Here is a 144179-nt window from a genome sequence, read left to right on the forward strand (position 1 = left end):
ACCAATGACTGTTCAAGATACAAGACAATCACTTGCTGTGAGTTATGTATATTTCAGAAATGTTAGCATGTTTGAAAACTGAAGATGCTCCATATTTTAAGTTTGACTAAAATAAATGTTTAAAACATAAAACAATTTGTAGGCTACACAAATTGAGAACCCAGGAGGTTAGCAGAAAAAACATGAACACAGAGAGTTAGGTTTTTATAAAGATCAGCACACTGTTGTTTTCTTTTTTACTAAAGTTGTCACATGTCAACTGGTATAGCAAGCACTTAGAAAACCAGTTCTGTGTCTACTATGAAGCAGAACCCTTAAATAGCATACTAATTTGGAACTCATTAATATCAAACTGATTTGGAACTCATTTGTATCAACCATCTCAAGAACAGTGCATTGAAGATAGAGTATCTTCTTTGCAATGGAGTCTACTCCAGTTCTTTCAACTGTTCAAGCACCTTGAGTTCTGAGGTATTAAATGATTCTTTTGGCCTGGGATATAGCTGAAAGTGGAAAGGACAGACTGATTCACAAGCATCAATATCCATTTAAAAAGGCAATGTAATAGGCTTTGTAACAATAAAAGAACACTTTAAAAATAGCTGTTTGTCAGTTGAGCTACAGCAAAGTATTTACGATGAATTAGCCCTCACAGGAGAACTGCTGAGTACAGAAAATCTTGTGTTCTTTGGGTAGGTGAAAGGGAAGAGACAGAAAGGCTGATGAAATATGTCTCACAGAAAGTTAGAGACAAGACAGGCCTAGAGAGATACAAGATAAGTCTAAAAATGTAAAAGATTTGACAACTATAGGAAGTATAGAACAATAAGAATATAAGTCTAAATTAAAGTTCCACAACGGAGTGAACAAATTTTAAAAAACATAAAAACAACCTAAAAAGGAACATTCTCAAGACAAAAGAAGCAGATACGGTAGTATGCATTGCAATGTCTTGAGATTAAATAACGTTTCAACTGGCCCCGACAGTTCATAAATTCACATGCTTTTGCAACCAAAATACGAGGGAAAGGACATATTAAAAAAAATGAAATGTCTGGTACGCTTTGTTGCCACGAAAAAGCAAAATGAAGAAAATTCCACTCACTTTAGCAATTTTAAATGCTAATTTTTATTTACTGCTAACTGTGCAAGGGACACCAATTCAATACTGTGCAGTAACTCAGTTACATAAGTCCAATATTAAACAATATAGCATACGGGAAAATCTAAAGCTGAGCACCATATGCCTTTGAAACTGATACAATATCACAGAGTGCAACGCAATTTAGACAGTTCTTAAGAAACCTGAAGAGCTCTCATTTAATTTTGTTAGTTATCCAGAAACAAATGCTCTTGGTTTTGTTTTATTTTCTAGAGAAAAGTGGAAGTTAATCAAATTTTGTAGTTTAATATAACGTGTGACATCTAAACCAAGGAAATTGTTTGTATAACTTACTCCTTTTACCCATTGGTACCATAAGTAATATAACATTGACAGGCTGGCTGACAGGAAGACAGCTGAATACAACAAAGTATGCTCAGAATGGGGCTAGTTGTACATTCATCTCGATTTCCTTATTCACAGCCCAAAGCAATATTCCTTTATTACTTTGTAAACTACTATTTTAAATCAAAAGATAAAATAACCTGAAAGACAAGTACAATAGTAACCACGCTAAACACCTAAATCACTTAAACACTAACATAAAAGTTTTTAAAAAAATCAAAACAGCAAGAAAAATGGCAGTGCAAGAATACATACTGCTGAATCTTACATATGCTGAGGTACATAATGACAAGCTGAGGAAGGTGAAGCAATATAGCCAGCTGGCCCAGGATTCATAGCACCATGAATCTGAGGAGAACCACCATACGCCGCACCAATGGGATGCCAAGGGGCAACATAGGAATAATCTGGCACAACGGGAAGGCAGGGATCAAAACCAGGCAAAGGTGGCTGCCCACAGGGATCCGACATCACCGGAAAATAGACTGCTCCATGAGGGACAGGTGCAGGGTCGCCATTTGGAAAGGTACCTGAAACAAAGAATGCATGTAATACACTTTATATACAAAGGTTCACTAAACATCAATACAGATGGATGTTCTTAAAGGTAAAAATGAAATTTAGCACTAACTATAAGAAAGATCGCAGTAACTGCACCAGGAGCACTTTTGATACAAAATGTGATTGAAACAGGCTACTGATATGACAAGATGGCAGCAGAGTAGATGGAAGCTACATTAACCTGCTCCCAGGATCAAACTGGAATTGCAACTAAATTATAGAGGAATCATCCTGAATAACCAACGAACACTAGCTGGAGGAAAGCCTTATAACTAAGGATATATGGAAGAAACCATTTCACCAGAGACTGGCAGGGAGTGCAGAAGAGACACGAGAGGACTGGCTGGGCTCCCACAGTTTGCGAGGGATGTTTCAGTGGCTGGGGAATTCCCCCTAAGAAGAGTGGAGTCTAAACCCCAAACTGGGCTCCCCAGTCTACAGCACCAGAGCGAGGAAAGGACCCAGATAACATCCAGCTGTGAAAAGAAGCAGAGTCTCTGCCTGCCAGAGAGAGATGGCTAGAGACCCAGAGAGCCTCTTAAAGGGCCAACACAAACTTTCATTTGCAGCCACTTACCCTGGGCTCTGGCAAAGGGAGGGCAGAGTGGACTAGGGACATGTGAGGAGAGTCAGAGGCTGGCGGTTCTGAGGAGAGAACTAAAAAACCAGCCACCAGGATCCCTGTGCTGAGTCATTCGCCATATTGCAGAAGCCATCTCTCTCAGGCAGAGCATTCCTCTCCAAGTGGCATTAACTGGCTGGTAAATAATAGCCCTGCCCACAGGAATTGCTCTACCCCACCTTGTGGAGCTCAAGCCAGGCTGTTGAGCACAGCTGTAGGTTATTATCTCAATGATCATGATTAACAACGAAGGCAGGCTGATCTCTGGGAGCTCTGAGACTTTAGCTGACCCTCCACCAGGCCCAGCTGCTGGTAAAAGCAAGCCTGGATGTGCAGCCAGGTTCTTTCTGCACACAGCCAGGCCCAGCAGGAGGAGCCACAAGCTGTGGATCCTTGATAGCTCCAAACAGGTTACCCAGGGCCATTCACAGGTAGTGCCTGACATCGGTCTGAACCAGAGTCTTTGCAGATCTACCAAATAAATAAAAACAAATACAAGGAAGCAGGCAAGATGGGAAGACAAAGAAACGGGCCACAAATAAAAGAACAAGATAATTCTCCAGAAGAGCTAAATGAAGTAGAGTCAATCAAGTAGAGTCAATAGAGTTTAAAGTAATGATTATAAAGAAGTTCAACAGCATGAAAAAACACACAAAAACCATAAAAAGTACCAGTCAGAATTAAAGAACACAATATCTGAAATAAATAATACACTGGAAGGAATAAACAGTAGATTAGATGAAGCACATGATTGAATCAGTGACTTGAGAGACAAGGTAGGAAAAAACACCCAAGCAGGGCAGCAAAAAGAAAAAGAAAAATGAAGAGAGCTTAAGAAACCTTTTAAACAACATAAAGTGTAACAACATCCACACCATGGGACTACCAGAAGGAGAAGAGAGCGAGAAAGGGATCAATAACCTATTTGAAGAAATAATGACCAAAAACTTCCTTGATCTGGTGAAGGAAAAACACAGAAGTCCAGGACACACAGAGTCCCAAACAAGTTGGACCCAAAGAGGTTAACACCAAGACATGTCATAATTAAAATGACAAAGCTTAAAGACAAGAAGAGAATCTAAAAGCTGCAAGAGAAAAGCAGGTAGTTACCTACAAGGGGACACCAATTACACTAGCATCTGATTTCTCAACAGAAACATTTCAGGCCAGAAGGGAGCAGCATGAAATATTCAAGGTGATGAAAAGCAAGGACCTACAACCAAGGTTACTTTACCCAGCAAGCCTATCATTTAAAATCAGAGAAATAAGGAACTTCCCATACAAGAAAAAGCTAAAGGTGTTTGTTAACATCAAACCAGTGTTGCAACAAATATTAAAGGGCTTGCCTGAAGAAGAAAAAGAGAATTAAAAAAAAAAAAGAGGAAATTAGTCTAACAATAAAATGGCACTAAATAAGTTTCTATCAATAATTACCTTAAATGTAAATGTCTTAAATGCTCCAACCAAAAGACACAGGGTAGCTGAATAGATAAGAAAGCAAGATCCATATACATGTTGCCTCCAAGAAATCCACCTCAGACGGAAAGATAAACACAGACTAGAAGTAAAGGGATGGAAAAGATATTTCATGCAAATGGAAAGGGGAAAAAAAGCCGGGGTGGCAATACTTATATCGGACAAATACACTTTAAAACCAAGGATACAGTAAGAGACAAAGAAAAGACACTACATAATGATAAGGGGAACAATCTAACAAGAGGATATAACCCTAGTAAACATTTATGCACCCAACATAGGAGCACCTAAATATGTAAAGCAAATCTTGATGGATGTAAAGTGAAAGGGCAACAGAAATACAGTCATAGCAGGGATTTTAACACCATATTAACATCATTGGCTAGATCTTCCAGACAGAAAAACAACAAGGAGACAGCTGCCATAAATTACACACTAGATAAAATGGATTAAATTGTTATCTTCAGGGCAACTCACCCCAAGGCAGCATAATATACATACTTTTCAAATGTACATGGTTTGTTTTCTAGGATGGATCATATGTTAAGACACAAAACAAGTCTGAAAAATTTCAGGAAGACTGAAAAGATATCAAGCATCTTCTCTGACCATAATTGTATGAAACTAGAAATCAATCCCAAGAAGAATGCAGAAAAATATACAAAGACATGGAAGCTAAATAACATGTAATTACACAATGAATGGGTCAACAATGAGATCAAGGGAGAAATCAAAAGACACCTTGAAACAAACAAAAATGAGAACACAAAAATCCAAAATCTATAGAACACTGGGAAAGCAATCCTAAGAGGGAAACTCATAGCATTACAGGCCTATCTCAAAAAAAAAAAAAAAAAAACCCAAGAAAAAACAAACAAAAGCAAAAAACAAAAAACAAAAAAAAAAAAAACAAGGAAAAGGTCAAATAAACAATCTGACTTCACACTTAAAGGCACTTGAAAACAAACAACAAGCAAAGCCCCAAGTGAGTAGAAGGAAGGAAATAATAAAGATCAGAGCAGACATAAATGAAATAGAGACTAAAAAAACCATAAAGATCAATGAATCTAAGAACTGGTTCTTTGAAAAGATAAACAAGACTGACAAACTTTTAACCAGACTGATCAAGAAAAAAAAGAGATAGGACCCAAGTAAATAAACTCAGAAATGAAAGAGGCAAAACAACTACTGACACCAAAGAAAAACAAAGGAATGTAAGAAAATATTATAATTATATGCCAACAAACTGGAAAACCTGGACGAAATAGATAAATTCCTAGAAATATACAATCTTCCAAAACTAAATCAGGAAGAATCAGAGATTCTGAAGAGACAGATTACACCTAGTGAAATTGAAGCAGTAATCAAAAAACTCCCAACAAACAAAATCCCTGGACCAGATGGTTTCACATTTTACCAAACATTCCAAGAAGAACTAACACCTCCCCCCTCTCAAACTATTTCACAACATCCAAGAGGGAGGGTTTCCGAGCTCATTTTATGAGGCCAGCATTATCCTAATTTCAAAACCAGATAAAGACACTACAAAGAAAGAAAATGACAGGCCAATATCCCTGATGAACATAGATGCTAAAATCCTCAACAAAATATTAGCAAACCAAATACAGCAATGCATCAAAAAAATCATACACCATGATCAAGTAGGATTTATTCCAGGAATTAACATTCACAAATCAATAAATGTGATCTACCACATAAACAAAATGAAGGATAGAAACCATATGATTATATCAACAGATGCAGAAAATGGATTTGATAAAATCCAACACCCATATATGATAAAATCTCTCAGAGAAGTGGGAACAGAGGGAACATGCCTACACATAATAAAGGCCATATATGACAAACCCACTGCCAGCATCATACTCAACAGGCAAAATCTACAAGTGTTCCCCTTAAGATCGGGAACAAGAAGACAAGGATGTCCACTTTCACCTCTCTTATTCAACATAGTACTGGAAGTCCGAGCCACAGCAATTAGTCAAGAAGAAATAAATGGCCTCCAAATTGGAAAGGAGGAAGTAAAACTGTCTTTACTTATAGATTAAATGATACTTTGCGGTACATATATAACGCCAAAGATTCCACCAAGAAGCTACTAGAACTGGTAAATGAATTTAGCAAAGTAGCAGGATACAAAATTAGTATCTGGAAGTCAGTTGCATTTTTACATGCCAATAACAAACTAACAGAACAGGAAACTAAGGGAACAATCACATCTACAATTGATTCAAAAACTAAAATACCTAGGAATAAATCTAATCAAGCATGTAAAAGACTTGTACTCTGAAAATTACAAGACAATGAAGAAGTTACAAATAAGTAGAAGCACATACCATGTTCATGGGTAGGAAGAATTAGCATCATTAAGATGTCCATACTACCCAAAACCATCTAGATTCAACACAATTCCTATCAAGATTCCAATGATATATTTCACAAAACTAGAACCAACATTTCAAAAATTTACATGGAACCACAAAAAGGCCCCACATAGTAACAGCAATCTTGAGAAAGAACAACAAAGTTGTAGGAATCATTCTACCTAATATCAAACTATACTCTAAGGCCATAGTAATCAAAACAGCATGGTATAGGGATAAAAAGAGACACACAGATCAACAGAACAGAACAGAGAGCCCAGAAATAAACCTACATCTTTACAGTCAATTAATATTCAACAGAAGATGCAAGCACATACAATGGGCTAAAGATAGTCTATTAAATAAATGGAGTTGGGAAAATTGGACAGATATGTGCAGAAAAATGAAACTAGACCACCTCCATACACCATACACAAGAATAAATTCAAAATGAATTAAAGATTTAAATGTTAGACTCAAGACCATAAAAATCCTAGAAGAAAACATAGGCAGTAAAATCTCAGATGTTGCTCATAGAAATATTTTTATTGCTGTATCTCCTAAGTCAAGGGAAATGAAAAAAAAAGGGACTACATCAAAATAAAAAGATTTTGCACAGCAAAGGAAACCATCAACAAATAAAAAGACAACCTACAGAATGAGGAACATAGTCTCTGATACATCTGATAAGAGGTTAATAACAAAATTTATAGAAAGCTTACAAAAGTCAAAAAGTCAACACCAAAAAAAAAAAAAAAAAACCCCCCACAAAATCCAATTGAAAAGTGGACAGAGGACCTGAATAGGCACTTCTACAAAGAGGGCCTACAGGTGGCCAATGCTCACTGTCACTAATCATTAGAGAAATGCAAATTAAAACATAATGAGATACCACCTCACACCTGTAGAATGGCTATCATCAATAAAACAACAAACAAATGCTGGAGAGGATGTGGAGAAAGGGGAACCCCTTTGCACTTCCGGTGGGATTGTTCATTGGTGTAACCACAGTGGGATGCAGTATGGTGATACCTCAAAAAATTAAAAATGGATTTGCCTTTTGACCTAATGATCCTTCTTCTGGGAATTTATACAAAGAAATCCAAAACACTAATTCGAAAGAACATAAGTGCCCCTATTCACTGCAGCATTATTTACAATCACCATTATTTACAACAGAAGCAACTCAAGTGACCATCAGTAGATGAGTGGATAAAACTATGGGATATTTAAACAGTGGAATACTACTCAGCCATAAAAAAGAATAAAATTACCCTTTGAGACAGCATAGATAGACCTGGAGAACATTATGCTAAGTAAAATAAGCCAGTCAGAGAAAGACAAGTATCACATGATTTCACTTACATGTAGAATGTAATTAACAAACTGAACTAATAAGCAAAATAGAGACATACTCAGAGAGAGTAGGATGACAGTTATGAGGGGAGTTTAGGGCATGGAGGGAACAAGTAAAAAGATAAAAGGCCTCATGGAAATGGACAACAATTTGGTGATTACATGAATGAGGGGAGTATAAGGGTGCTAAATGGCAATGGAAAAAAATACAATAAAAGTTTTAAAAAAAACAGTCTACCAAAAGATTATATGAACATTTCCTAAGTTAAAAAATTTATACACACAGAAACATACGTATGTAGAGTGCCAAATGTATTCTACCTAGTGATAGCGATTTTGTGAAATGATTGTGACACCGAGACACCAAATACAATAAAAATAAAAATTTGCGAGAATCAAGATGGCGGAGGAGTGAGTAGAGGTCACACTGATCTCCTCCCAGGACCAACCTGGAATTACCACTAAATTGTGGAGAAATCACCTGGAACAAACAACTGAACAATAGCGAGAGAGGAGCCTTGTAACCTCGGAGACAGAAGAATTGGCTTCAGTGCAATCTAGCTGGTAAGGAGTGTGGTACAAACCTGAGATGGCAGGCAGGGTGCCCACGGGCAGCAGCATCAGAAGATATTGAAATGGCCAGTGGGATCCCCCTGAGAAGAGTGGCAGCTAAACCAAAAGCGGGGATCTCTAGCCCACAGCACCAGAGCTCAAAAAAGTACAGAGGAAACAGCCAGCTGTGAAAAGCGGCAGGGCTGTTCTCTGCCAGAGGCAGATGACAGGAGATGCAAAGAACTGTTTAAAGGGCCAATGCATAAATTTTTATTTGCAGCCACTTACCCTCGTCTGTGTCAAAGGTCAGGGGACAGCACACTAGAGATGCCTGAGGAGACATTGGGGAAGCAGGCTTTGGGGAGAGAACTGAGAGTACAGCCAGTGGGATCTCGGTGCTGATTCACCCCCCATGTGGCAGAAGCCATCTCGCTCAGGCAGAGACCACTCCCCGTGAGTGGCACCAGCCTCAAAGGACCCGATAGCCCCGCCCCCAGGTGGGATCCCACCCCACCCTGTGCTGTCTAAGCTGCCTGCTGAGTGCAGAATGGCAGCCACAGACAGTAGATCCTTGCCTAAAGGGGGTGCAGAGATGGCTGGAGACACTTGAGGAGAGACTGGGGACAGAGGCTTTGGGGAGAGAATGGAGAGAGTAGCTGGCAGGATCCCAGTGCAGACTCCTCCCCCATACGGAAGCAGCATGAAAGGATACAACAATGCTGCCCCAGGTGAGACTCCGCCCCACCCTGAGTTGTCAAAGCCTGCCTGCTGACTGCGAGTGAACAGATTAACAGCTGAAGAAGACAGCCACAGGCAGGAGATTACCGGAAGTCTGGAAGAGACTGCCTAAGGTCAGACAGGGACATATGACATCATCAGAGGCAGATCCAGAAAGTAAAAAGAGCAGTATCCAACCACAGAAGTTCACACTACAAAGTCAGGAAATCGAGACAGATTAACTTAAGAAGCAGAAGCAAAAGAGAACAGTCTCACAAATAATGGTTAGACAAAGAAGTATCTCCCACTCAAAGGGAAAGGAGGAATTCCCAGCAAGAGAAATGAAAGAGAGGCAAGTAAACCATCAGATATTGAGTTCCAAACAACGGTTCTAAGGAAACTCAATGAGCTCAGTGAGCTCAGAGAGAATTACAGGGACACTACGAGGAACTCATTGCAAACTATATCAGCATGAAAAAGGACAGAAACTATCAATGAGATAAGAGGAAATGAAGAATAACATTTCTGAATTGAAGAACACAGTAGAAGGAATCCAAAGCAGGCTAGATGAAGCAGAGGAACAAATCAGCGAGCTGTAGGACAAAGTAGAAAAAAGCTCCCAGAAAGAGCAAGAAAATGAAAAAACACTCAAAAAGAATAAAGAGGCATTGAGGGAAATGCAGGACAACCTGAAACGTAGTAATATCCATATAGTAGGCATACCAGAAGGAGAAGAGGAGGAGGAAGGGATAGAGAACCTGTTTGAAAAAGTCAAGATGGAAAACTTCCCTAATTGGAGGACAGAAAGAGTCACACAAGTCCAGGAAGCACAGAGGGTCCCATTAAAGAGGAACCCATGAGGCCCACTCCAAGACATGTCATCATTAAAATGGCAAATATCAAAGACAAAGAGAGAATCCTAAAGCAAGCAAGGGAGAAAGAGGTAATAACATATAAGGGAGCCCCAATGTGGACAGCAGCTGACTTCTCAACAGAAACCCTGCAAGCCAGAGGCACTGGCAAGAAATATTGCAAGTCATGAAAAGCAAAGGTCTGCAACCAAGACTGCTCTAACAAGCAAGGATCTTAATTAAAATGGAAGGCAGTGTAAGGAGTTTCCCTGATAAAAGAAGGCTAAACGAATACATCTCCACCAAACCAGCACTGCAAAATATGCTAAAGGGACTGCTTTAAGATGAAGAAAAAGAGTCTATGAATACTCAGTTCCTTTCAGAGTTGCCAATACTTGATATTACCAATATTTTCAATACTCATTAATCTGATTGTGACAATGATGTTATTTTAATTGTTCCTTTAGTATATGTTGAAACTAAACCTGTGTTTGTATATATCTTGCCTATTTCTATTATTTTTTAAAAAAGCTTTAAATGACTTTTTGGTATTCTTTATCCATTTATTGATGAAAGGCTTGTAGACCTTTTTTCCCTAAATAACCAAAAAAACAAAACCCTATTAACCATGTTTTAGAGGTGCTGCAACTACTTTCCTATTCTATTCCCTGTCTTTTAACTTTTTTATATGTATATTACTATATACTTAAATGTTTAATATAGTCATATTGTCAATATTTACTTTATAGCTTCTGGGTTTGAATATTTTACTTCAGGTTATGAAAAATATTAGTTCTATTTTCTTCTAAAACTCCTTAGATTCTACATATTGATTTTTAACTCACCTGAATATTTCTTGTATAATGTGTGGAATAGGGCTCTTTATTTGTTTTATTGCAAGTAATAGTGGTCCATGCACCTTATTTGTTGAACAAGCCTTATTTTCCTCCATTGATTTGAAATATCAACTTAATCATATATTATATTGTTAGATAGATTCATATGTTTGTCTCTAGAATTCTCATTATATTTCATTATCTACTTGATTATTTCTGTGCTGGTGTCATGTTGATTTAATTGCTGAGACTTTATAATGGTTTAAAATTTTTTAAATATTTCATTATTAACTTTGATGTTTAAAAAAATAAATAAAATCAATCTGCATTTAAGAAAGAGAGAGAGAGAACTCTCACCTTTTGCAACAACATGGATGAAACTGGAGAATATTAAACTAAGTGAAATAAGCCAGTTGATGAAAGACAAATACCATATGATCTCACCTATGAGTGGACTCTATTCAACAAAATAAACTAAAGAACAAAATAAACCACAGGCACGGCAACGTGGAGCAGACTGAAAGTGACCAGAGGGGATGGGGAAAGAGGACACTGGTGGAAAGAAGGGGAAAGGACTAGACAAAGAACATGTATGAATGACCCATGGACATGGACAACAGAGTGGGAATTGACTGTGGGAGTGGGATGGGTGGAGGGGGGAAAAGGGGTAAAAATTGAGACAACTCTCATAGAATAAACATGATTTATAATTTTAAAAAATAATGTAAAACAAATAAATTTAAAAAATAAAAATGTGCTACAGCTTAAAAAAAATTTGCAAGAGTCCTCCTACTCAATTAAGTTCTAATAAGAGTTGGTCACAATTAAGTTATGTAATAATTTTCCAGTATAAGACATATCATCCAAATAATAATTCTGTTACTTTAGCAATTAAAAACTCAGGTGTGTTTACAGTCCAGTCTATACCTGAAGGTATGTAAAGTTTTGAACAACATTTAAACATTTAAGTGTCATTTCTTGAATATCATTAAGGTACTAGCATCATTTTCTTTTCTTTTTTAAAAAAGATTTTATTTATTTTTAGAGAGAGGGGAAGGTTGGAAGAGAGGGAGAGAAACATCAATGTGTGAGAGAAACATCAATCAATTGCTTCTTGTATGTCTCCAAGTTGGGACCTGGCCAGCAACCCAGGCATGTGCCTTGTCTGTGAACTGAACCTGAGACTTATCACTTTGTGGGATGATGCCCCACCCACTGATCCACTCCAGTCCTGGCAGTCCTGGCACCATTTTAATTTAAAAGCTGTAGGCTATCATGAGTCAATTTCACTGGAAATAAAGGCTGTTGTGATCTTGTTATAGTGACTATATAAATATTCAACAAAAAGGAGTACTTCATTACATGGGGTAACTTGGATTAAGCTCATCCTGGGTAATGAAGACCACTGTCTCATGGTTCCGTACAAATTAAAATAGCTGTACAAAAGGTATATGGTACAGACTTCCAGCCAAAATGGAGGTGTTAGTACACTTCGCTTCCTGGCACAACCAAAAGAAGGATAACAACTAACTTCAAAACAATAAACATCCAGAACTGCCAGAAAATCAAACTGTATGGAAATCCAACAACCAAGGAGTTATAAAAAAACACCATTCCTTCAGACTGTAAGGAGGGGCAGAGACAGGCAGCCAGGGCGGAGAGGACGTGTGGCAAGGCGGGGGCACATAGACCAGGCGGCCCTACATTCATATGCGGATAAACTGGAAGAACAACTGTGGAGAAAGACCACGCAACACAGGGTTCCAGGGCCAGGAAAGAAAGCCTCAAAATCTCTGGCTGTAAAAACCTGTGGAGGGTGCAGAAGCAGGAGAAAATGCCAGTCTCACAGGAGAATACTGGAGGGGCCCACGGTGTCCTTGAAAGTATACAAGCTCACTTACCTGGGAATAACCACCATGGCAGCCCCAGAATGACTCAGTTGTCTTGTGGAAAGTGGGGGGGGGGGTGACTGAATATGGGGCAAGATTTTGACCCAGCAATTCCACTGCTCGGATTATACCCTAAGAATCTCAAATCACCAAATGAAAAGAACCTGTGTAGCCCAATGTTCACAGCAGCACAATTTACAATCACCAAGTGCTGGAAGCAACCTAAATGCCCATCAATAAATGAGTGGATCAAAAAACTACGGTACATTTACCCAACAGACTATTATGCAGAAAGAAAGAAAGAAAGCGCTACTACCCTTTGCTACAGCATGGGTGGAACTGGAGAGCATTATGCTAAAGTGAAATAAGCCAGGGGGTAAAAGACAAATACCATATGATCTTACCTCTAAGTGGAACCTAATCAACAAAACAAGCAAGAAAAATATAACCAGCAACACTGACAGGAAAAACAAACTGACAGTAACGAGAGGGGAGGAGGGAGTTAACGCAGAAAAGGAGAAAGGTCAAGTCAAGGAACACGTATGAAGGACCAACGGAGAAAGCCAAAATGGGGAAGCATTGAGGGTGGGAGGTGGGTGTGGGTGGGACAGGGGAAAGTGGTGATGGGAAAATGATGACAAATGTATCTGAACAATAAAAACAAAAAACAAAAAAACAATGGGTCAAGAGTTGAGCAAACTGCACAGTTCCCTCTATGACCCCTCCCCCACATATCCTGCCCCACACAGGGAAGTGGCTTGCCCGCCCTGGCAAATAGGTACGGCTCCACCTCTTACAACATAACAGGTGCGGTGAAACAAAGAAATATGGCTCAAATGAAAGAACAAATCAAAACTCCAGAAATAGAACTTAGCAAGGAGGAGATAAAAACCTATCAGATGCAGAGCTCAAAACTCTGGTAATCGGGATGCTCAGAGAAATGATTGAGTATGGATACAAAGTAAAGGAAGAAGTGAAGGCTATACAAAGTGAAACAAAGAAAAATATACAGGGAACCCACAGTGAAGGGAAGGAAACAGGGACTCAAATCAATGATTTGGAACAAAAGGAAGAAATAAACATTCAACCAGAACAGAACTGAAGAAACAAGAATTCAAAAAATTAGGACAGGCTTAGGAACGTCTGGGACAACTATAAATGTTCCAACATCCGAATCATAGGGGTGGCCAGAAGGAGAAGAGGATGAGCAAGGAATTGAAAACTTATTTGAACAAATGATGAAATAAAACTTCCCCAATCTGGTGAAGGAAATAGACACATAAATCCAGGAAGCTCAGAGTCCCAAACAAGTTGGACCCAAAGAGGACGAAGCCAAGACACGACATAATTAAACTGCCCAAGATTTAATAAAAGGAGAGAATCTTAAAAGCAGCAAGAGGAAAGGGGAGAGTTACTTAACAAAGGAGTTCCCATAAGACTATCAGCTGTTTTCTCAAATGAAACCTTGCAGGAAAGATGGGGCTAGAAGGAACTATTCAAAGTCATGAAAGCCAAGGACCTACATCCAAGATTACTCTACTGAGCAAAGCTGTCATTTAGAATGGAAGGGCAGATAAAGTGCTTCCCAGAGAAGGTACAGTTAAAGGAGTTCATCATCCCCAAGCCCTTATTATATGAAATGTTAAAGGGACTTATCTAACAAAAAGATCAAAATTATGAACAGAAAAATAACAAGAAATTCACAACTATCAACAACTAAAATTAAAAACACAAAAACAGAAAGTAAGCAAACGACTAGAGCAGGAACAGAGTCACAGAAATAAAGATCACATGGAATGTTATCAGTGGGGAGGGAACGAGGGGGGAAATGGGGGAAAAGGTACAGGGAATATGAAGCATAATTGGTAGGTACAAAGTAGACAAAGAATATAGGAAATGGAGAAGCCAAAGAACTTATACATACAACCCATGGACATGAACTAAGCGGGGTAAGGCTGGAGGGAATGAGGGTACAAGGCAGAGGGGGACAAAGGAGAGGAAAAAAATGGTACAACTGTAATAGCATAATCAACAAAATATACTTAAAAAAGTATCTGGTAAAAAATGCAATAAAGGGTGGTACTTTAATTTTTATTACCATGGGCCACATCACACAACCATACTAAGAGTGAGATTCTATAGTGCTAATATCTCAAAACCGTTAATATGCTTTCAAAAAAGGATGTAAGGAGAGAAAGGAAATTCACATTCCTCACATGTGCCAGGCATAGTATACATATATTTAAGGTCTCATTTAGTTCTTTTAACAACCTGGCAAATCAGGTATTTCCCATTTTACAGAAAATCAGGCTTAGGGAGGCTAAGTAACTTAGCCAACATCACAGTCATCAAGCAGCAGTGCTGGAATAGGAAACAGAATTGTTAAGGTTAGTCCACACCGTTTCTTCTTACCTCCTGCTGATTCTTTCTGAGAAGGGTTGTCCACAGATCCTATCCTAAGTCCTTCCAAGTTCTTCCCTATCTAATTATACTGTGAGCTCATAGAAAAAACCATTCTACTGGTCTCCTACTTTTTTGGTGTTGAGATCTGTTTACACTCTTAAAGAGTGAGGATCCCAAATAACTTTGGTTTATGCGGTTTATATCTCTCAATATTTACTATATTAGAAATTAAACTGAGAAAGTGAAAAATATCAATTCATGTAAAATAAAACCTTTATGTTAACACAAAATCTTTGTGCAAAATGAGTTTTTTCCCCAAACAAAAGAGGACTGTGACACGAATGGCACTGTTTCATACTTGTGCAAATCTCTAATGTATGGCTTAATATACAACATATAACAGCTGGATTCTCATATATGCTTCTGCAATTAATCTATTATGATACATTATTTTGGTTGAAGTATGAAAAAAATCTGGCATGATACAGACATGTATTTGGAAAAGAAAGAAGTCTCTTAATAACTAGCCTTTCCAGATAACTGCATATCTTCTTTGATGCTACACCGAAACTAGCTAAGTAGCAGTTTCTTAAATATCAGTAGCAATGTGAATTTTTCATACTTTGTTAATATTAAAATCCACTGTTTAATCTTGCATTTTGGATAGGTCTTCTATAAAATCATGCACATCATGCATTGGTAAATGGGAAAATATTATTTCACTAAGTTACAAAGTTTGAGACCATAAGGATGGTTACTTTGCCTACGAGTTCCCAAATGCTGCCATATTTCATTACATGATGTAAAAAAAACACATTCATTAAGAGCCCCATCTAAGTATTGGGATGCCGTCAAGCTCATGGTGACAGGCACAAGTTTTCCAAAATTTTAACTTGCATTTGAAATCTCAAATTTTAATCTTTGACAACAAATATGAGTTGTTTTTCTTGAAGTAGCAGGCTCCTGTTGTTCATTTGAGAAAATGTCTGCCAGATCCCTTAGCTTGAATAACCGTCTATCATTCTTTTAAGAAAAAATAATATTCCATGGAAAAAGTCAGCTAGTTCATCTCCCAACTCAAAACCTGACAAATCCTTTTCTTTAAGTCAATCATCATATTCAGTATGCAGAGTGCCTGATGAATACTTTCCAGTTTTGTCACAAAGAATATTAAATGCAATTATCCAGAGATAAATATTTAGTAAAAATAAGAACATCTTTGATGAAAAAAATAAATCAAACTGGCACTTCTATATCATGAATGAGTGGCAGTGAGGAAGTCTATGATTACTAACGTAGTTTGGTGCCCCTGCCTTGATTTGCACTTAGGCGCCAGCAGTTTTACCCAACTCTGATTATGGCGCCCTCAATGCAAATATAACACAATGAAAGGGACAAAGAAACCTGTGTAATATGAACAGTTCTGGCTTCATGGATCCCTTCAGAGGTCGTGAAGGACCCCACAGACCATCCTTTAAGAAACACTGGTCCAGTATTTGGACCTAATACAATATCTGAAGGCCATTCTTAAATTTAACACAATGAAATCAAACTGTCTTTCTTGCAGGAAATCTCATCACATACCATTTGCTGATGCTTCCACTTGTGCGCCATCCTGTCTCCCCACCTCGGTGTACAACAGAGGGATGGTCTGATCTACCAGAGTAGGTGTCTCAGTACAGACCGGATAATTCTCTACATGAAGATGGTGTTGCTGCATCTGTGGCACACAGACCATGGAGTGCCAGTAGTTGTGGTGATAGCACTTGGGCAAGAAAGGGAAAAAACAAACACACATTTTTGTTCAGACAGTTCCTATCTAAAAACAAAAAAATAACTTGGGCCATGATTGTTAAGTGGGGTAGGAATGATTTTGTTGACCTAAAAGATACAACATTTAGAAGATGTATTCTCTATTACAACTTTAAGATCTTTTGCAGAATCTCTATTTCTTATTTGGACCTAGGAATTCTTTTAGGAAAGCACTTGAAGGAAATTAAGAGAAATACACAATGATAGAGATGCTATAAATGCTATAAAAGTATAACATTATTTTTAAAAGCAAAACACAAGGAATAACAAATACTCAGCAACAGGGAACTAGATGAATGAATTATGATATATCTATGATGGAACACAAGACAGGCAATAAAAAAAGCATGCTGTCAAATATTTAAAGGAAAAAATGCTCATAATATTAAATGTTTACAAAAGTATATAGCATAGTCCATATTTTATAAAATATACTGAAGAAATCTATCAACAGATACAGTCATTAAAGTTGATTTTTATTTTCTTTATACTTTAGTATTTTCCACATGTACTGCAATTGATGCTATTACTTTTAATATGAAAAAATATTAAAACAGTTTTCTTTGTTTCCTTGTATTTCCATGATATTAAATGCAGGAGGAATATTTAAAAATGCCTTAGCTTTGTGGAGTTACAATGTTCCCACATGTGACTACAATAAACTAACGTAACTGAAGTGGCTGGTTTATCTGTTCAATTCTTGAAATTGCTTTCACGAAATATAGTCTCAAAGAATAAAAACTCACTTTACTAATCTTAATTTATAAATGCCTGGAAGCTGGGGAAGATAATTTTCTGGAAGTAATATGTCCCAAGGTTTTAAGGAAATCCGTGTGTAGGAATATGAACTACTCTGAGCACGATCCAAGAGACAGGTTACTATCTGCCAGATATTAAAATGCATCATTACTTTTCAGTAAATACACCATCCTGTTATGTCAGAAGACAAGTGTATTTCAGGCGGGAAGTGATCCCTGAAAGAATACAATAAAAGAGCTCTTACCTGAAATCAGAGACACCTTTCAGTGATATTAAGGTAATTTGTCAGTAACCACCTTTTACAACTCAGGGGAGTGGTGAAAATCAATGTTTGGCAAATATGTATGAACACATGAGTGCTTAAAAATAATAGTTCTTTAAATGTCGAAATTACTTTTCACATGAAATGTAGAAATAGCCATAAAAATGTTTTAAGCAGGATAGGTAATCCACTTATTATTTTGAGACAGAAAAACATAGCGAAGTGTTGGCACATGATGTTAAATATGGAGGCCAATATGTGCTAAAGTTGTGCTGCTTAGAGTCTCCACTCACCACAATTTAACAACTATTTTGTAAGAGAAACTGAAGCACTGGGAGGCTAAAGTAGAAAAGTGGCCTATATCATCTTCAGAGATAGTTTACAAAGATAGAAATAAAACCTTTAGTCCCCTCATAATGTTCTTGACTCTTAAATTTCAAGAGTCCGATTATCAAAACGGCTTATATTTTTAATACAGCGTTTATCAAGCAATTTTAACAGGACTCTTACCTGCAATCCCAGGTTGAAATAGTACTGCAAAACTTTTGTATCTAGAAGTAAAATTTTAATTTTAATGACTAGAGGATATAAACAATTAGAACTACAACTTAAAAGCTTTTCTTAAGGTAGATACTAATGTAGCCTTCCCACAACCACCCTTACAGGAAATGACCATTAACCTACTACTACAGGTAAGATCATTTTTTGATCCAAGGTTTAATCACCAAATACCTACTTTATTTCTATTCTTAGTATTAGCAAATGTTACAGGAATTCCACTCTACTAATATTTTAGAGAATCTAGTAAAGGTATTTTCATGCTCGTCTCAAGACTAAAATTTTACGCCAATATAAATCTACTATATAAGCAGCTGTATTGGTTCTCAGTTAATGGAGCTAATATATAGTACAAACTAAATGCTCTACTAATGCTGAGATAAGTTACACCTACTGACACAACTAGCACTTATGAAACAGTTCACTTTGTTTTGTAGTAAACATGACTAACCACCATTAGAATTCAAAAAAAAAAAAAAGGAGGTAATGAGCAAGGTAACTTGAAATAAGTTAAATCCTAAGGTGACAAAATTTCTCCAGACATAGAACTTAATTAAAATATTTCACAAATGAACATACTCTAGATGTAGGGGGAAGAGGGAACAGCATTAGTCTTCCAATTATATCTCTAAATGTATTCTAACTGATTACCCTGTGATTCATGTATATCCTCATATAAGTAAGATAATATAACCTGAGTTCCATTAACAAATGAACACTCAGGGAACTCCTCTTTCTTCAGTTGGAGACTTCTGATACATATTTACTGCCACATATACATTTATTTACTGCCGCTTTAAATAGCATGGAATTCCACTCCTCGGCATATAAATACAGCCACACAAAACTTGTATACAAATATCCATAATAGTATTATTCACAATAGCAAAAGAGTGGAAGTGATCCAAATGTCCATCAACTGATATAAAATGTGGTGTATACATACAATGGAATATTATTCAGTCATAAAAAGAAATGAAGTACTGATACATGACACAATGTTAACAAAATTAGAAGTTAAGAAGAGTTAATATTTTGCATGGCCTAGAGAGAAGAAAGGAGATAAAGATGAGGATTTTCATCATAGTTGGATTGGGTTTTAAGTGAAAGTAAGAAAGCCAAGTAAAAATGTCTACTAAGTGGCTAGAGACAAGTACGTGAGACTTCAAAGGCCTGGGTAAGATAAATTTAAGAATCATCTACATAAAGGTGATACTGAAGTTTTAAGGTAGAGAAAAAGAACAGAATGGAATTAAAGATTATCTTGGTGACTACCTTAGGGGCTAGTAAAAAAAGAAAAACAGAATAGAGAAGCAGCTAGAGAAATCAAGAGAATGTTATAGCAAAGGAAGTATAAATAAGCTACAAACTTTCAACTACAATTCTCTACAAACTGAGGGGTAACAAAGAAGATCCAATGGAAAGCTACTCCTTAGTTTAATTACTGAAACAAGAATGCATGGCTGAAATCCAAGGCATATCAGACCCCTAATACCTCAAAAAAAATACAACAACAAAAAACTTTTCAAGACTTCAATATTCATCTGGAATCCTAAACATTAAATATTTGTAGTAGGAATTTAAGAAAATGGAGAAAATTTTGTATTGACTCCTGGCTGTCAAGAAAAATAGCTGAGAGAACAAAGATACCCAGTTGGGAATCTTCTCCAAGGCAGACATGTGGCTACCAAGGAGCAGAGACATGAGTCAGCTCAACCATCCACTTCTTCATTATGCAAAAGATATTCTCAGATTTCAGTTGTTCCCTTCCATAGTCACTTACTTAGCATTATATTCTCAAGTCAGTTTCCATTTGGTCCCCCACCCTACTTCTACTGACTAACCAGAGATATGCTCTAAAATTAAAAAAAAAAACAACTAAACCTAAATAATCTTCATTCAAGACTCAAAATCCACTTACCTTGAGGCAGATCACTGCCACTTGGATCACAGGAATAAGGTGGAGGAGGTGGTGGTAAGTTTGAAGCCTCTCCCAGCTCAGCAAGAAGAGGAGGAGGTAGAGGAGGAGGAGGCGGCGGCGGTGGAGGTGGTGGTGGTAGAGAGGCAGCAACAGCAGGCACAGGAGCAGAGAGGTATGGATAGGGCGGTGAAACAATCACTAGAAAAGAAACAAAATATGAAGTAACAATGCATAACTGTAAGTAAGTTGTCTTCTTATTTTGTGTCCCCAACATGGGCAAATCACTCAAATTCTTATGGTTTGACTTTTGTTAACAAAAACTTAGAAGGTGAACTGCTCCACATTCTCTTAGACATGCCAGCTGAAAACTAGTTCATTACAGGTTATTCTGAGTTAAGTAAATTACATGAAATTAAAAGGAAAAACTGGAAGCTTCAGAGTTTTGACTACCAAGACTGAACATCGGCTAACAGGTACATAAATAATATGTCATTAAAGCAAAAGTTCTACTTAGCTTAATACACAGTTAAAGATGTTATCAGCCATCTGAAACTCTCAGTCAAATAACAAGATGCAGAAGCTAACAGGAGAGACTAATTTGCACAGATTACAGATTTAGATAATCTTTGAAGGTTTCTACTTTGTAGCATCAGAGGAATATCAAGAAACTCTAAGTCATGACAGTTCCATTTCTAAGGTCGCACAGAATGTAAAACAACAGGTTAGATAAAATGTTATCTCTTTACCTTCTACACCTGTTACTGTAGTTGAAAATCAATACTCATTAGGAGTTTCAGTTTTTGACAAAAGAAATTAAAATATAATTATCTTTAAATATTAATAACATTATTCTATGAAATGTGGTTCCAACCTAATAAAAATAAGTGTCTCCATATATATACAGTATACCAGATAAGTCTTCCATTTTGACAAGACTGCTATCACCCTTCAGATTTAACTGAACATTTCAGCTGACTTAGAAATTCAAGTACTTCCTTCCATGCATCCTTAAAAAAAACACACACAGAAACTTAGGCTCTTTGCTGACTTTAGTTCTTTTCTAAACTATCAAAACTGCAGTCACTCGAAAAGCCTGATATTGATTTGTATGTCCATTATTTTCCAACTAATCCCTATGTATAATTTTTAAACTTGAAAACTTCCAGACTTAACCAACTTAAAAATAACGTATTTCTTCAGACTAGCTTCCTTAAACACTGACCTCTCTGAGGTATTTACTGTGCAATTATTGATTCATTTTTTGAGAGCTTGAAGCAACCAATGATTTTTCCCCTCAACTTCTGTTAATTAGTGTCAAGGAGAGAAAAGTTCTGTTGTGAAAACTCTTAATTCTTGAGGTTACTAATAGCAGAATAGAATTATATGAGGTTACCTACAGCTACTTAATGTTCTTACAACCATAAGCATTGTTACTTTACCCAAGACAAATGCAATGTTATTATAGCTTAAGCATTGGGTTGGCCAAAAAGTTCATGTATTTTTTTTCCATACGGTGGCTCTAAGTAGTGCTTAGTTGTCTTTAACTTCATTCAAAACAATTTTGTTAGATTGCATTGTGACAGCTGTCATATCAGCATGCATTTAAAAAAAAAAAAACCTTCTCAAAATTGGTGAATTTTTGAGCAGCCATTTTAATACTGAAAATAGAAGAAGATATAGAACATTTTTGGCATATTATGCTTTATTATTTCAAGAATGGTAAAAATGAAACTGAAATGCAAAAAAAAAAAAGTTTTGTGCAGTGTATGGAGAAGGTGCTATGACTGAGCAGACATTTCAAAAGTGGTTTGTGAAGTTTCTTGGCACTACTGACATTTTGGCCAAAGAAGTCTTATGCATTGGAAGATATTTAGCTGCATGTCTGGCCTCTACCCACATACTCAAAATATCCAGATCAATCAAGTTTTTGGTGAAAATGAAAAATGTCTTTTATTTTACAGAAAAAAAACTAAATGTACTTTTTGGCCAACCCAACAGAATTGCACACCTCAAAATTATATAATATTAGTGACCAATGTTACCCCAATAAACTTAATTTTTTAAAAAGCTAATGAAGTAAGTTCAATTAGCTAAAGACAGCAGAATGCAATTATGATCAATAGGTAAAAACCAACTACTAGACATAGGGGTAGTAAGTACTCATGAGCCTGAGAGAATAAAGGGCAGAAAACTACTGGAGGTTACTTTGTCTTAATTCACTTTCCTCGTAAATGCATATCACACTAAGCCACATAAGAAAAAAAGCTTTTATAATTTCTAGTTCCTCTGGAGATGTATGAGCATCTCATTCACAGGCTTGACAGGGCTCTACAGATTAATAGGTATAGTATAGTTAAAGGGATGGCTCCAGGACAATGGAAGCAAACTTTTCTAAAATATTAATGGAAACCAACATAATACACTCAGAATGCTTATTTCTCCTTGTCTGTGTGTGCAGTCTGCTTCAGGACATTTTAGAAGAAAACATGAATGTATATAGCAAGACCTGGCTTCTTTAGACATCAAAGGACATGGCCATGACTAATGTACAATGAGGTACAAAATTTAAAAAGCCACAAAATTAATGCAAAAAAAATCCACGATGAATATCAAAACTGACAGGAGACAAACCTGCACTTGCATGACATAACCTCAAGAATGAATGCTTTCCTTGACTCACCCTAAGCCTGGCCCACAGAAGCTGTCTTTAGAAGTGAGTCACTAGTCCTTGACCCTGGCAAAAGCCTTGGGAATCATTACCGAAACTCAGCTGTAACAAGATTTGATGCCTATGAGGCATCAAATTGTCTCATATTAAAGGCAATCATGGCATATAGTTACCTGGAAGATAGAAAGTGACTTACAGGAGGATGGGATGGGACTGCCAGACAGCCACATGGATAACAAGAGAAAATCTAAGTTGTTTCATCTAGAGGACTGATAAAGAGCAACCAAAAAGCAGCCATGGCCTAGTTATACCTAAAGTTCATAAGTAACTCAAAAATAAATGACAGCAGTAAACATTTTTAGAAATATCTATATGTAACATATTTGGCATTTAAAGGGTAAATGGTTCAACGACTCTACATAAATGAGGCATTACAATGCTTCATTTACCTGTCACTTGATTTTTTTAAAGCTTAGATGTTTGCGGGAAGTAGACAGCCCAAACTTTCCCCTACAATTAGTCCCAGAGTAGTAAAACCATGGTCTACATTAACAGTTAAAATTAAAATTTTCTATGGTCATTAACTAACATTTATTGCATGTTTTTGTTCCAGGCTCTGTGCTAATAAGCATTTAAAATTTTTAAGTAATTTTTTAAAAGATTTACTTACTTTAGACAGAGAGGAAGGGGGGAAAAGAGAGGGAAACATCGATGTGTGGTTGCGTCTTGCGTGCCCCCTACTGGGGACCTGGCCTGGCCCGCAACCCAGGCCTGTGTCCTGACCAGGAATCGAACGGTCACCCTTTGGTTCGCAGACCAGCGCTCAGTCCACTGAGCCGCACCGGCCAGCGCGCATTTAATTTTTAAATTATACGTGAAACACAGAAAATAAATGAAATGTATCATTTTAACATAGGCATTAACCAGGTCAATGAGTAAAACTTAATCAGCCACTCCACAAAACCTCCATGCTGCCTATCCAATTACAAACCTCCTTCCTCCCACCATAATCAACCATTACCCTTACTTTCACAGTAACTACCTCCTGTGGTTTTCTTTTTAAGAGTTTTGTCCCTCAATTGCATATCCCTAGACAGTTTTATAAAGTTGAGGTCTTGAATCTTTTTTAATGTATTGGTCCTTTCTCCAGCCCTGTCATTTCTGTTTTTCATTGGGAGAATGTGGGCCCTTTGACCTCTTGAGTTTCCCAGAGTCTGGTTTTACTGAATATATACTCACGGTGCATTTCAACATGTTCTTCTGTATTTCCTGCAAATAGGCAGCTCGATCCAGGAGGCTTGATCAAATTCAGGATTAATTCCTTCGGCACATATTTAAGTAGTCTTACTGTCTTTGCAGATTTAGCAACTATTGCTGTTTAATATCCATCCATGCAGTAAAGATTGCAAAATGATTATATTCTACCACTACTTTTTGAATGATTAGTCAGAATACTAATGTATAGAAACATTTTCTCTCATCTATTTGGTTACCTAGTAATACAGTTCATATAAGAAAGAGAGAATAGAACGATCCTTTCACTCTATTTCCCAGTTTTCAAGAAAATAAACTAGTCTCTTCCTTTCAAGGTAACCAATTTTTAAAGTATCATTAGGAACTTTTAAATTTAACATATTTAATGTTATTGCAGTTATCACTGTGGAGGCTTAAACTGTTCCATCTTCTGGCCAGTGGGAACCTCTTCAAGGTGGCTGAGTCCTTTGGAACTGACCCTAGCAGTCCTGGTGTGACAGCTTCCTTGCCATCTGCTGTGACAAGATAATCCAGGCACGCCTTAAACACTTCCTGCCCAGACCTCCAGACCTCGAATCAGCAATTCTCCACAAACCTGTTTGCTTTGTTTGAAGTGAGAAATGTTAGTTGAAGTCCACAAACTGAGTGCTAACGATACTCACTTATAGGCCTTTTCAGTGAACAGAGCTAGGTAATACCCAAATATATTTAAAGATAAAACACCTCTAGCTCATACTGATCCTTCCAATTCAAACTTGAGACCATAAAAGCTTTTCGGTAACCACTTTATTACATCTGGATTACTTTTCTTCCATGCTGAGACTCCTGATTTGTAAGATCACAGGATAAAATTAGAATATCCAATACTCACTCATGTGTTTTAGTGGACATTACACAGTCTTGGAATGATAATCTGAGTATCTAGATAAAAGAACTTGGAAGTGTGATTATTGACAGCATTAAAGAAAATGCCTGGCACATGGTATCTCAATTCTCTCGTTTTAAAAATACCTATGATATACCCACATTGTCCAAATATAGCGACATTACATAGCATGTTCTCAATCTCCCAGCCCTCATTTTGTCTTAATTCTGCAGGTAAATATATATTGTCTTAATTCTGCAGGTGAATATATATATGATGTTATATTTAACATAACATCAGGTGTTCTGCTGATGTCTCAAATTATTTTAGTAGTCTAAAAGTCAACTCATTCTCTAATACACTGTCGTCCATACCATTCAACTTCTTGTGACGGTAGAAACACCATATTTTGCTGTGTATAATGGACATTTTTTGCACAAATTTTTGAGGGAAAAATAAGGATGCACATTATGCATGGGTTTGATTACACACCATGGGTACAATAATCCCATGTATAATGTGCACATAAATGTGGATGTTCTTTATACATGGCAAAATACTGTATTCTCTGTGTTTTCCAATACTGTAGCCATCAGCCACAAGTGACTTTGAGCACCTGGCATGTCTTTAGTGGGACTGAGCAACTTAAGTTTTATTAAGTTATAATTAATATCAACTTAAATTGTCACATGTCGCTACTGATTACCTTGCTTGACAGCATAGCTTTAGTAGATTCTTCAGGAAGGGCTCATGTGAATAATATACTCTAAATTCTTATATATTGTCCATTAGGCTTGAAAGGTGTGGATGAATATAAAATCTTAGGTTCACACATTCTTTCATTATCTTAAATGTTACTACACTTTCTTCTATCATGAAGCATTGCTGTAAAAGTTTGATGGTTATTTTATTTCTTTTATACTCCAGAGGCTCTTTTACACAGGCAATCAAAAGACTATTTGAAGTCCAGTCATTCTTCTAGAATATCCTGGTTTTGGTTGTTCTAGGTCAACAGTCTCACGTATGCAGAACGGTAGTATTTCAGTAGGTAGTTTTAAAGCTTTTTTAATTTCAGGAAAGCCTTCTGAAATATAGTTTTTAGTATTTACTCTTTTCTCTTACTTTGGTTTTCTTCTTCAGGGACTTCTGTTAGTGTTCGATCTCCTTTACCTAACTTCAGTATGTCACTTTTGAAGATTTATCTTTGTTTTCTTCACTTTAGATCCCCCCTTTTTCTTAACATCTTTCTCTTAAATCATTTTCTGTTGTATATAATACATTTGGTCATGTTCTTTTTGTCTTCATTGAAATGACTTTCTTCCATTTCTAATGCTTTCTTGAGTTCTATTACCTCATCTGAGTTTTTCTGATTTTGATTTATTCTTTTATTCTTTATAAAAAAGTATCAAATTTATTTCAATCTTTCGTTTTTAAATTAAAGCTCTTGGAAAATTTCTATAATTTAAAATTCATTACCAGAGATGAAGAAAATATTAATAAGCTATTAAATACTGACAGCAAGTAAAATTATTGGACCATGCCTTTATAAAAACCATTATTTCATAGTAAAAAGTTACAGTTACATTTACCTAAAGGAAATATCCTTTAGCTTTTTATTTCTAATTACAACATATTTTCATTTTGACATAATTTTTCTTTTTCACCCAATTACTACTATGCCAAACAAAATTTTCTCAAACGTTAAGCCTTTCTTTACCACTTTGATATATATATGACTTACTCCTTTACAGTTCCTTAAAAGATATCAGAAATTTTAATTTTCACTGTGAACTTGTTTGATCAAAAATTAAAGGACATCACTACCACAGAGTAAAACAAATGGAATATAAAAGAAAAGTGGTATCCACATAATCAACAAATTATCAGGTTAAGACATTTTAACTACACATTTCTACCTAGCACAAGTTAAGAATAAACTGATTCCAAAGTACTACAAGGTTTGGCATCTTTGTTGCAAGCTTTAAATAGTGTTAAATAGTGTTACCCTATTCAACAAGTCACCTCTAACTAAATGACAGTGTTCTTAAGTCCAAAATTGTTATATGCAGTATGTGGTATTCTACATAATCAAGATAATAGGAAATATTTTTATAAAATTAGATTTTAAAAAGGCAGAATATTTTGCTTTGAGAAAGCTAAAAATGATTGTAAGAAATAAGCAATAATGATAAAAGATGTAATTAATATACTGGATCCCTTTTAAGGCAAAGCACAGTTTTCACCTCAGGACCATTCTCATTTTTATATTCTTAATTTCCTTAATCCAGAACAGGACCCCATTTTCAGCCAGTATTTGAATAAAGTTCATAATCTAAAGTCATTCCTCCCCCTACAGGATGTTTACATTTCAGGATATAAGCTGCAAAACGGCAAATGAGTAAGTCAGCTATAAAGATTCTATAATAACTGTCAACAGACTTCTATACCAAAGCCTGTAAGTTGCTATAGTAGAGGTCAGAACTAACATGAATCTTCCATATGTTCAGACTTTGTTTACTAGTAATAAATCTAGAAAAGAAATTTTAAAGGATCCTTCCAAAGCTGCATAATTTCCCAAATTTTCTATGGAGGCAGAGCCTGTTCATTTCTCCAATCCCTTTTTAGTTTTTTAGCTTTTGCAATATTTTTTTTTTTTGTTCCTTTTCCCTCGCCTCAATCATCTTGGCCAATTTCCCAGACAGTACAGCACTGGCTAGAAACAACGGAGTTTAAGGGCAAAAATAACTGTTGTAAGGAAGCCATATGGGTCCTTTGCAGCCCATTCTACAACATACTCAGCCCAAGCCTTCATAGCAAACATCTTTATACTGGTCTGAGGAAAGGGAGGCTTAGGCTGTCCTGGGATCTCTAACTTTGTCCTGGGATTATTAATGGGCCAATTACAATTTCTGATGGATGACCCTTGGTTGATTATCTTTTTTAGCTCCAGTTTACACTTTTAAGAGGTTTATATTCTATATGCCAACGCTGTTGGCCTCAGCGAGTACAGACTCTGTGGGACTCAGAGCAGCCATCCCGGCAAACAGACTGAGTAGGCTCCACCACAACTCACGTTTCTGGTGCCATGGCTGCCTCCACTGTGCAGGACGGCAAAACCTCACTGGAGCAGCCCCCCATCCTCCTGCACATCATGCCCAGGACCTCGGGCTCAGACCCCAGCCGCCACTATGATTTGTTATTCTTTAATGTCTTATTAATGTATTTAGATCATTCAGAAATAGTTGTTAGTTTACTTTTAGTTTTTATTTTTTTAAAGGTTTTATTTATTTTTAGAGACAGGGGGAGAGAGAAAGAGAAACAACGATCAGTTGCCTCTCACACGTGCCCTGACCATGGACCCAACCTGCAACCCAAGCATGTGCCCTGACTGGGAATTGAACCAGCAACCTTTTCCTTTGTAGGATATCCTTCCAACAGAGCCACACAGGTGAGTACATTTCTCACATTTTTACCATATATAAGGATGTTATGTTCTTAGAACATCTTTGTACAATATTTGATCTTAGTGTTTTTTCATGTATTCATTTTTATGTGAAATTATTTTTCATGAAATTCAGAATGAGATGGAGTACAGGAATGCTCTTCTAATGTCATAGGGCTCTCTTTGCTGTTGTTTTTACATAGCATTAAAAAATGTAAATGCTTTCTGGGATTCTATGGCTCTGTTCTCCTCAACTTTAGTCTGGACCTGTTCTTTTCCCTAGCCTGATCATTTTCATTTCACTCCCATGAATTTCTGCCCAGTAAAGAATACTATCCTAAAAGGGATACCTGGCAGGTCAGTTGTAAGAGTTTGAGAGTCAAACTGCTCCAAGCATGTACCCAAAGCACTCACCTAATATTGGACAGGTCAAACCCTTGCCAGTCTTAGCTGCTCCTTCCTTCCAATTTGGCATGCAGGTCTTATGACTGGTTGTTTGTCCTTACCTGCTTGCCTTTTGGGGTTCATGGGGAAGGCTCATCACCTAGTTTTGTTGTGTTGTTCATGGGTTTTGGTTTTGCCATTTCCATTTTTATTTGGAGACTCAGACTGAAAAGCTATGCTATTGTTGCCAAAAGCTATGCTATAGTTGCCACCACATTTCCAGAGTTTTGATAATTTTAAACTTTATTATCTAATTGTAATTCTACAACCACTTCATAAATTGGTACTATCAGTACCCATTAGTTCATACACTGAAAAGGTTCAATAACCTGTCCACAATTACGTAGCTAGTTAAGTTGTAAAACCGATTCTAACCTAGATCTCTTAAAGTCTAGCACCTATATTCTTTATAACATTTGTGGGGAAATGATTCCTTATATATAGAAATGGATTTTATAGCAAACTTGTCAGGAGTTAGTTCTGTGAAATTGACCTCTATCTTAATTCCTTTATAATAAAACTTAACTCAAAGTAAGTAATATAGTCCTTTAAATTTTCAGTGAGTAAGTGAAAAAAGCTAATCAGAGAAAGATTTCCCTCATATGTGGAGTCTAATGAACAAAGTGAACTAACAAGCAAAACAGAGACTCATAGACAGAGGCTGACAGCTATTGGGAGTGGGGGGTTGAGGGTCTGGGGTTGGAGGAGTTGAGCAAAAAAGAAAACAAATAGAAAAAGAACTCATGAACAAGGATGGAAAACAGTGTAGTGACTGCTGAGGTGGGGTAGAGAGAGATAGAGAAGGGTATGGGAGGATACATGATGGATGGAGACCTAACTTGAGGGGGTGAACACAATACAGTGTACGGATGATGTGCTATGGAATTGTGTACCTGAAACCTGTATAATTTTGTCAATTAGTGTCATCCCAATAAATTCAATAACAAGGCAAAATAAAATAATAATTTTCAGAGGGGTAGCAAAATGAAAGCCACAAATTCAAATCAAAGCCAATTTTGTAATAAAATAATTAATTTAAAAAATTGGAAACCCTGGCTCTCTCAAATCTCATAGATTGCTTAATTATAGAAAACATTTTATTGACTAGGTAATCCTGGAAATTAAAGTAATCCTATCTAATCACTAGAAGTATTGTGTATGCATGTTCATGAATAGGAGAAAAGGCTCCCAAAGTAAGGAACCACTAATAACCTACCTGGCCTGCCTGGTGTAGGTGAAGATACAAATAGAGGCTGTATAGCATTCTGTGAGGAAACTGAAGTGGTACTACTAGCTTGATTAGCTGCTGCACAGTTAGATAAGACTGGAGCTGGAACATTACTGGCACAGGAAGCTGCAATTGCTGCAGAATTTACCATCACCTGTAAGTGTGGAAGAAAGTTTAGAATTCTAAGTTTGGTTTCTCAAACAATATTAGTCTCTTATCTGATCCTAAATTTCTGGAAATAGTATTTTAATAACTAAAACATGGAGAAGTCCATCTTTATGTAAGCCCTGTATAGGCAGGTTATTTCTTTTAGAAGACCCCAGATCACTTTGAAAGCTTTAATATTTCCATTGTTTTTCTGAAAAGAGAATATATTGCTATGATTCAAAAAACAAGTTTAAAATTGTGTAATAATGAAATTTACCTCCAGTCCCTCTCTGCTACCTGCCTTGTTCCTCTCTGCCCAAGCAGGTAACCTCTATGTTTCCTGCGTATTATGTAGAGATTCATACACACTTTTTTTTAAAACAGAAAAGGTTCTTTGATTGTTTAAAACTTTTTGAGAAGTTCTGTTTCTGATTAGGCCACAGCACCCCAATACAGGGCTGTGCACAGGGAGGGTTCAGTAAGTGGTAACAGACTCCTCTTCCTGAGTACACTATCCTCACTGCAGTCTCCATTGCCTTACCACTCCCTGAAGTGTGGCTGTTACCTGCTCTGGTCCTCAGAAACTGTATTCAAAGTCACCAGTGGTCTCCATGGCAGAAAATCCTAGTAGACTCTTGTTGGTCCTTATGTTGCTTGACCTCTTGGGAACAAGTGACACTTGACTGCTTCTTGAAACAGTCTCTTCCTGGGCTGTCCACAATACACTCTCCTGCTTTCCTTCCCCCCCCCCCATCCTTGGCTGTTCCTTCCCTACCCACTTCCTAAGATTTGGCTACCCAGGCTCTGTTCTAGGTATCCTTCTTAACGTCTTCGTTTTGCCAGGATGATGTTATTCACTCATGGTTTCGCTATATTTTTGGTGCCAACTCCCCATTCTACAGGAGAGCTTTACATTTGTGACAATGACCTGACAGGTGATTTATATTAACTCGCTCATTACATAAGATGTTCAGAGGAGGTCGACTATAAGTAGTCTACTGCAGAACATAGAACAGTGTCTGAAACACAGTAGATGCTCAATCAGTTTGCTGATTAAATTTACCAACCACCGTGCAAGGCACCGCAAGGTATACTACTACTTAGGATAGGAATATAAGCAGCTTCTTTGAAGTAGGATGACTGAAGAGAACAAAAGCAAAATAAAAAAATCATTTTCCTCTGTTCAAACAATTGCAACTGACGATTCAATAACACTATAAAAATTACCTCCTGAGGGTAGTTGTATGAGGTAACTGTGTCCTGAGGAGACATAGAACATGGTCCTCTGTCCTGAAGAGACTTTAGTGAATACAGAAATATAGTTAAGTGAGGGGAAATCCAGAAACCAAACAACACATCAAAAAAACATCTGCTTTGTTTTGAAATCTCCTAAAATTAATAAAGATGATTTGTTCTGAAAGTATTCACATTTGGGAGCAACTACTAAGATAATGCTCCAAAAGGTATCACTCTAGTGCTTGATTTAGGTGACTACTCTATTTCCTATCTATATCCAACTCTACTCCCAATGCAGATACAAAAATATAACAGAGGATGGTAATTTGAACACTTTTTCAGTGGCTTTATTGTTTTAAAAGCTTCAAAATCAGTAGGACCAACAACAGTTTTGCTAAAAGCAAGCATTCCACCTAAGATGTAGCTTAGGACAAAGGTGGATAATTGGTTGTTCAGCTGTATCCTATGTAAGCAGGATGCAGTATAGTTGAAACACCACTCCCTCTGGCTCAAGACTTTGTGTAAAAGTAAAAATGATTTTAATAGGTTGAGTTATACATGAGGCTGTTATGACAGCAAAACAAATAACCAAACAAAAAACTAGCAGCAAAAACTGGTAATAATGATACGAACACAGAGGGAATGTGGGGAAGTAATCACACAAACAAGGGGAACCTTACTGTGACAAATATGAGCCCAATTTAATGTGATCTTAACATCGTGTTTCTAAAACTTTAGCCCTGGCTCAGAATGCCCAGTGTAAATGCTCAACAAGTCTAGAGAAGGATTTAGATGAGAGAAAGGCATGGAAATAAGAAGTAGGAATAAATGTTCATGGTTTCTGACAAGGCTCTATACCCTGGAAATCTTTAAATCCTGCATTTGTCCTCTCTCAGAATGCTGTGAGAAAATTACTTAGAAACTGGCTATGTATTTCATGACTGGGAGTGGAACTGGAACACAGCATAAAAAGATTGAAAGCTATTGGGATGTATGATAAAGTAAGTTAAGAACAAAAAGGAGTATGTGACAAGTGAAGTTAAAGGGTCTACTTTTGTCATGTCTGATGGTGAGATTTTTACTTGCTTTTTTCAGTTGGGAGATTATTTCAAAAAATGGTGTAAAAAGCATGTGATAGGAGAAGAGTAACTGAAGAATGAGGAGACAAACTGTTTCTCTAGAAGGGGCAAAGTAAGTAAAGGAAAAATAGGGGAAAGAATTACATATCAATTTTCTTCACCTTCCTAAGATGTAGTGCCTAAACAGTAAAAACAAAAATTTAGTACGTGAAGCTATGAAAGTTAAGATTAATCATAGTTGGGGAATACAGAGTAGTTATTCATGTTCTTCACAAATATTCCAGTTCTCCTCCTGGGTACATGGTAGGTTGCTCTTCCTGGCCTCATCTCAAGTTAAGTATGGCCATGAGACTTGTTTGGCCAATGAAATACGAACAGACATTAAAAGCCAGCATTCAATTTTCCAATCCTTAGCCCTGTGCCAAGGTCATTGTGAAAGCTCATTTCAATCAGCCTGGGTCCCCGACTACGATGAACAAAGATCTGCACTGGACATTTAACATTAGCAAGAACAACTGTCCAGTGTTAAGTTGCTGAAATTTTGGGGAGTTGTTACTGCAGCCTAACCTAGTCTCATTATAACAGCAATTGGTAATTAGAAGTAGGGTGCTGCTGTAAGAAAAACCTAACTTGGGATGGGGATTACGAACTTGTAGCTCCTAATGGAAGAGGCAACTACTCCCACCCAAAGCTATAAAAAATAAAATTGATAAATGCTTTGAACAACAAAGAGCAGTTAAAACTCGGCCTTGAAGCAAGAATTACATTGTTGTTAAAATATGATTGCATTTAGAGATATCAAAGCAAGAGTGCAACTAATGATTTACAACACCCAGTGAATACTTGCACTTGGACAAAGTGGCTCACGGAAAAGCATCCAAAGGTATGGGCTATTCCATCAATGCCTAATAAACTTATGGTGCTTGCAATCAAGTAGAAAGAAACACAGCAGTAAGAAAGCAAAGCATTATAGCAAATCTAAGTAGTGTACCTACTATTAAAAAGAATTGTCCATCGGCATATTGGCACATGAAACTAATAAAAATCAAACAGAGAAGCTGCATAATAAATTAAGCACACAGCCAGAAAAACCATGAGCAACACTAAAACCATCCAAATGAAATAAACTGACCCTTGGATTCCCCAATTTTCTATGAGTAAAAAAAGCAAGCTGAGAAAGCTGCTCAGCTGCCAAAAAGGATTATTCTCCAAACCCTACATCTATTTCAAACATGGCCAAGGAAGGAAGGTACTTGGAGTAACCAAGAGTCCCAGAAAACAATGAACCAGGCCCCTCCAGGGGACAGTACCCAGACTGGAGGCCCTCATGTCTGTGTATCATGATGTCAGAATTGCCACAGCCAAGTAACTGTGTTCCTCCCATTTTTACTGAATGGGAATTTTTACTGCAATTTTTTAGTCCCTGCTCCACCACTCCAACTTGTGTTTGTGGGGGGTAAATAACTTTGTATCTTTGGTTTTAGGCTTCCAGATCAGGAAGAGCCACATCTGGACCCAACACAGAGAGTACAACACATTTCCCAGAAATCTTGGGCACTGAGTTTAATTACAACGAATGTAATTTTCAGGTTGTCTCCTTTGACACGGTAGCAAGTATTTTGTCTGTGGTAGAGATTTTTGAATTGAATGCTGCAGTACTTAGTGCTGTTAAAGTATTTAACATTTTGACTTCCAGGCAAAGAGAAATTAGATTCTTCAGTGGGACAGGCTCTGGCCAATGGAAAAAAAAATGGAAAAGAAAGTGACCCAAGTCATCTCCAGGTGGAAGATGTACAAACCAGTGCACCATTTGGTTACCTTTTCTTTCCTTCCTTGGCAACCATGGATGGAGCTTCCATAAGCCTGAGTCCCTGAGCTGAGAACTCCTGTAGACCTCCACTGGACATGGAGCGTAAACAAGAAGTTTTCTTATATCAAGTAACTGAGATTTATGGGCCATTCTTACTGATAGAAAAATCATAATAAAATCCTTTAAAAAAAATCTCCACTGTCAATGTTTGAACTTCCTTATGTATCAACACATATTAGGAATATCGCTAAATATATTAATTTCAGAAAGGGATAGATGAGTTCCTTCTGGGCCTCAATTTCTTCATCTAAAAAATGGGAATGGCACCCTGATTACCCCATAGGTTTGTTCTGATTCAAGTACATTTATATGTATTCTTAGATCAGTGCCCTAGTACACAGTGGGAGCTATAAGTGCTTGCCATTATTATTAAATACCTACCAAATTTGCTGTAGATTCAGTTGTGCTATAAACACCTGAAGTTTCATAGTCTGGTTCTAGAGGATATTGCCAAAGTAAAGTAAAAAGTGAGCATTATTTTATAGTTTGAAATTTTATATAAACAATGATGAATGTCATAGATTCTATCTAGATCTCACTGACCTGAAGGATAAATATATTCTTCATGATATCCCCCTAGAAAAAAAGACAGAAGAAGTATGTTTATGGTAGAGCTTTTGGCTCATCACAGCCAGATGGCCAGCACTTGCTCTGTTCTCAAGTTTTATGGATATATATGTTCAAAACTAAAAAGGATACATCTTTGTAATAAGTGATTTGGGCTTTTATACTAGTCAAAAGATATTGAAGCCAGAGATTGGCTGTAAACAGTACAAATTTCTCCTCTGAAAATTTCCTTAGTTCTTAAAGTTCAGACAGAGGTGAAAAATCCAGCTGTGTGCAAATTTTCCAGTCAGGGAGTAGGCTATGATGATTAAGTTTGCTGACTCTGGAGTTAGAGCTAGATTTGAATCCTGATTAACTACGACACTCTTTGTGCCTCACTTTCTTCACTGTAAAACAGGGATAACAGTACTTAGGGGAATGAGAAGAATATAGCATGATGCTTAATATATAGTAAATGGTGACTTTAATCTGACTATAACCCATAGTTTGCTTATGTGGAGGTTAAAGGGATATATCATGCCTCATTTGTTTTTCAGCCTGTCAGGTAAATAATGCATTTAAAGGTGGCTCAGTGTACCAAAGTACTTTCCTTCAAGACTGCTATAGCACTGAAATGCAGAGAAAGTCAATCTTCAATTGTACAACTGTTCAGCAAGTAAAACACACAGGTCAAAACTAGATTTGATTATTAAACATGGTGCTTATCAGAAACACATGCATTAAACCCCTCCAGACAGCAGGATTTAAGGTGAGAACAAAGATTCGGTTACTCCGAAAATGCCACTACAGGTGAACAGAACATCTAAAGATGCCCACTGTGCTAAAGGGAAAAGACAAAAGGGTCATGCTGAGTAAAAGAGCAGAGCATACACATACTTAATCACATGCATGTCCATGCAGGTATACAATCTTAGATCATCTTTGTGCTAGATTTTTTCCTAGAAATGTCTATTTTCTTCTATGTAAGTAGCAAAAAGTAGAACATCACAAGAAAATAAAGACCTTGACCAGTAAGTTGAGCCATTCAGACTGCCTCACATCTCCATAATACACCCAAGGCCTCCAGAACTGTTTAAGTAGGCATATATGATTTTGTAGTAAAATGGTAAAAGCAAGCACACTCTGTGGTAAGGGGCACTGTAACACTGTTGAGGGCATACATACAGGCTTTAGAGTCACACAAACCCAAATTCAAAACTGATCTCTGCCAGCCACAAAGGACCACATATTACATGATTGCACTTGTATAAAATGTCCAGAATAGGCAAGTCCATTAAGAGAGAAAACAGATTGGTGGATGCATACGGCTGGGGAAACGGGAAGAGAAATGGGAAGTGACTGCTAAATGGTAAGGGATTTCTTTTGGGGATGATAAAAATATTCTGAAATGAATTGTGGTGATGGTTATACAACTCTGTGAATATACTAAAAACCACTGAGTTGTACACTTTAAATAGATGAACTGTACAGTATGTAAATTACACCTAAATAAAGCTGTTATTAAAAAATTAAATCTACCACTTACCAAGTATGACTTTGGCCATGTCGTTTACCCTTCCAACCTCAATTTTCTCATATATAAAATAAGGATACCACATTCCAAAAAGGGATACAGTGTAAGTATTATATTAAATTATAAATATCATTACTTAGTACATAGGATTCAATGAATAGTAACTGGGTGGGGGGCAAAAAACAAACCCAGAATTTATTTATAAAAAATTGTGTATTTATTCTTACATGTTTAAACTTCAGTCACCTTCAAAGTACTCTCCATTTGATGCAATATACCTATTAAGACTTTTTTCCCCACTGCTGAAAACAATTTTTGAACTCATCAATTTTGATGTCTTTAGGACTTCTGCCATTTTTTTGTTTCACCTCTTCCACATCCGCAAAATGTTTCCCTTTGAGGACTTTCTTTATCCAGGGAAACAAAAACAAAGTCACTGTGGGTAGGATCAGGCGAACAGGGAGGATGGGGCATGGGGGTCACGACGCTTTTGGTCAGAAACTCCCGAACACTCAGCTCAGTGTGGGCTGGTGTGCTCATAAATCACCCATCATGAAATGGGCAAATGTGTTTAAGTCTTCAAACAAAATTCACTGAAGCCAAATGCGGCCTCTCATACCACCATCAACTGGTACACTGACACAGATGGGTTCCTAGAACACTCACCTAGCTGGGGAAGCCTGAACTACAAGAGGCCAGCCCTCAGAAGGTAATTCCAGGTTTTTTGCGTCTCCCCTTGTATATTAAATTTTAAATATAATTACTTAGTACATAGAATTCAACAGTAATATTTATAGGTTAATTAGGGTTCTTTGGGCAATGAAGTTATTTCATAGACGTTTGGAAAATAAGTTACATGAAAAACCTAAAGTAGTTATTAAAAATAGTGAGGACAACATGAATAATACCTTATTAAATAAGGAACAGATGTTTTCCATACCGAAATCTCCCCAAATCAACTCACTATAAACCTATGCAAAAAGCTGAAAATAGGTTATAATAATGTAGAGGGCCTACAGAAATACCGAGACATCTTCAAAAACCTAGCAAGCTCTGAGTCAAGAACTGCTAACTCTTCCAAAATAAGCTACCAAAACAGAATGAGACCCGCCCCCTAAACAAGAAATTTTGGTCTATATCACAGCCCAGATATTCTAATGCCACAAGAATCATCTTTAAAAAAAAAACCCAAACATTTAACTGTAATTGACTCACCGTTGTCACTCTGGCAATCACCCTCCTCTGAACTCAAAGTCTGTTTGCCTGAGTTACGTCCTCGCCTTGCAACACAGTATGTCGAAGTAGGAGGAACCATTGTGGAGGGCCTTCCATTATTCTGTACCAAAGAGACACACACACACACACACACACACGCAGTTTTCCCTCTATAGTCAGAAAGTATGTGTATATATGAGGTCTGTCCGGAAAAATTCCAGCCACTCTTAATAAAACTAGAATGGTTTGCATGACATTGATGTAACGTGGCAGGCAAGGAGAGTGGACTGGAATGCACATGTGTGAACAATGACAACTTCACTGTACTAGTCAGTTGGGGGCAGTAGACGCCATTGAGTGAGCACATGTACTGTGTGGCCATCACATTAAAAATGACTGAGCAGGTAGAGCAATGAATCTGCATCAAATTTTGCATTGAGCTTGAACATTCCTCCACAGAAACTACTTGGATGATTCAGAAGGCCACAGCTAAGGGCAACTGCTCACTTCAACACAACACACCCGCTCATGCAACACATCTGTCACCCAAATCATCAAATTGAAACATCAAATCACCCAGGTGACTCAGCCCCGCCTACAGCCTAGATTTGGCACCCTCTGATTTCTGGCTTTTCCCAAAACTAAAATCACCTTTGAAAGGGAAGAGATTTCAGACCGTCAATGAGAGTCAGGAGTATACAATGGGGCAGCTGATGGCGATTGGGAGAACTGTGTGAAGTCCCAAAGTGCCTACTTTGAAGGGGACTGAGGCGTCATTGTCCTATGTACAATGCTGCTTGTTTCTTCTTCAAGAAATGTCTCTATTTTTCATAGTACATGGCTGGATAGTTTCTGGATGACCTCATATATACACATATATATTTTAATGTGCTTTAGAGTTAAAAATATGGGGCAATAATGACCAAGAAAACAGAAAATATTAGCCCATATTACTAAACAGGCAAGATTATGTGTCCAGCTCTACCTCCTTCTCTAAACACAACTAAAAATTTAAAAAAGTTTTCTTCTCCTACGTTTGAAAGTACTAAGATGAAATCATGTTTTTCAGGAAGGGCTTTATTTGGTCATTTGTATAATAGGCTAAAATTTATACACATTGCCTTTATTTAAAGAGAGAAAAAAGTAAACAGCTTTTTCAGTATATTTTTTAACTACTTACAGGTAAAGTTGGATAAGCACTCTCATCCCCTTCTTCAATTTCATAAAAAGTAATGGTTTCTTCCAAGCCCTGGGGCATCTGTCCATTTTCTGGGGCAAAGCTATATTGGCACTCCTTATTCACGCACTGCATCTGGCGGTGACTACGTCTAAAGGAACTTAAGTATGTTGGAGAATGAAATGGGGGAATTATAAAATATGATAGTAATTTGTTTCTAATTTCTAAATAACAGCTCAAACATCTCAATGTTTACACCTAAAAAACAGTCCATACATTTGTTGCTCAGCAGCGAAGCCAGACTTACTTACTTCCTCTGAGTTTTGACACTTCAAATGCACTTACCGAGATCTATAGGAGAAGTTATCATAGCTCTGGCAGCACTTCTTCCCTGGGCCAGAGTAAAAACCAACTTTATGGTCTGCCATACTGGGCCTGTTTATAGAGCGAGATGAGTCCCTAAAAAGAAGGGGAAAGGCAAACACAATTCTTTATTCACTAGTGTTTGAGTAGTCAATCTTTGTAGTTAAATAGAATTAACACATCTTTCTAAAAATATACACATACAAAGAGCTTTGCTCTCCTTACTACTGGCATTAGGCCTATCCATTATTAATGACACTCACATCTTGATGGCATTTTATCTTCTAGCACCTCTTCAACTGTTCCGTTATTTCCCTCGATTGTGGGAATGTGAACCTTCCAATAAATGCTTTTGACAAGAATTTAAGTGTACATAAGTTTCATCCTCTACGCTTTCCATAGGATGAAATTAATAAGGAATCTAAACATTTAAGATGTTTGTAAATTCTAATGTAAATCTGTCCAGGAACTATTTCCAATATCTAAACAGAGATGTACATTATTTAGAAAGTCAGTTAAGCCTTACCTGGGCATCCCATATCCCCGACCTTGTCTCTGAGATGAATGTTGAGGATGAAAATGTTCATTAGCCGTAACATTGCCAGCTGTCTGTGAGTAGTGCATTGCAGGGTCATGCCCGTAATGCATGATACTATGCTGAAGCCTGGGTGCAGGCAGGGTGTCTCCCCTGCTGTAAGCCATAGACATATAAATTTCTTTTCCTTTCACTTTCCTGAACATCTTCTTCTGTTGCTTCACGTCTACCTCAGGCATTACTTTCAGGCAAACAAAGAAATAGCAAATAATATTCATAACCAAAAAGCAAAAGACCCAGTGTCTCCCCACCACACCCACAAATGCCAAAAACTCTGAAATGTTTTTCTTAGGAACAAATAAAAAAATACAGGGAGCGAATTTATGTACTTTTTTAAGGATTATACTAGATCTTCTGTTTGGAAAGGCAAAACCAGCAGTAATTTCTGTATCAATGGACATCTCAGCACTACATTTAGGATAGGCAGCTTTGATCATTAAAATGTAGAGTTAATGCCTATTAATATTTCTGGCTGCTTCTGTGAGGTGTTTTCGTAATTCTCTAAGAAACCATTTTCCTTCAAGTTTTAGAATCTAAAATCTACTTCAGCTTAAGTGTACACGAAGTACCTTAGAAAAGTGGTTTTCAGCCAGGGATGCTTCTGCCCCTCCTAACCTTGGGGGAGATGTGGAATATCTCTGGAGACATTTTTGGTTGTCAAAACTGAGGGAAGTATACTATTGGCATCTAATGGATAGAAGCCAGGGATGCTGCTAAGCATCTCAGGATACACAGGACAGCTCCCTGTAAAGTATTATCCATTATAAAATGTCAGTAGTGCCTAAGCTGAGAAACTCCACCCTACAACAAGGCTTATTTATACCTTTTTTAAAAATTACAATGTAGGGTAAAACAAAGGAAAATTTTTAAAAGATTTTATTTATTTATTTTTAGAGAGGGGAAGGGAGGGGGGAAGAGAGGGAGACACACATCACTGTGTGGTTGTATGGCACGCACCCCCTGCTGGGGATGTGGCCTGCAACCCAGGCAGGTGCCCTCCACTGGGAATGGAACCGGCGACCCTGTGGTTCGCAGGCCGGCGCTCAATCCACTGAGCCACATCAGCTAGGGCACGAGGGGAAAATTTAAAAAATCTTCAGTATACAAACCCATTTCTGGGAAATAGGCCCCGGACATTTTCTGGTAACCTCTTCCTTTCCGACTAGGCATAGCATTCCAGGCAGGAACAGGTGTCACTTGAGTAACTGGTTTTAAGTTAGCCAGTGGAACAACATGCCTTGAAGTTAAAGATACCACTATGAGGCCATTGCAACACAGACGTAATTCTCATTTGATACACAAACCCCACCCCTTCTGCTTCATTTTCAAGTGTATTCTACTTAAAACTATTGATACTTCTTTCCCTGTTGAGGTTGATTTTCTTTTTTTAAGATTAGAAAACCTAAGGGTGATTTGTACAATTTCACAGATGTTTGCAGTACAAATCATGTCCCAAAGGAAAGGTTGTGGCTGACTAGTTTACACATATTTATTTGTTGCCTCTCCTTGGAGAATTTTATTTTCCCAGCCCACTGACTCCAGGATCAGCTATGTAACCAAGGCGATGCTTTAAGAGCCAGCACATGGTTTGACATGGCATATTTTTTTACTCTACCCAAAAGAGAGCCTTGTTGGCCTAGGCCGCCTTTGCTGATCCACTATGAACATGCTAAATGAACAAGAAGTGACTATTGTTCTAAGCTGCTGAGATTTTTTGGTCATTACGGCAGTATAGCCTCGTGTAATGGTCCTCAAAGTGTGCTAACAGCAGTCACCTGGAAACTTGTTAGAAGTTCAAAATCCACCACAGACTTACTGAATCAAAAACTGGGGGCAGAGGTCATCCATCTGTGCTTTAACGTTCTCTCCAGACAACTCTGGAGCACATTAAATGTTTGAAAATGACAGGGTGCTGTGATATATTGGCAGAAGCTCAGTTGGCAAACCAGCTTTCCAATTAGTACGAACAGTTTTTTAAAAGAATTCTGTTGCACTTACTATTTGTAATAAGCTGGCTAGTGCCTAAAATTTATCAACTTTTGTACATATGTATACAGTCACGTATTGCTTAACAAAAGATGTACTTTCTGAGAACTGCATCATTAGGCAATTTCATCATTATGTGAATATGACAGAGCGCACTTACACAAACCTAGATGGTATAGCCTACTATGTGCCTAGACTAAATGGTGTAACTTTTTGCTCCTAGGCTACATGCCTGTACAGCATGTTACTTAATACCGCAGGCTATTGTAACACAATGATAAGTACTTGTGTATGCGAACATATCTAAACATAGAAAAGGTATGGTATAAAGGATAAATGGCACACACCTCTACTGGGCACTTAATGAATAGCGCTTGCAGGACTGGAAGTTGCTCTGGGTGAGTCAGTGGGTGAATGTGAAGACCTAGGGCACTACCGTAGACTTTATAGACACTGCCCCACAAACCCTGCCCCCGCTTCCTTCCAACAGGCCCAGACACAGAGCATCACAGCTCTCAGTGCTGCTCCATGAATGCTGTGGGCTGGAGGAACATGAACATGAAGCTCCATGTGGGCTGAATTAATTGGAAATATCAAGGAGAAAATGGCTGGGGAGGGAGTGAAAGGTGGCCTGAGGATCAGCAGGAAGAAGAAACTAGATGGAGACATAAAGGAACATAGGGATTGTCATGGCAACGTGGATTGGGCTATTGCATGTTGGAGCAGTGGTCAGATTGAGGAACTTTGTGGTATTCGTAAAAAAGAGGGTGTTTAACGTGGAGAGGGTGTAGACCTGGGGACTCAGTAGTTTGACTTTGGAAATTTGTTTTTGGCTCCACTGACCCTATCTGGCATAAAGGGCTCTCTTCGACACTGAACTGATGAAGAAATGAAACTTATCTATGCTTTACATTATTACGACCTGAACATATTTTCAAAGTACAGGGACAGGCTGGTTCCACACTACCCCGGACAGCTTTTACTGAAGTGTCAGTGGCACTTCATATTTGTTAAGGTAGCTCCTGTGGACTTGTGTCCTTCTCTAGCATCTTAGGTCCTCAACGAACAATGTACTCTGAAGACCGTCATGCTGGAACTGGGAGGGCTGTGGCACCCCCCAATTATGTAGTGATCGGGGGACAGGCTCCTCTGTGCTGAAACAGGTCAACAGCTGACTGATGGGGATGTGATCTGTGCACTCACAACTGAGGTGCTGTGAGTGAGAGGGAATCTACTGCCATGCTCCACAGATACTGCTCCCATCAGAGGAAAAGAGATTCCTCCTGAACCACATATTTTTTCCATTTCTTACATGACACTCGGCTCCATTATAATCCTACAGGACCACTGTCATAGACTGAAACACCATCATGCAGCACATAACTGTATTGAGATTTCATACTTTAACATACACTTTCACACTTCAAGATTAGTCATCTTAGGCTAGTACCACATGTAACTTTGGTTCTCTTCCTAGCATCCTGGTAACTCTCAATTTAATATTACAAAAAGGCATCAGGAGCCAAAGATTTTAGTAATTCAACACATTATTATATTCTTACTTTTCTGCCAGTTCTTCAATGAAGACTGTTACTGAATTGTTCTCATTTCCAACTTCCTGTATATGAGCATTATAATATTTCCCATCTGATTCCAAGCGAACCTGAAAGAAATGAACAGACAGAATACATCCAGTCTCAAGTCTGTTGGCAGATGTGGCTTCTGCCAAAAACACCGCATTTCCCCAAATGGAGTTCAGTATCTACTTATTAAAGCAGTTGATAATCAACACTGCTGCCCTGGCTGGTGTGGCTCAGTGGACTGGTCGCCAGTTCAATTCCCAGTCAGGGCACATGCCTGGGTTGTGGGCTTGGCAATATGTAACCACACATTGATGTTTTTCTCCCTCTCTTTCTCCTTCCCTTCCCCTCTCTAAAAATATGTAAATGAAATATTAAAAAAAAAAAAGCAACATTGCCAGTCTGGTCCAATGGAGGTAGTGCATGCTGAAAACGCCTACGTCTATTCACAAAAGTTTGTAATTAAAATTTAACACAAACATTAAAATTTTTTTCTAGAATTCTGTAAATTAGTTTTGTTTGACTCTTATTAATGACTAAAACCACAATCTTGGAAAAACAAATTACTTCTTCTTTAAAGAAGGAACTAACCTGACACTTGTCTCCCAAATAGTAATGTCTTCCAGCATATTCCATGTAATCAGTTTTTTGAAGTTCTATTAAAAGAAAATGAAGAATTATACTCAATAAAACTGTTTCCTTTCCTATTTTATATCATTTAATATTCTAATTTACTTTTACCATAGTGTCTTTAAAATGCTACCTCCATAAGTAAAAATCGGAGGGGGTGTGTTCCTAAACGGTCATTATATCAGTCCTGATGGTTTATTTCTGTTGTCAATTTAAGGAGACTGGTAAGTATAGTTTTCTGTTACAAAACACAAATAAGTGGAAATGAGGAGGTTGCAATCTTAGAGTTGGTCAAACACCCATAAGGTAAAATTTGAAAGTAACATATCTCAAAAAAATATACATAGTTTTTCCAAAGCAGTCTATTATTTTTAACAACTTACTGTATTCCACTAGGTCTTAACCTCATTCTATATTGTTAACTATGCCTAGGTTCATGTGGTTCCATGTGTTGAATATAAAACTTTAAAGGCTACCTGTAAGAATTTTAAAGCCTACTTTGACCAAACTACTCAACTCTGTCACAAATCTTTACTTATGAACACTGAAATTTGAATTTCATATAATTTTGATTAGAACTTCACATAATATACCATTCTTTTCATTTTTTTCCCTACAGTTCAAAAATTTAAGGACTGTTCTTGGCTCAGAGACCATACAAAAACAGGTGGCAGGTCAGACCTGGTACACAACCCATATTTGCCAAACCTGACCTACTCATTTATTAATGAGGGCCAGTCTCAACCGTTTAAATTTAAGATGAGCCGATTTTTAATTACTACAAGTTTCTGGTACTCTTGGTTATCAAGGTTGTCTCCACATAGAAGCTAAGTTGAAATCCACAATAAATATCAGACTCTAAAAGATCCCTCCCCACTTCTAAACCTGTATGTTTCCTCCTTTGGATTTAAATCATGTTACTGAGTAAGGCAAAAATTATGTACCTTGCTGTTTTTCATAACAATACAATGAAAATGTCTTATTAGAAACAATTTGCAAAATTATTCTCCTGATCTGTCAGGATTCAGAAGTATCCTGCTGATATTCCATTACCTTTTCTGCTGTCCAACCAAACATCAAATTCTACATTACGATAGATTTCTGGATCCAGAGCTTTGAGCACCTTATAGGGGAAGAGCATCTTTGATGGATTTTCTGGAGACTAAAACAAAAATAATCATGCTACAAACTCACCATCTTTAGCTTGTCTTCCTTGTATGAAGAAGAAAAAATTAAGGTTCTTTTTTTTCCTTAAAAAAAAAAAAAACTATACATATGCCTCCCTTTCCTTTATTACAACAAGAAATAAATTCTACAATAAATTTTACTGTAATATTTCCCATCTGATTCCTAAATCAGATGGACTAAAAGAAGGAGACTAAAGAAGCAATATGCAAATATTCTAAAAGGTTTTAGATCAGGAGACTAAAGAAGCAATATGCAAATAATCTAAAAGGTTTTAGATGGCAGAAGAGAAATACTGTCTCAAGCAGTCAAAAACTCAGGATACATCACGTATCTATCAATGCAACACAGACCAGGATTAAAGATTCAGTCAGAGCTATTCAACAAGTCTCCTCTTGAGATGCACACAGAGGCGCAACTGTTTCTGTACCCTAAAATCACCTGGAAAAATCTTAAAACTTTACTTCATTTTGGTTGAAATCTGTTGTAATTTCCAAAGGAATTACCCTTTTCTTCTCCTTTCCTAGAATCCCACCATATTCAATACTGTTCCCAAATTACCATCACTTGGGGCATACATAGATACTGTTATAATACTAATATTTACCCTATTTGGCTTGCCTCCAACTTTATGTCTGCTTAATTTTAAGCCTATACAGATGATAAAATATCTGTTTCTCCAACCGGGATTATAACCTATTTTCTTTGAATAGGTAAGGATAAGCATTATATTCTTTAATGACAAAAAAAGAAACCTCAGTATTGTAAAACTGATTATGAACTAAGTATCTATTGGGTTCGTAATATAACTTTCAAGTAACAGCTCCTGAAATTTAAATGTTCAGTTTATTTTGAAAAATATCAACAATTCCAAAAGAATAAAAATCCGAGAACATTAAGCATACATTTCACATTTTCAGATTAAGACTTCCATAAAGAAAAACATCAACTCCTCCCCGACTTCATATTACTAGAATGGACCATTGGACCTTAATCGGTTTGCTGCAAACCAAAATTATGAAAAGTTTTTGCCCTAGTAAATCTCAAACCTTTGCTTCTTCTGTTCCTCCACTGTACCCCTCCGGTGTATTTTCGACATTGCAGCAATCACCCCACTCTTCAGTCCTAATTGAAAAGATTTAGAACAAAATGTCTTATATAAATGTACTACCTAAGAAAATCTTAAATCTTATGACTATCCTACCACCTAGTGGTACTAAAGTAGGTCAGTTCTAAAAAAAAAAAAAATGAGGTACTTTTCCAGTCAATATCCGCATTTATGCTTCCTTTGTATCAGTTTGCACTACAATATACTTAGCAGATTACCTCCTATTATTTCATAACTCCTGGGAGGACAAATGCTTCAGAAGGTCCCTAAGATTCCCACCCTCCAAGTGTTCACACCCTTGTGTGATTCCCTTCTCTTTAAGTTTACTTCTAATCAATAAACAGGATGTACATCATTATATTATGTAAGAATGTAGTGCTTGTCTTATTAATCACTCATTCTTGCTTATTATAAGGAAACAAGCAGCCATGTTCACCAACCATGTGGCAAGGATCTGAGGGTTACCTCTGACTGACAGACAGTAAAAAACTGAAATTTTCAATCCTACAGCTGCAAGGAACTAAACGCTACCAAGAACCATGTTGAGTGGGGAGGTGGATCCTTCCCCCAGTCAAAGCTTCAGAAAATAACTCAATCTTGGCCAACGCCATCACTGCAGTCTTTTGAGATCCTAAGAAAAAGACCCAGCTATACTGTGCCCAGATTCCTAATCCATATAAATTGTGAGATATGTGTGTGTTATGCTGCCAAGCTTGTGGGAATACTGTTATGTAGCAATAGATAATTAACACATGCTGCCTTCCTAATACTATAATTTCTATAAGCCTCAGTCCAAATCACAGAAGAATAAAGCAACTTATTTGGGAATGCAGGGCGTTGTCCCCTGCATTCTCAAATTAAAAAAAAAAAAAAAAACCTCTTCTACCACCAAAAAGAAAAAAATTCAAAGCATTACCTACCCAAGAAATAGAACTGCAAGGCAAAAAGACAAGGTGAGACCTGACTGGCACCAAGCTTATCTGAATTTCCAGACAGAATTAGTAATCAGGAAAAAATATTTCATATACAAAGTTTTTGACTAAAGCTGTTCAGTAATAGCTGCTTCCTCAGAGGCCACAATCTATACTCCTAGTGAGTATAAAAGGCAGACTCTCAGCTCCTAAAACTCCGCTTAGCTCAAAAAATACTTTTTTGTACTAGCTGGACATGTGTGTCAAGTGACCACTCTGAACCTCAATTATCATCTACAAAATTATGGTGCTAGTTTAGAATCAGCTCTTTTCTCAAAGTGTGGTCCACAGCCTATCTACATCAGAACACTTGAGCATATTTGTTAAAAAAAACAGATTCCTGGCCTTACTCAGACCTGATATATTGTGAAGGTAGTCCCAAGAATCAACCTTTCTAACAAGTACCCTAAGTAATTTGTATACAACTAAAGTTTGAGAATCACAGGATTAGATAATTTTAAAGTCTCTTCTAGCAATTAAAAACAAAAAACAAAAACTTGATTCTGACTTGGACCGAAACCCCAAAGCCAGAGCATCTCACAATACAACCTATCTTTTTGGCAAAACTTCTCTTCCCCCATTAAAAATGTGTATCTCTACACATACATACGAGACGGGGTAAGGGGGGTGGAAGAGGGGAGAGGCAGATAGATGGAGGGAGGGGAAGAGAAAAGAGAAGAGGAGAGAGATTGATTGATTTTGAGAGAGCAAGAATGAGTGCGTATGTGTCTTTGTGTGGTCTAAGTCATAAATGCTTGCCAGCTCTCTTCCACTTGCAAATTTTATACAGAAAGATCAGCTGGTAGCTGATGTCCCCTTTCCCTTTATTACCTATCCTGAGTTAAACTCTTGTAGGCAACATGGGCATCCTCACTGCCAGTGACAGCATTGTTTCTGTTCTTCTTGGAACTACTTCGAAACAATTCAACTGCAGTCTTCAATGCTTCTTCATCCACAACAAACACATCTTTATAGAGAATTTCATACAATACAGCTAAAGAAAAGAATGGTCAAAACTCCAATTATCCAAATAACATTCTTATAACAATGTGAAAATAGCCATAACCCAGTATACAAATTCTACAGGTACCAACAAGGTTTTAAAAAGAGTTATTCATGGCAGGTCCCTCAATCTAAAGACTGGCAACAAATCACACCCAAACATTTATAAAGCCTTCACGTACCTTGACAAACAGCTGCACTTGACTGAAATTGTTTTGAGTACACTGAATCATAATGACCATTACTTGAATAGCAGAGTAGAATCTGAAGAAGAGAAAAACACACAGACAGTGAATGCTATATATCTTATAACCATGAAATACTTAAAATTGAGTTGCAAATCAGAAACTGATGAACTAAAATGAATGTTTTATTTTACACTGTGATTTTTAGATTCTCCATACAAGTGATATTATAGAGTATTTGTCTTTATCTGACTTATTTGACTTAGCATGTCAATTTTACCTCAGTAAAACTGGGGGAAAAATGTTTTTTAAAATCTAAAAATAGATAAATGCAAGCTATACCTCATAAAGAGATTTTCTTGACAGGGGCTTTTAAATGCCAAGATTAACATCACTACTAAGGCTATACTGTGAGCCTCAATCATGTTGCAATTAATATAGCCAACAAATACTAACTCACAAATTTGAAAAGATAGGACCTTTTATAAAATGAATGATTGAATATAATGGAATGCCTAACAGAAGTCAAAAGACCCAGCTCAACTTCTGAAAATGAATGGACAAATTAAGCCAAACACCCAAATACCCCAAACTCAGATATGGGAGAACAGACTTCAATTTATTCAAAATGTTACCCACTGTACTGAATAGCAATATATAAACATACTTTGTAAGAGCAATGCTACTAAAGAGATTTCCTTGGGGGCTACAAAATCAATTAATTTCTTAGTTGATTCCTTTGATTGCTAGTGTTTTCAAAAACAATTCAAAGGCCATGCTTACTAACCAAATTATTTCAGTAAAAATGCTCCCTGGATCCATGTAATAAAATTTGTTGTTTTTAAAGATTTTACTTATTTACTTTTTAAGAGAGGGGAAGGGAAGGAGAAAGAGGGAGAGAAACATCAATGTGTGGTTGTCTCTCAAACGCCCCCACTCGAGACCTTGGCCCGCAACTCAGGCATGTGCCCCGATTGGGAATCGAACTAGCGACCTTTCGGTTCACAGGCCAACGCCCAATGAGCCTCACCAACCAGGGTGAATTTTGTTTAAATAACTGCTCCAAAACCTTTTTGAACGTTTGTTAAAAAACCTCTGTCTTGTGTACAGTATGTAATCCCTAGTGATTAAGTCTATTTCACTTGAGGCCATTTCTGGTAGCAGCAACATGAGGTACCAAAGACGATTTTCTGTGATCTGTGGGAGGATGTTGCCACAAAGCTTCCCTGGCAGAAGATTACCCTAAGGAGTCTTTTTTTCTACCTTCCTACACTACCCTGGGCTAACTTCTGCTAATAATCAAGTTCTCTGATACTAGGTCCATTATTCTGATAGCAGGTTTATTTTTCTTCTGTAGCCTTTTTTTTTTTTAATCACAATTCCCAACTCCACCAGTAAATCCATTTCAAAGTACTGAGAGAAGTGTCAAGCTAAGCTTTACTCATAGCAAAGTTTAAATTACGAAGTTTCACCCACCCCAAGGGGCATCTGAAGAATAATGAGCAGATTTTGAACAGAGAAGCCCTTTGTACTTTGGACAGGAATAATTAGGAACTCCAACTAAGAAAGACTAATAACTGGAGGCAGTTGTTAGGGCGTAGTTAAGGAACCCAGCTAACCAGAACTGATGAATAAACAGGAAAGACTATAGAGATGACCATACAAGTTCACTATTCAATTGGCAATTAGTTCCATTTTGATTGGAAGAGGCAAAACTAGGCATGATAACTTTTATGTTCCTGGTGGTATCTCAACATAAAATAGTAGTTCTCTCACAAATTGTGGGTGGAGTATTTGTTGAGGTGTGCCAGTTAGGATGTAATGGCAGTAAATTAGTAAAAAAAAAAAAATGAGGGAGATCTATATTATTGATAAGGACAGGTATCTAAAAAAAAAACAAGTAACAGAATGTTAACAGATGAGCCTAATTACATAAAAAAATGCAGAGAATAATATAAAAGGATATACACCAAAACTTAATAGTTGTTACTATGAAGCACATGAGATTAAAAAAGATGGAGGCTTAACTTCTTATTCTACTTTTCCAGATTTAAGTTTTATTTTGTTTTTAATATAAGTATTCATGTCCACTCTTTCGAGATAGAGCAAATGGGCTGGGTGAAGATGGCTAGCTTCCAGCATTCACTCTCACACTAACTACAAAATGCAGAGTTCAAAGTCAACACAGAAGGTGAAAGGTACGAGGGTGAACATTAGGCATTTATTTGCGTAAAAATTGGTTCCCAAAGGCTTGTCAGTTCAATTTCCAGTCAGGGCACATGCCTGGGTTGCAGGCCAGAACCCCAGTGGGAAGCACATGATAGGCAACCAACCACTGATGTTTCTCTCCCTTTCTCCCTCCCTTCCCCTGTCTAAAAATAAATTTAAAAAGTCTTTTTAAAAACTTGGCTCCCAAATATATTTTATGGAAGGCTCATTAATACTGATCACTGCTTTTAATAAAAGTTATATTAAAAAACCCAAACAATTCAAATATAAATTTTATGACCTGAACTGAGATATAGCAACTCACTTTTAAGCAAAGCAAGGCAACACATAAGGAAAAGTACCTGCTACTACCTGGCTTTTCCATACTTAAATTTCAGTATGAACACACACTCATTTTATATATGTATTCCCCAATCAGACATATATATATATACTATCCTGTGCATGCAAATACCCAATGGCTGATAAGTATTAGCTCTGTGTATATGTACGGATGATAATTATATATGATATTCTCATGGTTGCACACACTCAGCAGGGCTTAACTCAGTATCTCTGAGATATACAAGACTCATTTGAAAATGGAGCTGTATAATTTGTAGGAACTAGGAGGTGGATATATGAAGGTTCACTATAAAAGTCTTTTAACTTTTCTCTTTATGAAAATTTTAAGAATAAAATGTCGGGGTAAAATACTGAATTGCAGGTTTAAAGAATCCTGGTAAAAATCTAAATGTCTAAATCTCATCTCAGGCAATGCTACGTACAATGCTAAAACAGAAGTTAATGGTCCTCTTCCTCAAACAATTCTCATTATATCACAACTTTTGTTTAAAAATTCTAAATGAGTGTTTTAGGGCAACTGTACTGGTATCTGAAATTTACTTTGAAATACATAAAAATTAAGATGGGTTAATGAATGCATAGAGGGACGAATATTATGTGATAAAACAAGGATACTAAAATATTAAGAGCAGACTCTAAGTGGTGGGTATGGATGCTGACTATAAAATTCTTTTAGCTTTTCTGTATGTTTGAAAAATTTCAAAAATATTGGGAAAAACATCATTGTACAGAAAACATGTATTCTGTACAATAAAAATGCCAAATTGTTGGCATGGCCTACCACCCCTATCATTATGTAAGTCTAGCCTATCTTTTTAGCATTATCCTCTCTCCACCGAACTATTTGAGTCTTAAAGGGTCTCTTGCTTCCATGCCTTTGCATATAGTGTTTCCTGAGTAGTGACCTTCATACTTGTTGGACTCATCTTTTGATGCTCCACTTAAATGTCACTAACACAATGAAACTTTCTAAATTCCCTTAAGCAGAATCAAGTGCTTTTTCTCCTATGGTCTTTACACCTACATCTATTAAAATTTATCACTTCCCAACATTTACATGTCTGTCTTCATTGTCCCTTAAGCCCTTGGAAAGCAAGAATTTTATTGTATTCATTTTGGCATCCCCCAAGCCCAGTAAAATGCCTGGCATACTATAGGAGCTTAATGTTTGCCAAACAAATTAGATGGTGGTACCATTGATAAAAGAATAATGTGCCCCAATTTATACTTATCTTTTAAGTTATCTCTTGCATCCTAATGCCACTTGCCTAGTTCAGGTCTTTTGTCTAGAGCAGGGGTCCCCAACCCCGGGGCTGTGGACCAGTACAGTACTGGTACATGGTCTGTTAGGATCCAGGCTGCACAGCAGGAGGTGAGCAGCGGGTGAGGAAGCAAGCTTCGCCTTCGTTACTGCCTGAGCGCCACCTCCTGCCCACCTCCCACCCATGGAAAACTCTTCCACGAAACTGGTCCCTGGAGCTAAAAAGGTTGGGGATCACTGGTCTAGATTACTGTAACATCCTAGCAGTGCTTCCAAGGTCTAGTCTTGTTTTACCATCATCAAAACATTGCCTGAATTTTGCTCCACAATGTGAAGCAAGACTTACAGAAGTCAAATATTGTGTAGTCTTTATTCAATAATAAAATAATCAGGATAAAAGGCCTTCCTTAAAATTTTTTCGAAGAAAAATTTTATGCTGAAGGACAATTTGTTCACCTGCTAAAAGTTCTCAACCTCCTACTATTTGCACCTTACTTAGGCAGTAGTAGCGCACTGCCCCTGCCCTCAAGAAACTTTCAGAGCAATGAGAGAAACAGACATGAAAACAAATACAATGCAATAAGTACCATAATTACTTGGGTGATGCTAGGGTAATACAAAGGAAGGAAATAACTTCAGGGGAGCTGAGAAAGTTTCACAGGATTGACATATTTGAGATACAAAGCAAAGGAAAAAAGTATAAAAGTCTGTCTGGAAGTGTGGTATAGTAATGTTGGAGGGAAAAAAGTTGGAAAGAAAGGCTGTGATCCTTTAGGGCACTGTATACCTACCTTCAGAGTTTGAACCTTACCTTTCTAATCAATGAGGAACCAATTAAGGTTTTCTCTCATAGAGAAGTGACAAGATCAGGTATGTTCCAAAGAGTAGCTAACAACACTGATGGTGACTAACTGGAGAGGAAAAGGCTGGTGGCAGAAAAGCTTTGCATTTAGAATGGGCTTAGTTTTTTAAAAAAATTATTTATTTTTAAAGAGAGGGGAAGGAAGAGAGAAAGAGAAACATCAATGTGCAAGAGATACAGCAATTGGTTGCCTTTGGCATACCCCCAACTGCGGACCTGGCCCACAACCCAGGTATGTGACCTGATTGGGAATTGAACCGGTGGCCTTTCAGTTCACAGGTCAGCACTCAATCCACTGAGCCACACCAATCAGAGTGGAATGGGCTTTTTTATATTTCTTTTACTACATAGGTAAAAAAGGATGATTTCTTAATATCCTGGTAAGCCCACAGCATCTTTCAATTTTTTATTTTAGTAAACATTCACTCATCTTCTTACCTTGTCTTCATAGCCATTATCTGTGACATAAGTTGGAGGCTTTCCAGGATTGCGATAAAGAATGAAATCTCGACTATGTGAGTAGAAAACAAGGGTGGGTGAGAAGACATAATTAAGCATACGCAAGAGATAGTTGTAAGAAACAAGTATTTGTGCTTTTAAACTGCTGACCTTATTCATAAAATAATTCAAGTGCTTAAGAAGTTAAATAATGTTAATTCAAGGTAGAGAAGCTAATGGCCTGTAAAGTCCTATGTATTTTTGAAATCTATCTTACTTTAGGGGTAGGAGGAATGAAGTAGATAGATTACCAATTGTATGTGTGTTTGTGAGTTCTGGGGGCTCCCATTTATTTAGAGCAGGGGTTGGCAAATTTTTCTTGATAAGAGACCAGATTTCAGCTTTTGCAGGCCATGTGCTTTTTATAACTTTCACTTTGTAACATGAAAGCAACCATAGACAATTCTCAACAAATGCACATGACTGTGTTCCAATAAAACTTTACTTATAGACACTGAAATTTGAATTTCGTATCATTTTCACATACCATGAAGCATTACCCTTCTTTTGATTTTTTAGCCTTTTGAAAAGCATTCTCAGTTCGAGGGCCATATAAAATCTGACAGCAGGCCAATTTAAGAGCTGGAACCTGATTTAAAAGCAACCTTTCCCAATGACTCTGCTATACGACGTCTTGCTGGATTTAGTGAGAAAAGAGCAGACCAAAAAACACTAACTTAAACAATTCCCCATAACAGAAGGGTTCTAACACTACCAAGGTATATGCTATCTTATCATCTTCAGAATTGTTAAGGAGTATTGTACAGATCAAACGTCTCAAATGAACAATATTCCCACTAGCCTCTAACCTGTATTATATAGTTTTTTTTAAACCTCACAGCTTTCAGAAATGCTACTTTGCAAATTTCAAAAGCCAAAACAAAACTTCCAAAGCATTAGAGCAGTGTTGCTCAAAATGTCCCCCATTATCGCCTCCCTTAAGAACAGTTTTAGACTTTTCTTAATTTCCCTATGAAATTTTAATACCACAGTTACACCATAAACTATTGCAATATCTAATTTTTTTTGTCCTCAAGAACCAATTTCTACCCTCTTGGAAGCAATGTGGCCCCAATGAGGATGCATGCAAAAAGAGGCACAAAGTTAAACAAAATTCTAAGATAAAGATTCTGCTTTTCCACAGAATAATTCAGCAGTTTGTAAAGTCTTTTATTCTTCCATTCAAATGGACACAAAAATGCTAGAGATTCTTCCCCAAAAAATTACACTCAGTGATTTTGCTTAGACCTTTTCATTCTATATATTGATACATCAAATCTCAAATTTTCCCAATCCTAAAGGGACTTTAATAGAAACCACACACACATTCTCTTAAAAAAAAAGACTCAACTTACTTATAAATTAGAGAAAGAGCTCTTAATTCCAGCTGGCCAGCACTTTCCTAAACATAAATAGTTTTTAAAAATATTGCATAGTTAGAAAGTACAAGTTTTTGCAAGTTCATCAGTTGTATTTTTAGATGAGGAATTTGTAGAACAAATATAACTTGCTTTGAGAATTGGGATACTCATTAACATAAACCTAATTCAGAAAAAAAAAGGATGTAAAGACCTTAGCCATTAAGTAACAGAGACAGTTAATATGGGAGATTTAACAGGCACAATAAAAATGGAATTAGTGTTAAGAATATGACGTTAGCAGGGTATTTAATATATGTTTTAAGCCCAGAACTATGGGCTTAATTTAATCACATAAAATTTTTAATTAAATATGTGTTTATGGATTTTACTCCCACTTAAAAGAAAGATAACTACAAATAAGGGGAATTGTTTAATAAAAAATAATAATAATTTCCTAGTAACATTCATTACCACCTCCCTCCCCCATTAAAATGAAAAGGCTTAGGCTTGTCCTGTTCCCAAGCAGCACGCACTCTTTCACTAATCTATGGACGATAAAATTGTTAAACACGTTATTATCAAGATTCAACACAAAAATTAGGTTGACTGCCAGCCTCTAAACTTTTTCAAGACCTACTTCATTCAACACAGCTGGCTACTTAATAGAGTGGCTGCAGCTAAAGCAACACAGCTGAATGATTATTTAGGTTATTTTCCCTAATACTTTGAAAAGATTAAATCCCCATATTTGATCTTACCTTGGGATCTCCCAACCGTTCCAGGTATTTCTCAAAAGATCCCTCCACATACTTCAAAAATAAAACAAAGTTTACTTAACCAAATACACAGCATTAGTGAGATCTCATTATATTCTACAATACTATCCTCCAGTGTGTTTTTGTTCAGCTCAATAATTATGGTATTAAATTACTACTTTGCACAGCACCTCAAGAAGATTTGCACATACACAAAATCTATGGGTGGAAAAAAGCTGGACTATAAAAGTATATAAGGAATTGGTTCTGGCTTATCCAAACACCAGTGCATTTCCTCAAATGCTATGCACCTGAGTTTCTTCTAAAATGCCATCTTAACTTGACAATTTTCATAAATCAATCAAGTGCAATAATTTTAAGTCGAATACTTTAAATTTTACAGGAGACAGGCATTTACAAAGGTAAGCTGAGGAGCTTTAAAGGGAATTTCATTCGGTTCAAAAAAGCCCAGAGCACAAGGAAACTTTTTAGGACAATGGAAATTTTCTACACCTTGACTGCAGTGGCAGCTGCATGACTGTATATTGTTGTCAAACTAAAAATTGTTAAACTTAAAACGATGAACTTCATTGTACAATACACCTCAACAGAAATAAAATTCAATTAAACTCAGGGAATAGAAATCTAATTACACGCATATATGGTATTATCTAGAATATAACTAGAATTTTAAAAAATCAATTGTTATTTCTCAATCCCTTTTTAAACAGCTTGAAGTATAACTGACATACAATAAACTACCAAGTATTTATTTTTATTGTTTACACTACTGTAAGTGTCCCCATTTCCCGCCCTTTGCCCACCTCCCCCGCTGCCTTCACAGGCACTCCCCTCTGGCCACCCACACACTTGTCTGTGTCTATGGTTTATGCAAATATGTTCTTCGGCTAATCCCTTCATCTTCCTTGAACAAGGCCCCCCTTCCCCCTCCTCTCTGCTGTATGTTTCATGTATACAAAATATACAATAAACTGCACATATTTAAATGGCACAATCAAGTTTTGACATATGTACACACCCACGAAACCATCATGATAATCGTGATGGTGAATATATTCATCATCCCCATAAGTTTCCTTGTGCCCTTCTCTAAGACCACTGACCCCCTAAGCAATCACCGACCTGCTTCAATCACTACAGATTGGTTTGCGTTTTCTAGTTTTCTATAAAGGAAATCATACACTATGTACTTTTGGGGGGCAGTCTGGCTTCTTCCACACAGCAAAATTGTTTCTAGATTCATCCATGCAGTTTTAAAATTTTACACATGTACCTTTGTTACTCAAAATGTGGTCTACAAACAACAGCAATTATCACTTGGGAGTTTGTTAACAAGGCAGAAATCTTGGGCCCCAGCTTAGACCTACTAAATCAAAATCCGCATTTTAACAAGACATCCAGGTGATTTGTATGCACAAAAATACTTGAGATGCACAGCTTTACACCATGGTCTTGCATTTGAAGTAATTCATGAGCAATCTTCTTCCCAGGTGTGGTAAAGACGGTAATTAACTTTAAGGTAATAAGCTTAAAAGTCAAGAAGCCTTTACATAGTTTTAAAATTCAATGAAACCTGTTGAAAAAATTAAGAGTAAACTTCGAACAGCAGGAAAATATCCACAGTATACAGTCACAAGAAAAAAAAGTACTGGAAGGGCTAGGGGTATAATAAAAATATAACAGACACATGAAAGGGCACACTTCCTATTACACCTTGATAAAAAGCTCGGTTTGTTAACAAGAATTCAAATATGTCAATGTATAGAAAGATGCCTTCTAAAAGTTGGTTTAAAGTCAATCATTAGTGGCAGAGCTCCAATTACCAGTTTGTCACATGGAAAGATGGATGTTTAGGACTAATTTGTTCCCTACAATTAAGTTTTACAAGATTCTTCAAGCATTGTGCACAGAATTAAGCAAGAGAAAAGAGGGGGTTCCCATCTGTATTTTTAAAGATACACTTAAAAATATTAACACAGCCAAACCTTTCTTGAACTGATTAATTATTCAAGAAAACAGTGATATAGATAATATAAAACAGAAGTCAAAGTGTAACTTTTTAAGGTTTGGGAGTTTTTTGGTATGTGGGGGAAGAAAGTAATGGGAGAATACAGATTGTTTTTTCTCACATTTTAGAGCACAAAACAATCTAATTCTGAAACAAGGTCCAGAAGTGTACTAGCTAGAGGGAAGGAAGCTAGCAGAAAATTAAATATCTGCTGAGATTCCACAATATAATTTTCATATGTAGGTGCTCAAAATTCATTTCCTGTCTGCTACATACTCTAATGACAACTCTCCCTTGGGTTTGTATTCTACTTACAGACTCAAAAGTTTGTTGATTTTCTCTCATATATGAGACACAAGCCTTCCTGATTTCCAAATGATGGACCTGGCTGCAAAACAACTAAAAAGAGAAAAACCAGCTCGCTGTCAGCAGTCATTTAAAATAGAAGCTTGTAAATTAAAACTATGAACTGGACATTTAAAGTCCCCCTCTTTCAGAACATATGTAGGAAACTGGGAAATTAAGTCCTGATATTACTAAAATCTGTTCCTGTCACCTTTAATAAGATTGGGGAGAGATGACTCTGTTAAGCTCCCCCTTTCCTGCTCCTTATGGGCACAGCCTGCATTTTCCCTTAGGCCAATTTAGAGGAAGCAGGGTTTACTTATAGAGGCTCAGGATAAATTTCAGATTTTTCTTTAACCCCATTATCATATTTCTCTTACATTCCAAAGTAGTATTTAGAAAACAGAAGAGATAACAAAGGCACAGCAATATATTTGGACTAAATGGCAAAGGTATGCCCCAAGCTACTAACTAGCAGACAGACCTGGATGCTTTTACTAGGAAAGAATTTTGTTTTGTTTTGCTGGGCTGTAGGTCTTCTAGCTGCAGTACAACGCCACATCTCTCTCTGAAATCTCAGTATTGGAAAATATATATGCTTTCCTTTTACCTGCTCCGAAATAGCCCGAAAGAGGCAAGAGGCATCCTTGGCAGTCAGCTTTCGAAACAGTCCTAAGCTGCCTAAGTATTCGTCCATTGTTGCCTCACTCACAGACTTCTGGCCGCAGTACTTTTTCCATCCTTTATGCATTGTGCCCAGAGGATGGACGTGGGGAGGGAGAGAAACGAACACAAGTATAGCCACAAGGAAAAAGCAGGGTGCAGGTAAGAATGGGTAGCAGTGACAAGGGCTTGCTTATGCAGGTATCCGGAAAGCAGCCCAAAGTCTAGGTATGAGAAGGCAGTTGGAGTCAGCGTTGCAGAATCTTGGCACTTCTCAGGAGCAGAAGCAAAGAGCTGGCTTGTGCAGGACAAGTCGAGATCCTGTGAAAAGAAGTGGAAGAACCAATGTTCCTAAGAATAGAGACCTCAAACTGAGAAAGACAGGGGAGGGAAACAGTACTTGCAGAGCTACCTTATTGGGGAAGAGTGGAATTAACCCAATCAGCCCAAGGTTGGGGGAAGTATGCACAAGCAGCTGAGCTTTGGGACCAAAGGGAAGCTGAGTTTGCAGCTTAACTCAGGGCAACTGCTGCACGAGGCTGCGAAGGGACTGCAATCAATAACACCCAGGTGTGTATGATGCCGCCTGGCCCACATTACATTCTGTAAGACCCCTACCCGAATTTTCAACTACAGTCTCTGCCCCAGTTTCCCTGCTCCTTTCATAGTTTCATGGAGATAAGAGGAAAAAATCTGAACCTATTAAGTTTTTGTAGTAAGAATATCTTTTAAAAACAAAGAAGGGCAGCACCCATAATATACAGGCACAGAGGTCACAGTTGAAGCAAAGTGGCAAAGCAGTTATCTGGATATTTCAGGTATGGGGTTTAAGTGATGTTCTCATTCAGTTCTCCCAGATAATAACTGCCTTCTGCTAAGACCACAGAAACTTAATCCATTAGCTATGCTAGGACACAGTGATACAGTTCTTGTCTAATGTCTCCAAACTACTGTATAGCATTGATAGAAAAATATGCAAAACACGTTTCTTAAAAAATGAAGATAAAAATTTAAATTGAAGTATTATGAAAGGAGTAACTTAGACAAACTTCCTAATAGGCTGCACTTAAAATGCTGTGGCACAGCACTAGAAGTGCTGGACATGAGAGGCATGCTTCAATGTATTAGAGCACTTTCCTGGGAAAAAGCTACTCTAGATTCTGAGAAAAACAACGTAAAACATGACTGTGCTTTGCAAGGTTCAAAAACAGGACTGGTCACTTGTATTACTTGAGTCCATGGTCAAGTGTCCCGTTTTTATTTAAATGCGAAAATCCAATTCCTCTTTTACTTTTTCTAAATGTTAAAAAGAGATCAAATCTGGGTTTGAAAAAGTCTGCACAAATTCAGCTCCTCTGAAAATTGTTTTTCTTGTATCTGTGGATCCAGTAGTAATCATGACTGCACCCTACAGGGAGAGCATCAATGACCAATTTTATAATTTAGGGGTGAAATAAAGGCACGGTAGAATAAAGAACAAAATCTTGACTTCCTTTTTAACATGCCAATTTGAAATAACCTAAACAAACTTAGCTTTTTAAAGAAACCATAACAATGAGGAAATTATTCCTTTTGTAAAAGTTCCAAAACATGGTTTGGGAGGAGGAATCACCATCTTTAAGGCCAAAAAATACGCTGAAAATTCTTCATGTTTACTGCTATTTAAGCTAAAAACACGGTATATAAAACATCAATTAATACTAATCTATATACTTCAGTTTAAGGAAAGAAATGAAGAGAAAAATGGGAGAAGAGAGAAATCAAAAAACAGGAGGAAAAAACAGGTAATAAAGAGGAAAAATTAGAAACAGGAAGACAAAGAGAGGAAAGAGAAGGTAGCACAGAGAAAACACACAAAAAGAGACCCACACAAATATGGTCGATTGATTTTTGACAAAAGGTACAAGAGCAATTTAACAGAGAAAAGATAGTATGTTCATCAAATGGTGCTGAAACAATTGCCATCCATATGCAAAAGAAAATGATCCTCAACCTATACCTCACATCTTTACAGTAATTAACTCAAAAGATAGATCAAAGACCTAAATGTAGAACGAAACTTCAAAACTTTTAGAAGCATAGGAGAAAAATCTTCAATGCCTTGAGTCAGGCAAACAATTCTTAGATGTAATATAAAAAAAAGAAGTTCATTGAAATGTATCAGTTAAAAACTTTTGTTCTTCAAATGAATACTGTTAAGAGAATGATAATACAAGCCAAACTGGGGAAATGTTTGTATATCACATATATGATAACAAACTTTTTACTGAAATATATAAAGAACTCTCAACAATAAGAAAACGACACATTTAAAAAATAAGCAGAGGATTATCTATACACTTCACTGAAGATAAAATGGTTAATAAGCACATAAAAAGATCCTCAAGCACTATACAGCTGTACACCTGAAACTAATATAAAATACTGCATGTCAAAAAAATTGAGACGTTCAACATCATTAGTCATTAGAAAAATGCAAACTAAAACCAAAATGAGACATCACTGCACACGTACTAGGATGGCTATAATAAACAAAATAGTCAATAATCAGTTTTAGCAAAAAATGTGGAAATGAACCTAAATAAAGGCCAGATGCAAAAACAGTATTATTCCAAAAGATACATTATTCCATTTATATGAAATATATCAAAAAGGCAAATCTACAGAGGCAGAAAACAGATTAGTGGTTGCCAGGGGTTGGGGTGGGAAGAGGTATTAACCACAAACAGGCACAAGGGGTCTCTTTCGGTCTGATAAAAATGTTCAAAAACTGGTCTGTGGTGATGTTTGAACAATATTTGTATATTCACTAAAAATTACTGAATTGTACATTTAAAAGCAGTCACTTTTAAACAGCTGAAAATTCACTCAAAATGAACAATGGTTTTAATAAGTTACCAGAGCTGTGGATTCATAACCACTAATTTTGGAACATTCTCATTATCCCAAAATAAAACCCCATACTTCATAACCATCAACCCCTAATTTTCCTATATCTACCAACTCAAGACAACCACTAGTCTACTTTCCGTCTCTATATATTTGCCATTTTGGACATTTCACATAAATGAAATCGTACAGTATATGGCTATGTAACAGGCCTCTCTCACTTAGCATGAGGTTTTCAAGATTCAGCCATGTAGCATGTACCAATCGGTATTCCAATTCTTTGTACAAACTGTATTTTACTTACCTCTTCTTCAGTTGATGAACATTTGGATTGTTTCCACTTTTGTACGATTATGACTAATGCTGTTATAAACATTCACATGCAGGTTTTTCTTTGGACAAGTTTCTATTCTATTGGGTAATATCCCGGAATGAAGTTGCTGGATCATATGATAATGATGTGTTTAATTGTTTTAGGAACTGTCAGACTGTTTTTAACAGCAGCTGCACCATTTTACATTCTCATCGGTAGTGTATAAGCATTCCCATTTCTTCATACCCTGTCAACATTTGCTCCATTTCTTGATGGCAGCCATCTTGATAGGTGTGAAGTGGTATCTCACTGAGGCTTTCTTTTGCCATTTCCCTTATGGCTACTAATGTTGAGCATTTTGTTCATGTGCCTATTGGCCCTTTGTATATCTTTTCTGAAATACCACTACATATGTCTTAGAATAACTAAAATCATTTTTTAAACTGACAATATCAAGTGCTGACAAGGATGCACAGCAACTGGAACTCTCGTATGTTGCTGGTGGGAATATAAAATAGTACAGCCACTCTGGGAAAATAGTTTAGCAGTTTCTCACAAAGTTAAACATAGAATTAAAATACGACCCAGCAATTCCGTTTCTGGATCTCTCTCCAAGAGAAATGGAAACTTAAGTTCATACAAAAACCTGTACATGGCTCTCGCTGGTTTGGCTCAGTGGATTGAGTGCCAGACTGCAAAACAAACAGCTGCCTGCTCGATTCCCAGTCAGGGCACATGCCTGGGTTGCGGGACAGATCCCCAGTGGGGGATGGATGAGAGGCAACCACACACTGATGTTTCTCTCCCTTTCTCCCTCTCTTCTCCTCTTTCTAAAAAATAAAATCTTTAAAAAAAAGTCTGTATATAACAACTTTTTTCATAATCATGGTTCAACTAAAACTGAAAACAATCCAAACATCCCTCAACTGGTGAATGGACAAATTGTGGTATATCCATTAATAACATACTCTTAAGCAATAAAAAAATGAAGCATTGATACACAAAGAATATGTATGACTCTCAAATACATTGTGTTAAGCGAGAGAAGACATATTCAAAGGCTGTCTGCTGCATGACTGTATTTATATGACATACTGAAAAAGCAAAACTATAGGAAGGGCACAGGTTAGTTGCTGCCCGTAGTTAGGGTCACAGAAAAGGGTTGGCAACAAGGGATGTATGGGGCTGTCAGAAGTGTTCTCTATTTTGACTATGGTAGCGGTTACGTGATTAGGCATTCGTTGAAACTTAAGAGAACTGTACAAGAAAAAATGCTAATTTTGCTGTATTTAAATTTTAAAATATAATAAAAAGCAGCCATGGCTGGTGTGGCTCAGTGGATTGAGCACTGGTCTGCAAACCAAAGGGTCACCGGTTCGATTCCCAGTCTGGGGCACATGCCTGGGTTGCAGGCCAGGCGCCCAGTGGGGAGCATGCAAGAGGCAACCCCACATTAATGTTTCTCTCCCTCTCTTTCTCCATCCCTTCCCCTCTCTAAAAATAAATAAATAAAAATATATAATAAAAAGCAGTGGAAGGAATAAAATTTAGAGTTGAGGAGCTCACAAAGCAAACACGATTGGAGAGAAAAAACAAGCAAATTAGAGGATCATCCAGTGAAGCCAACATCTAACCAACAGGAGGCCCAAAAAGAGATGAAGTAGAGGGCAAGAAATGATGGTGATATAAGGAAAATTCTCGCACTGTAGGATATGAATATCTACATTTAGATTAAAAGTGTCCATGATGTAGCGAGAATAATGCAATCAAAAAAAGATGATCAGCAGTGCATATAACATTTCTGAAGTCAGTAGAGATTCCAAAAGCTTTCATAGAGGAAAAAACATGTCACACAGAAGATCACACATATGCATAGCAATAAACTTCTCAACAGAACTATTAATAGAAGCTAGGAAACAATGGAGTTCAATATTTGAGGGGAAAGTATATTTCCAACTTTGAATTCTGTATCACGCTATCAATCAGATTGGAAGAATAGGTGTTTTCAAACACTAAAGATTAAAGTAACGTACTGAACTTTCTCAGAAAGCTATTGGAGGATATTTGAAACCAAAATAAAAAAGGTAAACCACAAAAAATAAAAAAAGCAGGAGGGCAAGCAGGTTCCTGCAAACAGAAGATTCACCACAATAGAAAAGCAAAGGAATTTACAGGATAAAGATGAAGGGAAAATCCCAGGACAAACTAGGAGGTCTAAAAAGAGAATGACCACTTCAGGTAAAAGGACGAACTCCAATGCAGACAATTCAAAAAAAAAAACTTTTATAAATAACAGAAGTTACAGATAACCTAATGTGTTTAATCATACCAGGAAAGATATGCACCTGTTGGAGAACTTGAGGTTAAGAACCAAAACTGAGCAAATTAAAAAAAAATAACAAAAATAAAGAAAAAGTTTTATAGGAAAGGAAATGTAATGAATGAACACATGCTACATGGCTCAGATGTGATCAAAATTGTACCTAAGTAATTGTAATGTCAACACTGAAAACATCTCAAGGAAGTGATAAAACTAAATTTGTTTTTTAAATTTAGATATTGTCTATAGACTTCCTAATGGAGAAAAAAGGGAGATAAAGCCTCTTCTTCCCCGGTAGGAAGCCTATAGATCATATTTATAATTAAAAAACAAGTCTGAATATATCAGTTATAAAACATTCAAGATAGTATAATATGGTCACCTATAGGAAGTAGTATCAGAGATGGGGGAGTGGGAGATTATACTGTTTTCCTGTTATAAGTCTTATAGAATATTTTATATTATTAGCTTGAGAAATAAAAATTATATTTAAGAATTACTCAGTATGGGAGCAAGAAACAATAGGAAAATAAACAAAAAATAAATAAGCAGAATTTCACAGCTACAAAGGATCTCTTATTTTACAGAGAAAAAACTGGATTTCAAATATAAGACTTGTCCAAGTTTTCACACCCATTCAGTAACAGTACTAGGACTAGAACTATATATTGTCACACGATTGTTATAGACTGTATACCAAACAAAAGATATGAACAAAGGCTCCGAAATGGTTAAGTACAGGTTATGTTCCCCAAATTAGTACAATAAGACTTTAATAATGTCCTTTGAACTATCTACTGCACTTGCAATCCCAGTTGGCTGACTATTCTCCCATAGCAAACTACTCCAACCTCTACAACAGTGGTTCTCAAATAAAGGGCTTGATAAAACACAGATGGCCCCACCCTGAGAGATTCTGATTCAGGTCCGATTGAGTCTTGAAAACTTACATTTCTAACAAGTTCTCAAGTGTTGCTGATGCTTCTGGTCCAGGACCACACTTTGATAACCAGTGCCTTAAAACAATGTGTTGCAAAAGTTACTAATAAGTGTTCCTAAAAGTTTCAAGGCCAAAATTTCACAAACACCGGACACTATTAGGAACACTGCATACTATAATCCCATCTTTAGTGTTCACAATGCTCATTAGCAATATCGAAGGATCTAACAAATGCTCAGCTTGCTTAACTTTGACCTGCCTTTCCCATAGGTGAAAAAGGTTTGGTAAATGCCAGGTCAAAGTTAACTCATACTATTTAAATCACTAATGGTGTTCAATGCACTAGAGCTCCTTTTAAACTGCTTTAAAATTTTACAAATGTTGCTCAAAAACTTTTTCATTGACCTAGCCCTAAAGTTTTGGGATAATTACATATGACAGACATTGCATATCAAGTGTGTAGTAAGTGCTTAATTAAATATTGACTAATGTTAGGTGCCCACTAAAGCTGGTTCACTAAGAAACTACTCCTTGGTCAAAAAAAAAAAAAGAACCAGAACAATTTCACCTAAATTCTACTAGAAATTTAAACAAAGTTCAACTGCAACTCCCCCCCAAAATTTCCCCCAACCCTGATGTAGTCCCTCCCTTCAACACCTGAAAATGGGAAGGAAATGATTGCCTTAAAGACTTTCTAGGCACTGTACTCTAGATACCAATTAAAACAAATCAAAGACAACAAAAATAACTTTAAATATTTGACCTGTCAGGAATCTGATGTGCTTAAATTTTATTCCTATTTTTTATATTGTAACTTAATTTGAAAATGTGATTTGTTGTTTTAATTGCTCTAATTGCCTATTCTTTCAATGATCAAATGGGGAAATTCCTTGTAGTACAACATATGAATATAATGTTAATAATTCTAAGGTAATTATAAGATATTCCTAGTTTTATATTAGAATTATATACAGTTAATTCTTATATAATTCTAATATTAATTTTAAAATAACACTTCTTCATGTTTTAACCAATTAAATGAGGTATATGTATGCCTGAATTTTTAAAGCACACATTATCTGCAAAATATGAGGTACAGTTTTAAGTGTATGTATGACAAGATGCTTTTGATTTATTTTAGAGTCTGAGAAGTTATAAGGTACCATAAAAGTATGACAATATCTCTGGGTCAGTTTCCTCATCTGCAAAATAAAGGAGACAGGCTGCATGATCTCTAAGCTCCCTTTAAGGTCTAAGGAACTAGGATTCTCTGATTCAATGGTGAGGACGAGATTTGCCCTCCCTTCAGTTTTGTGGTCAAGATTAACCATAAAAATAGCTTTTAGGGGGATTAACCTATTATCCTTGCAAATTGTGGGGATGACTAACCCACACAAAAATGAATAATAAAACTTATCTTACCAAATGAAATATACAGAACTAGATTTTTAGATGAAAAAATTTGTAACTGTATGTGGTGACAGATGTCAAACATTGTGGTAATTATTTGGCACTATATACATATATCATTATGTTGTACACCTTAAACTTATACAAAGTTACATATCAACTATATTCAAATAAAACTGGAAAAAATAAAGAATACATGTATACAACTTGTGACAGAACTTCCTAAAAAAGGCAATTTGTATTAAGAAAACAATACTAAGCCCTTGCTTAGCCCTTGCTCAGTGGATTGAGCGCCGCCCTGTGAACCAAAGGGTTGCCAGTTCAATTCCCAATCAGGGTACATGCCTGCGTTGCGGGCCAGGTACCCAGCAGGGGGCGCGCGAGATGCAACCACACACTGATGTTTCCCTCCTCCCTCCCTTCCAGTCTCTAAAAATAAAGTGTTTTAAAAAATAAATAAAAACCTTTTTTTAAAAAAAGAAAACCATACTAAATCATTTATTCCAACTATGTTTAGCATCAAATAACTGGAGACCAATTGGGGGAAATAGCTCCTCAGTTCTAAAGAACCACTTTTTAAGGTCTTTCATTGCTTAAAAATATAATGGCAAACTATTTAAAAGACATTTTTAACAGCATCCTAGAACTAGAACCTGTCACTTCTTTTCATGGTGGACATTTAGACACAATTAGCAAAACAGAATTTATGAAGGAAGGAAACACAATAGTTCTAAAACAAAATTTGCCCACAGGACCCCATTCAACCGCCTCAAGTTTCAGGAAGACAAGAAAAAGAATTTCCCAGAGTGGTGATCCTTGTTCAGATGTGCAAAACTAAAGAAACATTACCAAGAGCCACTTGCTTTCATTTCCTTCACTTCCCTTCTTCAACCTGAAGCATTCTAATATAAATTAGAAAAAAGAAAAATAGTACTTTGTTTTAAAATATATCATACTGGCACAGAAATATTGAGGGTCGTTTTTGGTTTGTTTTTGATATAAGACACTTGAAGTTTCTAATCAGTCTACAGACAGGATTGAGGTAAGGGAAAACAAAGACCAGAACATTCTTTTCTGTTTTGATGCACTGTAAATATCTATTCATCTAAATATCGAAATAAACTTTAATTCTCTAACTGTAACCCCAAATAGACTGAATATGACATTAAATATGAAATCCAATGAAGACTTTGCTTTCTGTAACATTTAGGTCTATGTATTATACTCTGAATTCTAGGGAAATATCTCTAAGTGTATTCCTACTTTTTAAAACAAAAACTCTAACCAAGAGAAAATATTATTTCAATGACATTTTATTTTCAAACATGCCACACAATTGGTTTTGTCCTAGAAATCACCTATGAGGAAAGTTAAGTTTTATGAATCACAAATGGGAAAACTGAGACCCAGAGTACTTAAGCTGAGGATTTAGGAATCTTTTTCACTCCTAAATTTGGAGAGGGTACTATCCACCAACTTAGTAACAATAACACACACACCCTGTACAAAAAGGGAAATTAACAGTAAAAAAGATGTAATATATGGCTTCTCACAGAGATCATTCCAACAGTATCAGATCAGCAAATACTTTAGAAGCATGCTTGACAGAAAATGAGTAACTTATATGTATTGCCTTACCAAATAGCCTAATGTAGTATACCCTAAAGTAATCACTGCAAATGAAAAAAAAAATCCATTTGTTTCCGTTTATCAATTAGAAACAGTGCTACACAAGACATGATGGGTAACAGATACAGAGTTAATAGTGTATTAAGGTTAGTTTCAAACTGTGCTGTTTGCCATGTTTTCAACTTGAGCAAAGTTTATAATTTGCTATGAATCTGGGAATTACTAAACTTAAATGTGTTTATTCAGAGTTAAATATTTTAAAAAGTCTAGCGGTTACCACCAGAATATTAATGACTGACATAGGAATGAAGTTACTTAAGTTGAAATTCACAGCAAAATATGTATATGTGTGAGTAAATGAAGCACGTTTCAAATAAATATGAGTTAAAGGGAAAAAAAAGAGAAGCAAGTTTTAAATATTTTGAAGGATTCCATGACCCAAAGAATCTAAGAGATCAGGACTGTAGCCATCAAAATACAATGCTGATAGAATAACAATAAATATAAGTAATTGTAGCAAGGATGCAAACATTCATAAGTAATCAAGATTTAGAAGTGAAATACCAAGAGACGTATGTAATGGTATAAAGCACCTCAAAATATTTTTCAAGACTATCAAAGTTAAGAAGCATTCCTGTTTGAAGCTAGCTAGGTTGATTTTCCCACCTATCTAGCTACCTACAAAAACTGTAAGAATTAAAGAATACAACATAAAGATTGTGCTAAAATATTCATATAAGAATTAACCATTTAACAAGAAATTGTGTTTGGTGCTTATCCTAAGCCTTTCTCCACGTAATCTTTCAATGAAAAACTTTATAGCTAATGCTTTTAATAACTCTAATTTTTATCATCACCGTGTGACAGACCCTAAAATACCACAAGATTACATAAACTCAGCACTGCTCTTTTAGGTGACATTTCTATAAAGGCTTGATACTACAGATTTAACTGTACAATGTGATGGTCACATCTTTCTTCTGAATGAGACATACTAGATACTCTGAAGTCAAAGACAATATGAAACAAATCAGTGTTTCTGAGAACCAATACCTAATCCTAAACAAGACAGAGGACACAGTACTAAGTTATCATTTATGGAAAGGCTACTGTTTCAGGCAAACTCAAGAACGAGTTCAACTGTAAAAATTGCTCTAGAGCAGGAATCACGTCTTCTGATAACAAAAGTAGATTCTTATTATACACGTAAGTTAAAAGACTAAATAAATGGGTTTAACATATTTAGAAAGTAAAGCTAAGAGTACCTTGTGGCCAATCATATAAAAAGGGTTGGAGATGAGAGTTAAAGCCTCGAGGACTAAATGGTGACACCCTTAAGAGATAAATCTCAGAAAAACGAAAAGGAGAAATATGATTTTGGTTTGTACATCAAGTTTAAGGTGCTTAAATAATTGACAGACATGACCAGTAAGCAACTGGAAACACCATTCAGTTACTCAAATCAGAGTTGGGTGACATCATACCTGGGGAAGTCAACAGTAGGTCTAGGAGTGATGAAAATACCAAGAAAAATATATAAAAAGGAGAGGACCAAAAAGAGAATCTAAAACACAATTATTTAAAGAGAAAGAAGAGCTGGTAAATAACTTGCAACCAGGTAAATAAACTAGGTGTTTCTCCACATGGATTTTATGAGTAGAAATCAGTATGCTTTTAAAATAGAAATGTCAAAACCAAAATAGGTTATATACCTACAGCTATCATACAATCTAAATTTCTTGGAACAGTTCTGATTTCAAACATTCTGTCCCGCTGTTCCCATAAATGATAGAAATACACTGTAATGAAGTGTTTCAATTACAATTCCCATACCATCTTTTGGTCACTGAAGTAAGCATAAAGGTCTGTTTTCACATTATGCTCTGGGCTCAGTTTTCCTCATTTGCAAAATGGGACAGAAACAGTATCTATTTCATAGGATTTTAAAGATGAAATGAGTTCACTTATAAAGTGCTTTGTATAGTACCTGATACATATTAAGCATGCAACCTGTGTTAAACTGTGTTATTTATCATTCCCCACTCCCCCATAAAAATGAAAAGTAATTGTACAGCAGAAAGTTGATTAGCACATAGCCATGAGGACCACGCATTCCAAATTTTTCCCGAAATCAATTTCAAATTATTTCCCCATATATCTCATCTCAGACTGTGTTCAGATTTTTTGTCATCTCTCAAAACACTAAACTTTCTCCTTTGCTTCCTTATCTCTGGAAATCTAAATACTTCACTAACAGAAAACTGCTCAGAAAACTGCATTCCACTTATCGATTTTAAGTACCTGACGCCCTGTCATGCAATAAAACCAAATTTTACTTTTTTGAACAAGTATTTTTAATAGTTTTGATTACAATTTATTTTTCATAAGGACGAGTAAGACATAAACTAGGCAATTAATTGATCCTAGCCTCTTTCCTAATCTGTAAAATGAGTTTCACTAGGCATTTTAAAAGTACCGTTCCAACTTTAAAAATCTGTAATTCTTTGTCTTAAAAGTCTTCATTCAATCTAGTACCAATTCTGCCTTTGGCGTTGTGCTAATTCCAAAAACTCAGGAATCAAGGTTTCAAAGTTTTGAATTAAGGTTGTCATAAACCAAAGGAAAACCCAATTAATCATGAAATTCCTACCAAAATTAACTAATTAAACTACTTCTGAAGTGAACAAAACTTTCCTTGGAAGGGGTGAAACTAACTAAATACTGGGCAAAACAAAAAGCTTACAACGTATCATGTGGTATGGTAGGAGAGCACAGGACTGGGAGTCAAGGAGCTGCTTCTAGTGGCAGCTCTGCCAAAGGCTGCTTATTTCAAACAAGTCCTAACCTCTGGCCTTCTTCCTCATCTGAGAGATGATGGGATTGAACTAGATGGTCTTAAGGATTCCTGACAAATCAAAATGACTCTAAGATATCCTTTGATTTTTAAACCCCATATTTCATACAGGTATGGTCAAGAGATGTCACTACACACAAATGACACTAGCTTAAGCCTCTCCATGAAATAATTGAATCTGGGTTTTGTAGTCTAGTGGGAAAGTAGCATAGGACTTGGGGTTCTGTTGCTTTTTAGTTGTCTGAAGTTTGAATAGACCCTTTCAATTGTTTCTGATTCTCTATGGTTAGTCCTTCCTGACATAAAATAACTAAAGAATAAGAGATCAGCATAAATATTAAGCCAGTTTTTCTCAAATTAGAGAAACATTTAAAAGACAGCCCAGAAAAGTCTAATTCTTTTCATGGATTTCAACAGAGCCTTTCCTATAACTTCAGTATTAATACACAATTATGATTATGGTGCTGTTAGTTCTCAACTACATAAATTACTCAGTTTTTATTACCAGCAAAATTTTAATCCAAATTGGCTTCCTCCTTCTACCCAGAGTACTTCTCAGCCACCGCCTTCTACCATTAGTAAGAATTTGCTTTAATATAAGCCTAAGCAATACACAATCAGGAAAATAAATCTATAGAAACATTATACAATGAACCCCAAGTAAAATGTTTAGAACATTCAACACTGGGGGATAATGTATTTTAGAAAGTAGGTATTTATAGTGAATGCTCTATTTTTATGGATGAACTAAATCTAATCTACCAGAAAACTATGAACACTTAAAGATAAGCTTTACATAGTTTTACAGGTCTTGAGACCACTTGTGGTCATCAAAGTTTCAAGTAGGGTGGTGCAAAGTAGGTTTACAGTTGTTCTTGTGAAAAACATACGAATAAACTGTTTCGAGTACTCACGACTGTAAACCTACTTTTGCCCCACCTTATGTCTACCTTATGTAAATTATAAAACCATATATTTAGTTCATTATACAAATCACATCATTTATCCATATGCAAAACTAATTTTTAAGTACATAAATTATATATTAATTCCTCTATGTTACAGTAAATGTTTCAAATACCACTGTGAGAGGCTTCTTAAAAATCCCCCAGCAAATCCTATCAACTTAAGTCCTTTTGGTTTACTCTTCTCAGACCAGTTAAGTTTTGACATTGGGCAAGATTATCTTGTCATTATTTATATTCTAGAGCAAAAAAGTGAATACATCCACTCCACTCTAATCTTCAGAATAAAAGCAGTTTCTCCAAGTACAACGGATCAACTAACTTAATAGTTCGTATTTTTAGGTAATTACTGAGCTTTTTATATTACATCACATAATCCATCATTTCTGCTTCCTAAAAATTTGGTTTCTTGGATTATGGAGCTAAAGATGCTGACTCTCAAAAAAAATTTTTTTTTACAAGTTTGTTACTGTTTCATTTTCTTACTCTAAGAAAAATCTAACTACACTTGAGATTCTTGTCAAAGTTTTCAAATTTAATTCTTTTTTCATGAATCCAATTCTATTTGGGATTCTAGGATAAAACCTGTGAATGCTCACTACATATTTCTAACACTAAAATATGAAGATCTGGGGGGAAATCTAATAAATTTACTGAACTTTAATTACTATTTGAACCCAAATACTTATATTCATAGAATAAATTTTTTTTACATTCTATAGATGTAGGAGGTTTATTAATTTATACTATTCTGCAAATGTATATTATGTACTTAACCACATTCCATAAGCTGGATTTGGGGGGTGTTTTTAAAGGGTTGAGAGTTTAGTGTTTATTTTTGTAATCCAACAACTTTATCCAAAAATGCAGAAAATTTTTCTGGCTGGCCAGGAGGAAAACATTTCAGTGTTGATAAGTCCATTGACTGTAACAGCCCAGGAAGCGTGCTAAAACAAAAGAAGAAAAATATTAGGTAACATGGGAGAAATTTCCAGAATTCATCTGTTGCCCATTTGATGACTGAATCTAACTGCCAAGAATACTGTGAAGCTTCTCAAACTATGCATGTAAATTTAAATGTATTTTAATATTATACATATATATACTAAAATTAAAGCAATACGAAGTGCACTACATGTCAACATCAATTCAAAAGATACTTCATCTCTAATGCCAAATGAAATATTTCAGGAATGTCATTTGATGAAAGATGTGGTCACATGACTTTGGAATATTTCTCAGAACGGAGCAGATAGAAATTGAAGCAAAATTAATGAAAATAGAATAAATGAAACCAAAAGGTAAAAGCTTCTAGACAAGAACAATAGGCTTGGGAGACTACTAGACCATGCATGAAGATTGTGAAATAACTTCTTTTGCCGGTAATTTATTATCATTAATCCAGTGTCAATGTACAATTGCCATGCACATTAGAAATAAGGTTCCAAACCACAACATAAAACTATTACTTGAGGAATTTTATTAAACCAGCCACTTAAATTAGAACAGGCATACAAGTGCCTAGCCTAGATTTGGGGTAAATAAATGATATACCTAGGATGAAAACACAACCAAACACTGATTCTTATGGCATTTGTGTGTGTGACTTTCTTGAAATTAATATAATAAAAAAAGACTTCCAAAACTTTAATAAAATAAGTTAGAGGCTTGTACAGCTTCCTTTTCAGCCAGAATAGATAGGGTGTGTTTATGAAATCAATGAGTTCCCTTTTTGCACGTACTGACATAAAATCAAAGATAATTTAACACTTAAATGAAAATATTCATCAGATGTGTCTGGAAAAATTGACTTTCATAAAACAGGAAGGTTAGAGTTTATTTCTCTTTAAAAGCAATGGTAACCCCTTAACAATATAAACTACCCAAGGACAGATGTGTCCATTATCTGAGGTCCACATAATTCTGATTATTCTCCCTGACTTACAATACTTTTAAGGATGGCTTCTACTTCCAGTCAAGATGGTGGCCTCAGCAGACATGGCTCACCTCTTTGCACAACCACATCAAAATTACAACTCAAATATAGAACAGCGATCACTCAGAATCGTCAGAAATCAAGTCAATGGAAGACTGACAACCATGGAATTAAATAAACCATATCCATCCACTGGTAGGAGGGGCGGAGAATCAGAATGGGCAGCCCCCACATCCACGTGTGGTTGATAAATACTCAGGAGGGGTATCTCGGGAGCGAGGAGTCCCAGACCACACCAGGCATCCCAGCCCAGAATTCCAGTACCAGGAAGGTAAGTCCCCACAACTTCGGGCTGCAAAAACCAGCCGGGGATGAATCGGTGGAAGAAACTGCTAAAAGCCCAAGCTGCTCCTCTTGAAAGAACCCATACATGGGCTCATGACTCAGACTTACTCCCTCTGAGCTCCAGCACAGGAGTAGCAGCTTGAAAGGCACCAGCGGCATACAGGGAACAGCTGAAGTGTCTGGCATCAAGGTGAACAGAGGCCATTGTCCCTTTTTTAAACCCTCCCCACACAGAGCCACAGAGGTGGCAAGCCTTATCTGAGACTCCTTCAACCTGGTTAACACTGTTTGACCTGCCTAGGAGATCCCCAGAGACTCTGCCCCACCCAACTTAGGGGCCCAGCCAAGCTGCTTTTCCATAAGAATGTCTTCTCTTGGCTCCAGCTTCACAACTTCCTAAATCCTCTCAAACAAGCAACAGCCGGCCTCAGTGAGCCCAGGCCCTGCCACTAGCAGCAGCCAGCCTAGATTCACAGTTTGACTTCACCTGGGAACCTCCAAGCCCAGCACAAGTAGCAGCCATCTCAGATTGCTTTATAGCTCAGGAATCAGAATGCGCCCCAGGCCAAACACAGATGGGGACTGACCTTGGCCTGCACAACCCGGGGAACACAGGGCCAGTGCACCCAGTGGACAGCTACAGACCATGCCGGGGCACCACCACCCTGCCCCTACACAGCTGATCCTCCACAGAGGATGGAGGTTGGTGGTCAGTGGTCACAGCCAAACCTTAGAGCTGACTGGCCTGGGTCAGTCCCCCACATTGACCTGAAAACAGCAACCAAGGCTCAACTACAAGAGGAGGGTGTACTCAGCCCACACAAAGGGTGCACCTGGAGTACCCAGCTTGGGTAAGAGGGGAGGCTGTGCCATTGGACCCTGCGGGACACCTACTACATTAGGCCACACTAACAAGACAGGGAGTCAAAGCAGCTCTACCTAATGCACACAAACACAGGGAGGCTGCCAAAATGAGGAGACAAAGACAGACAGCACAAATGAAAGAACAGATCAAATCTCCAGAAAAAGAGCTAAACGAAATGGAGATAAGCAACCTATAAGATGCAGAGTTCAATACACTGTATAAAAGGCTGCTCAAGGAACTTAGTGAGGACCTCAGCAGCATAAAAAAACACCCAGTCAGAAACTAAGGATACACTAATTGAAAGAGCGAACAATTTACAACAGGGGTATCCAGTTTTTTGGTGTCTCTGCACCGCACTGGAAGAGTTGTCTTGGACCACACATTAAATATAATGCAACATGTAATCACAAAAAAATCTCATAATGTTTAAAGTAAATTTACGATTTTGTGTTGGGCCACATTCACAGCCATCCTGGGGTGCATGTGGACCAAGGGCCACAGGTTGGACACACCCGATTTACAGGGAAAAAACACTAGAGTGGATGACGCCAAGATTCAAATCAATGATTTGGAACATAAGGAAGCAAAAAACAACCACACAGAACAAGAATAAAAAAGAATTGAAAAGAAGAGGATAGTATAAACAGTCTGTGGGACAACTTCAAGAAGTCCGACATTCACATCACAGGGGTGCCAGACGAAGAGAAAGAGCAAGAAACTGGAAATCTAGCTGAAAAAATTGTGAAAGAAAACTTCCCTATTTGGTGAAGGAAATAGACATGCAAGTCCAAGCAGCACAGAAGAGTCCCAAACAAGATGGATGCAAAGAGGTACACTCCAACACATATTTCATAATTAAAATGCCAAAGATTTAAAAAAGAGATTTTTAAAAGCAGCAAGAGAAAACAAGTTACCTGCAGAGGAGTTACCATGACTGTCAGATGATTTCTCAAAAGAAACTTTGCAGGCTTGAAGGGATTGGCAAGAAATATTCAACATCTTGAAAAGCAGAGGCCTACGGCCAAGATTAGTCTACCCAGCAAAGATATCATTACAATCAAAGAGCACATAAGAGCTTTCCAGATGAGCAAAAACTAAAGGAGTTCATCATCACCAAACCATTATTACATGAAAGTTTAAGGGACTTATTTAAGAAAAAAGAGGAAAGTCAAAACTATGAACAATAAAATGGCAATAATACATTTTATCAACAACTGAACCTAAAAAACAAACTAAGCAAACAAAAAGAACAGAGAAAGCATCATGGATATGGAGAGCGTTCTGATGGCTGCTAGACGAAAGGGGTGTTGGGGAATGGGTGAAGGGGTTAAGAAGCACAAATAGGTCGTTAAAGAATAGCCATAGGGATGTAAAGTACAGTATAGGAAATGGAGTAGCCAAAGAACTTATACTCATGACTCATGGACATGAACGATGGTGTTGGGACTGCCTGAGGGAGGGGGGGCTCGATAGAGGGGGGTAAGGGGGAGAAAACAGGACTACTGTAATAGTATACTCATAAGGAAAAAAAAGAATGGCTTCTATATTACAAAGCCACCTTGACATTCCGTCTCCTCCATCATTAGAGATTAGGACATCAACAACTGCTCCTGAAACAATCAATGAATCTGTCCTCTCAGTGAGAGCAGGAATCCTTGTTTTGTTCACTGATATATGCTTAGTATCTAGAATAATGCCTGGCACATACTAGGTGTTTAATAAATATTTAATAAATGAATAAGTATTTACTGAGTGTGTAGGAGACAGACACAGAAACGTTAAAAGAAACTTACTATGTTCTAACCTGTTTCTTCTAAAGTTTATTTTTATTTTCAAACTCATTTCAATTTATTATAACATAAAAATACAGAGCAGGCAAAGTATGCTTACAGTTGTGAAAGTTTATTCTTGCATTATTTATTAATTTTACTATGTATTACAACTGTAAACCTAGTTTTGCCTATGCCTGTATGTATTTTGCAATACTTCTATGAGACCTTTGCTTTTTAAAACATCAAATTAGGATAGCTTTTAAACTCAAACAATTGGAAATTACTGACCTGACTTTTTGCCAAGCTTCTAGCGTCTCAAGAAGAAATAATAGAAAACAAAGCAGCAATTTTCTTCATCCTTCTATTGTGATGTTGATCAGTTCTTGTTGAATTCTAATGTACTTCTAGAAAATAATACTCCTTACCATAAAGTAACTCCCCTGCTTAAAATATTCCAATGACGTCTCACTAAACACAGAATAAAATCAGAACTCCTACATGCTACCCCAGCCCAGCATCATCTTATACTCTGTCTTGCTCACTATACTTCTGCCACACTACCCCCTTCCCTCTGTTTCTCAAAAACACCAAATTCAAAGCTCATTTCTAACTTAGGACCTTTGCACTTGCTGCTGTTCCTTCTGCCTCTAGAGCTGCACATAACTGGCTCTTCCTTATCATTCGGGTCTCGGCTCAAATGTCATATTATCATGCCTTCCCTGACCATTTTATCTTATTAGTCTTCACTCAAGCTATCACCCTACCATGACTTATTTTCTTCATAGCCCATTTCGCCATGTGAAATTATATTGATTGCCCATCTACGAATTGTTTACTATCTCCCATCACTAGAACATAAGCACCATGGAACTTTATCTCATGTTTACCACTGCATACACAGCACAAAAAACAACGCTTGCCATGTATTAGGTATAGCTGAATTACTAAATGAGCAAATTTAAAGACTCCAGAGGATTTACTTAAGGCAAAACCTGAATTAAAAATAAGCAAATGCCTTCCTTGAATAATGAAAATCTACATAATGGACTCAAAAAATTATATTCTTGGAGATTTGAGTACCCGGATGAACATATATTACACACATACTGAGATATTTACATGCAATGATTCAGGCATAGATCACAGAATGGGAGACAAATGAGAGTCTGATAGGTGAGAAAAATCAAAGAATGTCTGAAAAGTGGGAGAAGGTACGAGGCTGCAGAAACAGGCGGGGTAGGTAGGTGGGATAAGAATAGCTAGGGAAGACTTAATTAAGGCAAGAGGTGAAATAATCAGTCTCTAGTATACCTGCAGGTACAGTAGAAGAGATGCCCGTCTTTGTGTAGCTGCTTTGCCAATTCCAGCTGATGATTGTTCATCAACTTTTCATTTATAACTACTATAAGAGGCTTTCTTTTTTCCAGAGTCTCTAAACAGCTTCCTGCACCTACAAAAATACATCAAATTTGTTAATACAGTTAAGGTGTTCCACCAAGTTTTGTGCTAGAACTCAAAAGATGAAAAACTCAGTAGGCAGAACTACAAAGGACTTGTAATTATACATTTAAAATAACAAAAGCATCGTTATCAGTTGTGCTCCAGTATGTTATAAACCTAATTTGAAAAATACATTTTTAACAATGCCAATGACATTATGACCTGTAATTCAGTGCTCTGCCACTTGACCGCTGGAAAGATGCCCTGGGCATGGGTCTCGAATGCAAATAAGATTCAGGTTCAACGTGCTGTCCCTGACTCTGTACTGCACAGCTATTCAAAAAGTAGAGAAAGCAAGCCTTCAATAGCAACACACAACAATAAAGAAAAACTCTGACTACTCTCTGAGTCTGCCTGCGAGGTACGATCCCCAAAATAGTCAAGGGTAAATCTCCACAAATGTGCATATATACAATGTTTGGGTCAATTCAACTTTACTATCTAAAATCTTTTGATAGTTTTTATGGGAGTGAGGAGATAAGTGAGCAGACAAATCCTTTTTGGGTATAATGCTAGGGTGGTTGTGAAAACACAAGCTCCAGCACCAGACTATTACCTGTCCACCACTCACTAACTGTAAGTTACTTAACCTCTGTGTCTCAGGTTCTTTGCCTGCAAAATGAACATACTAATAGTACTTAGTTCATAGGACTGTTTGGGAAGATTTAACCAGTTATATACACAGAGCACATATAACAGTGCCAAAAGCTCTTGGCTATTATCCATTTGTAAACACTAATTTGTTAGTAATGTCTATTTCTAATGACTTCTCTCTCCCTAAATTAGGTTTTCTAAGAATCACAAAACTTCCTCCCTCACTTATCCAGCAGTCAAAATTGCAATGCTCCCCAAAAACAGTTTTTCTAAAGATCCTGGCAGTCTAACTAATTAGCAGGCAATATGTAGTTGTTACAGAATTATTTTTGACTTAATTTATTTTACATCCACATTTAATAGAAACATAAAACATCTTTCAAAGCCAATTTCTCCCTGAGTAATCCAACCAATCAGATGGCTTAACATTACTTCAGATCTAAGTCCAAATACTAATTTCCACTGACAACTCTTTGCACACATTAGGTGAATTATTCTACCCATGTTTAAAGCTGGGCTATGGTGGTTAATTTCCTATCATCCTACCACCCAGAAATAATAAATTCTACCCAATATTCTGAATTGTTATGTTCAATTATTATATTCAAAAGGGCTGCAATAAGTTACTCTAGTGATTTCGCTGTACCTCCAAAAGGTACACGTTTGTTATTTACTTTCTATAAAAAAAAATCAAATCTTAAAAGTTTTAAAGTACTTTACCTGCGTGACTAATTATTAGATCTGCTTTCTCAAGGTCTTCTTTCAATGAATCTTTGTACCTGTAAACATCCAGAGTAAATGACTCAGTACTGAATGGTTCAGGTACCACCGTTCCTCTACCTATTTGTAGGACGAGTCGGTTGTAACCAAGGCTCCTGATGATCTGAAAGGGTGAAGAAAAAAAAAAGAAAAGAAAAAGTGGGCCTTTTAAACAGGTTAATGTAAAAACGGAGTAATAAACAACAAACCTTAAAGTCGGTGTTCAGATCGGAACACCGGCTGCCAAACAGTCTAAATGCAGCCGATTTCTGGTAGTTTTTCTCAAAATGACCTATTTTCCCCCGTCCCGGGCCCTGATTAAGTACCTCACTAGCCCTAATGGATTTAAGCGACCCACCTCACTGAGCCGTGAAAGAACTGGTCCCGCAAGAAATGAGACCAAGCAAAGACTCTAGAAAAGGCGCCGAAAACTCGAGGGGATCCCAACTAAGAGTTCCGTTCTGCCTCCCAGGTCTGGCTGCGCGAACAAGCTCTGGAGAGCCGCCACGCCACCTCAGACCGACGACCCGCCGCGAGGGCGCCAAAGAAGGCAAGGCGCAGAGTCTGTTCGAGGGCGGCGAAGGGAGGGCGGCGAGCCAAAAGGAACGAACTGGGTCCAGCCGGCTCGAGTCGGAACCGGGCCTGGCGGACCGCGTCCAGGTGCCCAACGCGGCGCGCACGGCCCACACCACGCCGGAGAAGGCAAGGAGGCGGGTCTAGGCCCTAGAGGCGGAGCCGCTAGAATGAGGGAGGGGCGAAGTCTGAGAACGGAGAGACCGAGGCGGTGAATTTGAGGGGTAAAGGCGGGGGCGAGGAGGCGGGGCCAGAGGAAAGACTGGGGAGGAGCGGCCTAGAACGGCTGTGGAGGAGCAGGCGGAGGCAGAGGAGGGCCCAAACGGGCGAGGGGGAGGAGCCAGCAAAGGGGTGGGGGCACCTGAGCTCGCGCCGCGGCGCCTCTTTCCTAGCGCGGCTGTTGGGCAAGGTTACCGAGGGCGGCGGCGGCGGCGGCGAGTGGCGAGCCAACCGCGAGCCCGCGAACCACCCTCCCGCCTCCCCCACTCACTTGCAGACAGTCGCGCGCCAAGACACACGCAATGAGGTCGTCAAAGCTGGTGGTCCCAACAGTAACAAACACGCACTTCATCGCGAGGGTTACCAAGCCAAAAAAAAAAAAAAATCCCAAGGGCCGGATGTGACGTACGAGGTCACGTGACCTGCCGCTGCGCGTGCAGTGGGGGAGGTGTAAGTTGGCCACGGCCGCTCAGGGGCGTCGGGAACAGGGTTTGTGTAGCCCAGTTGGGGGTGGGGCCAAAGACTGCTTAACGACCAGTTTGTCAGGCATTGTTGGAAATCCTTTGCGTGTAGAAAGGAGTTCGTGGGACCCTCGCACTAAGGGGGTGGGGAATTGACAGGTTTTTTCCGAAAGTGGCAGTTAAAAAAAATAATAAAACCTCGCAACTTATCCTAAGACTCATGTTTGATTCATTCCTTGGGTACCACAAATCTTAATGTTGCAGAAGTTTAGGATTCTTTATTTGCTGTCATGTTTTGCTGAGGCATATACAGATGAGCAATAGCTTTAGGAGTCTCTTGAGGGCCTGTGAAATAAAAAGTGCTTTTCTAAAATCACTCATTTGCATGGGCTCTTCCAACTGTGGTTCTCCAGACACTAGAGTTCTATGGGATCTCTTTAGAAGCTGCAGCAAGACAATTACCATAAGCTTTTTGTGTAAAATAGAAGCATTAAGGCCTGAAGCTTGCATCTATAATGAATTGAACCCACCCATTGAACCATTTAAAATGTGAAATTATGAGCTATTTAAATTATAATGAAGTGTAAAGTTATACATTAGCATGACTATGTACCACAGATACATTTCAATTAGGCAGTCAAGTACAGGAGCGGTGATTTCTCAAGACGCCTGTTTTTTCTCATACCACTATTCAGATCATTGCCCTTTTTCTGTGGTTCTCATGTCTTCGGTTTTTCCTACTTAAAATATCACTTTAGCACTTCGTTATACTTTGCCATGCCTGGTTATATACAGCACGGAAGCTGCGAGAAGAATTTTAAAGAAGAAAAGGATTGGAGTTGAATTAGGCATAGATCATAGGCTGAAAAAAAAAAAAAAACCTCTTTTTACCTTTAAGTCTTGTTGCTCGGGTAATTGTCTTTCTGAGGAGTGACCTGCCTGCCATTCCTCCCTTGGTACCAAATTTCACAAATTAATGATACAGTGAAACTACAGTTTCGTAATAATAACAATGTAGAAAGAGCATGGTAAATAAGAAAACAAACAATAATATTTTCTGCCCAATAAGAATAATAAACTTCTGATTGGAATATAAAATAAAAATATTCCAAAATACTCTAATTCAGAAGGACCTTTACCTCTTGTATGTGTCTGAAATCTTTTCCTATGCCTGGAAGATAATAAATTAAAGGCAGCACTGTTCTGATTAGCTCACAGAGGGAATAAGCACATATAAAAATTAAATGTTATTAAATTCCCCCAAAATAAGAAAACTGAACTTCAAATGCTTTAAATGTGCTACAGTCTAACAAAACATCTTCCAGAAACTTATCCAGAACTGTTTTAAGAATCCAAGGTTACATAAGTAATGTAAAATTTTGGCAATTAAGTATTTTATCTGTTTATTAATGTTAAGTATAACACAAGCATGCATTTTATTTACTTGGATGTGTTTTCCCTAAATTTATACAGGCTTACCAATCAAATAAGTTAACATTACTTCCAAAAAATGGTTCTAATTATGAGAAAGGTAAATTTGTGTGTATGGAAGAGAGGCCACACAATAAACCTGACAAGCTCAGGGGAAGCCTGCATGGTGGGCCTTACAAACTCAGAGACTGAAAGTAACCACATAAGATGGTCTGAAATTAAAACTTTCCAACTAAAAGCAAATCGTGGTGGGTAGTCTTATGCAAGGCCGGTATCTTCCTTGACAAAGATCAATCTTTACCTTAACGGAGCCTGTCTATTGTCTTTCTGAAAGTAAGATAACACATCTTTGGAATGTCAGAGTAATTTCCTTTTGCCAGACCTCTAATCACACCCTACCCCTGTATCCACCTCACCAGAGCCTGAGACCACAGCCCTTCATTAACTTGTTCTCTGAATACCATATCTATGTGCTCTAAATGTTCATTGTTAACTACCCACAAATGTAAAAGGAGTATTTCCAGTTTATTCTTTTTCCAATCTCAGAGATTTTGCAGCTTTGCTGTCTCCTTCCTCCCTAATCTACAGTGAATTTCAAGTAACCTCCTTCAATTGTAATGTGGAAAATCAGCTTCCAAATTGCCATTCTCCCAAGCATTTTCTGAACCCACTGAGATTTTGCTTCCCAGCGATTGTCATCAGTCTGGCTCAAATAAATTGATGAAAATTCTCTACAGGTTTGAACGTTTCATGCCGACATTTGTTTTCAACTACATTGAATCAGTATTTCTGACACGCTATTTCAACAGCAACAACGTTTTGTAGTATGCCACCTTGAAGATGATTTCCAAGATCTTTAAGCAACTTAAAATCATGGACTGACATGAAATTTAGTTAATCAATGCATATTGATTGCACTGCTAAAGACTCGTTAAGTAAAATAGAATATTGAAACCTTGGTTTAAACTAAACATAATTTGCCCTGGCTCATGTGGCTCAGTGGATTGAGAACTGGTATGTGAACCGAAAGGTTGCTGGTTCGATTCGTGGTCAGGGCACATGCCTGGGTTGTAGCGCAGGTCCCTGGTTGGGAGTAAGTGAGAAGCAACCAATCCATGTTTCTCTCGCTCATTGATGTTTCTCTCTTTCTCCCTTCCCCTCTCTCTGAAAATAAATAAATAAATAAATAAATAAATAAAATCTTAAAAATAATTTTAAGTTTACAAACATTTGCTACTTATTTGAAATGCTATAGAGAAGCTATATCTTGAAGTGGTATAATGAACGTGTTTATTTTTGCCACTTTAGGAGGTTATAAAAGGATTTGTATACCTGTAGAAAGTTTTGTCCTTTCTTAAGTGCTGCTAGTCTGTTAAAATGTTTGTATATGCTAAACAGTTCTCATTCATCCACCCTGAACCTTTCTCTTTAAATTAGAAGTTAGTCACTTTGGTTCAAAATTTTAATTAATATGGATGGTTGAGATTTTATTTATTTATTTATTTATTTAATCCTCACCCAAGTATATATTTATTAATTTTAGAGAAAGAAGAAGGGAGAGGGGGAGAAACATCAATGTGAAAGAGAAACAGATCAGTTGTCTCCCATATGCACCCCCCACAGGGGATGGAACCCACAACCTAGGTATGTGTCCTGGCTGGTAATTGAACCCACAGCCTCTGGTATATGGGATGATGCTCCAACTGGGCTAGCCAGCCAGGGCTTGAGATTCTTTAAGGAGTAATAACAGTGACAGAGTGTTACAACAATACATGTTTTTGTTTTTCAAGCAAAAATAATAGTTTTTTTTTCCTCAAGCAGCTATTTGGTTTCCAGGCTTCTTTATACTCCTAAAAATTATTGAGAACCTCAAGGAAATTTTGTGTATGGATTATAATGTGAATTATAACTGTTGATATTTACCATATTAGAGATTAAAAATGAGAAAATTTAAAAATATTTATTCATTGGAAAGTAGCACTGATAAGCACATAACATGTTAACATAAACTTATTTTTGTAATAAAAAACTATTTTAAAACAAAAATAGTCATGAAAAGAATAGATTGTTTCACATTTTTGCAAATCTCTTACTATGTAGACTAACAGAAAAAGCTGGATCCTTGTATTTTCTTATTCAGTCCATTACATTATCACACATTACATAGCATCTGGAAAGCTTGACTGTATACTCAGGAGAATATGAGAGTTGAAAGACAGATAATTTCTTAGTATTATCATGAAAATCATTTTGACCTCGCTAATCATCTAAAATATGAGAGACTATAAAAAGGACAAAACTTAGAAGGTGAATTTTCTTTGCCTTGGTTTATAATATCTGACTCTGAAAAGAAGCTATGAAATACAAGGGTGAGCAAAATAAGTTTACAGTTGCGAGTACACAAATCACACTTTATTCTTGCATTATTATTTATTATTATATTATTTATTTGTATAACTGTAAACGTATGTTTCCCCACCCCTCTATATTAAAATGTTTACAGTACTACCTGAGTTTACATGACCTTGCTTCCTTTATTTAGTAAGTAATGCTTCGACCTACAATAGAATGGTTATTCCTTACCTTATGTAATCTTCCTAGATAACTGAGATTCTGTGTCTTACAAGAATAATTTTCTTTGATTTAAGTTTCCTTTATGATTATTTAAGGGATAAAACCCCTTATAACATAGGCTTTTCACTTACAATAGTGTTACCATCTGTGTTTCTTTCCAAATGCTTTACTTGTATTTTAATTAAATAGGTATGGAAGTATTGCTTCTCAGTCATTCAGGTTCCTATCTAGTCAAGTGCGCAAATCTCTGACAATTCTTAATTTTGCCTTCTCCAAATCAGTTAATTTAGAACTAAAAAAAATCGTGATGCATTTTATACTGAAAACTAAAACTTTTATACATAAAACAACTCAGATTTTTCAGAGGGCCTTTGGAATCACAAAGATTTGCTCTGTTACCTTATAAAAACAAATATTGGGAACAATTAGGTTTGTTTAATGCATTACTATTGTAAAGTTGATTGGGGAGAGTTGTCAGATCAGAAGGGACACTCAGCCTTCTGTAAATTAATTTTTTGGGTAAAATATTAATATGAACATTTCAGAAATTATATGCTTTATGGGAAGTTCCTGGGAATTTGTGCTGCCTTATCTGTTCATAATGTTTTACTTTCAGAGGTAACCCTCATCAAAACTCTTATGAAATATTGGGTTGGTCAAAAAGTCTGTTTAGTTTTGTCCATAAGCTGGCTCTAGTAGTGCACAGTTGTCTTTAACTTCGTTTGAAACAATTTTGTTACACTGTATTGTGACAGCTGTCATATCAGAGTGCATTTAAAAAAAAACTTACCAAAATTGGTGAATTTTTGTGCAGCCTTTTTAATATTGAAGATGGAAGGGAAAATACACATTTTCAGCATATTATGCTTTATTATTTCTAAAAAGGTAAAAATGCAACTGAAATGCAGAATAAAAGATGTGTACAGTGTAAGAAAAAGGTGCTGTGACTGATCAAACGTGTCAAAAGTGGTTTGCAAAGTTTCTTGGTACTATTGACATTTTGGCCAAATAGTTCTTTGCTGTGGGGCTGTCTTATGCATTGGAAGATATTTAGCAGCACCCTGGCCCACGAGAAGCTAATAGCAGGAGATAGCCAATATACTCGAAATATTCAAATCAATAAAGTTATTGGTGAAAATGAAAAATGTGTCTCTTCTTTTACAGGAAAAACTAAATGGACTTTTTGACCAACCCAATAGCGATGCAGGCAGGCACACCTCAGTTTATTGTACTTCACAGATGTTGCATTTTTTCACAAATGGAAGGCAAGACAATCCACAATAAAAAAGATTTCAGCCAGCTTTATTGTGATACTTGCTTTGTCATGGTGGTCTGAAATGAAGCCCACCACATCTCTGATATATGCCTGTATACTGGACTCCAATACATAATTTCACTCCTTTCTATTATGATAGAATTGGTAATAGAAATAAATTAAACACAGTCATTAAATTTCTTAATGTTCTTGTGTTACTCTAAGCTTACCTGAAGGTTCTACTATAAACTACAGAACAGAGTTTTAATCTTCAACGAAGAAGAGCAATCTCAGAGTATCATGAAAAAGAACTTCACATGATGGCCACTTCAAACAATAGACTTTGGTGTTCAGGCATCTGAGTTAATATCACTTAGATATCTTTCAGTTGGTACCAGGGGACTGAGGCGATATTCCTAGGGCTCTCTTTAATCCAATGACAGGTGCAGACTAATAGAGAATCAGATAACTAAGAGGATGTGCTAGACAATGCTTGGCCTTCCGTAAGATACCTAGTAATCCTTTTATTCTTTTTTTCTCCCCTTTCAAAATATTTTACAGTTTTTCATGAAATGTGAAACCAAGGATTTCTAACATGCCTTTTAAAAGAAATATCATACATATTGGCCCTGATAAACATGAAGCTATTTATTGCTGAGAATCTTTAAAGGAAATATGAAAAATAAAGTAGCATGAGCTAACCTTATGAAAAGTGTGATTTCATACTGATTTTGTATAACTGAAGGTCTATTTTATTTTTTAAATATTCAGAAGGAAATTGTGATAAATGTATAATATTAATTTATTCATATCAATTTTAAACTTTTTTTGCTTCTGCTCTTGCTATTTCTCCTGCCTCCTCATCAGTCTGGCTAACTAATCCTTCAAGATTCAGCCAAGGTAGAATTTCCCAAAGGAAGCCTTTCTCTGAGCCTCATAAAGTATGAACACTATGTGTGAATACTACTCTTTGCCTGACTCTGTCATAATTCTTGATGTTTAAATAATCTATATACTTCTTTATACCTCTGAACTATAAAATCCTAAAAGGTAGAGACCATGTCTAAGTCATCTGTGAATTCCCAGCATTTTGTGCTATCCCTGGAACCTAGACAATACTCAATAAATGTTTACTGAATTAAAAAGAGTTAAATTATTAGGTACCAACTAAACCCTGTGGGAAATACAAAGATAAATAAAACATGCTTTCTTTTCTATCCCAACAACAGATTATTTGTTTTCCATAGGCTGATCGATGTTTTGTGGATTTCTAGAATTAAGAAACCATGGAATCCATTCTTTTTATTTTATGAACACGAAACAGAGGTTTGAATAAGATTGTGATTCCCCCCAAGATTATAAGAGCAAAGCTAATAATAATGCAGAGCTCTCCTATACTATGCTGACCTATCCTTTAATTATGAGCCTACAATAATGACATCTGCATTATAATATAAAGCATTAAGAGCAATATAATTTTTAAAGAATGATAAACCAGAAATGATTCTTCTTCTTCTTTTAAATACAGCACAGTATAGAATCCTTAAACCTAACTATCCTGTTCAGATATATTTTTTCAAATGTTAATTATCAAAAGTTTCTTATATCCTTTTTAATTTTTCAATTACAGTTCAGATTCAATATTACTTCGGATTAGTTTTGGTTGTACACCATAGTGGGTAGATAATTATATAAATTATGAAATGATACTCCCAATAATTCCAGTACTCACCTGACACTATACATAGTTATTACTGACTATAATCCTTATGCTGCACTTTAATATCTTGTGACTGTTTTGTAACTACCAATTTGTACTTCTCAATTCCTTCACATTATTCACCCAGCCCCGCCTCAACCTCTGTCCTACCTGGCAACCGTCAGTTTGTTCTTTTTATCTATGAGTCTGTTTCTGTTTTGTTTGTTGGTTTATTTTGCTCTTTAGGTTCCTCATATAAGTGAAATTATAAGGTATTGGATTGGCCTAAAAACCTGTAAGGTTTTTCTCTGTAAAGCACACATTTTTCATTTTCACCACTAACTTTGTTGATTTAGATATTTTGAGTATGCCAGCTATCTCCTCCATTATTAATTACTTTCAATTAATGTCTCGATTTGATCGCTATCAACTTCAACTGGCCTACCCAACTGTAGAGCATCGTCCAACCAGAAATCTCCAACACAAAACTTCACAAACCACTTTTGACACACTTGATCAGTCACAGCACCTTCTCCATATACTGCACAAGTCTTTTATTTGCATTTCAGTTGTTTTTTTACCTATCTTGAGATAATAAAGCTTAATATGCTGAAAATGTTGCATATTTTCTTCCGTCTTCAATATTAAAATGGCTACACAAAAATTCACCAATTTTGGTAAGTTTTTTTAATTGTACGCTGATATGACAGCTGTCACAATACAATCTAACAAAATTGTTTCTAATGAAGTTTAACACAACTAAGCGCTACTGGAGCCATCACAGATAAAAAAATAAATGAACTTTTGGCCAACCTAATATTTGTTTCTCTCTGTCTGACTTCTTTCACTTAGCATTATACCCATTAGGTCCAACCATGTTGTTGCAAGTGTTAAGATCTCATTCTTTTTTATGGCCAACAACTATTCCATTGTATATATGTACCACCACTTTTTTTATCTACTGTCTATTGATGGGCACTTGAGTTGCTTCCATATATTGGCTATTATAAATAATGCTGCAATAAACATATGGGTGCATGTATCTTTTTATTTTTTTAAGATTTTATTTATTTATTTTTAGAGGGGAAGGAAGGGAGAAAGAGAGGGAGAGAAGCATCAATATGTGGTTGCCTCTCATGCATCCCCCACTGGGGACCTGGCCCGCAACCCAGGCATGTGCCCTGACTGGGAATCGAACCAGAGACCCCTTGCTTCGCAGGCTGGCCCTCAATCCACTGAGCCACACCAGCCAATGTGCGTATATCTTTTTAAATTAGTGTTTTGGATTTCTTCAGATATATACCCAGTAGTGGAATTGCTAGGTCATAAGGCGGTTCCACTTTTAATTTTTTGAGGGAACTCTAAACTGTTTTCCACAGTGGCTGCCTCAATCTGCATTCCCACCAACCTAGCATAAGTGTTCCCGATTCTCCACATCCTTGTCAATGCTTACTGTTTGTTGGTTATATAATGATAGCCATTATGACAAGTGTGAGGTGATATCTCATTATCCTTTCTTTAAAAGATTTTCATTATTTTTTTTAGAGAGAGGGGAAGGGAGGGAGAAAGAGAAGAAGACAAACATCGTTGTGAGAAACATTGACCAGTTGCCTTTTGTAAGTGCCTGACTGGGCACTGAACCCACAACCCAGGTATATGCCCTGACCAGGAATCAAACAATGCCCAACAAACTGAGCCACATGGGTCAGGGTTCATTTTTGTTTTACTCAGCTTCTCTCTGATGATTAGTGATGTTGAGCATCTTTTCATATGTCTATTGGTCATCTGCATCCTCTACAAAAATGTCTGTTTAGATTCTCTGCCCATTTTTTTAAATTTTTTGGGGTTTTTTGGTGTAGAGTTGTTAACTTATATGCATAACCCATGGATATAAACAATGGTGGGGGGATTGCCTGAGGGAGTGGAGGTACTGCGTGGAGGGGGGGCAAACAGGGAAAATTGGGATTAAAGACATAAAAAGCATTTTAATTTTTATTTTTCTAATGTTTTTCTCAGATTTATAATCCATATAGTCTTAATATCTAAGAGCTCTTCCTCATTCCTAAAAAGTTCCATGTTTACAGCATACTGTTCTTGTGTCCTGATTCTAGTATCTTTTCATATCTCTGAGGATATTATTAGGTAATTTTTTGGTTCATTTGCTTTGACTCTTGTTGCTGTTGTTTTAATCTTTTTCATTTTCGAATTTTTCTGCAAATACCTAGGAATTTGGTCAGCCAAAAATATTTAAGAGTGAGGCACAAAAAAGAAGTTCTGTCTACATTTTTGGGACTTGCGAAGTGTTGAGCTTCACTGGGGAGTAACTGCAGAGTGAGAACCCCAAATATCAGTGTCTTTAGAGCATTACACTAGTGCTGGGCAGCTTCACCAGAATCTTCCAATCTTTTGTTCAGCTGAAAATATGTTGGAAACCAAGCAGCAGAAAAGTGACCGAGGGGTGTCTTACTATTTAGCATGTAGAGACTCAATCTATGCCTGTTGTTTCTAAGACTAGAGCTACTTTTCTGGAAATATGTTTTAATTATTCTGGAAAATAATACTTGAATCTTTTGTTGGAGTGGATAAGGGGCTTTTGGGATCTAACTTTTTATTATAGGTACATTCAATCAATCCTCTTTTAACACTCCCTTCATCCTATACCTGAATTTATCATCACTAGCCTTAGGTTTTAGCTTTCTCTGGTTTAAGGTAGCTTAGCATTCACCTCATCCATTGCTTTCCAACTGCCAAAATTTTTTCTACTTCAGTAGTTTGCTGTCGTCTCCTCTTTTAACCAGATAGACACCAGCCAGGAGCAGGTCTGCCTCAGCCTGGCCTGTAGCATGTGGGCCATTGACTTCATGTTGGAAAGATTTCACAGCACGAATCCAGGTGATTTTGAGAATACATTTATTGAGGCTGTGGACAATTAAACAATGGAAGGACTTAGGGTAGAAGAAGTAACAACAGAGAGAGCCTAGGCATGGCTGCTTTGGCTCCCTAGGAAACTTTTAGGAAAAGTGTAAGCCAAGATGGAGCTGCTGTTAGCCCACCTGGAAGTCAGGGAAAGGGGGCCCTGGAGACAGGATCGGGGGTAAGTCCGGGTCGAGCTTCCACTGCCCACTGCTCCCCTGGCTGCAAGTCTCCTTGGAAGCCTTAGAATTTAGGAAATTAAAAGTTCATACCTGGGAAGGGTCATGGACATGCTCTAGGGTGAGCCTTCACTGTGTCTTTATTCTGAGGATTCTTTATCTTTTTGTGGGTGAGAATATTAGGGGAAGGTTTTAGCAGAATATTCATTAGTTTTCTAGTTGCAGTTCTAATATGCTGATGCCTCAAAATGGGCGCATGGGAGTTTGGGGATATTCTTTGGTCTGCTTTTTTAAATTTGTTTCCCTGACTTCATTTGCACTTGGCACAGATGACATTACTTGGGTCTTTATTCTTTATTTTCCAGGCCAGGGAGATTTAAGCTATGTACTCTTTGCCTACGGAGGAGAGGTACAAGCCATTCACTCTCAAGTGTCCTTGGTGAGCTAAGTTCTTGCGATTCACTAGCTGGCTGCAAGTTGCTCAAACTGTTTGGCCTTGTTCGATTTTCACGACACTGTTTCCCCATCCACTTGCCCAGGAATTTTCCTAGCTTCTTATTATCCTGTCTCATTCTTATGTTTTCATTTTCCTTCTCCATTTATGCCTTTAAAAAGTTTTGATGTCATTTTACTAGAGCTGCATGAGACAGCAGCAATGAATGCATGTGTCTAATCTGCCTTGTTTAACTGGAAGTCTTATAACACTCTATATTGGGAAATAATGCAATCCAAAGCTAATAACACTGACGGTGGGAAATTGAGCATACTTTGCAACAAAAAGTAAAAATCTCAGAGAAATATAATAATTCTATAATATGTAAACCATAAAATGATGATTACTGCACCATGAAAAAGGAAAAGGTCTGTTGCTACAGAAAGCTGACATATCAAATTTCAAATTTTAAAATTATAGCTACTTTAAGTTGATACATAAATATAAGATATATGAGCTTGTCTAGTGTTTTTGGATATAGAATGCATTTTTATGAAAAAAATGTCTGTAGACATTAATTTCCTTCATTAAGGAACCTTAAGGAGTATGCATGCCATTCAGTGACAATTTGGAAATGTTCCTGACTGGAAGGATGGAGCAGGGAGTTTAATGTTGCAGATTTCATGAAATGGGTGAATTCAATATACTATCTTTAAAAAATGATTCAGATAGACCTTAAATATTTTTTAAAAGACTCTACATGCTCCTCCTCTATTTCAGCCCTGAACAACACACCCTGTCTATGTGTAAGTTTGGGATAAGAGGTTAAAGTAGAGACAAAATGGGGTTGCACACCATAATAATAATTGCTAACAATTATTAACCTTTACTGAGTTTTGCTATGCGCCAGTAACCATGAAAAACACTTTTCATGATTTATTTCATAGTAAGTTGTTAGTGATTATTTGACAGACAAATTTAAACAGTAAAAAAAAAAAAGGACAAATGGATACGGAGCAGGAAAGGGGGAAAATGCCACCAAGGACTCATAATGTTCTTATTTCCTTTCCCTTTCCCATCCCTACCCTTCTAAATTACTGCTCTAGATATACAGGGTCCAGCAGATGTAAGGCCTTTTTGAGCGTGGTAGGTAGGGTCATAATATGGATACAATAAATTACGGTTTTAATTTGAACATTTCACCTAAAATGTCATATGGTGTGCTTGAGTGTGATATTGTTATGTTACAGAATTACATGCATATGATTTTGTAATAAAAAGGGGTGTTATTTATGCCAGACCCTGTATCTGTATTTGTAGAAATTTTTGAACACTCATCCTGCTTCTTCCTGTTCTTTCACTATGTTCATGTTAAATAATTCATCTTAGATACTTGAATTTGATAGTTAATTATGTAGAACTTTCAAGCAAGAATTTTGATTTAAATAATTCACTGTCCTGTAAAATGTGCCATCAAATATTTTGTTGTTTTTTAAACTCCACTTTCCTTCTTAAATTATTTATTTATTTCCTGTATGCACCCAGATGGGGGATTGTATGCACCCAGGCCAGGATTGAAATGAAACCTATGCGCGAGAATCAAGCCTCAACCTTTTTGTTATGGGACAGTGCACCAATCAACTGAGCCACACTAGCCAGGGCTACTATCAAACATTTTGTAAGAGATGAGATAAAAGGAGAGAGAAGAAAGAGAAGCTTGCCAAGACATTACTATAACTTAAACCTGTTTTTAAAAGCAAAATGGCTTATATTTCCATGTGCTCAAACTTTTACAAAACTCCTAGGTGATTTAATACACATTCAGTCAAACCAATTACCAAGATTTCATAGGTCTGACATGTGTATGCAATTGGTCTAGGATTTAAAAAATAATTGAGAGAGGGAATAAGAGATTAAATAATGCCCCCCCCCATTTTTTAAAAAATGCATATTTGGCCTGCAGATTATTTAATACTGAAATTCTTGCATATTTTTATTGTAAAAGAACAAGGCAGATTTCTTTCTTTTTTTACTTAATTAATATTCACTTAGTACATACTCCATGCACAGCAATTTGATAGGAATTATGGAGGAGAGAATATAAAAATATCTAAGATGCTGTTCGTTTTATCGAGAAGCTCATAATCTCACTTTTTTCAGCTGATAGTGTTCTCGCAAACATAGTGAATGTTCCCAATACCCGCAGTACTTTCTGTAGAAGTGTGGCGAGCCTCAGTCCCACAAAGTGACACAGTGTGAGGAAGGCAAAGATTGTCTGTATGTGCAGAGAAAGCAGCATTACGAAAGGGAATGGGAATGGTGGGTAGACAAGCCGATTTTCCACAAAAAGGTTAAAACTACAAAGAAGATTACGCTGAGGCTTGAATGGGTTGAGCCCAACCGCAGATCCAAGAGAATGCTGGCTATTCTGGGAGGGGATGAGAAGAGAATGAGCCAAGTAATCCAGTTCATATTTTGTTTTCTTATGTGACAAATCTTGAGGATATGTTTGCTTCAAAAAAAGGAGCTCATAATCTGGTATTGAAGATAAGACATATGCAAAATAACTACAACACTCTATATGGTATTATATGAACAATACCACATGAATGATGCAAAATATTTTTATTTTTCTGTTTTACCAACTTTCAGTATAAATAGAATTAATTTTGTAGTTAACATTCCAAATATATGTATTTCTTTGTATATAATTCATACATGCTAACCTCTGACAACAGCTGCAAAACATCACTAAAACCAGTTCAGGTATAGCAAGTCTAGAAAAAGAGCTGTCAGCCATGGCATATTAGGGGAAAAATTTACTAGTTTTAAAGAGATATATGCATATGTGTTTCTTTTAAAGGAATATATAACTTATTGATTATTTACCAGATTCCATTCAGCCAAGGGCACTAGGTATATATTTCATTTAATTTTCGCAATAGTCCTATTAGGTCAGTATTATTTTTATCCCTACTTCACAGATGAAGAAACTAAGGCTCAGAGAAACTAAGTAATTTGTCCCAATGGTACATAGCTGGTAAATGATGGAGTCAGGAGTTGAACCCAGTCTGTTTAACCACTAGTGTGCACTCTTAATCATTTGGCTCTGTCATTTTTCTGGTGGAACATACTAGTGGAGATGCCGAGGATATAGTTAGCTCTCTGAGACTTTAAAGTTCAAGAACAAGGGTTAGGGTTCACTGCCCCTCCCTTTCCAGAGCACTCCCACCTTTCCCTTCCTGGCTTCTTCCCCCTAAGCACCTTGCCTTTCTCTGTCCTAAACTCCAAGTACCCTTCTTTTGCTCCTGTAACTTGTTTCCTGAGCCTACACAGTCCAGCTGGCTCACTTCTACTACCTCTGCAGCTTTCTAAAATAAAATTTGCCTTATAATTTGTAAAAAGAATAAAGAAAAGGGGCTAGGCTAGAGACATAGATTTTGTAGTCATCAGTGTGTGTTATATATCCTCAGATATAAGGAGACCTGAATAAGAAGACACTAAAAAGGTTTTCTTTTTTTAAAAAATGTTTGTATTGTTCAAATACCTTTGTCTCCATTTAAAAAGTTTGTCTTGTCAATTTGATTATGAAAACTTTTAGGGATATAGATTAATGAGTCACATATATACTAATGGCATTTACATTTCCAACTTAATAAAATAACTAAAGCTATATTATATAAATATATTAATTAAGCTGTAGTGCTTTTTCTCCCCTCATACTTCATGAAATAAGTTTAATTATTTACATGCATTTTCAACATTAGTATCTGCATCATCACCAGGGTCTATTCTGGTCATCTAACTTTTTCAGAGCTCATTGTTCTCATTTCTGCATACAAAACTATTGGCACCATCTTACAATCCAGGAAAGTTTATCTCAAGTCATAAATACCCATTCACATAAGATCACATTTGCAGTTGTGATGTCATATCACTAGGGGTAGTCACTACATTTGTACTAATATTTCTATTAAATGTGTATTGATATATTTATGTATTATGTATTTGCTTCCTGATTTATTTTTAGACTAGCTTTGATGTAGGTTATTTTATGCAAACATGGTAGTATTGATTGAAATCTTCAGCGTGGAAAAGTAGATAGGGCTCCAGGGTTTGTTTGGTTTTTTAGAAAAAAGGTATAGATGAACATGATCCCTATACAAAGGCGGCAAAGTACACACTCTTCTAAAAGAAACTTCTCATATTTAACTGAGATGTGTTAAAAATCTGCTGTGCGGTAAGTGCTTTCATCCCTACCACAACCCAGTACCATCCCCATAGTGTCATTCCCCCCATTTCATTTTTTACAGCTGAGGAATTAGTATCAGAACACCATTTAGTGAAGGAAAATGACTTAAAAACAGCAGAGAGAGGATTTTAATCCAGCTCCAACTCCAAAGCCCAAGTTCTTTATTATCTGCTCTCCTTTGTGATCAACAAATAATACCGTCTATGGTTTTGAGGTAGCTGGCTAATGACTATGACGCAGAGTTCAATTAACTGGTCTCTATGTAAAAATGGAATAAGCGACTGTGGGTTAATAGCATACTTTCCATCGACTGCCACGCCTTCTAAGGAATAGAGCTCATAGATCAATATATGGGCAATTTCTTTTTAGAGAGTTCTATTAGGGACAATAAGGAGAGAAGAGAAAAACTAGAAAAGGTGGTAGTGATATCAGAATCGACAGCTGTTTTGTATTAGAGTAGGTTGGAGATGGAACCATTTATAGTCCTGGCATGTATCTGGCCCTGAATCCCCATTTTAAGGCTGTCAGGTAAAGACATACATGGCACCAGAAGGCGCTGTAATGTTTAAACAATCCCCGTGTGATGTCACAAGTCTTCTAGATACTTTTAATATTAATGTAACAAATTTTGTTTTGCAAGAACTTGCTAAATTTAGAGTCACATTCATTACCTTTTGAGTCCTCTGTTTTCTTGATTCATTTAGCTAAAGGTTTGTAACTTCTGTTTATATTTTCAACAAAACAACATCAGTTTCATTGATTTTTTTATATGGTATTTTTAGTCTCTATTTCATTTATTCCTGCTATAATCTTTGTTACCGTACTTCCTTCCTTCTGCTAATTTTGGGCTTAGGTTTTTCTTCTTTTTTAATTCTTTAAGGTGTAAAGTCATTTTATTTATTTGAGATCTTTTTTCTTAGTGTAGGCCATAAACTCTTAGAACTGCTTTTGCTGCATCTCATAAATTTTGGTATGATGCATTTTTGTTTTCATTTTTCTCAAGATACTTTCTGATTTCTCTTTTGATTTCTTATTTGACCCATTGATTTTTCAGGAATGTGTTGTCTAATTTCCACATTTATGTTAATTTTTCAGTTATCCTCTGTTATTGATTTCTAGTTATGCACCTTTGTGGTCAGAAATGATAAGTGATATGATTTCAGTATTCTTAAATTTGTTAAGGCTTGTTTTGGGGTTGAACGTATGATCTATGCTGGAGAATGTTCCAAGTACACTTAAAATGTGTATTCTGGTACTGTTGGATTAAGTCCACTGTTTCCTTATTACTTTTCTATCTGGATGATATATCCAATGTTGAAAGTGATGTATTTAAGTCCCTTACTATTACTGTTTTGCTGTCTATTTCTGGACCGACACCTTTATCACTATCCAGTGACTATATTGTAGTTGACTTTTACTGAAAGTCTGTTTTATCTGCTCTGAGTATAGCTGCTCCTGTTCTCTTTTGTTTATTGTTTGCATGAAATACCTTTTTCCATCCCACATTTATCACCTTCTAAATCTGAAGCTTTAAAAAAAGATTTGAAGCTTTAGAATTTTACCAAACAGCAATTGGGGTTTTGCTGCCCACCTCCACCCTCTAAGTAAAATTCCAGAGGCAAAGGTTTGGTGATAAAGAGTCTTTATTCAAAAGCTTCACAGTTTTGGAATAACAGCTTTCTTAGTCACTTAAGCCTATCAATTAAGGCTGAACTCTTTAATGCCTGAGTGCTCCTATCATTTCCCCCTGTTCGACTTTAATTCTCTTATTTCTACAAGGTTAATTTACAAACTAAAACAACATAAGATACAAAAGCTACACAGTTTTGGAAGAATGGCGGGCATCTGCCTCACAACTCGTCCCCTCCAGAACACCCTAAGAAGAATAAACCTGCCACCCAGGCCAGCCCGATCCTAGGCTACACCTGGAGTTCCTTCTCATCCAAAATATCATCCGCTGGGAAAAGCAGGCAGCTACAGCACGATCATCTAGGCATTCTTGAAGAGAGAGCCAGAGAGACCCAAGAGCCCTTCTTTTATTTCAAATCTTCTGGCTTATCATTCCATGTGCTCTGGAGGAATTCAGTTTCTCAGTCAGTCCCATGCTAGACTGTTTACCATTGCTTCAGACAAGCCTCCTCCTATAGTCCCTGCCCACTCCTCCACAGGAATCTTATCAGATCTCTCTGTACCAGTAATTCTTCCTTTCCTGGTATTTTTCCCTCTCAGTTACAAAAAACAGGCACCCACTCAGTGCAATCATAACATGGTCATAGTAAATGTTAAAATAAACTATAGGTTTTCTAAGAAGTGTTAGCAAATCCTAGAAAAGGACCATTCTGCTTATACCTATAAATGTTGTTAGTGTTTAGTTAGAGAGAAATCCACCAGATGGCAACCTCATCTGCATGTGGAAAATGATGTACAATACTCTACCACCCATTAAAGGTCCCTTAAGCCAGATTCCCGCTGATTAATGGATGATTTCTATAGTGAGCCCAGTAAATGGATACTAGGTTTTCTCTAGGCAGTGATTGTTGGAAAGTGGGGGATGTGCAGAGTTGGGATGTATTTATCATCATGCGTGAACTATTTTTAGAACATTCTTTTTTAAATTAATTTTGAAAACAAAAAATTATCATGTCTATTTCCATGTAGTATTTCTAAATGTATTTCTAATTTGAATCTAAAAAGAACCATATTCATTTCTCTAGTGTATGAAGCTGCAGATCATATTATTTCTTCATGAATCACAAGTTATTGTCAGATTTCTTGTACTTGATGGCAGTCTGGTAGCTAGTTGATTTATTCCTTAAAATGTAGAGTCTTCCTTATTTCTAAACCTGACACTACGAAGAGAGTACTGCTGGAGATATTTAACATGTCCCTTATTGTTTTCTGTTTATAAACAACCTGCCCTGAGGTACTAATTAGGTGGAAAATATTGCATATACTTAACAAATACTGTTTTGTTTTTCCATACAAATAAATCTGTGGTCAAGGTGAAAGACATTGATGCGTTGGTTACATGAGCTGCAAATTTCTGAAAATATGCATGATAGTAAATGTTTCAGAAAAAGAAAGAAATGGATTTGTTTAAGTTCTTATTCCTAAATAGCTATAGTTGTAATTGCATCTGACCTTTCATTAATAAATCCATTTCTAAAGCGGCATATTTAACAACATTAAAGTATAGCTGTGTAAGACATCTGTTTGAATTAAATATCTATGATGTCTAACACATTGCCTTTTTCTTATAATGATTGACTTTTATATACAAATTTGCATTTGTATGTTTTCAAAAACCCATATTTGAGACATATGCTTCTCAGTCTCCTGGGTATTCTTAGTAACTTTATTGAGGCATATTTTACATATATAATTCACTGATTTCAAGTACACAATTTAATGATTTTTAGTAAACTTAAGTCTCCTGGGTATTTTTTAAATGGTATCGCTAGATGTCATTCCTCATAACACGACAAACACTCTGCATTTTGGCAGCTCATCTATCTTTGGCTTATTTTAATCTAACATGTCTAGTGAGACAGGATAATAAAAAGCTAGAAAAATTCCTGAACAAGTGGAATAGGGAAACTGAGACAGCTGAACACAATAACTGAGCAATTTACAGCCAGGTGCTGATAGATGCTCTCTAGGGCGGAAGGCCTCCAGGGTGGATGGCCCCCAATGCCTGGCAGGGGGCAAAACTGGCCTTTCCTCCCCGGAGTTAACAGCAAGGTCTTAATTGTAATTCAGCTCCAGGCCCACAAAAGCTGCAAAACCAGGTGGGTGATGCCGGAACCAACTGCAATGACTGAAGACCCTTGGCCTGTCACTGACCAATCAGAGGAAACCATGACCCTGAAAGGGCACACCTGGAATGCTGATGAATATTCTGCTGAAACCATCCCCTGAGACTTTCCCCCAGATTTCCGCCAGGGAAGGTGGGGGCAGAGAGAGCGGGGGAGAGAGACTGAGAAAGAAAAGCCTCAAGACAAAGAACTCTCTGGGGAGCAGCCTGAGCCATTCTCTTTCCCTTGTTTTTTCCCCTACTTCTTTCTTCACAGGCACGTGTCTCCTAAACTTTAGGGCAAGGGTGAGCTGGCAGCTTGTTCCAGGCTAATCCTCTGAACCTGTCCCTAAAGCCGCATTTTCTCTGGCTTCCCACTGAGCTAAGGCAGCCCAGGCTAGGCTCTCCTCTTGCTTCTTCTATGCTAAGCCCTTCCTTGTTTCACTGTCCCCAGCTTTAATAAATGTATCCTCATAGTCACCTGGATTTTTGTTGTGAAAGCTTTCCTACATGAAGTCAAGAACCCACACACTACCAAGTGGCCCTGAGCAGAGTCACTCAGGGCCAGGCCCCTGTCCAATAACATCCAGTACCTATATTACATTAAAGTATTTTACAACACATAAAAGACTGTTCTTGCTATTGAATGATTTACAAAATAATTGAAAAATTCATCTAGATATAAAAAGCACTTCGGAATGATCATTAGGCTCCATTCATATTCTACTCTACCCCCCTTTTTCCACCAATTTTCACTTTCTCATTCCCCAAGACATACGGCCTTCTATACTCTTGTTCTGCCATCTAGATTTGTCTGCATGACTCCAAGTTCAGATCACATCAGCAAAGTGTTTATCAAAACTGGTATGTGTCTTCTATTAAATATTAGATCCTTTCTTCATATGTTTGGGTCAAAGGCTGTGTTGTATAGGAGCAGAAGAATCTCCAAGTAGGTATTACTGTTTCTTGCACCGATGGTCGTCAAGGATTGACATCTCCCTCAGTTGGAAGAGTTTCTTTGACCTTGATGGAAGAAATCCTACTGTATTTGAGTAAATACATTCCTGAGTTTGGACAATTTATGCTTATGTGTGTAACAACTAAAAAGCTGAACAAATCGTCAACTTTTTAAAAAATTTATTTATTTTTTTCCATTTCAACACCCTGGAGGATATAGCAGAGAACTTTGGGTAAGAACAGAGCAAGTCTATGGTGTTCTTGCCTGATATATAAAAATAAATAAATATAAATCATATATATATTGTACATACACATACATACATATGGGGTCTGGCACAAATAGTGCCCCTTTTTATTACAAAATCATAAGCATGTAATCCTGTAACATTATAATATCACACTCAAGCTCACCATATGATTTTTTTAGGTGAAATGTTCAAATTAAAGCTATAAATTACTTCACTCATATTATTCCCCTACCAACCATACTCAAGCCTTACTTCTGCCAGACCCTGTATGCATGTGCGCGCGCGCACACGTGCATGTGTGTTTATGGTTCTAATTCTCTGGAGAATCCCGGCCGATACTCTGGGCTTGCTCCAACTTCCTACTCACCACTACTACCACTCCCTACCCCAGCTCTGTTGGCACAGTAGTTCAACCAAGGTGAGACAGGCTGTGAAATAAAAACCAGCAGCTTTGCTGCTGCTGCGGAAAGGAACTCACTTGATTTAGAGCATTGTCAGTTTAAGCAGTGATCTCAGTGGCAAGGGGCCAAAAGGGCTGCTAACCTGAAGTTGCTGGACAGCATGGGGCAGGCAGGGGACCAGCAGATTAGCAGGGGCTATAACAGGGAATGCCAGGAAGTAAGACAGCCGTAGTAGGCTTGGTAAGCAGTCCACATATCCTGTGTACATGCTCACCCATCCTTGACCGACAGTGCTTATCTGAATGCACAGAGGAAAAGCAAGAGAGACCAGCAGAAAGGAAATGTGGAGCAGAGTTGAGAATAGTTTGAAGTTTGAATGTGTTTCCCAGACCACACACGTATCCATGAGCAGATAATGGATGCATACTGACTGGTGGTGTTTGAACAAAACCTTGGAGCAATATTTAGCTAAACACTAAGTATGCAGACACAAAGATCAATCCTCAGAAAGACAGTCTTTAAAAATATAAGCAAGGTACAAAATCTGAGCAGAGACATAAGCAGCCATACACTGTAGTGGAGACAGCGGTTATAAACTTAGTTTAGGTAAGAGCAAATGAGCAAGCAAACAATAAAAAATACCTATAGAAGGCAAAATCAGAATCCAGTGTTGTTACAATACTTACCTAAAATGTCCAATATTGACCCCCAAATTATGAGACATGTAAGTAGACAACCAAGTAAAGAAACTGATTCAGAAATTTAATTCTCACACTCAAAGAAAGCCCCACCCATGTGGATTTTGTGGTAAATAATCCATTTTTTTTCTGGAAAATTTTTTTAATACTTAAAAAGTTATATAACAAAAGGTAACATGTTATCTTCAAAATTTGTACAAAATGCTAATATAAAATTTATTTTAGCATTAGATAAGATAAAAGCAAAACATAATATTCTGTGGAATATACCAATTTTCACATCTGTTAATGTGAATTTTCATTTGAGCTGTGATAATGTTATTGAACAGAACAGGGAGGAATACTGTTGCATTGCTTACCTGTGCTGGTTATGAGGGGCATTAGACACATTTCAAATGAATGCCAAGGACTACACCTTTCCCACAAAGTGGACCGTGTCTGACTATTGTGAAGAACAGTTTACCTAGAATTTTTTTCTTGATTTCTATAATACAGGAATAGGTTTTCCTTATTCACTAAATAGTCTGAAATGTCTGCATTAAATAAAACAAGCTCACTTCAGATTGCAAATGCTGCCTTCTGTCTTGAGTGATGTATATATTTTTTTAAAAGATTTTATTTATTTATTTTTAGAGAGAGGGTAAGGGAGGGAGAAAGAGAGGGAAAAAAACATCATGTATGGTCGTTTCTCGAGGGCCCCCTTTTGGGGACCTGGCCCGTAACCCAAGCATGTGCCCTGACCAGAATGGAACCAGCAACCCTCTGGTTTGCAGGCCGGCACTCAATCTACTGAGCCACACCAGCCAGGGCAATGTGTACATTTTTGATGCTATGACCACATTTTTATTTATGACGATGTAATTTCTCTTGTTTCCCTAACCGATATTAATCATCATTTTTAAACAAATCTTGTCAACACTTTGTGTCCCATCAACTGCAGGCAGGATGAAATAAACACATCTAGACAGTTCTTTACAAAGAGCCAACAGAACTTGAAGTATATCACTCTTTAAAACATTGAAATGACAAGCCATTTGCCTTCTAATATGCATTAAAAATATGTAAATGCAGCACACTCCTTTTAACAACGCTTGGTTCTGCAGGTCTCTGCCATGTTGTACAAAGATGTCTGAGGAAGTGACCTCACTGCTTGTGTTCATGACTTGGAAAACACAAGTAGGGGAGCCCAGATCAGATGCAAGAGGAAAGATTTTTTTCTCTATTCAAACTGCTGGCCCACTGCCAGGGACAGGACCTGCAGGAAGCCCTCGATGGTGACGGTGAGGGCCTGAATGTACAGCGTATGACCAAGAAAAGGGAGTTTTGTTAGGATGTGGCCGCTAAGGCCTTCGCTCTTCCTTGAAATTTCATTCAAAAGGAGGCTGAACTTTAACACGTTGTTTTCAATGAAGCCAATCATCTCCAGCTCCCGGAAGGTCAGCAGCTGCAGGCGAGGATATATGATCTGACACTTCATCAATTCTTCCAAAGAGCAGAGGTAGATTTTGAAGATGGCTGCCGCAGAAGGTGGCCCAATATACTGCCTGATGTCTACCCTGTCCACGAAGGCCATGTTGATCCTCTCTGTGATATTGGAAGTGGACAGAATCATCACATTGAAGTGCCTTTTAATTTGATCAATTGGGTCAAGACAGCATTGACCACACGACGACGGCATCTGAAGGCTCAGTGCCTGCCCTGCAGGCATTAAGGGCAGCTGTGAGGCTCTCCACCTAGTCAATCGGCATGAACACCAGAGTGTCTTTGTCATCAGTTAGATCCTGGATCTTCTGGAACATCTTAGTTACTAGCTTGCCACTTTCTGAAAATCACTTAGAAAAGAGACTGTGGCTGTTTATTTCAATTAATTGCCCATACTGGTACCTGCTGGAAAGCCAAATGGATAATTTCTGTGCCAGGGTTCTACACAGGGATGTTTTTCCAATTCCCAGAGGACAAGGAAGCGGTGCCACCCAGTTCCAAGTGATAAGATTGCTGTTGCCCTCCGTTACTGTCTGAAAACAGTAATGCTGTCATCACATAATAGAGGAGATGAGATTTGATTTCCACATCATATATCAGGTTGTCCCACAGCCCATGGAATTCAGCTGTGGGTAGAACCCAATGATTTGTTGCAATTATGTTTTCTGTCTCTTCTCCCAAATATTCACTGGTGGGGCCATCTTCATTCAGGTGGAAGATATGAATTGCAATAGTGCACACACTCAAATCAATGGGCTGTGGGACACTTTCAAAAGCACAGAAGGCAAAAAAGAAAAAAAAAGAAACAAAAAAAGAAGAGGAAAAAATTAAAGGAAGCGATAATGCTTCCCAGCTCCTTCTATGAGGCCAGTATCACTCTGATACAAAAGACATCAGAAGAAAACTACAGATGGATATCCCTCATGAATCACATGAAAGAAATCTTAAAAAGTATTTGTGTACTAAATTCAGCAACATATAAAAAGTATTAGAAAACATGACAAGGTGGGATTTGTTCCAGAAATGCAAGTTGGTGTAATATTTTTAAAAAACAATTAAATTCACCATATTAATATAATAAAGGACAAAAACTTCATAATTATCCCAATAGATACAGAAAACTTTTTTTGACAAATCTTAACACCTTGTCATAATGAAAACACTCAACAAACTAGGATTATAAGGGGACTTTCCTAACCTGAAAAAAAATTACTATGATAAACCTTTAGCTTATATTATATATAATCATGAAAGCTTGAATATGTTACCTATAAGATCAGACATAAGAGTGTCCACTGTCATCACTTCTATTCAACATTATACTGGAGATTCTAGCCAGTGCAAGAACAACAACATAAATATTTTTTATTTATTTATTTTTTAATAATGTATTTATTTACTTTTATTGTATTTTTCCCATTACCATTTAGTCTCCTTATAGCCCCTTCCCCTGCAGTCACCACACTGTTGTCCATGTTCATGAGTCCTTTTTCCTTTTTGCTCAATCTGTCTACATCCTACCCTCCCCCAGTTGTCATCCTGCTCTCTGTCTCTATTTTGCTTGTTAGTTCAGTTTGTTCATTAGATTCCATATCTGAGTAAAATCATGTATTTGTCTTTCTCTGTCTGTCTTATTTCACCTAGCATAATGTTCTCCAAGTCCATCCATACTGTAGCAAAGGGTAAACTTTTTTCTTTTTCATGGCCAAGTAGTAGTCCATTGTATAAATGTTTCATAGTTGTTTTATCCACTCATCTATTGATGGACGCTTGGGCTGCTTCCATACCTTAGTGATTGTAATTAATGCTGCAGTGTACATGGGGGCGCTTAAGTTCTTTCAAACTAGAATCTTAAGTTCTTTCAGATATATTCCCAGAAGCTGGGTCAAAAGGCAGATCCATTTTTAATATTTTGAGGTATCTCCATACTGCTTTCCACAGTGGCTCCACCAGCCTACATTACCACCAACAGTGCAGAAGGGTCCCCCTTTCTCCATATCCTTCCCAGCACTGGTTTATTTTTTTAAAAGCATGACAGCTTTAGTTTATTACTTTTTAAAATTTTAAAAGATTTTTACTTATTTATTTTTAGAGAAAGGGGAAAGGAAGGAAAAAGAGTGGGAGAGGAAACATCAATGTGTGGTTGCCTCATGCGCACTCCTACTGGGGACCTGGCCCGCAACCCAGGCATGTCCCCTGAAATGGGAATCAAACCAGTAATCCTTTGGTTCCTAAGCTGGTGCTCAATCCACTGAGCCACACCAGCCAGGGCTTGTTTGTTTGTTTGTTTGTTTTAAATTTATTGATGATAGCCATTCTGACAAATGTGAGATGATAACTCATTGTGATTTTAATCTGCATTTCCCTGATGATTATTGGTTTTGAGCACCTTTTCATATGTCTACTGGCCATCTGCATGTCCTCCATGGAGAATTGTCTATTCGACTCCATTGCTCATTTTTTAATTTTTTTTTTTTTGGTGTTGAGTTTTGTAAGCTCTTTATAAATTTTGGATATTAACTCCTTATCAGATGTATTGGCCAATATATTCTCCCGTTCTGTGAGTAGTCTTTTTATTTTGTTGATATTTTCCTTTGTTGTGCAAAAACATTTTAGCTTGATATAGTCCCATTTGTCTATTTTTTTCTTTTGTTTCCCTTGCCTGGGGAGATATATCTGATAAAATATTGCTATGAGCTATGTCCGAGATTTTACTGCCTATATTTTCTTCTAGTATTTTTATGGTTTTGGGCCTAATGTTTGAGTGATTAATCCATTTTGAATTTATTCTTGTGTGTGGTATAAGAAGGTGGTTTTGTTTCATCTTTCTGTGTGTATCTGTCCAATTTTCCCAACACCAGTTAATGAATAAATTATCATTAGACTATTGTAAGCACTTGCTTCTTCTGTCACATATTAATTGACTAAAAATATGTGCCTTATTTCTGGGCTTTCTATTCTGTTTCATTGACCTATATGTTTGTTTTTACACCAGTACCATGCTGTTTTGATCACTATGGCCTTAGAGTATAGTTTGATATTAGGTAGCATGATTCCTCCAACTTCGTTTTTCTTTCTCAAGATTGATGTTGCTATGTGGGGCCTTTTGTGGTGCCATATAAATTTTTGAAATATTTGTTCTAGTTCTGTGAAATAAGTCATAGGAATCTTAATAAGAATTGCATTGAATCCATAGATTGCTTTGGGTAGTATGGACATTTTAGTGATGTTAATTCTTCCTATCCATGAACACGGTATGTGTTTCCACCTTTTTGTATCTTCTTCAATGTCTTTCTTCAATGTCTTAGAATTTTCAGAGTACAGGTCTTTTACATCCTTGGTTAGGTTTATTCCTAGGTATTTTATTCTTTTAGAAGCAATTGTGAATGGGATTGTTTTCTTAATTTCCTTTTCTGTTAGTTTGTTATTGGCATGTAAAAATGTGACTGATTTCTGGCTATTAATTTTGTATTCTGCTACTTTGCTGAATTCATCTGTCAGTTCTAGTATTTTCTTGGTGGATTCACTGTGGTTCTGTATGTACAGTATCATGTCATCTGCAAATAAAGACAGTTTTACTTCTTCCTCTCCTGTTTGGATGCCTTTTATTTCTTCCTGTCTGATTGCTGTAGCTAGGACTTCCAGTGTTATGTTGAATAAGAGAGGTAAAAACAGACATCCCTTTCTTGTTCCTGATCTTAAGGGAAATGCTTTTAATTTTTGCCCATTGAGTACGTAGCTGGCAGTGGTTTTGTCATATCTAACAAAAATATTTTAAAGTCATTCTGATTGAAAAAGGAGTAAAAACTGTTTTAATTTGCAGATGACATGATATTTAGAAAATCCTAAGGAATTCACACATGCACAATTACTAAAATTAATAAATAAATTTAGTAAGGTTATAAGAAACAAGATCCATATATAAAAATTAATTTTATTTCTATACACTGACAATGAACAATTGAAAAGTGCAATTAGAATAAACATTATTAATAACACCAAAAAGAATAAAATAATAACTGAATTATCCTGCCAGGGACAAGATAAATTTTAAAATATCTGAATAATTGGGAGAGACGTTCCTTGTTAATGGATTAGAGGCCTCAATATTGTTAAGATTGCAAGTTTCCCCAAATTGACTAGGTGATCATAATATTTATATGGAAATGCAAAGCTACTAGAATAGCCAAAATAAATTTGAAAAGTAATACAAAGTTGGAGGATTTACACTACCCTATTTCAAAACGTAATAAAGGTACAGTCATTCAGACTGTGTGTTATTTGCATAAGGACAGGCATGTAAATCAATGGAACAGAATTAGGAGTCCAGAAATAAACTCTTATGTTTGTGATCAAATGATTTTTCACCAAGGCTCTTAGAAATTCAATAGGAAGACGATGGTCCTTGCAACAAATGATTCTGCATGGATTCAATATTCATACCATGCCAAAATTAATTTAGACCCTTTCCTTACACTACAAACAAAAAGTAAAAACCGGATCATAGACTTAAATGTAAAAACTAAAGCTATAGAAATTCTAGGAGAAAATATTTTTAACCTTTGGTTAAACAAACTTTCTCATATAAGATACCGAAAACCCCAGCAATAATGACAAAAAAATAAATAAATTGGATTTCATCAAAATAAAAATTTGCATTTCAAAGGATACCATCAAGAAAGTGAAAAGACAACCCACAGAATGGGAGAAAATATTTGCAAATCATGTAAATGTTAAGGGACTTAATCTAGAATAAAGAATCCTTACAATTCAATAATAAAACTACAAATAAAAAATTGGGCAAAAGATCTGAATAGACATTTCTCCAAAGAAGACATACAAATAGCCAATGAAAACATGAAATTATTAAAACTGAGGCTAATAAGAAGCTAGAAAAATTCCTTGGCAAATGGAGTAGGGAAACTGAGACAGCTGAACAAACTGGCTGAGCAATTTGCAGTAAGGTGCAGACGGTCACTATGATGAAAGGCCCCAGGTGCCTGGCTGCCTAGCAGGGGGCAAAACTTGGAAGATAAGGACCTCGCCCCCAGGGTAACCTCTCCGCTCCTGGCCTTTCCTCCCTGAAGATAACATCTAGGCCTCAGTTGTTTGTCAGCTCCAGGCCCAGAAAAGCAGATAAGTGACCCCACAGCTGACCTGGGGACCAGTTGCATTAAATAATGACCCCCACGAACCTGAGAGGACACACCTGGAAAGCTGATGAATACTCCATGGAGATCCTCCCCTGGGACCTCCCTTAAACTCTCCACTCTTAAAAGCTTCTAGGGTAGAGGACCCAGTGCACTCTCCCTAGGCCTCCTGGGAGCATGTCCGTGCCTTTCCTCTTGCCCGCCCCCACTTCTTTTCCCACAGATATCCATCTCCTAAACTCTGGGGGACCCCACAAGCCTTGTTACCAGAGCAGCAATGGACAGTGGCAGTTCATCCTGTGCAACACCCCTGAACCTTTCCCCAAGGCCCTCTTTTCTCTGACTTCTAGTGAGCTAAAACAGCCCTGCCAATGCTCATTTCTTTCCTCTATCATTCTCAGAGAGCCAAGACCGCCGTGCTTAGGCTCTCCTGTTTCTTCTTCTATGCTAATCCCTTCCTTGTTTTACTGTCCCCAGCTTTAATAAATGCACCCTCATAGTTCAGAGTACCTGATATAATTCTATGCAGGAGACTCAACATCCTTTGTTGGAGACACAAATTACAGCCACTATCTTACAGCAGACACTTCAAGCATGCATCAGGAAGCAGAAATCTGATAAAAATGAGACTGAGAGACTATAGTTTATTTTAGTCATCAATAATATTATAATATTAAGACAGTGCAGAACTATTTCATGAGTTTGATCAATGTTTCCTCTGATTGTAAGATGTCATGTACAGCATAGGAAATAAGAGTCAATAGTACTGTCATAACTACATATAGTCTCAGTTGGGTACTGGAAATATCAGGGAGAACATTTCATAAAGTATATGATTGTCTAACCACTATCCTGTACTCCCAAAACTATACAAAATAATATCTAGTGTAAACTGTAATTCAAATAATTAAAAAAAATTCAAAGTTCACCCTGGCTTGTGTGGCTCAGTGGGTTGGGCATCATTCCATAAACCAAAAGGTCACATTTTCGATCCCTAGTCAAAGTGTAACTGGGCACATCCAGGGCCTCCCCAAAGGGTACTTGTGACGGGGTCCAGAGATTGGGGTGTCCAAGAAAAATATTTTCTCCCCACCCCAGGGCGGGCCGCCATGGGAGATGGGAGCCTTGAGCAGGGCCATTGAGAGTCATTTTGCATGTCAATAATGGGATAGTGTCATTCCTCATATGCAAAGAGGGTTATTTTGCATATCACCAAAGCTAATCAGGAAGGTTTAAAAGACTTAATACCAAATGTAACACAGGGGAGGATGAGAGACAGGGGCCTGCAGGAGAGACAAAGAGACACAGGCACCTGGGGAATAGTGTGAAGACCACGCGGGAAGAAAGAAGGGAGAAAGGACTCTTGCTAGTGGGCCCTGAGAAAGTGCCACATGGTTATGGATTAAGAGCTGGAGATCGCGGCGACTCAGCAGATGGTGCTGAGACCCGCGAAAGGCCTGCCTAGCCAAGCCGCGGACTTTTGTTCTTTTTCTTATGAAGGACAGTACCCTGACTGGCCTGACTGGCCTAACTAGGCAAAGGGGCGCAGGCAGGACTGTGTGTGCGCTGGTGATTGTTTTAAAGGATTGTTGAGGTTTAAGGGTGAAATTTAGCCATTAATCAAACTTGTATAACTTTTGAATAAATAGTTTCTTTCCTTTTCACCAAACTGCCATTCAGTGCCATAATTCGAAGGGCGGCGTGCAAAGGACCCACAACCAAGAAACCCTGAGGAAGGAGGGTGTTGTTTCGGTAATAGCATCTGGGCAACCCCCACCCCCACCCCCGCAAGGGTCCATTTGTTCTGTAACAAGGGCACATGGCTGGGTTGGGGGTCAGTCCCCAGTCAGAGCACCTACGAGAGGCAACCAATCCATGTTCTATTCTCAAATCAATGTTTCTCTCCCTCTCTTTCTTTGTCCTTTCCCTTACCTCTAAAATCAATAAGCTTGTCCTTGGGTGAGAATAAAAAAATTTAGTTCATTTCATAGGAGAAAAAAAACCATATTGAACAGTGAAAGCATTGGCAAGGTCTCCATTGCCTTTACATAAATTGTACAGTTTTTGAAATATTTACATGGGTACCTGAAAAACAACACTTGGTTATCAATTTAATCAAAATGATAAAATATTCTCAATTAACCATAGAAGAAGCCAAACTTAGTTCTTCCACCTTTGTTCTTTGACGTTTGGGTATATTTTTAAAAACTCAAGGATATGATAAAGACAATAAAATGCAGATGAAATTATTCTTGTGATAAATGAAACCTCTATTATAAGCAAGATTACATAGAAGATAAATATAACATCACATTATCCCTTGACAACAGCTTAAAGACCAATTTATCACCTTTAATTATTTTTAAATATGAAATAATTATAGATTCACAGGACATTGCGAAGAACTATAAAAGGAAATTCTGTGTACCCTTCCCTCACCCCCCAATTTTCCCAATGTTAAAAACTTGCACAATTATAGTACAATTAAAAAGCCAAAAAATTAATATTGGTACAATCTACAGAGAATATTCTGATTTCAACAGTTACACATGCACATGTGTGTGGCTCCATGCTGTTTTATCTCATGTGTAGCCTTGCATAACTACCACTGTAGGGGGAAGAAAAACCCAAACCAGAAAGCCCGATGCTATCAACCAGCTCTGCTCTCGCTTCCGTAAATTTGCTTAGCCCAGGAACCGCCGCCAGCTGCGATAAGCCCTCAGACGAAGGGCTGACCTTTACAATCTCCTTCCCCGCTCCCTCCCAGCCCAGGGCATTCCGATCCTTTTCCCGCCCAGCGCTAAGGCTTATAAACCCCGGCCTAACCCCAGTTCGGGGCTCAGAATTTGGAGACTGCCTCCTCTGAGCCCGCGCGTGTGAATAAAGGCTTACTCTGTTCCCTGAACCGTGTCTGAGTCTATTTTCCTGTAACACCACCACAGTCAAGAAACTCAACTAACATCACCAGAAGACTCATTTATTTTATTCATTTATGTCATACCAATGTCCTCCCTTCCATTTCTAATTTCTGGAGACCATGAACCTCTTCTCCATCTCTATAATTGTTATTTCATGAATGGTACATAAATGGAATCAGGCAGTATGTGAGCATTTAAGATGGACTTTTTCCTCACTCAGGAAAATGTCTTTGAGATTTAAACAAATGGTTACATGTATCAATAATTCATTCTTTCATTACTGCTGAGTAGCATTTCATGGTATAGATGTACCACTGTATATTTAACCATTCACCCAATAAAGGGCATCTGAGTATTTTACAGTGTTTGATTATTACAAAAAAAAAAATGATATGAACATTCATGGACAAGTTCCTGCATAAAAATAAATCTTCATTACTTTGGGATAAATGTTAAGAGTATAATTACTGGACCATACCTTAAGTCCATTTATAGATTTGAAAGGAACTGCCAAAATATTTTTCCAGAGTGGTTGTACCATCTTACAATCCTCCCAGCATTGTATGAATGATTCACTTTCTCTACATCCTCACCAGCATTTGGTGTTATCGGTATTTTTTTTATTTTAATTATTCTGATAGGTATGTAGTGATATATTATTTTAGTTTTAGTTTGCATTTCTCTAAAGGCTAATGATGTCAAACAGCTTTTCATGCATTTATTTGTCATCTGTGTATCCTTGGGTAAAATATTCATGTCATTTGTCCATTTTCTAATTGAATTGTTCATTTTTTGTAATGCTGAGTTTTGGGTTTTTAGTACAGGGTCCAGCACAAATAATGTCCCTTTTTTATTACAAAATGTTTTATTATAAAATCATAAGCATGTAATTCTGTAACATAACAATATCAGACTCAAGCACACCATGTGACATTTTAGGTGAAATGTTCAAATTAAAACTATAACTTATTACATCCATATTATTACTCTACCTACCACCCTCAAGCAGGCCTTACTTCTGCTGGGCCCAGTATATTTTACATGCCAGGTCTTTATTGGATATGTAATTGCAAATATTTTACCACAGACTGAAATTGGTTTCCTTATCTTGTTAACAGAATCTTTCACAGAGGAAAAGTTGTTGTTTTAGATGAGGTGTAGTTTGTCAACTTCTAATTTTATCAATTGTGCTATTTGGTGTCAAGTTTAAGAACTTTGCTCAGTTCTATCTAGTTCCATGATTTTAAAATAAGTTTTGTAGTTTTACATTTCACATTTATGCTCATAATCCATTTTGACTTCATTTTTATATAAAGTTTAGATCAAGGTTCATTGTTTTGTCAATGGTTATCCAGTCTCTTTAGTACCATTTATTGAAAAGGCTATTGTCCTTCCATTTAATTGCTTTTTCTTCTTTGTCAAAAATTACTGGGCATATTAGTGGAGATCTATTTTTGGCTTCTGCATTATGTTCCATTGATCTACGTGTCCATCCCTCTGCAATTTATTATTTTAATAGAAAGAAAGTAAAATTCTAGCCCAGGCTGGTGTAGGTCAGTGGATTGAACCCTGGCCTGTGAACTGAAAAGCTGTTGGTTGGATTCCCAGTCAGGGCATATGCCTGGTTTGCAAGCCAGGTCCCCAGTTTGGGGCGTGCAAGAGGCAACCAAATGATGTTTCTCTAATGCCATTGCTGTTTCTCTCCTCCTTTCCTCTGTCTTAAAAAAAAAAAAAAAAGTCAAATCCCAGTCTTGCATTAGTGCAATATTGGCAGTGAAACTATCCAAGATTTATTGTTTTATTATGAACAGACCCATCAAAACTGAGTCAAACTTGAGGAAAATTTTAACACATTTTATTGTTTCTTCTTTAAAATTTTTATTATTTTTAACTTTGTATTGTTTTGTTGTTGTGCTTACTGTTTTTATTGTTGTGATTACAGTCATACACATTTCTTCCAATTACTCTCCCTGCCCTCCCCACCCACACCTCCCACATTCAATCCTCCCCACCACCACTTGTCTTTGTCCATGGGTCCTTTGTCCTTGTTCTTTGATGGCCTTTCCCCATCTTTCCCCTGTTATCTCCCTCCCCCACCCCAATCCTGCTGGTTACTGCCAGTTTGTTTTTTATTTCCATGTCTCTGGTCCTACTTTGCTCACTTCTTTGTTTTGTTGATTAGGTTCCACTTACAGGTGAGAACATACAGTATTTGTCGTTTACCGCTTGAATTATTTCACTTAGTATAATGCTCTCCAGTTCCATCCATGTGCTAGTGAACAGTAGGAGTTCCTTCTTTCTTTCTTTTTTCTTTTTTAAATGCAAATTGATTTTATTTATTTATTTTTTTAAAGGTCAAGTTGCATTATAAAATATTAAAACATTTAAATCCATTATAAAGTCTCAGCAACTATGACACCTACAAAGAAATACTCAAGTAGATCAATGAAATAAAATGAACATTCTAAAATCAAATGTATGTATCTAACACCATAATATATGATTAAATTGATATTTCAAATCCATGGGGAAAATAAGGCTTATTCAACATATACGGTGCAAAGACCACTATCACTTGAAATACAACAAATATAGAGCCCTATTTCACACATTATAGAACAAATATTCATATGAAGTTAAAAATCAATATGAAAAATCTAAGGAGTTCTAGGAGAAAATACAAATTAATGTTTTTCTTACCCTAAAGTAAAATATTCAAACCCAGAAGCTATAAAATAAAATGTTGTCTATATTAAATATTTAAGACTAAATAGTAATATACATATAAAATAAGTTAAAGGACAAGTAATAGAATAGGAAATTATTTGTAACACATCTAAAAAAGGGTTAATAGTTTTTTGCTATTTCTTTAAGAAAAATATTCTACAAACAGTTAATCAAAAAGTAGATAAAGAATACCAAAAACTCATTTAAAGCTTTTGAAAAATAACAGAAATAGCAAGAAATATGCAAAAACAGGTTCAGTTTCAACAAATAATAAAGGAACAACTAAAATAACTCATCATTGTCACAATCAGGTTAATAAGTATTAAAAATATTGGTAATATCTAGTATTGCTGCCTGTGGAAAGAACTGGGTATTCACAGACTCTTTGTTCACCCTCTTAAAGCAGTCTCTCTAGCATATCTTGCAATGCTGGTTTCGTGGAGGTGTATTCTTTCAGCCTTCTTTTGTCTGGGAAACTACTTATTTCACCTTCTGTCTTAATTAAGAGCCTTGACGGGTAGAGTAGTCTTGGTTGCAGGCCTTTGCTTTCCATCACTTGGAATATTTCTTACCATTCCCTTCTGGCTTGTAGTGTTTCTGTTGAGAAGTCAGCTGCTAACCGTATCGGGGCTCCCATATATGTTACTACCTCTTTCTACCTTGCTGCCTTTAGGATTCTCTGTTTGTCTTTGATAGTTGCCATTTTAATGATGATGTGTCTTGGAGTGGGCCTCATTGGGTTCCTCTTGAATGGGACCCTCTGTGCTTCCTGAAATTCTGTGACTTTTTCTCCCCTCAAGTTAGGGAAGTTTTCCATCATTACTTTTTCAAGGTTTTCTGTCCCTTCCTACTCTTCTTCTCCTTCTGGTACCCCTATTATATGGATATTATTACGTTTCAGGTTGCACTCCATTTTCCTAAGTGCCTCTTCATTCTTTTTGAGTCTTTTTTTTTCATTTTCTTGCTCTTTCCAGTAACTTTTTTCTATCTTATCCTCCAGCTCGCTGATTCTTTACTCTGGTTCATTGAGCCTGCTTTTGATTCCTTCTACTATGTTATTCAATTCAGAAATTGTATTCTTCATTTCCTCTTGTCTTGTCTCTTATTGATAGTTTCTTTGTCCCTTTTCATGCTGATATAGTTTCCAGTAAGTTCCTCGTAGTTTCCCTGTAGTATTTTTGTAATTCTCTGTGAGCTCCCTGAGCTCATTGAGCTTCCTTAGAACCGTTGTTTGGAACTCAATATCTGATAGATAACTTGCCTCTATTTCATTTCTCTCTCTTTCAAGGAATTCCTCCTTTCCCTTCAACTGAGGTGTGTTTCTTTGTCTTCCCATTATTTGTGGGGCTCTTCTTTTTTGCTTCTGCTTCTTAAGTTGATCCGTCTTGGTTTCCTGACTTTGTGGTGTAAACTTCTATGGTAGCAGACTGCTGCTTTTCTTTCAGGATCTGCGTCTAATAATGCCAGACGTTGACCCTGTCTGACCTCACGCATTCTGTGTGAGACTTCTAGAAATCTACTGTCTGTGGCTGTCTCCTTCAGTTGTTAATCTAGTCACTCTGCACTCTGCAATAAAAAATAGAAAGAAAGAAATAAAGAAAGAAAGAAAGAAAGAAAGAAAGAAAGAAAGAAAGAAAGAAAAATAGAAAGAAAGAAAGAAAGAAAGAAAGAAAGAAAGAAAGAAAGAAAGAAAGAAAAAAAGAAAGAAAGAAACTCTTCTTTTTTTGGACAATATGGATGGAACTGCAGAATATTATGCTAAGTGAAATAAGGCAGTGAATGAAAGACAAATACCATATGATCTCACCTGTAAGTGGAACCTATTCAACAAAATAAGCTAACGAACAAAATAAACGACAGGCAAGGATATGTAACTTTTCAGCAGACTAAAAGTTACCAGAGAGGATGGTGAAGGAAGATAATGCTGGAAAGAAGAAGGGACTCGGAAAAAACTTGTATGAATGACCCATGGGCATGGGCAACTGAGTGGGAATTGACTGTGGGAGCGGGTGATGGGGTGGGATGGGTGGAGGAGGGAAAAAGGGGAAAAATTGAGAAAACTGTAATAGAATAAACATGATTCAAATATAAAAATTAAAAAATGCTTAGCACATTTACAGTATTAGAAGTTCATTTAATTTTTGTCATTGATAGGAATACTTATTTATATATAAGTGCTCCTTTATCTATAAATCAATTATATTTGACATCCTTAAAGAAACAGTCTATTATCATTCATACGTAGAATACTATTTCATATTCATATGAAACAGAAACTCTTTTCTAATTTAAATAAATACAGATACATGGAGAACTTACAGCTTCAGTGCTACAACTTTTGCCACAGTTCAAGAGTAAATACAAATATAAAAACTCAGATTTTAGATATTAAAGAGGTGTTCCCTTTTACAATAGTACAGAGTTCCTAAGTGATTTGAATTCACAGAGAAACATAAAGCCTAAACAAACCAGATTCTGTCTTTCTCACTCAACAGAGAATAGCACTCCACTATCCATCCAAAAAAATCACCAAATGGTCAGAGAATAAAAAAAATTCAGCACTTGTAGGTGTGGCTCAGTGGATTGAGTGCCGGCCTGTGAACCAAAGGGTTGCAGGTTCAATTCTCAGTCAGGGCACATGCCTGGGTTGCAGGCCAGGGCCCCATTTGGGGGTGTGTGAGAGACAATCACATATTTATGTTTCTCTCTCTCTCTTTCTCCCTCCCTTCCCCTCTCTCTAAAAATAAATAAAATATTTTTGAAAAATTCACAATCATTAGTACCAGCAAGTGAGAATAATTTTTTCTTTTTTTGCCATGTGCAAACAAGAAACAAAAACAACAACAATCACTAGAGAGCTGAAAATAGAATCTAGAAACAGAATAAACAACGTTTAATTGCTGGTTGGGATTCACCTTGACAACCCAGAAAAATATGCTTAAGTTAAAGAAGGTATAAGGCGCATTTCTTTCATAATGCAGTTTACTTTCCTCCATGAAGCGAGTCAAAATGGGCATCACCATGAAATCTCCAAAATTGTCAAAGAAAATTTTTAAACAAGTAAAATCATAACAATCAGATAAATTAAAATGAATACATATCAAAAATTGTATTGAACTCATTAATTAGTGAAGGAACAGGTAAGATATCATGACTAGGTCAAAGACCATTTTAAAACAGAATATCAATAGGAAGATAAAATTGCTGATACAAATACTTGATACAAACTAAGTAATGTCAACAGAGCCATAATACTTTGCAGTTATGTGTCTACAGGTTGAAACTATTTTCATTTAGACAACATAAAAATTTACAAGTTAACATGTAACTTCACTAAATGTAGAACCATAAATAAATAGTAAACAGCGAGTTGGGTGAGTTGATTTTAGGTCCCCTAGACTAGTGTTTGGCAAATTATAGCCTGTGGGTGAAATCTGGCCACTCTCAATAGTTGCATATGGTTTGTGGCAGCTTTCTTGCTACAAAAGGCAGAGTTTTGTACTTGTAATACCATATGGTCTACAAAACCAAAAATATTTACTATCTGGACCTTTACAGAAGCTATTTTCTTATCACTGTCCTAGACAATCTTTGAGTAACCTTCACTTTCTTTTAACCTTAAAAATGTGTGACCACATCTTTTGCAGTATTTCTGAGTTTGGGATAATTTTTCTTTAATACTGCTCTGATTCTGCCATGGTAGAAATATTTTCTCCCTCTTTTGTCTTCACACATTTATTTATATCCCCCTTATAATATTGTATTATAATATTGTATAATATGGTATTATGATTTTTTCTTTACTAGATTTAAGCTTATTGAGAACATCTCATTTTTGTATCTGTACTTAGCATAGTGATTTGCAAACAGTAGATATTTAATAAATCTTTGTTGAAACAATTGAATCAAAACTAAAAGGCAAATATGAAAGTTCAAGGGAGCCTGGAGTTTGGGATTGCTCAGGGAGGACTGCACGGATGGGTGACTTAGAAGTGAATGAAGTCCTATGTAAAATTATATGAAAGTAAAATATTATGAATTATTTTCAAGAACCCAGTCCCTTATTTATAATTTACCATAGTTTCTTCATCTAAATGATATGAATAATATTTTGTTAGTTACTTAACTATTTGGAATGTCCCTAGACCCAAGGTAAATAACTTGCATTTATTAGCACTTGTTCTTACTAGAAATTAATATACTTGGTCAATAAACATTTATACAGCATCATCAAAGGCAAAATTATTGAAAATCATATGTTTATATGATAAACACACTGTGAAAAAGGGATATTTTTGTTACTTTGATTTGTAACATGTAGTCTAGAAGATATAGTTTCATGATGAAATTTTGGGTTTTCTGGGCATCTAAATGATTTATGTAGACAAATATACTGAATGTTACCTTGGTTGCCCTAAAAATTCCATGTCACTATGCATATTGTGCTCAGTGAATGTTATCAGATTTTATTTTAAATATGATTTTATATTGTCAAACATAGTCAGCAGATTGCTACCCAGCATATGCTATTTTTTTTTAATCTTATAAATGAGAAGTTCAGGTATAATCAAACTGCCATTAGCAGGCCTTGACCCTGGTCCATTTTGATGGGGAAACTCAAGAGTTGGAAGACAGGATCCCTAGAGGGCCAACTAGAAGAAAAATGGACTGGACTTTGGTACATACTCTTCAACACACCCATCATACACCCACCATCCCCATTTTGCAGGAATAAAACCTTGGATGCATCACACCAGAGTAAAGAAAGCACTGGAAGAACAGTGGACAACTGAATCTCAAGAAGACCTGAAAATCATCTTTTGAAAACAATGAAATATTCTTTTCATTAGTTTTTGTTTAACCCCATGTTATGGGGCACTAATTCCTTTCAAATTAGATGAAAATATTTGGGTATATTTAGCAAAAAATGTTCTGAACATCTCTGAGGTTTGTCTTGCAAGATAAACCTCTGTTGAACAAACTTTCATTTCCTGTCTCATAGGTGTTTGTATTCCCCTGGAAAGCCTTAGAAATTATACTTTGTTTAAGCATATCAATAAGAACATAATTGGGGGATCTGTGGTAACTCTAAAGGACAGGGAAATATTTTCCTTAAAAGTCACTAATGTATACGCTGGCTGGTGTGGCTCAGTGGATTAAGTTCTGGCCTGCAAACCAAGAGTTCTCCAGTTTGATTTCCAGTCAGGGCACATGCCTGGGGTGCAGGCCAGGTCCCAGTTGAGGGCATGTGAGAGGCAACTGATTGATCAATTTCTCACACATCAGTGTTTCTCTCTTTCTCTTTCTCCCTACTTTCCCCTCTCTCTAAAAATAAATTTATGGAATCTTTAAAAAATTATTTAAAATGTCATTATGTAGCCCCAGCTAGAGAGTGTGCAACTTTTGTTAACTGTACTAAAAACTATTTTATGCTTTCAGTAAATATGGAGATGAATTGAAACACCACCACTAATGTATCTTATGCTTTTTGTCATGTTAAATTGCTAGCAGGATGGTTTCTAATATGTGGAAGGACTGTTTACTCCTATGTTCCAACAAACTGTTCTGGGGGACCATGCTCTCTGGGAAGACTGACAGCATTTATGCCTCAGAAAGTCCCACCCAACCTGGGATCAGTGGGAACTCTTCCTTGCACCTGACCGTAGCAGTGATTTGTACCTTTTTAGTCTTGCTGAATATATAACCTTGGTTATATTTGTGATGCCAATGTCCTTGAATGTAGAAGTAAATTGATTAGCCTTCACTATGGAAAAAGCTTTGAATGCCACCTCTTAAGCCATTAGTACCATCAGTCAAGACTAGGACAAGTTAGAAAAGCAGTATTAGAAAATTGCATAACTATAAAGTACTTCCTTTTAAGACATAATCATGGATGTGAGGAATTTAAAGTACTCTGCTGTTTCAACCTGACTGATAATTCACAGCTCATAGAGCATAAAGTAAAGCAAATAAATGAAATGGTGTCCAAGATAAAACAAAGAAAAGGTTTCTTTGTTGTTGATTTGTCTAAACTAATCTCCTGGCTGCCTAGTATTACTGACCTTAGAGAGATATTTGTTGTTTTCATGTTTTTCATCTTTTTCAGTATCATACGTTGTTGTTGCATACAATGTGGATCTGCACTTAAGTATATTGCTAAGCCCCCTACCAGACTGTCCAATGCTAAAATACATGATCAACAGCAAAATTTTTACTTTCCTGTGAAACTTATCTCACAGAAATAGGATAGTTTAGACTAATAGTGAGGGAATTATGGGGGAACCCAAGAGTTGGGAAGTTTTAGTTTTAGGTAATAGTTAATATGCTTAATAATGAATGCATGTAAAAAGCTATTGTTTCAGGAACTGAAGTATAATCCACCCTGACTCTAGGAAGCAGTCAAGATGGTATCTGAGCTGTTCTGTTCCAAGGAGAGACATCCTGCCACCCAGGACACAGATAAAGAATCACTATCAACAGATGAAAGGATGCTGGGGAAATGGCAGGGATGCAGCTTTATCTGGCTAACCTTTGTCCTGAGTTCCAAATCCCTAAGCTACACTTTGTTCCCCTGAATACCAAACTTGATACTTACACTTTTTCCCTCTTATAAAAAATTCTGGCTTGAAATGAAATGTAAGATAGTCTTTTAGGGTATATAACCCATCATCTTCTCAGATCACTGGTCATCTGAATAGAGCACACATATAGATTAAATCTCTGTCTCTGCTTATTGGCTCTGGTAGTGACTGGCAGTATGAACACTGACTTTTCTGGTTTTGATATGACATTAGCATAAATTTTTCTGCTAAGAAACCCTCAACATATGAAACATACTATTCTATTTTGAGATATTTGTGAAATATATAAATTTCTAAACAAAAATAATTTTATTTATTTATTTTTATCCTCACCTGAGGACATGCTCATTTATTTTAGAGGGAGAAGAAGGAAGGAAGAGAGGGAGAGAAACATTAGTTGCCTCTTGTACACACACCAACTAGGGACTGAACCTGCAACCTAGGCATGTGTTCTGACTGGGAATCAAACCTATGACCTTTTGGTTTACAGGAAGACGCTCCAACCAACTGAGCCACATCAGCTGGGGCTAAAACAAAATAATTCTAAATATACTTAAAATAGTCTACTGCTTTTTCAATTTTACCTGAGCCTATATTTTCATCTGAAGGGTTTTCAAAATTTTTTGTCCTAAAGGATTGCTCAGTTAATGTCAGATGACTAGCTCTTTTGAAAAAAATAATTAAATAGACCAGTCATTTCAGATATTGAAATGAGAGTGTGATTTAGTTAATTTCCTAACCTTTGTCCTGAGTTCCAAATCCCTAAGCTACACTTTGTTCCCCTGAATACCGAACTTGATACTTACACTTTTTCCCTCTTATAAAATAATTACAGTTAATAATTTAACTTCAATAAAAAGCAGCTTCTAGTTTTCTCCATGGGTGTGCCTAACACAAATGAATACCAATTAAAGTAGTATCATCCCACTGGGGTTTAGGTCATCATTTCTCTAATTGTGGTATAAAACCTTCAATTAAAAAGAAAACAACTTCATCTGTAAAGAAGTAATTCCCAATAGAAATCTTATATATTGCAAAACACCAATTATTATGCAATTCTCAATACCTTTGCTAAAAAAGGTATGTGCCAGTCAGGATATTAAAATAATGGAGATTTAGGAAAAGTTAACTACATTGGGAGCAAGTAAAAATATTGCGTATATAATAACTCATTTGATTTTATATATTATCGATTTTGCTTCATTAAATTTGGAGTGTTTTTAAATCTGTTTACTGCTCTTGGGTAAAATTAAGTGATCTTTCTCTATTTCATAAAGAAATCTCTGTTCATTGGATACAAAACTGAAGATTATAGAAACAGACAACAGTATGGTGTTTACCAGAGGAAAGGAGGGTGGGTAGTAAACAGTAAAGGGGACCAAAAAATAGTGACGGAAGATGATAGGTATTGGGTGGTGGGCACACCACAATGCAATATGCAGATCATGTATCATAGAAAAGTATACTTGAAACCTATAAAATGTTACTAACCAATGTCATTCCCAACAAATTTAATGAAATAAAAAATGCACTCTTATAAAGTGGCTTTTAAGATGGCGGAGGAGTGAGTGGAAGTCACACTGACTTCCTCCCAGGACCAACCTGGAGTTGCAACTAAATTGTGGCTAAATCACCTGGAAAACTGAACAATAGTGAGAGAGGACCCTTAAAACTTTAGACAGGCAGAGGAATCGGCTCCAGAACAACTTAACTGGTAAGGAGTGTGGTAGAGGCTTGAGAAGGGGGACTGGGTACCCACGGGCAACAGCACCAGAGAGATATTGAAATGGCCAGTTGGATCCTCCTGAAAAGAGTGGGGTCTAAACCATAAGCAGGGATCTCTAGCTTATAGCACCAGAGCCCAAAAAGTACAGAGAAAACAACCAGCTGCAAAAAGCATCAGTGTGCTCTCTGCCAGAGAAAGGTGGCTGGAGACACAAAGAGCCATGTAAAGGGCCAACACAAAAATTTGTAGTGGCAGCCACTTTCCCTGGGCTCTGGCGGAGGCAGTGGCAGAGTGGGCTGGAGCTGCCTGAGGAGAGACTGGAGAAGGAGGCTTGGGGGAAAGAACTGAGGAAGTGGACAGCGGGGTTTCAGTACTGACTCATGCCCCATTCTGCAGCAGCCATCTTGCTCAGGCAGACCACTCCTCTGAGTGGCAGCAGTATGAAGGGGCACAATAGCCCTGCCCCCAGGAGGCTCTGCCCACCCTGGCCCGGTGTTGGGCAAGCCCAACTGCTGAGTGCAGAGCGGTAGTCACAGATATTAGATCCCTGGCTAAGGGGGATGTTTGAGGAAAGTCTGGCAACGGAGGTGTTGGGAAGAGAACTGAGGGAGTAGACAGGGGGACCCTGGTAATGACTCCTCCTCCATATGGCAGCAGTCATATTGCTCAGGCAGACTACTCTCCTGACTAGCAGCAGCATGAAAGGACACAATAACATTGCCCACAGGAGGGACTTTTCCCTGCCCTGACAGCTGAGGACAGAGGGACTAGATTAACAACTGGAGGAGAGAGAAACAGACAGTAGCATCCTGGAAGTCTCTTAAAGATTGCCTAAAGTCAGACAGGGTCAATAGTTGACATCATCAGAGGCAATTCAGAGAGAAAGGAAAAAAAAAAGCGGTCTCCTACCAAAGAAGTTCACAACATAAAGTCATGAAGCCAGGACAGACAAATATAAGATGCAGAACAAATAAGAAGAGTCTCACAAATAATGGGGAGACAAAGAAACACCCCACAGTTGAAGGGAAAGGAGGAATCCCCACAAAGAGAATTAAATGAAATAGAGACAAGTAAACTATCAGATATTGAGTTCAAAACAACGGTCCTAAGGAAGCTCAATGAGCTCAATGAGCTCAAAGTGAATTACCAAAGACTACAGGGAAACTATGAGGAACTTATTGTAAACTATATCAGAATGAAGAAAAGATATAGAAACTACCAATAAGAGGCAAGAGGCAATAAAGAAGACAATTTCTGAATTGAAGAACACAGTAGAAGGAATCAAAAGTAGGCTCAATGAACCAGAGGATCGAATCAGTGAGTTAGAGGACAAGGTATAAAAATCTCCCAGAAAGAGCAAGAAAATGAACAAAGACAAAAAAAAATGAAGAGTCATTGAGGGAAATTCAGGACAACCTGAAACGTAATAATATCTGTATAATAGGGATAACCAGAAGGAGAAGAGGAAGAGGGAGGGATAGGCAACCTGTTTGAAAAAGTAATGATGTAAAACTTCCTTAATTTGAGGAGAGAAAGTCACAGAAGTCCAGGAAGCACGGAGGGTCCCATTCCAGAGGAACCCAATGAGGCCCACTCCAAGACACATCATCATTAAAATGGCAAATATCAAAGACAAAGAGAGAATCCAAAAAGAAGCATGGGAGAAAGTGGTAGTAACATACAAGGGAGCCCCGATACAGCGAGCAGCTTACTTCTCAACAGAAACACTGCAAGCCAGAAGGGAATGGCAAGAAATACTCCAAGTAATAAAAAGCAAGGGCCTGCAGCCAAGACTACTCTACCCAGCAAGGCTCCCAATTAAGATGGAAGGTGAAATAAGGAGTTTCCCACACAAAAGAAGGCTGAACGAATACACCTCCACCAAAGCAGCACTACAAGATATGCTAAAGGGACTGGTTTCAGAAGATGAAGAAAAAGAGTGACAAAGAGAGGATCACAGGTACAAAGGGAAAAAATGAATAAGTACCTATCAATAATAACTCTAAATGTAAATGGATTAAATGCCCCAATTGAAAAAAATAAGATAGCAGTATGGAGAAGAAAACATGATCCACACATATGCTGCTTACAAGAGACCCACCTCAGAACAAAGGACCTACAAAAACTGAAAGTAAATAGATGGAAAAAAATATTCCAAGCAAATGGACAGGAAGAAAAAGCAGGAGTAGCAGTACTTTTATCAGACAAAATAGATTTCAAAACAAAGGCCATATAAAGAGTCCCAGAAGGACACTTCATAATATTCAAAGAGAGAATCCATCAGGAAGACATAAACACTGTAAACCTATAAGCACCCAACACAGCACCCCAATATATGAGGAAAATCTTGGAGGACTTCAAGAAAGATATAGACAATAACACACTGATATAGGGGATTTTAATACCGCACTGTCAATAATGGATAGATTTTCTAAGCAAAACATCAACAAGGATATTGTGGAACTGAACAGCGCATTAGATCAAATTGACTTAATTGGCAAATATAACCTTTCATCCCACAGAAGCAAAAATACACATTCTTCTCAAATGCATATGGAACATTTTCAAAGATAGACCACATAATAAACACAAATCAAGCCTCAACAAATTTAGGAACACTGAAATCATAGTAAGCATTTTCTCAGACCACAAGGGCTTGAAACTAGAAACCAACCTCAAGGAAAAAACTAAAAAACATTCAGACTGAATAGTACGCTATTAGACAATGAATGAGTCAGTAATGAGATCAAAAAAGAAATCAAAAAGTTTCTGGAAACAAATGAAAACATACAACAGTCCAAAATCTATGGGACACAGTGAAGGCAGTCCTGAAAAGGAAGTTCAGAGCAATACAGGCCTACCTACAAAAGACAGAAACATTTCAAATAAACGACATAACCCTCCAGCTTTGAGAACTGGAGAAACAACAACAAAGAAATCCTAGAGCAAGTAGAACGAAGGAAATAATCAATATCAGAGCAGAACTGAATTACATGGAAACTAAAAGAACATTTCAAAGGATCGACCGATCCAGGAGATGGTTCTTTGGAAACAGAAACAAAATCCACAAGCCTTTAAGCAGATTCATCAAGAAAGAAAGGGAGAGGACCCAAATAAGTAATATCATAAACGAAAGAGGAGAAATAACAACTGATAGCACAGAAATACAAAGGATTTTAAGAAATTACTGTGAGTAATTATATGCCAAGAAATTTGAAAATTTTGATGAAATGGACAAATTTCTAGAAAAGTATAATCTTCCAACACTGAATGAAGGAGAAGCAGAAAGCCTGAACAGACTGATAACAGCTGGGGAAATTAAAGCAGTAATGAAAAAACTCCTGGCACACAAAAGCCCTGGGCCTGATTGTTTCACAGGAGAATTTTACAAAACATTTAAGGAAGAGCTAACCCCTGTCCTTCTCAGACTATTCCAAAAAATCCAAGAGGAGGGACGATTCCTAAACTATTTTTATGAGGTCAGCATCATCCTAATCCCAAAACCTGAAAAAGACACAACCAAGAAAGAAAACTGCAGGCCAATATTGCTGATGAACATAGACGCTAAAATCCTCAACAAAATATTGGCAAACCACATCCAGCAATACATTAAAAAGATCATCCATCGTGACCAAGTGCGATTCATCCCAGGGATGCAAGGTTGGTTCAATATACACAAATTGAGAAATGTAATACATCACATAAACAAAAGTAAAGAGAAAAACCACATGCTCATATCAATAGATGCGAAAAAAGTATTTGATAAGGTACAGGACCAATTTATAATAAAAGCACTCAGCAGAGTGGGAGTAAAGTGGGTATACCTCAACTTAATAAAGGCAGTATATGAAAAACCGACAGGCAACCTCATACTCAATGGGCAAAAACTAAAAGCTTTCCCACTAAGATCAGGAAGAAAACAAGGATGTCCTCTTTCACCACTTCTATTCAATATAATATTGGAAGTCCTAGCCACAGCGATGAGACAAGAAAAATAAATGAAAGGCTTCCAAATTTGAAAAGAGAAAGTAAAACTATCATTGTTTGCAGGTGACAGGATAGTGTACATGGAAAAGCCCATAGACTCCATCAAAAAACTGCTCGAACTAATTAGTGAATTTGGCAAAACAGCAAGACACAAAGTCAATATTCAGAAATCGATGATATTTTTGTATACCAACAATGAAATATCAGATTCAGAAATCAGGGGTAAAAAATCCCCTTTGCTATCGCAACAAGAAAAGCATAGTACCTAGGAATAAACTTTACCAAGGCGTAAAAGACCTATACACAGAAAACTATACAATACTGAAGAAAGAAATTAAAGAGGACACAAATAAATGGAAGCATATACCTTGTTCATGGACTGGGAGAATTAACATCATTAAAATGTCCATACTACCCAAAGCAATTTATAGATTCAATGCAACCCCTATTAAAACACCAATGACGTATTTCACAAACATAGAACAAACATTTACAAAATTTATATGGAACCATAAATGACCTCGAATAGCCGCAGCAATTTTGAGCATGAAAAACAAAGTAGGAGAGATCACAATACCTAACATCAATCTGTATTACAAGACCACTGTAATCAAAACTGCCTGATACAGGCATAAGAGCGGACACATAGATCAATGGAACAGAATAGAAATCCCAGAAATAAACCCATATATCTATGGTCAATTACTATTCATCAAAGTTGCAGAAGTACAAAATGTAGTGAAAATAACCCCCTCAATAAATGGGTTTGGGACAGCTGGACAGCTACATGCAAAAAATTGAAATTCGACCCCCAACTTACACCATACACAAAAATAAACTCAAGATGGATAAAAGACTTAAATATAAGTCACGACATCATAAAAGTCCTAGAGAAAAACATAGGCAGGAAAATCTCAGATATCCCACGCAGGAATATTTTCACAAATATGTCCCCTAGAGCAAGGGACATAAATGAAAAGATAAACAAATTGGACTTCATCAAAATAAGAAGCTTCTTCACGCCTAAAGAAAACATCAGCAAAATGAAAAGGGAACCAACCGTATGGTAAAATATATTTGCCAGTGATACATCAGACAGGGGTTTGATCTCCAAAATATATAAAGAACTCACTTGACTCAACTCTGGGAAGACAAAACATCCAATTAAAAAGTGGGCAAGGAATCTGAACAGACACTTCTCCAAGGAGGAAATGCACAAGGTCCAGAGACATATGAAAGGATGCTCAGCATCACTAGCCATGACAGAAATGCAAATTAAAACCACAGTGAGATACCACTTCACACCAGACAGTATGGACATCATTAAAAAATCAACAGAGAATGGGTGTTGATGAGGTTGTGGAGAAAAGGGAATCCTAGTCCACTGTTGATGGGAATGCAGACTGGTGCAGTCACTGTGGAAAACACTTTGGAATTTCCTCAAAAATCTAAAAATGGAACTTCTTTTGACCCTGCAATTCCATCTCTGGGACTATAGCCTGAGTCCCGAAACAGCAATTCAAAAGAAACTATGCACCCCAATGTTTATGGCAGCACAATTGACAATAGCCAGGTTCTGGAAGCAACCTAAGTGCACATCAGTAAATGAATGGATCAAAAAACTATGGTACATTTACACAATGGAATACTACCCAGCAGAAAGAAAGAAAGAGCTACTACTATTTCCAATGACATGGATAGAACTGGAGAGCATTATGCTAAGTGAAATAAGCCAGAGGTGAAAGACAAATACCATAGTATCTCACGTATAAGTGGAACCTAATCAGCAAAGCAAACAGACAAGGAAAATATGACCAGCAACATTGAAAGAAAGAAGAAACCGACAGGGACGGGAGGTCGGTAGGGAGGTAGGTAGTGGGGAGGGGAAGGGGAAGGGTCAGGTCAAGGAACTGGTGTGAAGGGCACATGGATAAAGCCAAGGTGGGGATTGAGGGTGGGAGGTAGGGGTAGGTGGAACAGGGGAAAGTGGTGGTGGGTAAATGGAGACAAATTTGTGTAAAAAATTAAGAAAAATTAAATTAAATTTAAAAAATGCACTGAATCTCCTTTACTTTGCTGTCTGTATGAAATGGATTCATTGTTCAGGATATAATTTGAATGGCGACATATTTGAATCCCCAAGACTATTGACTAAAGTTACATGTTATGATTTAACCAGATATTAATCGTCATTTCAGACATACTGATCACAATAGGTTAATTATGTGTGGTGATTTATTTATTTATTCTATTTCTGTGGTGCTTTATAAAACTTAGTTGACTGAAATGAATTGATCTTCATTCTGTAATCCATTCATTTCATTCATTTTGAAATAGAAAGTATGAGTACCTCCTTAGAATGAATGTCATTTATTTTATACCTACGTTGAATAAGTAAATGACAATTTATACAGTAAATAAGAAGTCACATTCCAAATATAATAAATATAAATAAAATACATTGATTGTTACATAAATGATTATTTAGAACTTCAAAATAGTAATTATCATATATCTCTTTTTTTAAGTCTATATTTGGCATGTCATCATCGCAGATAGTTATTAATTCTGCTTATATATGTTGCTGTACTGGGTATTATTCACAAGCAGTAAGACAGAATTTTTCTTGCCCCCACATGTCTGTTTGTTATGAAAATTACCACTGAAACAGACCTGAATGCTTCTTTAAATCAAAATGTCATCATAATATCTCAGAATTAGAAGATAAATTATCTCCAATTTATTGCTCATTGCAGGAGTCTCACCTATAATATGACTGATAAGCAGTGTCACACATAAAACAATGGGTTTTGGAGTCAGACTCAAATTAAAATTCCAGCTTTATTATTCATGAACTATATGACCTTGTCCATGTTACTTAACATGGCTCTTCATCTCCTAATCTGTACAGTTGAAATGATGACGATGTTTACCTTGGCTACTATTTACTAGAGAAGTCACTATGTTGTAGCACTTACGTTTTAGTTATCCTTCATCATCTATTCTATTTAGGGTTTTCTAAGATATGTGTTAATTAGTATAACCTAAAATACTTTGTATTTGCTAGGCACGGTTGAATAGGATAGTGACTAAAAGATATAAGATATGAAGTTTGACTTCAGCTCACTCAGCTTTCCCTTCTTGCCCACATCTAAAAGGTAGGAGAAAAAAATTGGTCTAAAGCAGTGCTCCACAGACTTTAAAAAATTGTTTATACAATTACAGTTGTTCCTGCTTTTCCTCCCTTTATCCCACTACACCTAGCGCCACCTACCCCCCTCCCCAAGTCAATCCCCATATTGCTGTCTGTGACCATGGGTCATGTATAAAAGTCCTTTGGTTAATCCCGTCACCATCTTTCATCCAGTCCCCCCTCCCCTCTGGACACTGTCAGTCTGTTCTATGTATTTATGCTTCTGTTTCTTTTCTGTTTGTTAGTCTATTATATTAGATTCCATGTATATGTGAGATCATGTCATATTTGTCTTTCACTGATTAGCTTATTTCACTTAGCATAATATTCTCCAGGTGTATCCATGCTGTTGCTAAAGTTAAGAGTTTCTTCTTCTTCTTCTTCTTTTCTTTTTTTACTACTACGTAGTATTCCATTGTACCAGAGCTTTTTTATCCACTCACCTACCAGTGGGCATTTAGGCTGTTTCCAGATATTGGCTATTCTGAACAGTGCATATGTATTTTTTTGTACTGGTGTTTTGGAATTATTAGGATATATTCCCAGGAGTGGAATTGCTGGGTCTAAAGGGAGATCCATTTTTAATTTTTTGAGGGTACTCCATATGGTTTTCTATAGTGGCTGTACCAGTTTGCATTGTCACCAACAATGCACTAGAGTTCTTTTCTCCACATCCTCACCAGGAATTGTTTGTTGGTTTATGATGATAGCCATTCTGGCTAGTGTGAAGTGATAACTCATTGTGGTTTTAATTTGCATCTCTCTGATGCTGAGCATCTTTTCATATGTCTATGGGCCATTTGTATGTCCTCTTTGGAGAAGTGTCTATTCAGTCCTTTGCCCACTTCTTAACTGGGTTGTTTATCTTCCTGGTGTTGAATTGTATTAGTTCTTTGTATATTTTGGAGATTAATTCAGGATCAGATGTATGCTAGGTGAAAATGTTCTCCCATTCAGCAGGTTCCTTATCTGTCTTTCTGATGGTTTCTTTAGCTGTGCAGGAGTTTTTTAATTTGTTATAGTCCCAGTTGTTTACTTTGTCCTCTGTTTCCAATGCCCTAGGAGATGTAGTGGCCAAAATATGGATAAACTTTAAGTTGCAGGCCCTAGCAATAAAAATACTTTGAGCATGCAACTCCCAAATTTAGTTATAATTAATATATTCTTATTATTATACTATTATGTTTATTATAAAACATATTAAAAATTAGAAATTGTAAAACAAGATAGAAGTAAATATAAGTACAAGAGACTGGTATCCAGAATAAAAAAGAACAGTTACAACTCAACAATAAATGACAAATAACTCAATTTAAAAATGGGCAAAGGATTTGAATAGATATTTCTCCAAAGAAGACAAAAAAATAGCCAAATAAATATACAAAAAGGTACTCAATATTGTTAGCCATCAGGAAAATGCAAATCAAAACCACAATGTGATACCACTGCACATCCCCTAGGTGACTATAATCAAATAAAAGGAAAAGAACAAGTGTTGAGAATGTGGAGAACATGGAACCCTCAGACATTGCTGGTAAAAAGGTAAAATGATGTAGTTGTTATGGAACACAGTCTGGTAGTTCCCCTGAATGTTCAACAGTGTTACCATATAACCCACAATTTCATTTCTAGGTACATATCCAAGGAAATTGAAAATGTATTTCCACACAAGAACTTCTACATGATTATTCATAGTAGCATTCTTCATACTAGCTAAAAAGTGGAAACAACACAAATTTTCATCAGAAGATAAATAGATAGATAAAATGTGCTATATCCATACAATGGATGATTTTTTCACTTTAAAAACAATGGATTATTGATACATGGTATAATGTGGATGAACCTTGATGACTGTGTGCTAAGTCCATGATAAAAAATGATGATATGATTCAATTTATATGAAATATCCAGAATAGGAAAATCTACAGAGACAGATAGCAGATTAGTGATTGCCTGGAGATGCAGAGAAGGGGGAATAAGGATGACTGCTAATGTGTTATGGGGTTTCTTTCTGTAGTATTGAAATGTTCTAAAATAAGATTATGATGATAGTTGCACAAATCTGAATATACAAAAAATACAGTGACTTTCACACTTTAAACAGATGAATTTTATGACATGTAAATTAAATCTCATTAAAGTTCCATAAAAATAAACAAAACAAAACAAAATAAATTAAAAATCTAAATAGAAGTTCTTGTTTTCCTTCCTGTTCCCCATGGATTATCTTGTACATACACTTTCTATAAACCTCTGGTTTAAAGACCCTTTTCAGTGGTCCTGAAAATAACATTGTATTGGTTGCCAAAATTTTAGGTGTGTTAAGCATAATCCCTTCCCTTAATGGTTTAGAGCCCAATAGTACATGGTTGGAGGAGAAAAAGTTACTTAATCACCAAAAATATTTATTGGGACCATTTCCATCTCTGTTGGGCCTATATTCCCAAATGAGGATTTTCTTAACCAAAGATATCATCTTAACCAATTCTATTCTGGCCAAAAGTATTGAATGTGATCCAAGGAATAGTAAACTCATGATCAGACTTCTTGCTTATGATTTTTCTACTGGTTACTCCAAATATTCAGAGACTTAAATGACTTTTGACTCTATGCCAAACTCACACATCATATTTAGTAACTGTCCTCATCAAAATTAAAATTGCATAGCTCAAGTTCAGTGTAGGTCTTTTATCATTCTTTATTCTTTTGAAAGTATCTATTTATATTACTAATTTTCCTTAGGGTCCATTCTAGCTACAATGTTTTCACACTGAACTTTTCTCATTGCCATGAATAATATATTGCAAATTGTCGAAAGAGTGTAAGTGTATTTGTAAAATATTGCTGAAAACCCGTAAAAGAAATATTTTACTCATATCTACCTACTTAAAGTTCCTATAAATCCTAGAAAGATGAAAAAGAGAATAACTATATCTAAATTCTATACACTAATGATGCAATGTTTTATTAAAAAGAATTTCACATGAAGGAAATATTGTGAAATTAATGCTTTGAACAGGGAACTGTGTCAATTTCACTTTGCAGAGAAGTAATCATTGTAAGTGTATCCATGTCAGGCATCGAATTTTTACCTGTAAGGAAAGGAACTGCTATCTAGAAGAATTACACTCAATCACCTATAACATGACTGGTGTTTAGGTGCCTGGCCCTCTATTAGCTTCTTTCCTTTTAGTTTATGAGACTTCCAGGAGACCCATCCTTATCTCCTCAACCCATTTAGTTTGGGTACATAAATTGAAGTACTGTTATATATATGTAAACTACTGGCATTTGGGCCCTAGACAAGTTCCTTGGAGTTGATTTCACAATTCTGTCTCATACTAATCCCACCTTATTACAAGGCTTAAATTCAAGAACATACAATTTAATTTACTCCAAGGAGTTTCCATAGTGTAGTGGCTATCATGTTCGCCTCACAATTTAATTTACTCTCATGACTAGTTTTAGATGTATGTAATATATTTTAATTTTTATTATTTATAATTATGCACTGAAGTTCTAACTGGAAATACATATAAGTAACCTTTACAGATCATAACAAGGTAAGGAAAAGTTAACTAAAATATATCTTTAATCCTTAGATGTCCTCAACCTCAGAAAGGTCAAAGATCCGTGCTTTGGAAGGCAACCTGCCTTCCAAAAGTTGCTAATTCCTCTTGCTCACACAGTTTTGAAAGGGTGACAAAACAATTTAATGAGGATCTACTAATTTCTAGTCATTCTTTTTAATTGTCTCTTTAATGATAACAAAATTATGAGGTTGACTTTATTATATAAATGAAAAAATTATTCAAAGATATTAAATTAACTAAGTTAACAGAAAAAAAGGAGTAAGTGTAATTATTCTTCATTTAAATCTAGTTATCCTTTTTCTGGTATGCCAAAGAGTGAGATGAAGTGGCTGCCAATAGATAACTTCATCTGTGCAATAAAGAGTATTGGGGAGAATGAAATATCATAAGGGGATTTTCCTACCCGCAGATAAGAAGTAAACAATTTAACTAATTGAGCATGTGTTATGGAGATAGGGTTATCTAACAGGGGAGCAAGATACTATTGCAATAGAAGAAATAAAGCAGAGATTTCACATTGATAGGTAAATAGAATGGAAGACGCAGCAGTTTGGAAGTGTTAGAGCTGAAGTTCAAATTCAAGACCATTCTATTTTTCTCCAGGCTTATACATACTTTTGTTCATATATTCTTAAAAATCTGTAATATTATGCCCCGTTGAACCCCTCCTGCAAATTTTTGACAATCTTTGAAATGCTGGCTCTACTGTAACTGAAGGATTTCGTGATCCATTTCCTCTTCCTAGCTGATGAAATCTTTCTTTCAGCTATGGGATATAGTATTGAATGGCATCAGCACAGGGGGACAGGGGAGTGTTGGGACACTGGAATGGGATTGAGTTTGCCTTTGGACATCTTCTTTGGCCAAGTTTGATCAAATTTTCTGAGGTGCCAGCATCATGGTCCAGAATCCCTGCATTAATCCTAGTCTCAGCTGGCAGAACCAAGAGAAGGTGGGGAAAATGTCAACTATGTAGTCAAACATCAGGGGCTGATGCAATGGTACTACATCTCTTACTATGTCTGAATGCAAATATTTCTCTACTTCTTAGAGATATAAAAAGAATCAAGGTTGATGTTAATCTGCATAGTTCACCCTCATGCTTGGATGTTGTTAATGTCTGTGCTAAAATAAACTTGAATTCTTGAATATATATCTCACTTAATAAAGGCTTAAGTGAAAGAGGAAATATGACCTACAGCTGCCCGGGAGAAGATGGCCTACCCAGCAGTGCCCGGGCTCTCCCTGCAGGTGCAATGCTTCTGCACATCTGTTGCCAGGCTGTTTGCCAAGCTTGTGTGGTAGCCTGTTCAGGTGCATGGCATCAAAAGTTGCTATGCCACTGCTCTGTTTTCTGCAGCATCTAAACAGAATAAACTGGAACAAGTAGAAAAGGAATTGTTGAGAGTTGTGTATGTCCACAAATCTTGAAGGATCCCAATATAGCTGCTTCGATTATGAATCCCTAGATAAAGCATTCCATTGAAGTGAAAAGCCTGAATGACATGACCACAAAAGAGAAGTTTTCTTCCTCCCTCTCCAACCTGAACAACTTGATTGCTGAAAACAGTCATTTAACCAGCACAACTGAAATCGTTTCTGCCTTTTCTACTATGATGAGTGTTCACTGTGGAGAGGTGCCGTGCACAGTGACCACTGAGTCTCCTTTAGATGAAGCTACTCTTTCTGAGTTGAAAATGGTCCTGAACAGCTTCCTAAGTAAAAAACCAAATACTGAAATTGAAAGTTAAGATTGATCCATCCATCATGGGCAGGATGGTTGTCCGCATTGGAGAGAAGTACATCGATATGTTTGCGAAAACGAAGATTTAGAAACTGAACAAGGCTATGCAGGAGGTTTTCTGAAAGTGTGGATATTTCTGTTGGTGAAAATCCTTAAACTTGGAGCAACAATAAAATGCTTCCTGAATAGAAAAAAGAAGAAATGAGATTGTGAGGAAAAGAAGTATCTCAAGTGTTCATCCAGATGCTCCTTTATGGCTCCTGCATGGAAGTCTTAGTTCTGCACTGTTCCCTATGATAGCTAAATGTGACTGTTGAATACCTGAAATATGGCTAGTGCAAATTGAGATGTACTGTAAGTGTAAAACACACACTGGTTTTAAAGACTTGGTAAAAAAAAGAAATGTAAAATATATTATTAACCATTTTTATATTAATTCCATTTTATAATGATATTTTTGATATTCTGGGTTAAATAAGTGATTAAATTTAATTTTACCTATTTTTTTTTACATTTTAATGTAGCCACTAGGGAATTTTAATAATTATTAAATTACAGTCTGTACAAACAGTGGACAGCTACAGACCACATTGGAGCATCACCACCCAACCACCCCTACAGGCAACACACTCAAGGGGCGGACTCAGCACTCAGAGAGCCCTGCTGAAGTAAGTCCTGCTATGTGAGGTGGGCCTCAGAACAGCTGACCCTCCTTGGTGGTCGGAGGTCGGTCGTCAGTGGTCACAGCCCGTCCTTGAAGCTCAACAGCCTGGGCAAATCCCTGCCATTGACCTGCCAATAGCAATCATACCTCAATTACAACAGGAGGGTGTGCACAGCTCATACACTGGGTGTACTTTGAGTACTCAGCTTGGGTAATAGGGGAGGTTGTGACACTGGGCCCTATAGGACACCTACTACATTAGGCCACACTACCAAGCCAGAGAGTCATTGCGGCTTTACCTAACACATAGAAACAAACACGGGGGCGGGGGGATGTCAAAATGAGGAGACAAAGAAACATGGCCCAAGTGAAAGAACAGAACAAAACTCAAGAAAAAGAACTAAAGAAAATGGAGATAAGCAATGTACTAGATGCAGAGTTCAAAACATTTGTTATAAGGATGCTCAAGGAACGTAGAGAGATCTTTTTTTTTTTTTTTCCAGTTTTAGGCAAGCTTTATCGGCTTCTAAGAACAAATCATTTTTTAAAATATATTTTATTGATAATGCTATTACAGTTGTCCCAATTTCCCCCTTTGTCCCCTTCCACACAGTATCCCCATTCCCTCTAGCAATCCCCTCACTTAGTTCATGCCCATGGCATATGCATGTAAGTTATTTGGCTACTCCATTTCCTGTACTGTACTTTACATCCCCCTGCTTATTCTGTACCTACCAATTTGTACTTCTTCATCCCTGCACCTTATCCCCTTTTATCTCCTATCCCCCTCCCAACTGATTTCCCTTCAAATGATTTCCATATCTATGATTCTGTTTCTGCTCTGCTTGTTTTTGTTTTTTAGATTCAGTTGTTGATAGTTGTGAATTTATTGCCATTTTAATGTTCATAGTTTGGATCTTCTTCTTTTTCTTAAATAAGTCCCATTAACGTTTCATGTAATAATGGCTTGGTGATGATGAAACCTTCAGTTTTGCCCTGTCTAGGAAGCACTTTATCTGCCCTTAAATTCTAAATGAGACCTTTGCTGTATAGAGTGATCTAGATTGTAGGCTCTTGCCTTTCATCACTTTGAATACTTCTTGCCAGTCCCTTCTAGCCCGCAAAGTTTCTTTTGAGAAATCAGCTGATGGTCTAATGGGAACTCCCCTGTAGGCAACTATCTGCTTTTCTCTTGCTACTTTTAAGGTTCTCTCTATATCTTTAACCTTTGGCATTTTATTTATGAAGTGTCTTGGTGTGATCTTCTTTGTATCCATCTTGTTTGGAACTCTCCATGCTTCCTGGACATGTATGTCTATTTCCTTCACTAGATTGGGGAAGTTTTCTTTCATTATTATTTTTTTATTTAATAACACTTTGGGGCCAACATTTATTTGGTATTTACAAATACAATACAGTTTTTTATACTGATTTACTTTTTACTTTTTCAATATTTTCTCTGTAAATGCTTTTGAATTGTCAATGTAGATGATCATATCATCTGCAAATAATACAGTTTAATTTCATCATTTCCAGTCTTTGTGATTTTAATGTATTTTTCTTTATCTGTTGTACTGCCAGGAACTTGAATACAAATTCCTTGACTTAATATAAAGCTCATAATTAGTACTATTTATTTATTTATATTTATTTATTAAAAAATACATTTGTTCCCGCCTTCCCCCAACAATATCTTTGTTTATGTTTTGTTTGGAAGATCTACCCATGTTTGATAGTGGGTGTTAAAATCCCCTACTATCAGTGTGTTACTGTCTACATCTTTATTGAAGTTCTCCAAGATTTTCTTTATATATTGGGGTGCATTTAGTCCATTCACATTTAGAGTTATGATTGATAGGTACTTATTCATTTTTCACTTTGTACCTGTGTTCTTCTCTTTGTCACTCTTTTTCTTCATCTTCTGAAACCAGTCCCTTTAGCATATCTTGTAGTGCTGTTGTGGTGGAGATGTATTTTTTAAATCTTCTTTTCTCTGGGAAACTCCTTATTTCACCTTCCATTTTAATTGAGAGCCTTGCTGGGTAGAGAAGTCTTGGTTGCAGACCTTTGCTTTTCATGACTTGGAATGTTTCTTGCCATTCCTTTCTGGCTTGTAGTGTTTCTGTTGAGAAGTCAGCTGCTAGCCATATTGGAGCTTCTGTATATGTTACTACCTTTTTCTCCCTTGCTTGCTTTAGGATTCTCTGTTTGTCTTTGATATTTGCCATTTTAATGATGATGTGTCTTGGAGTGGGCCTCATTGGGTTCCTCTGGAATGGGACCTTCTGTGCTTCCTGGACTTGTGGGACATTTTCTCTCCTCCAATTAGGGAAGTTTTCCATCATGACTTTTTCAAACATGTTCCCTATCCCTTCCTCATCCTCTTCTCCTTCTGGTTATCCCTATTATACAGATATTATTACGTTTCAGGTTGTCCTGAATTTCCCTCAATGACTCTTCATTTTTTTTTGTCTTTGTTCATTTTCTTGCTCTTTCTGGGAGATTTTTATACCTTGTCCTCTAACTCACTGATTCGATCCTCTGGTTCATTGAGCCTACTTTTGATTCCTTCTACTGTGTTCTTCAATTCAGAAATTGTCTTCTTTATTGCCTCTTGCCTCTTATTGGTAGTTTCTATATCTTTTCTTCATTCTGATATAGTTTACAATAAGTTCCTCATAGTTTCCCTGTAGTCTTTGGTAATTCACTTTGAGCTCATTGAGCTCATTGAGCTTCCTTAGGACCGTTGTTTTGAACTCAATATCTGATAGTTTACTTGTCTCTATTTCATTTAATTCTCTTTGTGGGGATTCCTCCTTTCCCTTCAACTGGGGGTTCTTTTTTTGTCTTCCCATTATTTGTGAGACTCTTCTTTATTGTTTCTGCTTCTTAAATTGATCTGTTTTGATCTCCTGACTGTGTGGTTTGAACTTCCATGGCAGGAGATCACTGCTTTTCTTTCTGGATCGGCCTCTGATGATGTCAGATGTTGATCCTGTCTCAACTTAGGCAGTCTGTTTGAGACTTCCAGGAATATACTCTCTTTGGCTGTCTTCTTCTGTTGTTAATCTAACCACTCTGCACTCAGCTGCCAGGCTTAGACACCACAGGGCAGGGCAGAGTCCCTCCTGGGGGCAAGGTTATTGGGTCCTCTCATTGCTGCTACCACTGAGGGGAGTGGTCTGCCTGAGCCAGATGGCTGCTGCCTTACTGGGGAGGAGTCAGCACTGGGATCCCCTTGGCTACTCTCTCTGTTCTCTCCCCAAAGCCTCCATCTCCTGTTTCTCCTCAAGTGCCTCTAGACCACTCTGCACCTTATTTAGCCAGCGATCTACAATGTGTGGGTGCCACTCTATACCCAGCAGTCAGGCTTTAGCACTACAAGGCCAGGGCTGAGTCCCACCTGTGGGCGGGGCTATTGTGTCCTCTCACACTGCTGTGCTCAGGGGAGCGGTCTGCCTGAGCAAGATGGCTGCTTCCGTATGAGGAATGAGTGAGCACTGGAGTCTTGCCAGCTATTCCCTCAGTTCTCTCCCTTAAAGCCTTCTCCAGTCTCTCCTCCAGTGTCTTTAGCCCACTCTGCCTTTGCTTTTTCCAGAGCCCAGGGTAAGTGGCTGCAAATAAAAAAATTATGTGTTGGAACTTTAAAAGGCTCTTTGTGTCTCTAGCTGCCTGTCTCTGTCAGAGAGCAACCCTGCCGTTTTTCACAGCTGGTTATTATCTGTGTACTTTTTGGGATCTGGTGCTGCAAGCTGGAGATCCCCACTATAGTTTTAACCCGCGCTCTTCTCAGGGGGTTCAAACTGTCCGTTTCAATATCCTTCTGGTGCTGCCACCTGTGGGTGACCCTCCCACCTTCTTGAGTATCTACTGCACTCCTTACCAGGTAGGTTGTGCTAAAGCTGATTCTTCTGTCTGTCTGAATTTATAAGGCTCTTCTCTCATTATTGTTCCATTGTTTGTCCTAGGTGATTTCTCCACAATTTAGTTGTAATTCCACAGTAGTCCTGGGAGGAGGTCAGTGTGACTTCCATTCACTCCTCTGCCATCTTGATTCCCCCCTATTCGTACTTCTTAATCCCCTCACCTCTTCAGTAACTCTCCCCCCCTTCCCCTTGCCATCTGTCATCCATCCAATAACTAACTTCTTTTCTCTTGCTGATTTTAAGAATATCTCTTTACTTTAACCTCTGGCCTTTTCATTATAATGTGTCTTGGAATGGGCCTTTTAACATCCATCATAATTGGGACTCTCTGTGCTTTCTGGACTTGCATATCTATTTCCTTCACCACATTAGGAAAGTTTTCTTTCACTATTTTTTCAGATAGATTTCCAATTTCTTGCTCTGCCTCTTCTCCTTCTGGTACCCCTCTTAGAAACATTGGACTTCTTGAAGTTGCCCCAGAGGTTGATTATACTATCCTCATTTTTTAAAATTCTTTTTTCTTCTTTTTGTTCTGCATGGTTATTTTTTACTTCCTTATGTTCCAAATCTTTGATTTGAATCACCGCTTCATCCACTCTACTGTTGTTTCCCTTTAAATCAGAGGTGTTCCACCTGTAGCCCATGGGCCACATGCAGCCCAGGATGGCTGGGAATGTGGCCCAATCCAAAATCATAAATTTACATAAATAATTATGAATTTTTTTGTGATTACGCATCACAATATATTTATTTTGTGGCCCAGACAACTCTTCTTCTAGTGTTGTGCAGAGACACCAAAAGTTTGGACAACCCTACTGTAAATTGTTCTTTCTTTCAATTAGCATATCCTTCATTTCTGACTGGATCTTTTTTATGCTGCTGAGGTCCTCACTCAGTTCCTTGAGCAGCCTTATAAACAGTGCTTTGAACTCTCCATCTGATAGATTGCTTATCTCCATTTCATTTAGCTCTTTTTCTGGAGTTTTGATCTATTCTTTCATTTGGGCCATTTTTCTTTGTCCCTCCATTTTGGCAGCCTCCCTGTGTTTGTTTCTATGTATTATGTAGAACTCCTTTGACTCTGTGTCTTGGTATTATGGCCTAATGTAGTAGGTGTCCTGTAGGGTCCAATGGCACAGCCTCCCCTATCACCCAAGCTGGGTACTCAAGGTTCACTCTTCTTATGGGCTGAGTGTACCCTCCTCTTGTAGTTGAGCCTTGGTTGCTGTTGGCAGATCAATGGGAGAGGTCCACCCTGGGCAGTAAGCTGCAAAGATTGGCTGTGACCACTGACCACCAACCACCACCCTCCGTGGAGGATCAGCTGTGCAGGGGTAGTGTGGTAGGGTGCTCCAGTGTGGTCTGTAGCTGTTCACTGGGTGTGCTGGCCCTGGGGTTTCCTGGGTGTTATAGGCCAAGTTCAGCCCCCACTTGTGTTTTGCCCAGGGCACCCTTCCTGAACTATAAAGCAACCTGAGATGGCTGCTACTTGTGCTGGGCTTGGAGATTAACAGGTAAAGCCAAGCTGTGAATCTAATCTGTCTGCCACTAGGGCTCACAGAAGCCAGCTGTTGCTTGTTTGATAGGATTTAGGAGCTAAGACCAGCCATTCTTATGGAAAAGTAGCTTGGGTGGGCCCATTAGTTGGGTGGGGAAGAGCCTCTGTGTATCGTCAAGATGGGCCACACAGTGTTAGCCAGGTTGATGGAGTCTCAGATATGGCATCAGCTTGCCAGCTCTGGGAGGACTTAGCAAAGGGCAATGGCCTCTGCTGGCCTTGATGTCAGACATTTCAGTTCTCCCTGTGTACCACTGGTTCCCTTCAAGCTGCTACCCCAGTGCGGAAGTTCAGAGGGAGTGAGTCTCAATAGGTGAGTCCATGTTTGGGTTCTTTAAGAGAAACTGCTTGAGGCTCTAGAATTTTCTTCTGCCTACTCAATCATCGCTGGTTTTTGCCACCAGAGGTTGTGGGGGCTTATCTTCCTGGCACTGGAACCCTGAGCTGGGGTCCTGGTGTGGGTCTGGGACTCCTTGCTCCTGAGCTATCCCTCCCAAATTTTTATCCTCATAGGTGTTGGACCAGCCTGTTCCACGTCTGCATCTCTCCTACCAGTCTAGATGAATGTGGTTTCTTTAATTACATAGCTGTGAGACTTCCATTCCACTTGATTTTGTAGCTGTCAGACATTCATTAAGCCCAATTTCTGCCATTCCTGAGTGACTGTTGTCCTATATTTTAATTGTAATTTTGATCTGTTTGTGAGAAGAGGTGAGCCATGTCTGCCTACACTGTCAACTTTATTGGAAGATGTATATTCTTTTGAGACTGTCTTATATTTGATCAAAATCAGGGCTCTGTTAGGAATCAAAAAGTAGAGGGAAGATGAAATATTATTTTGGAATAAAAAAGAATGAAGCACTGATACATACTATAATAACATGGATAGACTTTTAAAACATTATGCTAAGTGTAAGAAGCCAGTCCAAAGGGCCACATCTTCTATTGTTTCATATGACATGTCTAGAATATGCAAATCCAAAGGGACAGAAAGTAGCTTATTGTTTGCCTAAGGCTGAGTTGAGGGGTCAGGATAAATGAGGAGTGACTGCTAATGAATCCAGGCTTTCTTATTGAGAGGAAATTCATGTTCTGAAATTATATGGTGGTGATGGTTGCACAGTCCTCTAAATAAACCAAAATATATTGAGTCGTATACTTTAAATTGCTAAAATGCATGGTATGTGAATTATATTCCAATTAAGCTGCTAAAAATGGAAGAAAGTGGCAAACAAAGTTTATATCTAATGAAATAAAGAAAATAAGCCTATGGAAAATTTAGAAATATAAAGTCATATAATGTTAAAATACTCTATATTTCTCTACGTAAACAATTTTTGAAATAAGGAAACTGGTGTCAGAACCATAGGGAAATAGGGAGAACTATGTCCTGGTAACATGACAGAATTATTTTACAATGGCAATATGTAACAAGAGGCATTATACTTAGTTTTGAACTAGTAAAAAGAAAAGACAGGAAGAAAAACTGATCGAGTTAGCAAACAACAGCATCTGCACATGAAATACTTTATTTGGAAATTTCTTTAGTTCTATATTCTCAGTTTAGTCTCAGAATGTAACCCTTCCTAGCCCAAGTATTTTTCTACCTGATTCAGGGAAGTCTGGATTCTCTTCCTACAAATACTATGGTTCTACTACTAAGTCATATTTGGACTCAGTCTTTTTAGTTCTCCCTTTGCTAATTTTATCATATGTATTTGTCTTTTATGTATGAGTTATGAGTTTTTTTAAGTATAAGGACTGTAATTGCCAGGAGTGACATTATATTAGGAAATTAACCTGGAGAATTAGAAGCATCATTAAGTTTTGACTACTGTGACCTTAACTTCTCTGAAGCTCAGGTTATATCTGTAAAATGAGAATCAATATATGTCAAGGTGTTGTTGTAAGAACTAAATGGGATGAAGTTGTATGAAGTATCTAGTATGGATCCAGGTACATGGCATATGCTCAATAAGCATTAGTTTCATTGACCTGTCTCTCACTGGCCCTCTGTTTCTTTGACCCTGTTCAGGTGAAATGATGTATTTGCCATAATTCTCCTCATTCTGTGAATGTAAAGGCGCTACTAACTCTAAAACTTATAGGGATCTTAATATGCTTCTAGTTTTTACTTCCTTTGTGGTCCTATCTATATCTTTCATTTTACTTACTTTTATCCCTTCCCCATGTATGGGAAGATAAATATTGATTGTGTAAGTTTCTCCAAGTCTTAGTAAGCAGTGAATATCATAACAGTTTTACACTAACAAACGGTGGCTTTTATATAAAGCATTCACCAAATATTTTTAGACTACTCTCAGAAGGGGGTTTTGTGTATTATATACATAGTAGAACAGAGCTATTAATCAGAAGCTACTGCTGAAACGGAAAAGACTCTGGTTGTGGCATTAAACTTAATTGTTAAGATACTGAGTTACCCAAAATGTGTTGTTCGTCATAATAGTTAATCCAGATATCAATCTGTTATGTAAGAGAGAATTGGAAAGCTACAGCAGAACTCATGGAAGTGTTTAGTATCTACTGTACAGATTAAATCACCTGATACTTCTGAATAATATTCAGATTAAATGCAATAAGTAATTTTTGAAAGTGTGAGGAG

The 144179-nt window shown here is 37.1% G+C and overlaps 1 protein-coding gene and 3 pseudogenes across 1 annotated transcript; 1 reads left to right on the top strand and 3 right to left on the bottom strand.

Annotated features, from left to right (window-relative positions):
* Positions 1-1194: 1194 nt before the first annotated feature.
* On the bottom strand, positions 1195-81367 carry ALG13 (ALG13 UDP-N-acetylglucosaminyltransferase subunit). Its single transcript, XM_054580358.1, is given in 30 exon segments — positions 1195-2037; positions 16739-16919; positions 18498-18538; positions 20467-20664; positions 30356-30521; positions 31742-31813; positions 35081-35136; positions 35243-35275; positions 37995-38115; positions 39175-39331; positions 39517-39630; positions 40061-40310; positions 41239-41366; positions 43678-43778; positions 44287-44351; positions 45379-45487; positions 46560-46635; positions 48421-48583; positions 48774-48855; positions 53912-53984; positions 55327-55373; positions 56091-56141; positions 58432-58515; positions 59072-59231; positions 59233-59288; positions 59290-59414; positions 59417-59445; positions 78674-78812; positions 80177-80339; positions 81279-81367. Coding segments are annotated over 30 exon segments (3387 nt in total). The 5' UTR covers positions 81360-81367; the 3' UTR covers positions 1195-1771.
* On the bottom strand, positions 27837-28074 carry LOC129076195 (small integral membrane protein 15-like; annotated as a pseudogene).
* A 22156-nt stretch (positions 81368-103523) lies between the features above and the next one.
* On the bottom strand, positions 103524-109019 carry LOC129076213 (pachytene checkpoint protein 2 homolog; annotated as a pseudogene).
* A 25860-nt stretch (positions 109020-134879) lies between these two features.
* LOC129076245 (ATP synthase subunit O, mitochondrial-like) lies at positions 134880-135530 on the top strand (annotated as a pseudogene).
* The last annotated feature ends 8649 nt before the right edge of the window (positions 135531-144179 follow it).

Source organism: Pteronotus mesoamericanus, unplaced genomic scaffold (genome assembly GCF_021234165.1).
Source record: "Pteronotus mesoamericanus isolate MK-2021 breed Mesoamerican mustached bat unplaced genomic scaffold, CSHL_Meso_final contig_58, whole genome shotgun sequence".
Classification (NCBI taxonomy): domain Eukaryota; kingdom Metazoa; phylum Chordata; class Mammalia; order Chiroptera; family Mormoopidae; genus Pteronotus; species Pteronotus mesoamericanus.